The sequence below is a fragment of the Pinus tabuliformis genome, chromosome 6 (genome assembly GCF_031772625.1).
Source record: "Pinus tabuliformis cultivar Carrire ecotype Pingquan chromosome 6, CPIR1, whole genome shotgun sequence".
NCBI lineage: Eukaryota > Viridiplantae > Streptophyta > Pinopsida > Pinales > Pinaceae > Pinus > Pinus tabuliformis.
This window is the reverse complement of record NC_142292.1, coordinates 833339624-833483802: the sequence shown is the minus strand read 5'-3', so window position 1 is coordinate 833483802 and position 144179 is coordinate 833339624. Positions and strand designations below refer to the sequence as shown.

At 37.1% G+C, this 144179-nt stretch overlaps 2 protein-coding genes, 1 long non-coding RNA gene and 4 pseudogenes across 3 annotated transcripts; all 7 read right to left on the bottom strand.

Moving 5' to 3' along the window:
• Positions 1-51944: 51944 nt before the first annotated feature.
• LOC149261432 (uncharacterized) lies at positions 51945-52408 on the bottom strand. Its single transcript, XR_016248450.1, has 3 exons — positions 52370-52408; positions 52121-52223; positions 51945-52025 (listed from the first exon to the last, which is right to left on the bottom strand). It is a non-coding gene; the product is annotated as an uncharacterized LOC149261432 (long non-coding RNA).
• Positions 52409-69996: 17588 nt separating this feature from the next.
• Positions 69997-70908, bottom strand: LOC149261431 (uncharacterized; annotated as a pseudogene).
• Positions 70909-70956: 48 nt separating this feature from the next.
• Positions 70957-71869, bottom strand: LOC149261430 (uncharacterized; annotated as a pseudogene).
• A 48-nt stretch (positions 71870-71917) lies between these two features.
• Positions 71918-72829, bottom strand: LOC149261429 (uncharacterized; annotated as a pseudogene).
• Positions 72830-73290: 461 nt separating this feature from the next.
• Positions 73291-74218, bottom strand: LOC149261428 (uncharacterized). Its single transcript, XM_089369206.1, has 2 exons — positions 73836-74218; positions 73291-73678 (listed from the first exon to the last, which is right to left on the bottom strand). The coding sequence occupies exons 1-2, from the start codon at positions 74201-74203 to the stop codon at positions 73291-73293; spliced, it is 756 nt and encodes a 251-aa protein (XP_089225332.1). The 5' UTR covers positions 74204-74218.
• An 894-nt stretch (positions 74219-75112) lies between these two features.
• On the bottom strand, positions 75113-76023 carry LOC149261427 (uncharacterized; annotated as a pseudogene).
• A 31556-nt stretch (positions 76024-107579) lies between these two features.
• Positions 107580-108635, bottom strand: LOC149261426 (beta-glucosidase 12-like). Its single transcript, XM_089369175.1, has 4 exons — positions 108456-108635; positions 108053-108155; positions 107849-107957; positions 107580-107748 (listed from the first exon to the last, which is right to left on the bottom strand). Exons 1-4 carry the CDS (start codon positions 108633-108635, stop codon positions 107580-107582), a joined length of 561 nt encoding a protein of 186 aa, XP_089225301.1.
• Between the last annotated feature and the right edge of the window lie 35544 nt (positions 108636-144179).

Genomic DNA, 144179 nt, shown 5'->3' with positions numbered 1-144179 from the left:
TTCAATGTATCCCATGTTTCTTTTGATGTCTTGCAGTCTCTGATATGAGGAATAATGTTGTCCTTTACAGACATACGCAGCAGCACCTTTGCTTTTGTCTCCCTTCTCTCCCAATCTGGAATAGAACCTGCAGCAGTGGGTTTGGCTCATCCCCACACACAATGGACCACAAGCTATTTCCTTCTAAAATAGTCATTAACTTAAATTTCCAATTCACATAATTTTCTCCATCAAGTTTGGTGGATTCATTCATATAATTATCAAGCAACAAATTTGCCATGATAAAAAGCTTTCTCCAATCACCAATATTCAAATATTAGAGAGGGCAAACTCACAAAAAACCACAACTTACAACTTCAATATTTCCTTAATAATAACAACCCTCCTTCACACTTTTCCTCTCCCTTTTTTTCTGTCACTAAATCATAAAAAAAACATACATTCATTCAATCATAAAGCCGCTACCAAAACCAACAGCCAAACCACACTTTATAGGTAGCATTATTCACATGCAAGGTGTTTAGACATCATCCACACGATCCAGTGTCAAATACATTCACCTCTTACATTTAGAGACACATCCACAATTTTTGCTCAAATAAAAAAACAAGCAAGTCGAAAATTTGAGCCCAATAACTTAATAGTGACTACATCAACATTCCAATTTTTTTTTCAGAACTTTTTAAATTTCTGCTCAAACAGACTTTAAAGAGCTGACTTTAAAAAAATATCTCCGCCCTACTGTCTTATTTTGGGCTACAACAACTTCATCTTGGAAATCAAAAAGTCTTCACCTCGATTTCCTTGGCAGCGCATGGTTCAAGAATCAGTAGACTGCACAATCACAGTGACTTCATCTGCAGGAAAAATTCTTACCAGAACCTACACGACACACAGTCCTCTATCTTCCTGATCGACCTTCGTTTCAGCAGTCAAGGTGCATCCTCTGCCGCCACCGCCAGTACAGCCAGGACCTCCCAAGCGCACAACGCACAGCTCACCACACTTCTGTTGTGCACACCAGGCTGAAAAGAAGAACAGATCACCAAAACGTTGTTGTTGGTCTCCTTGTACACTCCACCTTATGGCTCACACCCTCAGCTCTGATACCATATTAGAGAGCGCAGCATACAGCACTAAACACGCATGCTCTGATACCATATAAGTGATCAGAGGCGCACAGCACACCAACACACTCAGACACATTGAACACAAGAACACACACGAACTTGCTTTCTTTGATCAGATATATATACATGCTGTAGATGTTTCTGGAGCAGGGTTTATTCGGGGCTTCCAGAGAAGCCTCCCTCATTGTCAATTCTACCGACTTCTAGAACAGCGGCTGATACAACACTTCTAGAACAGCGGCTGATACAGCATTTAATAGTTTGTTGAATATTGCGGATAGCTGGTTGGAATTACTTATGGTTTCCAATAGAAAACACCACCGCGCAGGATTGATCTTGTAAGGATTTTTCAATTCTGGTTGGCGTTGACGTGGTTAGAGGCGCCATTATTCCACTTCAAACATATATCTATATATATAAAACATGGATTGATTGACGTTGACTTGGTCAGAGGCACTCACAGCCAATATTGCACTTCAACTTCTTCAAATATATATATATCAAAAGTGCCATTCCACTGCAAATATATATATATATATATATATATATAATATATATATATATATATATATATATATATATAATATATATATATATATACATATATATATATAATATGCGGGGCCCATTTCACAGCATAGCTTGCACTGCGAGTCGTCGTCGTTACCTCCCACGGTCACGGACATGAGAAGGACGGTTTAAACAACTACTACAACAACAGAAAGACCGTTTGAATGATCCACTGCAACAGAAAACACACGTTTGAATAATTATATATATATATATAATATAATATATATATATATATATCACGACATACATGACACAACAGATGGACCGGACCGTTTGAATAATCTATCAACAAACAGAAATACGTTAAATGAGCGATTGGACAAAACTGCACATGTATAGACCGTTTGAATAATCTATCGAAAAAATGGCACAAAACTGAAATACAAATACAATTGATCGGACACATGTATTTATTAGAATGAGAGACAGCAGTCTACCGTGGAACCATATCTCCATCTATCACACGAACAAACAAACCAGTATGAATATCATAATGAAAATATTAGATATGCCATAAATCACCATCATGCACGCACGCACAAATAAATATTAGTACCAAAATCCAAAATCCAAGTACGAAACTTTTCTGCTTCACCCCGTCTGAGTAACCTTATTAATATGAACACGTTGATACAATAATATTTTGGCAATATACGACTTCGCAGCCCGTCAACATTTTTAACATGGGTGGGTGGTGCATTGTGGAGGAAAGAAAAAACGTTCGTTCTTATCATTCCAATAACATTTTGGAATTTTTAACATATTACATTTATTTGATTGAAATTACCAAGTTTTATAGATTTATTTTAATTCTGAATATTACAAATTTATTTATTTATATAGAAAATTATTTTAGTTGCCATGCTGATTAAAATATTTTTTTTATAATTTATATTTAATTATTTTTGTTATCAAGCTTTTATCCTGGAATATTTCAATCCCATCAAAAATATTGTAGCTTTGTTAACTAATTTTTTTTCAAAATATATGTTACCTAAGGACATTTTACACTTCAAAAGAAATTTTTCACCTTTAATATGGTCTTATCATTAATAAGATCGGTCTCCAAAAAGAAGATCTGAACTGTAGCTTCACCTCGCACGGTAATAATGAGGATGTCGTCCCCTTTCTCAATGTGTCCATGAAAGAATGCTTGTGCTACATTCTCTCATTTCTCCTTCTAGATTTAATCTTTCCTTTCAATATGTCACTGAGTTTTCCTTTATAAATCTACGCATGCTATCCTTTTCAATCGATTCAATTCAGCGCTCTCGCCCTGCCCCTATCATGGCACCACAAAGGAATTTCCTGGGCCTTGCTATGTTTTGTTTTGTGTCAGCCTCTTGTTCAGGGATCCTCTCAATCTCTCCTTCTTCAAGGTGGTTCTTTGAATCCTTGTTGTGTCTATCATATGTGTTTATTGAATCCAATAAGCGTTACTTATGTTGGCCCAGTTCGACCCTAGTAGATCCTTTTCATTCTCTTGTATCCTTTTCCCCTTCGTCTCTCAAGTTCCCTTTCAAGTCTTATTTCAGCCTCTCGAATCGATCATATCTTTCCAAGACTTTGCTTCCGGAAGCAAAAGACTCGACATGGTAAGGCTTTCTTTGTTTTCCTTCCACTCTCTCTTCCTCCTTTCTGTATGTTGGACTCATTTTATCCTTTGGGCTGCTCTTCATTTTTACCTTCACCATGACAAAAGGTAGAGGATTCTAAACAGGATAGGTACACACAACATCTTGAGAGCCTCTATGTAACGACCTGCGTTCTCCCGGTTCGTGCGACGAGCGGTTCATCCCTCGGGCGCGCGTTTTGGTTAGAAGTGCGAGCTCTTTTGAAGTGTGCGATGTGTTATGCGCATATGTGAGAGGGCGAGCTATGTTTATATGGCGTGGAGCATGTGTTAACATGTATGGAGGCCGACCTACATTGGTGAGGGAGCCGACGATGCGTTTGGAGACTTTGCGATGGCGTTTGGGGCGTTGGGTGAGTCGGCTGGGCAGCCAGACTTCGCCCTACGCTTGGATATATATTGTGGAGCGTTTGCTCTCATTTGACATCAACTCAACTCGCTCTACATCTTCGCTAAAGGGAGTAAAGGCGCAGTCTTGTGCGCAGATCTAAGGAGGAGGTGCAGAAATAGTGATGCGCCCATTCTTGGGCTTGGTCGCACGGTGAAGGACTCGGTTACTCGATATTGGGTGAAGGTGCAAGTAGGAGCGCCCGTGGTTGGGTGAGGGCGTGCACAGGTGTGTGGCGTCCAACGGTTTTGTGCGACGACTTGGCACGGGTGTCTTGGCGACTCGAGTGAGCACCCGCCTGGCGTGCAAGTGTGCACGGAGACTTGGTGGTGTGTTGAGATTGTGAACGGAGGTGTGTCTCGGGCAGAGGCGCCCATGTGTGGCGACTTGGAGGCGCGCCCGAGTTGGGAAAACAACACGATCATGCGACGAGGTGAACGAAGGGTTGGAGAGTCGTGCGGCGACCGTGCGGAGGTGCCGACGAGCTGGGCAACTGAGTTTGCCGAAGTTGTGAAAATTGGCTAAGTATAAATTTGGGGTTTCCCAAGGACTTAGTCTGTACTTTGTAAAAGTGGAAAAATTGTATAATATATTGATTCGGGCAGATTCATATTACAGGGAGTTGCCTCTCCCTTTATACTGTTGTGCATTTCTCTTGTATAATGTTGTTTATGTGAATGTTATGGGCTTTCACTTGTATAAAGGAACACACATTAATAATACTTGGTTGCGAAACACAAACTAAGTAGGATAAGTGGAATGTTAGGTGTAGTCCACGAACATAAGTATTGGTGAAAAGAAAGTGTTCGGTGGTGCCGCACCTCGCTATAAGCGGTTGAAAGACTACCGCAGGTGTAGGGGCGTGACAGGTGGTATCAAAGCTGGTCCAAGTTTTGCAGGAAACTTGGTGAACTGAATCAAGGAGCTGATTCTACGAAGACCGAAGACTTGGTAGGGAGCTCAAGTTTTGCAGGTGACAGGTGGAATATCAGGGTGATTCAGGTGAATGGTGAAACAGGTTTAGCAGAGGTGAAGCTTAGTGCTTGGACCAAGCTGAACGACAAGGCATGGCAGGTTTGGAAGAATGCGAAGGGAAGCTCTTGCTTACCTTATACAGGTTGAAGCAGATGAAAGAAGAGAATCCCCAGATTCGAAAGGAACTTGAAGTCTTGGAAAAGAATGTTGAAGACGAACTTCTTCAACTTGGTTGGACAATGGAGCAAGATGAAGTTGCAGATTGTGCTGACAAGGAAGAGGAAGCTGTGATGACCAAGGATGTTGCAGACATGACAACGATGGAGGATGAACTTGAGGTTGATCAAGTTGGACCAGGATCGTGCAGTTTGCAGACATGGATGGATGAGGATACTCACATGGAGGAGCCTCATGATGATGATGAAGTAAGTATTGATACTTGTGTTTCATTTGAGCATTTGGTAGATGGATCGTATGCAGGGAAGGGCAAAGTCAGTTTGCCGATGCTAGGGAGCATCTTACCATGGATGACTATGATGAGACCTTGTATGGAGAAGCAAGGATTTTTTATTGTTGCAGGACTTGTTGGGGTTGTTTGTGACCTTATGGTAGAAGGTGCAAAGGCCCGTGACAAGGGAGGAACATGATGATCGTTGTGGAGGATTGGGTCATGCTTTAGCCACATGGAGAATTGGCTAAGTGCCCGGCATGACTCATGGACAGGTTGGAGGGCACACTCTTGAGGTATGATGATACTTGGGTGGACTTCTCATGGCCGAGACCAAGAGATAGTCTTGGTGGAACCTTCAGTGGGGGAGCTATGATGGAAGGGACTCGTGATGATGATGATGATATGGTTGGGTGACCAAGTTCACTAGACCGAAGATTGCAGACTTGGATGAGGATGATCGATTGTTGTGATGGGTCTACTTGGTTGGACTACATGGGCAACTTAGTCATGGACATCAGGTTGGAAACATGGAGCATGGCAGTGTTATGCAGGTACATTGTGCAGGAGCACTTGTAGAGGTGTCACTTATGGACATCCAATGAGGAGTGCCAAGGCAGGAATGTTATGCAGGTGGATTTGCTGGTGTGACATGGGGATATTTTACTTATGAGCCGATGGAGAGGTTGTGCACTTATGTACAACAAGGCCATGGACTTGGATGGAGTTGTGAGCAGGCTATGGAGCATTCCTACTACATGGAGAGTTGAGGCATCTTGCAGAGACCTTTGGGTCGAGACTTGTATGCTTGCTGAGATGTTGGTCGGAGATGACTCATGGAGCTCATGATGACATGAGGTTATGACTTTTAAGGAATTCATATATGGTGGACTTAGAGGATCTGATGCATTGAGGAGTTGAGGTCAGAGACTTTGATGCAGGATGGGGTGCATACTTTCGAGTACATGTATGGGAATGGCTTGAAAGAGTGACTTGATGTGGAGGATCAATATGAGGCATTTTGAAGTGATGGAGTTACAACGATGATGATGCCTTGGTGACTACACTTGGGCATGGGTTGAGCCAAGACTTAACCACTTTGACACATGGGGTTGATTGATCTATGATCATAGGCAGCACATGGATAGATGAGACAGGTGTATACTTGTTTCTATAGCAGGCTTGAGGGATGGCACATTGCAGATATGATGGAGGTTGCTTCATGGACCTGGATGTGGCACATCGAGAGTCGAAGTTTGATGGGATGGTCTCTTCATATTGAGGAGGCACAGATATGGACGATGATGTTGGGATAGATGTGGCTGATTTCAGGCAGCACACTGGTACCGAACATCATGGACAGCATGTTGCAGATGAGATGAGGGCTACTTCATGGACCTGAGCATGGCTTACACTTATATGGAGATGGATTCTTGATCGAGTTGATGATGTGATGGGATGTTCTGAGAAACAACTGATGGTGGCATGAGGATGTGCATTCTCATGGTTTGAGCGTGACAGTTGGATTAGCTACCCAACTAGTTCAGACATGGGAGCTAGTGATGTGCAGAGATGTGTTAGCATTATGTTGGAGTATCATGGCAGCAGTTCACACAGGGATGACACATGATGAAGCCCACACGGGAGGTTGCAGGAAGCATGTAGCTTGGATGGAAGGGCCAGCCTTCCATGATGGAGAGCAGCATGTGGAGATTGTGACAGGGTGATCGATGGTCATGGATTGAGATGATTTCTGGCGTATAACATACCGACGGGTGTATACCTTGGTATGGTGATCTTGGTGACAGATGGTTGCCGGGACGAGACATGATGGAGACGATGGTTCTACATATGTTGCAGAGATGTTTGCAGTATGTGGAGGAGTTGACATCATGGATGAGATAGTTGTTGATGATCTTGGTGGATGGCTACCAGGATGGTATGTTGTCGAGGACGACAACGATTTCAGGTGGAGGAGGATGTAATGACCTGCGTTCTCCCGGTTCATGCGACGAGCGGTTCATCCCTCGGGCGCGCGTTTTGGTTAGAAGTGCGAGCTCTTTTGAAGTGTGCGATGTGTTATGCGCATATGTGAGAGGGCGAGCTATGTTTATATGGCATGGAGCATGTGTTAACATGTATGGAGGCCGACCTACATTGGTGAGGGAGCCGACGATGCATTTGAAGACTTTGCAATGGTGTTTGGGGCGTTGGGCGAGTCGGCTGGGCAGCCAAACTTCGCGCTATGCTTGGATATATATTGTGGAGCATTTGCTCTCATTTGGCATCAACTCAACTCACTCTACATCTTCGCTAAAGGGAGTAAAGGTGCAATCTTGTGCGCAGATCTAAGGAGGAGGCGCTGAAATAGTGATGCGCCCATTCTTGGGCTTGGTCGCACGGTGAAGGACTCGGTTACTCGATATTGGGTGAAGGTGCGGGTAGGAGCACCCGGTGGTTGGGTGAGGGCGTGCACGGGTGTGTGGCGGCCGACGGTTTTGTGCGACGACTTGGCGCGGGTGTCTTGGCGACTCGGGTGAGCGCCCGCCCAGCGGGCAAGTGTGCATGGAGACTTGGTGGTGTGTTGAGATTGTGAATGGAGGTGTGTCTCGGGCAGAGGTGCCCGTGTGTGGAGATTTGGAGGCGCGCCCGAGTTGGGCAAACAACACGATCGTGCGATGACGTGAACGAAGGAGAGTCGTGTAGAAACCGTGCGGAGGTGCCGACGAGCTGGGCAACCGAGTTTGCTAAAGTTGTGAAAATTGGCTAAGTATAAATTTGGGGTTTCCCAAGGACTTAGCCTGTACTTTGTAAAAGTGGAAAAATTGTATAATATATTGATTCCGAAAGATTCATATTACAGGGAGTTTCCCCTCCTTTATACTGTTGTGCATTTCTCTTATATAATGTTGTTTATGTGAATGTTATGGGCTTTCACTTGTATAAAGGAACACACATTAATAATACTTGGTTGCGAAACACAAACTAAGTAGGATAAGTGGAATGTTAAGCGTAGTCCACGAACATAAGTATTGGTGAAAAGAAAGTGTTCGGTGGTGTCATACCTTGCTATAGTTGAAAGACTACCGCAGGTGTAGGGGCGTGACACTTTAGCTCCAAAGCTTAGAATGCAATGAAGAATTCAAATAGAATCCATCATAGAAATGTTGCTCCAGATATGCAAAACGAAATAATAAATGTACAAAGAGCAACTGGAATAAAACCTAGATTCTTCTCCAATGAAGGTGTTTTGGAGTAGGTGGGAAATTTGATTTTAGAGACAAGGACTACATGCAAATAATGGACATCTACTACCATTTAAGGAAAATAATGGGGAAAGTTCTTGTGGAAATATTGGAGGAGCAAGAGGAAATCGGATATTAAAGTGATAAAGTTGTCCAAGAAATTGGCAAATTTAGAGTTCTTCGACTCTAAGGAAGACATCAATCCACCTCCCACAATTTAGTTGGATTCCCCTATCGAGGAGTTGTTTTCTTCATCATATGTTGATATGATTTTCATGTTTTTGAATTCTAGATAGATAAGAATTCACCTATAGTAGATAATTTAGGCTTAAGGGGATCAAGCAAACATTCTTTTATACGTTTTTATTTTAAACTTAGAAATTTTCAGTGGACTAAATCATCATTTTTTCAATTCGACTAGTCTAGTTTCCCAAGTGTCCTACTAGTGCATATGAAAAACATTAATATGATATCTTCATTATGAAATGATCTAGTACCACTCTAGATCCATCTTAAATCCAGATGAGGGATCAGTGCAAAACTTGGGATCAGTGCAAAACTTGAAGAAAGGTTTGCAACTGCAGAAATTTGATCCCTCTCGAAGTTAAGATGGATCTAGATAGTTTTAATTATTAATTTTATTTTTTTAGTTTAATTTTAATTTTTATATAATTTCACTGAGTCAAAATATTTTAATTAATAAGTTTGTTTTTTATTGTTGTTTAATTCGAGCATAACATAATATAATTGGACATTACAACAACACTTCCATACTAGGATGGAGAGTGTCTCTTGGCCCAAAAACGTAATAAAATTAATTTAAACTTTTCATTTATAAAATATTTTGATTGTGATATGAGAGATGCATTTTGGGCATGTGGTATTGATGGACCGTGGTATTGGCCCATGGTATGGTGTGGTTAATAATATCCATGGTAAAGTGGGGTGAGTATTCATGGTGAAAAGTCTTGTTAATTATAAGTATTATTTTGATTGTGAAATGAGGGATGGGTTTCCGGCATGTGGTATGGATGAGCCATCCTATTGGCCCACAGTACGGTATGGTTAAAATATCCACGGTAAAGCGGTGGTGAATATCCAAGGTTAAAAATCTGGTTATATTGAAAGTATTAAGCTTTTTTGTGCTTGTTTATGAAACTTAAATATGGTTACAAAATTATTATTTTAATTTATATGGCGAAATAGATCTTAATTTATAGCTACTATTTATATCTTATATATTTTCGTTGATAGAGGTGTAGATATATCTCAAAAGTAATTATAATATATATTTTTTTAATTTAATAGAAAAATATTCTAAAATTAAATTCAAATAAAACATTTATGAAATATTTTGAGTATGACTGAGAGATGGTTTTTTAGCATATTGTATTGATGAGCCATGGTATTGGCCCATGTTATTGTAACAAAGCCTATTTAAAAGTTAATAACATCTATGGCAAAGTGGACGTGAATATCCATGGTTAAAGATATTGTTATATTGTAAGTTTATGTGTAATTTTAAATATGGTTACATAATCAATATTATATTTTATAAGGTAAAATAGATGTTAACTTATTGTTGTTACTTCTATATTTTAATGTAATATGTATAGAAAGAAAGAAGAAAGGAGGCTAAAGATAGCCTATGGGACATAATTATTCTTCATCTGCTTGATGTATTTGGCCCTTTTTCTGTGAAAGCTTCAAAAGAAATGCTCCCAACTTCTCGACAAACCCCTCACTAAATAGATTATCCCAATTTCTGTGAAGCTTCAAAATAAATGCTCCCAACTTCTCGACAAACCCCTCACTAAATGTTGAGAATGCAACAAGATGATGGAGCTTAGTGGAAAGGAGTCGCCTTCACTAAGTGGGCCCGCAGGCTATTTTTGGCGCAAAGTCTATTTTTAGACTATGTCTATTTTTATACATATGGATCATGGTCTATGAGTTGCAGGATGCTATTTGTGGATGATTGGTCATGTTGGTAAAAATAGATGGACTTCTATTTTTAGACATATGGGCGGAGTCTATTTTTAGACTGCCAGGCTAAAAATAGAACAGTCGAATATTATTAGCTCATAATAATATTTGGACTATAAGCATTATCTTATCCTCTTGGAGCACTTCATTTTGAGCTACGGATGTGGCACATGCAGCTGTCAAAAGGAAATACGCTTTTCTTATGGGTTAGTTGAGCTATTGCATGGTGGACTTCAGTTAGAACTCAAGCGATTGAGTTTGGTGGAGTTGATTGAGGAGTTGATGGAGTTGTGTTCAGTTTGACTTGGTTGAACTAGTTGTATTTAGTTTAACTGCAAATACACTAGTGATGAGTGATGTGAATTAATTGTTAATTAATTCACTAATTATTAACTCATAAAGAAACTAAAGAATACATCAGTTAACTCAGTGCATGGACAGTTCATTGGAGATAGGTGTTAGAGGTTGAGACTGCTATTCAGTTGTGACTATAGTTGTGCATGAGATTTGCACATGCATTGATGGAGATTGCCAATGAGGATTGCACAGTACAAGCCAATGAAAACGAGCTTGGAAAGTAATCATTCTCACTTTGGATTGCGCAGTAGAGGCAGGCAGACAGCAGAGGAGATTTGAACCTGTGACTTGATTCAGATCGAAGCTAGTTTGTGTGTAACAGGTGGAGATAGTACTGAGTACTTGAGAGGAGTATTGTACTATGTATTGTTACATGTTCTCTATCATTATAATATACAGATAGTGTGGGGTTTTCAGCTGTATGCTTTCCCTGGGTTACATACTGTGTTAATGTGCGCATGCGATTGATGTTTCATTGTTTTTATTTCCGCAAAATTGATGATCAACGTAGAGGAGGTTATGTATTATGCATGCATTCCTCAATAGTGTATAATTAGGATAATCTCTGTGAATAAGTGTCATATTATTCAAAATTTCTACATGGTATCAGAGCAGAGTTGATCATCATATCTATTATTCAGAAAGTTTTTACATTTTATTTCTTCAGGCAGAGTCTGTAATCGGACCAGGTAGCCTCTGGATTCATCCTTCCTTTGGAAGGTGAGATATTCGGTGAATGCCCATACAGCCAATCTCTGTATGAGAAATAATTTGTTCTCATGAATTTTAGATCAAAAGCGGTTGAGTTTTGAGCTGGTGGAATTCGAATTTGTAGCAGTGTTTTCTTGGTGTCAAAGTTGAAATGTCTTTCAACGGATTGCGATTGGAGTATACTCTTGAGGGCAGCTCGAATTATATTGCATGGAAAGACAGGATGGAGGCAGTGTCAGATGACAATGGGCTGAAGGAGTTCATATAGGCTGAGGTCGCAAAGCCTACTAATATTGCTCAAGTTGAGGCTTGGCAAAAGAAGACAGCAAAGTGTCGAAGGATTCTGTTGGAGGGCGTGAAGGATCACATTGTGTCCAGCCTGCATGGAAAGGCTTCTCCATACTTGATGTGGAAAGCGTTGACAAATCTATTCCAAAGCAAGAGCGACCAGAGGAAGTTGGCGCTCAAGGATAAACTCAGAAACATTAAGTGTGAGAAAGGAGACAGTATGCCCAAGTATCTCACGAAGTTCACTCAGTGCAGGGATGAGCTGGGAAGTGTGGGGGTGACTGTCGATGATGAGGACTTGGTGAGCTTGGCTCTCCTTGGTCTTCCGAAGAGTTGGCATTCCTATCAGGACTCTGTCAATGGTCGGGAGAAATTGCCAGGATGGGAGAGACTTTGGTCAGATCTTGTGCAGGAGGAGATCAGGCGGAATACCAGGGACGGATCTTCATCAAAGGCACCTGATGAAGAAAATTGCGCTTTGGCTGCCAAAGCAAAGAAGGGGAAGAACAAGAAAGCTTCTCATTCTGGTTCGAAAGGCAAGAAGCAAGACATGTCCAAGGTGAAGTGCCTTCATTGTCACCAACACAGACATTATGCCACAAATTGTCCACAGAAGAAGAAAAATAAGCAGGCTGCTGGATCTGCAGTGGGAGAGGTCTTAGCCTCGCAGTTTGAGCATGATCTTTCATTGATCACATGCTTGGTATCAAGTGTGATGGGATCGGTATGGTTCTTGGACAATGGTACGTCTTTTCACATGACTGGAGATTGAGATTTGTTTTTTGATCTGGAGGAGAAAGATCTTGGAGTGCACATCGAGATGGGCGATGATGGTAGATACAGTGTGACCGGTATAGGTACCATCTCCTTTGAGAGGGAGTTTGGTAAACCATTTGTATTGAAAGAAGTGATGCATGTTCCAGGATTGAAGAAGAATCTTATCTCTGTGGCGATATTAGAAGACAAGGGATATGATGTTGTTTTCAGCAAGGGAAAGGCTTTCCTGCGCAGTAAGACAACTGGAGAAACCCGGAAGATAGGGGTTCGAGTCAGGAACCTTTATCAGTTGTATGTAGATGGCTGCGCAGCAATGGCATGCAAGGCAGAAGGATTGGTGAGCCGGGATGATGGCAAGCTGTGGCACAGGAGATTGGGCCACCTTCACCATGGAGCCTTGAAGATACTGCATCAGATTACTACTGGGCTTCCTAAAGGCACTCTTGCGCAGTCAGATCAGTGCAAGGGGTGTACTTTGGGAAAATTTGTGAAAGCCACCTTTCACGATAAGGATAGTCGCGCCACGACGATCCTTGAGAGAATTCACACAGACGTGTGTGGACCTTTCTCAGTAGCTTCGGCAGCAAAGCACAGGTACTATGTGATATTTTTTGATGATTTGTCTCGAAAGTGCTAGATCTTCTTCATGCAGAAGAAGAGCGAGACATACTCAAAGTTCTGTGAGTTCAAAGCACTTGTCGAGAAGGAATCGGGGAAGAAGGTGAAGGCTCTTAGGAGCGACAATGGTGGTGAATTCATCTCTGGCGAGTTCAAGGACTTCTGCAGCGCAGAAGTGATTCGAAGAGAACTCATAGCTCCCCATAACCCACAACAGAACGGTGTTGCTAAGAGGAAGAACAGAATGATCGTGGGTGTTGCACAGGCGATGTTGCATGAACAGGGCCTACCCCTTCACTTGTGGGTGGAAGCATGCAATACTGCAGTATATGTGCAGAACCGTTGTCCTCATAGGATACTTGGCATGAGTACACCCGAGGAGGCTTATTCTGGTAAGAGGCCTGATATTTCTCATTTGAGGATTTTTGGTTCTAACGTTTACATGCAAGTGATGAAGGATGCCAGGAAGAAGCTGGAGCTGACCGCAGAGGTTGGGATATTTGTGGGGTACACTGATACGCCCCATAACTATCGTGTGTATTTGCCAGACAGTCGCAAGACTGTTGTGCGGCGGGATATCAAATTTCAGGAGGAGAAAGCCATGAAGTGTTCGCTTGAGAGGGAGCCACACTTACATGCAGATGAGGAGCTATTAGTTCCTAAGGATGAGCTTCAGGATGTGGATCAGCCACAGGACAAAGTTCATGGAGTGGAAGAGACCACTAATGCAGCGCCAACCATCAGAGGGCGAAAGCGCATTATAGAAGATGAGCGACTGGGTCAAGATGCAGAGAAGGTTGTAGGACCACCTACAGCTCAACTTAGACAGAGACAACCACCTGATCGGTACACTCGATACATGGCTCTTGTGAGCAAATGTGTTGTGACTGAGCCATCCTCTTTCGAGGAAGCTGTGGAGGACCCCGCATGGGTAGATGCCATGGTGGAAGAGTATGATTCGATTGTCAGAAACAATGCATGGGAGATTGTCCCAAGACCGGAAGGGAAATCAGTGGTGGGTTCGAGATGGATCTACAAAGTGAAGCAGGCAGCTAATGGGAGTGTGGAGAAGTACAAGGAAAGATTTGTTGCCCGAGGCTTTTCACAGATAGAGGGGATCGATTATGAGGAGACCTTTGCACCTGTCGCAAGGTATTCTTCCATACGGACGATTCTTGCTCTCCCAGTGCAGATGAGGTGGCACATTCATCAGATGGATGTGAAGACTGCATTCCTCAACGGAGTCATTGAGGAGGAGGTGTACATAGAGCAGCCCGAAGGTTTTGAGATCTTCAGCAGCTAGTTGCATGTGTGCAGGCTCAAGAGAGCGCTGTATGGGTTGAAACAAGCACCACATGCTTGGTACACACAGATAGACAGTTATTTCACCGAACTTGGATTCTCCAAGAGTGAGGCGGATCCTAACCTATACCAGATTGTGGTGGAGGGTAAGTTGCTTATCATTGTACTTTATGTAGATGATTTGATTTTGACAGGTGATGAGCTATTGATACTTTCATGCAAGGATGATCTTGCTAAGGAGTTTGAGATGAAGGACTTGGGCCTCCTTCATTATTTCCTGGGATTGGAAATTGGGCAACGCAGTGATGGACTATTTGTTTCTCAGGGTAAGTATGCTCGAGAGATATTGGAGAAGTTCAACATGCATGGCTGCAAGCCTGTTGATACTCCTCTTCCTGGAGGTTGGAGGAAGGAGGATGCTACTTCAACAGAAGTAGTGGATGCCACTGTTTATCGACAGTTGGTGGGGTCGCTTATGTATCTGGTCAATACATGCACGACCTGATATATGTTATGCTGTTAACCAGCTTTCACAAGCTATGGTTAAGCCAACCAAGCTCTTCTGGAAGGCAGGCAAGCATGTATTACGTTATCTCAGAGGCACATCAGGATATGGATTGTGGTACAGATAGGAGGATGAGGTGAAGCTATGTGGCTTCATGGATGCAGATTGGGTAGGGAGCCCAACAGACAGAAAGAGCACATTTGGAGGGATCTTCAGTATCGGGTCGACAGCAGTTTCTTGGTACAGCAGGAAGCAGAGATCCGTGGCACTCAGTTCAGCAGAGGCTGAGTATATGGCAGCAAGTTTGGCTGCATGCGAGGCTATATGGATGAGGAAGATCTTGGTCGGGTTGTTCGGTTCATACTTGGAGCCTACAGTGATTTATTGTGATAACCAGAGTTACATTAAACTCTCGGCTAATCCAATATTTCATGATAGATCTAAGCACATTGACATCAGGTACCATCATATCAGAGATTGTGTGCAGCGAAGAATCATGTTACTTTCATACATTCCAACGGAAGATCAGGATGCTGATATCTTGACGAAGGCGCTCACCAGGAGAAAATTCGAGTACCACCGAGGCAGGATAGGGGTTGCAGATAATCCATATCTTGTTAAGAGGGAGTGTTGAGAATGCAACAAGATGATGGAGCTTAGTGGAAAGGAGTCGCCTTCACTAAGTGGGCCCGCAGGCTATTTTTGGCGCAAAGTCTATTTTTAGACTATGTCTATTTTTAGACATATGGATCATGGTCTATGAGTTGCAGGATGCTATTTGTGGATGATTGGTCATGTTGGTAAAAATAGATGGACTTCTATTTTTAGACATATGGGCGGAGTCTATTTTTAGACTGTCAGGCTAAAAATAGAACAGTCGAATATTATTAGCTCATAATAATATTTGGACTATAAACATTATCTTATCCTCTTGGAGCACTTCAGTTCGAGCTACAGATGTGGCACATGTAGCTGTCAGAAGGAAATACGCTTTTCTTATGGGTCAGTTGAGCTATTGCATGGTGGACTTCAGTTAGAACTCAAGTGATTGAGTTTGGTGGAGTTGATTGAGGAGTTGATGGAGTTGTGTTCAGTTTGACTTGGTTGAACTAGTTGTATTTAGTTTAACTGCAAATACACTAGTGATGAGTGATGTGAATTAATTGTTAATTAATTCACTAATTATTAACTCATAAAGCAACTAAAGAATACATCAGTTAACTCAGTGCATGGACAGTTCAGTGGAGACAGGTGTTAGAGGTTGAGACTGCTATCAGTTGTGACTATAGTTGTGCATGAGATTTGCACATGCATTGATGGAGATTGCCAATGAGGATTGTGCAGTACAAGCCAAGGAAAACGAGCTTGGAAAGTAATCATTCTCACTTTGGATTGCACAGTAGAGGCAGGCAGACAGCAGAGGAGATTTGAACCTATGACTTGATTCAAATCGGAGCTAGTTTGCGTGTAACAGGTGAAGATAGTACTGAGTACTTGAGAGGAGTATTGTACTATGTATTGTTACATGTTCTCTATCATTATAATATATAGATAGTGTGGGGTTTTCAGCTGTATGCTTTCCCCGGGTTACATACTGTGTTAATGTGCACATGCAATTGATGTTTCATTGTTTTTATTTTCGCAAAATTGATGATCAACGTAGAGGAGGTTATGTATTATGCATGCATTCGGCAATAGTGTATAATCAGGATAATCTCTGTGAATAAGTGTCATATTATTCAAAATTTCTACACTAAATAGATTATCCCAAGAGCTAGCTGCCAGCATATTTGCATAATTTTCCCTGTTGTCTTTGAAGGCCTCAAATTCTAAAATGAAATGCTTCTCTGTTTCCACTTTCACAGAAGAACAAAAAATGCATACTCTTTCCTCTGACACTTATTTTGGCCTTTTCCGGCGCCCTTTTTCACAACGGAGTTGATGAGAATTAGTCCTTAACTTAGCAATAAGAATTTTGGGTCTCCAAGAGATATTGACCTCTATGTATGCTTTTGGTTGATGACTATGAGTGGGATTAAACACTTCAATATCGTACTTTTTCTTTCTTTCTAGCTCCTTATCCGAATACGCTTGTGGAACTCTTTCACAACAGAGTTGATGAGAATTAGTCCTTAGCTTAGCAACAAGAATTTTGGCTTTCCAAGAGATGTTGGCCTCTATGTATGCTTTTGGTTGATGACTATGAGTGGGATTAAACACTTCAATATAGTACTTTTTCTTTCTTCCTAGCTCCTTATCCAAAGTACGCTTGTGGAACTTTTCCATAAAAAAAGCTTTTATCTCTTTGTTGTTTATGGGACACGCCTCAAGCAACTACCCCATTTACTAAACCATTTGTTATTTTGGTGCATAAGTATTTTTTTCTCTTGCACAATCTATCATTAAAGACAACTTTAGGCCATCTACCCTCTTCCATTTTTAATATAAAATGTTATTAGTAATTTTATTAATAAAAACAAAATCACAATGTAACAAATTTGAATTTTATTATTTTTATTACTTTTAACTTTCTAATGATACTACAACATCTCCCTTGGGCTCTCCATTAATTTAAACAGATGTAAATGTTTATCAATTTAATTGGACATATTAATATAAATTCAACATATTAAGCAGACATTTAAACATGTTTACCCCATGCTGGTTGTAGAGCCAATTGTCCACTCAATGTTGAGAATGGAAAGAATTACACATCTCCACTGATTGTAAAAAGTGTCTTTGGTAACAATAATATCATAAAATCTCAGTGAAATTTTCAAAATTTTCAAGTGTAACAAGTTAAAGATAGATATTTGTTATAATATTCAAAATAGTGTGTGGTAAAATGCCAAAAATGTCCAACTTGGATATCTTTGCGGGAAAACGCTTAATATTTAATCAATAGATAGGTTTAGGATCCAAATTTAAGTTATGATATTCATATTATGCAAATAGAGGTTTCCTCAATATATAGGTTTAGGATCCAAATTTGTGTTATGATATTCATATTATGCAAATAGAGGCTTTATCATTATATAAAATATATGACATCAAACTTTGACCTTTCTAAAGTTTTTTAATTCAAAATTGTAAAATTTTATAAAGGATCTAACTTTGTTGATGCTAACTTAGTTATTTACTTTTAAAGGTTCATATATGAATTAGCATACCCACACAATTATATGACTAGTTGGTAAGTGATTTCTCACGTTACCACGAGAGAAACAAAATATGTATTCATAAATGCAATTTTGAAATTTGAACACACTAACATTTAATCAATTTCACACCATGTGAGCTAAAAAAAACCAAACATAGATGCTGAAAATGAAGGCATATTTTATCAAATAATAAAATAACCATGTAACACTTGTAAATAACTAAAACCCTACCACTAGTAAGCCACCACCGTCAATTTCACACCATGTGAGCCAAAAAAAACCAAACATACATACTGAAAATGAAGACATATTTTATCAAATAATAAAATAACCATGTAAAACTTGTAAATAACTAATACCCTACCACTAGTAAGCCACCACCACAGGGGAAATTTTGACTTTGTCTACAACATTGAATAAAAATATATATACCCACACTTAAAGTAAAGAAATGAATCTAACATCATAACTTGGTTGAACTGGTGCCAATTCCCTCCTCGCCTTATAAACCCTCATTCTCACTCATATCACAATCAATATATGATTAATTCTAAGTATATACAAGTGTTAGAAAACACTTAACCACCTCATACAAGGGTTGTAATATTCCATAATTGTTTTATAAACATTCTTGGAGGCATATTTTAATTCTTCATTGTAAATTCGAAGGATTTTCATTTATAGTGATTCCACACTTGTGAATAAAAAAATATGTCTCATAGGTGATCATTATTCACCTTTTGTTTTTCCTTCCTTGGTGTCTACTGTTAGCACCTAAATCTACCTCAGGCTGAAGGAAGGCAAAAATTAGGGTAACCACAAACCACGCTCAGTCTGGTAGCTAGCCCTACCAGAGCAGGAGAGGGCTCTCTCCGAGTCACGCTCAGTGAATGGATAAGAAAAAATGGTCTGAGATGACTTACAATGCAATATTTACCTTAGGCTAGTAAGTGAAAAGGGATTTTGAAAACAATTTTATGAATGACCGAGCTTCTGGGATGTTTATGGGACTGGCGCTCAGCAAAGAACAGAGAATTGAATATGAAGGCACAGATTATTCCGTGAGGCAAGGTAGGCGAAAAGTGCAGCAATTTCGGTTTAAGGTAACGCGGAATGGAAAGATTGCTGAAGAAAGTGAAAAGGTCATAGTCGCATGAATCCTTTTCAACAGAAGAATAACAATGTACATTAAATTTTCCCACATGCAGAGCAATATAAATTGAATTCTACCTAATCTCACTTAGAAAATTTCACTGAAATGAAACGTGAATTGAATTATGAAACATAACAAGATACATATGGAACATAAGAACACATTTGCTACACTCACAACCACAAGAATCTCATGAAACAGAGCCGCTGCCTTTCATTAATCCTCTGTCAAAAATACACAGTGCAGAAACAAAGTTTCTTTCCCACAGTCTCCCAGAAGTTACAAGCCAGCCAACCCTTTGCAAATAACTTGCATACAATATATAGAATGTGTGAGGAAGAGATAGAATGCCCAAGGGTTGGGGAGTTACTCGAATCATGGTGAAATGGAGATGCAAAGCCAACCATCAGCTACAGGTGCAGCGTTGTAAACATGACATTTGCATTGGGGTGACCGTTTGCCTTCCTTCGCCACTTGGATAGAAGCCCATCTGGAGAAAAAGTCTTTAAATGCCGCCTTTGGTGCCAAAAAACCAAAGTGTAGATGACCGGGCCCACTTGGAGAAGTCGCGACCCGAAATTTCGCGAAACGGGAGCAAATTGGCAATTTTTTCCTCTGTGCGTCGCGCCAAATTCTCTGTGCGTCGCACCACTTTGGAGCCTATTTTGGGGCACTTGCAGGTGTCCAAAATGTGCCCAAGTGGGCTTGTTGGAAAGCCTGTCCTGTCTACTTTCTAACCCCACTAGAATTTCCAAATTTGGTGCTCATTTGCCCCTCCAAATCTTCATTCTCCCAAGACTGCTTTCTGTGTGTCAAAAAAGTGGCAGAGAGGCCATTTTTGGGTGTTTTTTGACCTTTAGGAGACCCAGATCTTGTCAAAATTTCTTGCCCAGACACCAGTAGTCGTAATTTTCGATGCTAAATCCAAATATGCAAGCCGTTCCTTGATTGGAGCCCTAGAATTTTAGCGTCGCGCCAATGGCGCGGCGCACAGGGAGGAATTTCCTGTTTTGTGTCCAAAAATTTGTCAAGTGACCAAAATTTTCCCATTTTTTGAAATTTGAGCTGGAGGATCTCTATGGGGTGCCATGATGAGTCAAGGATGCTTTAGCCAAGATTCTAAGCATGTCTTGCTCTTTTGCTCATTTTACCCTTCTTGTTGCTTTCCTCAATTTTGCTTTTAAATTCCTTATCTGGGCTTGTGCACTCATGTTTCGCACTTTGTAATGGAAAGTCATGTGTCTCAATATAGCAAGGTTCCGATCAGCTTTTTCCAGCAACCTCTCCAAATGCATGTTGACCCTCTCAAGGTTGGCCTCCCGATCCTCATTGACTGCTTGCTCCAAAGATGTGAGCGCAACCCTTCTTCTTTGAGCAGCTTGGCGATGCTCACGGATGTTCTGCAGCTCCATGATCATCTGTTGGTTCTCAAAATATTTGTTTCTCTGCTCCAGGTAGTTCATGTTCCACTTGCCCTTTCTAAATCAATGGACAAGTCTTCAATCTCTGATTTCTGCTCCCGGATGATCTCTATAAGCTCTGCATTCGTTGGTTCCACATCCGTCTCATCATCCTGGAGGAGAAAAAACTCGGTCTCTCGCTCACCTGATGGCCCTTCCTCCTACACTGGCTCCTTACCCTTGCCCTGCTCCTGTGATGCTGATGTCAGAAGCGAGGCCCCTTCCACCCCGGGTAGAGATAACGCTTGCTTTGCTGCTGCAAACAACGGTCTACTGCCCTTCTGGTATGTGATGTATACTGGCATGGTGGCAGTCTCATGGTGCTCAAACTGATGTGAAGGACCCCCCACCTCATGCTCTGCCTCTGATACCACCGGTGGAGCACTGAAGAAATCACGGGAGATGAAGTCCTCCCAGGCAATACCCTGCAATCCCAACTGATGGTCCACCAAAATCCGGATAAGAGCAAAGTGATAAACGCTGTTGAGCTGCTGTCGAGGGGTCTTGTGCTGCATGAACTTCTTCATCCTCTCTATGTTCCCGCAGATGAAAAATGGGAGGCTCATCATCTGCACCCTGGTGAAGTGCATGAGCAACCGGATGTGATAGGCATAGAGGCGAGAAAACCTTCCCTCACAACTGAAATACTTCATGATCAATTTCATGAGCGGGGCATACTCATCCCTCAAAAATCTCAATGGAAAAACTCTGGTGAGCTGGCTCAAACAGCTGTTCTTGATGTAAGGCTCATAGTGATGCCTCTCCACCTTCTTTTTCAAATATTCAAAATAAACTACAACAATTAACACAATCCACAATACACAAATATATTCAAGATAGATCTTTGTTCCAACATTATTACCTTCAAAATATAACTCAGCCTTATGAAAAGGCATAGCGTTGGATGTTCTGCAATTCTAAAGGAAGTGAGGAAAGAATGGAAGAGAAGAGGGAAGTGAGGGAATGGAATATGGAAGAGAATGAGAAAGGGGAAGAAAAACCTAAAGAAGTGAGAAGGAGGTGGGAGAAGGGGAGGAGAAGGAGAAAGAAGAGAATAAGAAGTAGAAGAGGAGGGGGAAGGAGGAATCTAACAATAGGAGAGGTAGAAAAGGAGGAGTAAACGAAGGGGAAGTAAGATGGAAAGGTAGGAGTAGGAGGAGATATAGCCTTGGGTAATATTCCATTCTCAAGGAAATTGGGAAAGGAGGGAGGAGATGAAATGGAGGGGGGAGAAGAGAATACAAGAGGGAAGTGACGAAGGTAATATGGAAGATAAGGAGAAAGAAGAATATGAAACATAGAAAGAAGGAAGGATAGAAGAGAAGATGGTGAAGGGGGGGAGGAGGAGAAAGGAGGGGAGATCAAAGAAAAATAGGAGGAAAGAGGACTCTCGAAATAGGTTGAGTATAAATTGAGGAGGAAGAGAAGAGGAAGAGAAGGGAAAATAGGAGGACGTGGAAAAACATAACCTTGGGATTTATTCAATTCTCAAGGACGCGGAGAAAGGAGGAAAGAGGGAAAAAATAGTAGAGGGGTCAAGACAAGAGGAAAGTGAGGGGACAAAAAGTAGAAGTGAAGGAGAAAGAGGAAGACGAAATCAAAGGAAGGAAGAAGGGGGAAGAAGGTGGGGAAGAACACGAGGAAGAAAGGTAAAGGAGGGAAGAGGAAGAGGAAGAACGGGATATCAAAAAATAAGTGAAGCAAGGCGGAATCTCAAAATGGGAGTAGAAAAAATAAGATGAGTAGAAAGGGAATGGAGGGATTAGAAGGAGATGAAGCGTAAGGAGAAATCGAGAAAAAGTGAAGGATAATTTGGGGAAAATAGGAAGAGGAAGAAGTGACGAAGTGGAAGAGGGGGGAGAGAAAAAGATGATGGCAGGGAGTAGGAAAGAGGGGACAACCAATAGTAAGAGGGGGATAATAAAAGAACAGGGCAAGAAAGGATGAGTAGAAAAGCAAGAGATAGAAGAGGATAAGGAAGGATGCGTAGAAAGAAAATAATATGAAGGAGGAATAGTAAAAAATCAAAAGGAGTTTAAGGAATAATCATTTGATATTTCCACCATCTCAAAATCATATTTTACCTTATATCCATATTTACAAATAAATTTCATCCTTGAACTTTTGGCACATCTTTCAAGTCATAAACAACAATTCTAATATTTTCATTGCAATCAGGGTAGAATTTGAAGGAATCGTCTAGTCTGTGTTCTCCCTTGCTATAGATATTATTAAGATGTCTCCAAGAAGATAAATAGAACCCAAAAACAAACTTCATATGATAAAGTTATGGTCTTGGATAGTTGATGTGGCAACTACACTCCCTGTGGCCCATTATATCATCACCAACTTAGCTCTTATACTTATATTCTTTTTATTTTTAGAGTTTTTCCTCATGGGGATTTGGGACACTATGATATAATTTAGTTTCATCCTCCTTTTATGGATCTTTTGCAAATAAAATGGTGAATTTACTACATTGAAAAATAGAGAGGTGTGGCCTTATGTTTTGTTGGCATTCTCGGCAAAGGGTTTCCACAGTGATTCTTAGTGTGCTTAGAGTGTGTGCACTATTATTTAATTTCTATTTTCCTAAGAATCTATATGCATTACATAACTTTGGAAATTTTAAAACTTGTAGGAGGACGGTGAAATAGAAAGAGGGGAATAGGGGAAGAAGAAGAAGGAGATAGACAGAGATTGAGGAGGGAGAGGAAGACATAATCATTAAACCTACATTTTTTTTTAAATTTAATAATAGCAATCATTACATAAGATATACATTCTAGGTCCATAGAAAGATTGCCTCTGAAAATTATACTGGGTCTAGATCTTATTTATTGGAAATAACCACAATACATGCAGTATTATAAAGGGGAATCTATTTTCCGTACCTGTAACCATCACCAACATCTTTCTCCCTAATTTTTATAAGGAAATGTAAATTCCCTTATATTTCCATAAAAAGAATCAAATAGGTATTGGAGAGAGAAATCCCACTCCTTAGTCATCTTACTCATTATAAGCAAGAACAAATGGGGTATGGCTTGATACATTTATGTGTGCGTGGATCCTAAAACAAATTTAACATATTCATGAAAATACATACATCCCAACAATTAATCTCGTCAAGTTATTATCAATGTCATCAAGAAATTGGCAAGCTTTGTGCCATCATGTAACACCCCTCTGTTGTATGTAACACTCTGTTGCTATCATGCCGGACCTTAGCTAAGACTGAGTTGTAACAGAAAAGCTAGGTCTGAGGTGTAACAATGAAAATAAATATTTTTTTATTAAATAAATAAATATAATTTAACCACTTGGAAAACAAGACACCAAGAGATGAGATCCCTGCCAAATGAAATCCCATTGGTGAATGGGAATGGATAATCCTTTCACGATAAGACTTCTAGATCCAATTCTAGATAAGCTTAATGAATTGGGAGATAAAGATCCATTAAGTTACTTAGCTGGAAAAAGATGTTAAGTTTAAGAAAAACATAAAAGCCTTGTGGAAGAGAAAGGCAAGCTTTTATGAGGAAAAGCCTCACGGGAGAGAAAGGCGAGAATTTATGGGAAAAGCCTGGGCAAATGGATAAAAAGATCCATAAAAGCGGGACGCCGCTAAAGGAAACCATATCGTGAAAGAGGGTACTAAATACCCATTGAAGAGATCAACAAGAGGCAATTTATCCATGGCAAGAACTCTCGGCTCAGCGGTGAACTAGAGGAAGTCAGTTCTAGGTTGGGTTGCGGAGTTGTTGAAGGATCACGATGAAATGATGCATCATCCACCTTATGTCTAGATGGATTCGTAGATGAAAAAACTGATAAAATATCCCACCTCACATGTTTTTTTTCGCCTGTTGTATGGGGCCATATAGCCGGTGAAGAATTTCTTTTGAAGACTCATTTGTCTTAGGGCCTAGGTGTATATACCCTAACATCGTCATAGAAAACAATAAAAAAATAGTAGAGACCATATTGTTTCGATACCATTGTTCCACATTAGTTTGATAAGGAGATGAAGGACACCATAATATTCCAAAATGTACACAAGATATATTGAAAACTAATTTCAATACTTTTAATCATATATTAGTGAAAACATTATAGGCAAATAATGGCTATAATGGTGATATCTTCCTATACTAATCTACAAAAATCCTTTAAAAATAGGAAAAAACGACAATTTATCCTAATTGAATAATCCCTAAGATGAAAAAATCATAGTGTCAATAAACATTGGCCCGAAGAGTTACGGTGTCAAAGGAAGAAATTCCCTGAGGATCATAAGTGGAATGTCATTTTCACAAGGCTAAAACTTTCTTTACATTGGGATGGTTGTGATCCTTTATTGGTAAGTTGTATCTCGCCTATTACTCAATGAGATGAATTGGTGCGAGAGTGTCCCTCGAGATGAAGTCATGCTTTTCTTGTGATGCTTCCATACAATGCTGCATTTCTAATTACCCCTTAAAACGAACCTTGTTTCACTCATCTGCCCGAGGATAATGGTATTTGATATCATACGTTGGCTTCTTGAAGGTCTTCCACAATTGACCATGAAAATTTCCTATCACCAACATTGTACAAGCATGTTATTTACGAAGATTTGCATTCCACCTTTCGACCACTTGATTGCAATATTTTAATACTACTTGTACAAATTTAGAGGAACCATTAATTCAAATCTAAGAAGCCCCTAATGGCTCCTTCCCTGACGTAGTTACTAGATAAAGCAGACCTTAGTTTTATACTAATATATTGAAATTTATCCCAACTCCATGATCTCTCTAATTGTAAGGCATGAAATCATGAGCACGGCATTTGAACTACAATCCTCCTCCAACCCCTCCTGATCCATAAAATTCCATGGATACTCTAGTAGACAATTCATCCAAACAGATTTGATAAATTTACACTCAAAATCTAAAATCTATAATATGAGGTTTATTTTCCTTAGAATTATAGGCTGATTAAGTTTGAAAATGTAGAAAATGGAGAACATATGAAAGTAAAATTACTCACAACCATAATAGCACAATATATTACCGAGGAAACCTTTTCGAGAGAAAACACAACTGGAAGTGGTGGATGTTTTTTCTCTCTCTTTCTTTGAATTCAAATGGATGAAAGTACAAGGAACTTTGGTCTATCGGCCTGTGTGTTTCTATAGTGCACGAACCATCTCTATTTGTTCTCTCCCTATCAACTCTTGGCTACCCCACTCATCTATGGAACAAAATGCACTCAAATAGAATGGAATCTCCTTTCCTACTAGTTTCCTAGTTATAACACAACTCGATAGCCTCCTAGATGGTAAGTTTGACTCCTTCAACTCTTAACTATAGCTATAATATACACTCTTCTAGATTCTTCTTCATCATGATCACATTCCTAGCCCCGTTTCCATGGATGATGGGGGCTGATGTGTTATCCTATCAAATCATGGTGGTCAAAACATAAAGGTCAACCTCTAGGTGTGATAAATTTTGCATACACTTTGATTCAGGAATTTATTGCACCATCGGAAAGGTATTTGTATGAAAAATAGCTCTAGTGATTGTCGAACTTAAGCGATAATTTTGTATCCTTGAAAACATTGTTCGATGCCTCGAATTCCTTTCGTAAGGTCTTGGACCCCAATTCACAACAAATTGTTTGCAAGCCATTTCATTGTAACAATGTAGTAGATGAACATAACTAAGATTACTTAATTCTAGTTAATTATAATACTTTAGTATTTCATCAAATGAAATTTTGTTAGGAAAATGCTAAATGAACATTCATAGGAAAATCAAATTTTTATGTATTTCTCCATAATTGCAATGGACTGTGAGTTGGCACACTCTAACTATCCCATGTTTTGGATTTTTATAGGAAAAATCTAGCAATGTAATTTTTCTTAAGATTGTGACTTTTTATTGTTTAAAATGCATTTTTTAAACTTATACTACATAGCTAAAAAAGCTCGAGCCACTTAGGTTATGTAGACTATGTAACTAAAACTTGTGATTCAACAAATCCTTGTTGGATTTATATAAAATTTGATTGAAAAATATACTGAATTAAGAGCCAAAACCTACAAGACACAAATTATGCACTATGACTTGAATAACACATTTAATGATAATTTCATATTATAAATTATTTAATTTGTTTTTTTATATTTCTAATTAAGTAGCCCAGAAAAGCAATGTCAGTATCATAAAAAACAAAAAGGAATATGCATGTTTATCTAGTTTTAATTAAAAGCATGATCAAGAAACAAAAATGAATATGCATGTTTAGTTAGTTTTAATTAAAAGCGTGATAAAAAACAAAAAATGAATATGCATGTTTAGTTAGTTTTAATTAAAAGCATGATTAATAACGGTCACTAAATTTGGTGTTGATATGACAAAGCAATGTGGATGATAATTTTCCACACAGTCTTAGTCATAAATAAAATATTTCGATGTCTTCATAACTTAATATAATTTTATACCAACTTTAAGAAAGTAAACACGAGGTAAAAGAGAAGTGCGTTTAAGATGTTTAAACGTTATAATTTTCAAAACATTACAACACGAGAGTTAAATAAACATTTGACCATCTATGTCAATAATTTATGTCAAAATCAAATATTCTAATTAGTTTATAATAAAATATTCAATGTGCGAAGAAAAAAAGTAATTGAAAATAGAAAATTAAATAAAAAATATCAAGTACTTCTTTATAAGAATAATAAAAGGGAGATTGGTAATTCATTTATTTCTCAAAATAAAAGTAATATGTAAGATTTAAAAATATTCCAATAACAAAAGTTTTCAATGTGGGTGTTCAATAAAATATATACAACAAGATTAAGTAATATTAACTTATACTCAAATATATATTAATAACAAAAAAAAATAATTTTAATTTAGAAATCTCAATGAGTACATGTCAAATACGTATATATCAATATTGTTTTAAAAATGAATTGTACATCCATCATATAAAGAATTTGAAAAAAAAGAAAAGAAAGTTTTTATGGTTAAAATGGTTGAAGTAGTCTCACTATTTAACATTTTGGCCCTTTTCCCCCTATATATATGTATGGAAATTTTCTCCAAAAGAATTTTGGACTTACAAGTCATGTTTCAGTTATGTACTCTATATAGCATTCAAAAATACATTTTAAACAATGAAAATTTACACATTGTATATATATATAAATCACCATCATGCATGCACGCACGCACAAATAAATATTAGTACCAAAATCCAAAATCCAAGTACCCAAACGTTTTTACCAGAACCACGCCTTCTTCTTTTTCCCAACGATTATTTGTTTATCCTTCCAAATATACAAGTACGAAACTTTTCTGCTTCACCCATCTGAGTAACCTTATTAATATGAACACGTTGATACAATAATATTTTGGCAATGTACGACTTTGCAGCCCGTCAACATTTTTAACATGGTTGGGTGGTGCATTGTGGAGGAAAGAAAAAACGTTCGTTCTTATAATTCCAATAACATTTTGGAATTTTTAACATATTACATTTATCTGATTGAAATTAACAAGTTTTATAGATTTATTTTAATTCTGAATATTACAAATTTATTTAGTTATTTATATAGAAAATTATTTTAGTTGTCATGCTCATTAAATTATTTTATTTATAATTTATATTTAATTACTTTTGTTATAAGCTTTTATCCTGGAATATTTCAATCCCATCAAAAATATTGTAGCTTTGTTAACTAATTTTTTTTCAAAATATATGTTACCTAAGGACATTTTACACTTCAAAAGAAATTTTTCACCTTTAATATGGTCTTATCATTAATAAGATCGGTCTCCAAAAAGAAGATCTGAACTGTAGCTTCACCTCGCACGGTAATAATGAGGATGTCGTCCCCTTTCTCAATGTGTCCATGAAAGAATGCTTGTGCTACATTCTCTCATTTCTCCTTCTAGATTTAATCTTTCCTTTCAACATGTCACTTAGTTTGTCTTTATAAGTCTGCGCATGCTATCCTTTTCAATCGATTCCATTCAGCACTCTCGCCCTGCCCCTATCATGGCACCACAAAGGAATTTCCCGGGCCTTGCTATGTTTTGTTTTGTGTCAGCCTTTTGTTCAGGGATCCTCTAAATCTCTCCTTCTTCAAGGTGGTTCTTTGAATCCTTGTTGTGTCTATCATATGTGTTTATCGAATCCAATAAGCGTTACTTATGTTGGCCCAATTCGACACAAGTAGATCCTTTTCATTCCCTTTTCCCCTTCATCTCTCAAGTTCCCTTTCAAGTCTCGAATCGATCATATCTTTCCAAGACTTTGCTTCTGGAAGCAAAAGACTCGACATGGTAAGGCTTTCTTTATTTTCCTTCCACTCTCTCTTCCTCCTTCCGTTATGTTGGACTCGTTTTATCCTTTGGGCTGCTCTTCATTTTGACCTTCACCATGACAAAAGTTAGAGGATTCTGAAACAGGAGAGGTACACACAACATCTTGAGAGCCTCTAGCTCCAAAGCTTAGAGTGCAACGAAGAATTCAAATAGAATCCCTCATAGAAATGTTGCTCCAGATATGCAAAACGAAATAGTAAATGTACAGAGAGCAACTGGAATAAAACCTAGATTCTTCTCCAATGGAGGTGTTTTGGAGTAGGTGGGAAATTTGATTTTAGATACAAGGACTACATGCAAATAATGGACATATACTACCATTTAAGGAAAATAATGGGGAAAGTTCTTGTGGAAATATTGGAGGAGCAAGAGGAAATCGGATACTAAAGTGACAAAGTTGTCCAAGAAATTGGCAAATTTAGAGTTCTTCGACTCTAAGGAAGACATCAATCCACCTCCCACAATTTAGTTGGATTCCCGTATTGAGGAGTTGTTTTCTTCATCATATGTTGATATGATTTTCATGTTTTTGAATTCTAGATAGATAAGAATTCACCTATAGTAGATAATTTAGGCTTAAGGGGATCAAGCAAACATTCTTTTATACGTTTTTATTTTAAACTTAGAAATTTTCAGTGGACTAAATCATCATTTTTTCAATTCGACTAGTCTAGTTTCCCAAGTGTCCTACTAGTGCATATGAAAAACATTAATATGATATCTTCATTATGAAATGATCTAGTACCACTCTAGATCCATCTTAAATCCAGATGAGGGATCAGTGCAAAACTTGAAGAAAGGTTTGCAACTGCAGAAATTTTATCCTTGGCTAAGTTAAGATGGATCTAGATAGTTTTAATTATTAATTTTCTTTTTCTTTAGTTTAATTTTAATTTTTATATAATTTCACTGAGTCAAAATATTTTAATTAATAAGTTTGTTTTTTTATTGTTATTTAATTCGAGCATAACATAATATAATTGGACATTACAACAACACTTCCATACTAGGATGGAGAGTGTCTCTTGGCCCAAAAATGTAATAAAATTAATTTAAACTTTTCATTTATAAAATATTTTGATTGTGATATGAGAGATGCATTTTGGCCATGTGGTATTGATGGACCATGGTATGGTGTGGTTAATAATATCCATGGTAAAGTGGGGTGAGTATTCATGGTGAAAAGTCTGGTTAATTGTAAGTATTATTTTGATTGTGAAATGAGGGATGGGTTTCTGGCATGTGGCATGGATGAGCCATCCTATTGGCCCACAGTACGGTATGGTTAAAATATCCACGGTAAAGCGGTGGTGAATATCCAAGGTTAAAAATCTGGTTATATTGAAAGTATTAAGTGTTTATGTGCTTGTTTATGAAACTTAAATATTGTTACAGAATTATTATTTTAATTTATATGGTGAAATAGATATTAATTTATAGCTACTATTTATATCTTATATATTTTCGTTGATAGAGGTGTAGATATATCTCAAAAGTAATTATAATATATATTTTTTTAATTTAATAGAAAAATATTCTAAAATTAAATTCAAATAAAACATTTATAAAATATTTTGAGTATGACTGAGAGATGGTTTTTTAGCATATTGTATTGATGAGCCATGGTATTGGCCCATGTTATTGTAACAAATCCTATTTAAAAGATAATGACATCTATGGTAAAGTGGACGTGAATATCCATGGTTAAAGATATTGTTATATTGTAAGTTTATGTGTAATTTTAAATATGGTTACATAATCAATATTATATTTTATAAGGTAAAATAGATGTTAACTTATTGTTGTTACTCCTATATTTTAATGTAATATGTATAGATAGAAAGAAGAAAGGAGGCTAAAGATAGCCTATGAGACATAATTCTTCATCATCTGCTTGATGTATTCGACCCTTTTTCTGTGAAAGCTTCAAAGTAAATGCCCTCAACTTCTCGACAAACCCCTCACTAAATAGATTATCCCAAGAGCTAGCTGTCAGCATATCTGCATAATTTTCCCTGTTGTCTTTGAAGGCCTCAAATTCTTAAATGAAACGCTTCTCTGTTTCCACTTTTACAGAAGAACAAAAAATGCATACTCTTTCCTCCAACACTTATTTTGGCCTTTTCCAGCGCCCTTTTTCACAACAGAGTTGGTGAGAATTAGTCCTTAACTTAGCAATAAGAATTTTGGGTCTCCAAGAGATATTGACCTCTATGTATGCTTTTGGTTGATGACTATGAGTGGGATTAAACACTTCAGTATCGTACTTTTTCTTTCTTCCTAGCTCCTTATCTAAAGTACGCTTGTGGAACTTTTTCACAACGAGTTGATGAGAATTAGTCCTTAGCTTAGCGATAACAATTTTGGCTTTCCAAGAGATATTGGCCTCTATGTATGCTTTTGGTTGATGACTATGAGTGGGATTAAACACTTCAATATAGTACTTTTTCTTTCTTCCTAGCTCCTTATCCAAAGTACGCTTGTGGAACTTTTCCATAACAAAAGCTTTTATCTCTTTGGTGTTTATGGGACACGCCTCAAGCAACTACCCCATTTACTAAACCATTTGTTATTATGGTGCATAAGTATTTTTTTTTCTCTTGCACAATCTGTCATTAAAGACAACTTTAGGCCATCTACCCTCTTCCATTTTTTATATAAAATGTTATTAGTAATTTTATTAATAAAAACAAAATCACAATGTAACAAATTTGAATTTTATTATTTTTATTACTTTTAACTTTTTAAGGATACTACAACATCTCCCTTGGGCTCTATATTAATTTAAACGGATGTAAATGTTTATCAATTTAATTGGATATATTAATATAAAGTCAACATACTAAGGAGACATGTAAACATGTTTACCCCATGCTGGTTGTAGAGCCAATTGTCCACTCAATGTTGAGAATGGAAAGAACTACACATCTCCACTGATTGTAAAAAGTGTCTTTGGGAACAATAATATCATAAAATCTCAGTGAAAATTTCAAAATTTTCAAGCGTAACAAATTAAAGATAGATATTTGTTATAATAATCAAAATGGTGTGTGGTAAAATGTCAAAAATGTCCAACTTTGAGATATTTGCAGAAAACGCTTAATATTTAATCAATAGATGGGTTTAGGATCCAAATTTATGTTATGATATTCATATTATGCAAATAGAGGCCTTATCATATATATATATAATATGTGACATCAAACTTTGATCTTTCTAAAGTTTTTCAATTCAAAATTGTAAAATTTTATAAAGGATCTAACTTTGTTGATGCTAACTTAGTTATTTACTTTTAAAGGTTCATATATGAATTAGCATACCCACACAATTATATGACTAGTTGGTAAGTGATTTCTCACGTTACCATGAGAGAAAAAAAATATGTATTCATAAATGCAATTTTGAAATTTGAACACATTAACATTCAGTCAATTTCACACCATGTGAGCCAAAAAAAACCAAACATAGATGCTGAAAATGAAGACATATTTTATCCAATAATAAAATAACCATGTAACACTTGTAAATAACTAAAACCCTACCACTAGTAAGCCACCACCGTCAATTTCACACCATGTGAGCCAAAAAAAAAACCAAACATACATACTGAAAATGAAGACATATTTTATCAAATAATAAAATAACCATGTAACACTTGTAAATAACTAATACCCTACCACTAGTAAGCCACCACCACAGGGGAAATTTTGACTTTGTCTACAACATTGAATAAAAATATATATACACACACTTAAAGTAAAGAAATGAATCTAACATCATAACTTGGTTGAAATGGTGCCAATTCCCTCCTCACCTTATAAACCCTCGTTCTCACTCATATCACAACCAATATATGATTAAGTATAAGTATATACAAGTTTTAGAAAACACTTAATCACCTCATACAAGGGTTGTAATATTCCATAATTGTTTATAAACATTCTTGGAGGCATATTTTAATTCTTCATTGTAAATTCGAAGGATTTTCATTTATAGTGATTCCACACTTGTGAATAAAAAAATATATCTCATAGGTGATCATTATTCACCTTTTGTTTTTCCTTCCTTGGTGTCTACAACAAATTCTTTTCCCTTATTATTTTTCCCTACCCTTTCTCTTGTTTTCATTATCACGACCTCTAGATTCAAATCCGCTTGAATTCATATCTATAACCATGGAAGTAAATAATTAGGGACTTGGCAAAGAATAAAGTACATAATTAGGGACCTGGGAATGAAATATTCAAAATAAAATACAACAAGTAACACAATCCACAATACACAAATATATTCAAGATAGATCTTTGTTCCAACATTATTACCTTCAAAATATAACTCAGCCATATGAAAAGGCATATCGTTCGATGTTCTGCAATTCTATAGGAAGTGAGGAAAGAATGGAAGAGAAGAGGGAAGTGAGGGAATGGAATATGGAAGAGAAGGAGAAAGGGGAAGAAAAATCTAAAGAAGAGAGAAGGAGGGGGGAGAAGGGGAGGAGAAGGAGAAAGAAGAGAATAAGAAGTAGAGGAAGAGGAGGAAGGAGGAATCTAAAAACAGGAGAAGTAGAAAAGGAGGAGTAAACGAAGGGGAAGTAAGTGTAGGAATTTACAGGGTAAGTTCCTCAGAAAGAACACCAAAAGGACACCGCTCACAACCAGATCACAGATCAATACACCAGTATTTTTGACGTGGTTAAAACCCTCAAAGAGGGAAACAGTCCACGGCCTGTGCCAACGTGGCTACTACAGGAAATTTATTAATCAAAGAATGAAAATTTACATAAGCTTCTCTCATGCACGGATTACCCGAACAATGACCCTCCATGCGCTTTAAATAGAACTCATGGACCAATCGGGTGTTAAGCCACGGATCAAGTGTCGGTAATACCGAGGAGAGAGTGAACCGTCGGATCACTACATATCGTGACCTTCGGATTGTAAGTTACAAAATGTACAACGGTAAAGAAACACACTTTACCTAACTCTATACCTAACTTTACACTAGACCAAGTTGAACTTAACTATATCCTATGTGTCGGAATATCCTAACATCCCCCCTTAAGAACAACTTGGGATAGGATTGAAGGATTTACAAATATGACACAATAGGAGAAGGAAGGAGGCACTAGAGCCTATCCCCCCTTAGTGACAACTTCCTGAACTCCAAGCATATATCGAAGTTTAGTGAACTTCGCCTCTGTGAGAGCCTTTGTGAAGATGTCTGCAACCTGATCATCTGTTGAACAATATTGCACTTCAAGAACATGGTCATGAATGAGCTTTCTGATGAAGTGCATGTGTAGTTCAATGTGTTTGCTGCGCTGATGCTGGACTGGATCTTTGCATAGCTGAATGGCACTTTGATTATCACACCAAAGTGTGGTTGGATGTTGCTGCTCAAAGCCAAACTCTGATAGGATCTGACGAAGCCACAAGGCTTCCTTACTGGCTTCCACGACACCACGATACTCTGCTTCTGCTGACGAAAGAGAAATGGCAGCCTTTTTCTTACAAGCCCATGTAATAGGTCCTGAACCAAGAGTGAAGACATAACCGGCAGTAGACTTCCGATCATCAGGGTCACCAGCCCAATCAGAATTAGTGACACCAACTAATAGAGGAGCTGCTTTGGCACTGTAATGAATCCCAAACTGTACTGTACCTCGAACATAACAAAGTATTCTTTTGGCTGCTTTCCAATGACTTTCACGGGGGTTTTGCATAAAACGAGCAACAAGGCCAACAACAAAGGAAAGGTCAGGATGAGTATGGGTTAAATACAAGAGTTTTCCTACAAGTTGACGGTATAAGGTAGCATCAACTTCAGGAGAAGTACAAGAGACTGAAAGTTTGACTCCAGACTGAAAGGGAGAAGGGGCTGGCTTACAGTCTTCCATGTGAAAATGACGAAGAATATCACAAGCATACTTGGACTGGGAAAGGGAAATACCCTCCTTGGATTGCAAGACTTGAAGACCGAGAAAATAGTGTAAGTGTCCTAAGTCTTTCATTTCAAATTTCTTTTTAAGGCTGGACTTCACATGATTTATAAGGTTGGGATCACTACCAGTAAGAATAATATCATCAACATAAAGAACAAGGATGATAAGAGAGTTGCCCACTTTATTGGTGTAGACAGTATTGTCAGAATAACACCTAGAAAAGCCAGATTCTAAAAGAAAGCTATCCATTTTGGCATACCAAGCCCGAGGAGCTTGCTTGAGACCATAAAGAGATTTCTTAAGTCGACATACAAGGCTGGAGTCTGTTTGGATGAAGCCAATGGGTTGTTCCATATATATTTCTTCATGCAAGTCCCCATGCAAGAAGGCAGATTTAACATCCATCTGATGGACTTCCCATTTTAAAGAGGCAGCAAGGGAAAGAACAAGGCGGATAGAGTTCATTTTGGCAACAGGGGAGAAGGTTTCAGTGTAGTCAATGCCTTCAACCTGTGAAAAGCCCTTAGCAACAAGACGAGCTTTATGTTTATCAACTTTCCCATCTGGTCCATACTTGGTTCTATAAACCCATTTACATCTAACAAGTTTGCATCCCTTTGGTAGAGGAACAAGATCCCATGTATCATTTGTCAACAATGAATTATATTCTTCATTCATAGCTGCTTCCCAATGTGGATGGCCTGAAGCTTCTGCAAAAGTGTCAGGATCATGATTTACTGGAGCTTGAGCCAGTAAAGAAGAGGCTCTTTCAAACTGAGAACGTGTACGTCGCTGATCTGTAGGATCACCGGCAAGATCACCTGCTGCATCCCGAGTAGCACGGACCCATCTTGGAAGTTGAGGATCCTGAGAAGGTGGGGGAGGATTGTCATCCTCACTTTCATCATCTGAAGAAGAAATGTTTTCAAAAGTAGAAGAGATAGGAAGAGGTGGCACATCCGCCAGACTAGGCTCGTAGGCCGATTTATTTTCATCAAATTTTACATCTCTTCTAATGATAACATTTTTGGACTTAAATGGAATAAGTCTATAACCTTTTACATCTTCAGAATATCCAACAAAAGTACATTTCTCACTCTTAGGTTCTAAAGCTTTATGCTTTTCATCTGGAATATGGGCCCATGCTTCACTTCCAAAAACACGAAAGTGACTTACATCTGGTTTAATGGAACTCCAAGCTTCTTCTAGAGTGAGATTCTTTAGAACCTTAGTAGGAGTGCGATTTATTATATAATTTGCACAATCAATTGCTTCGGCCCAAAAGCTAAGACTGAGTCCTTTAGATTGCAGCATACAATTAGCCATTTCCTTTAAGGTGCGATTTTTCCTTTCAGGTACACCATTTTGTTGTGGAGTGTATGGAACAGTATGTTGCATTTGAATTCCATTTTCGGTGCAAAAGTTGATGAATGTGTTTTTAACATATTCTCCACCATTATCAGTTCTTAGCTTAAGAATTTGATGTCCAGATTGTTTTTCAACAAAGGCTTTGAAGGCCAAAAATGTGTTAAATACTTCGCTCTTGAGTTTTAAGAAGTATACCCAAGTGCGTCTGGAGAAATCATCAATGAAAGTTAAGAAATACTTGCAGCCAGAGAATGAAGCAACAGGAAGTGGACCACATAAATCACTGTGCACAAGCTGTAAAGGGGCTGAGGCGTGCCAAGAGGCACATTTTTCAAAACTGTCCCGATGATGTTTTCCGAGTACACATCCGGAACAAACACCATCTCTGCAAGATACCATAGGAAGACCTGTCACCATATTTTCTTTACATAGATGCTGAAGGGAGCGATAGTTTAAGTGACCAAATCGCTCATGCCAAAGTTTGCTCACTTCATCATTATGAGCAACAAATACTGAGGGAAGATTTGATGACCCAAAGTTGTGAAACTTATACAACCTTGTGGAATCATCAGCAATACCAGTAGCTAGAATCTGTTTAGGATCTCTTAGATCCTTGATTACAACATGAGGTGAAAATTCAACAATTTTACCTTCACCTGAATGAGTTATCTGATATACAGATAAAAGGTTGCAGGATAAGGTTGGAACACATAATACATCATTAAACTGACCATTGTCTAGATGAACAGTTCCAGTCCCTACAACATTAAGAGATCTATCATCACCAACATATATATTTTTGGTGTTACAATCATTTAAAGAAGAAAACATGGCTTGGTTTTTGGCCATGTGATAAGAGGCTCCAGAATCAATGAGCCACTCATGAGAATGAGAAGAAGAAGATACATTTAATGCATAACCAGACTGAGATGATTGACAACGACATGCTGAAAGTGCCATTCCTGAAGTTGAAGTTGAAGTATGCTCCACATGGATGTTATGTTTCTTCATTGCGGCTTCCAAGGCTTCCATCTTCTTAAAGCATTTAGATTCTAAGTGGCCATCTCGATTACAAAAGTTACAATGTCTATCAGTCTTCTTCCATTTGTTTTTATTGGTCTTATCATTTTGCTGAAATGATCTTTCAATTTGAGGCTGAGTTTGCTTAGGACCCTTGTTTGGTTTAGGACCATTCTTTTTAGGATAGGACTTCTTAGGATTCTTTGAATTTGGTTGTTGCTGGGCGGCTAACGCTTTCTTGGAAGAGTTTCCAAGACTAAGAAGACCAAGGTGTAAGAGTTTTTCTTGTTCTCTTATTAAAGAATCACAAAAAGAGTCAAAGGAAGGGGCCTTGTAGTCTTTTCCTTGACAAATGAAAGCTTCCCTTGTAGAATGGAAAGTGGAAACAAATACAGAGTAGGCTGGTCCCAACTTAGTAAGGATGGAATAAATAAGGTTACTATCTTCTTTCTTAACCTTAACACCTTCCAAGAGATATCTAAGGGTCTTGAATTTGGACAAGAAATCTTCAATGCAAGAAAAATTATTAGGATCCAATGTAAGCAACTCATTTTCAAGTTGATGGGCTCTAATTTCATTTTTAATCCCAAAAACTTTAGTGATTTGTTCCAATGCTTCATGAGGAGTATCAAGTTCTGCAATATGGAATCTAAGATCAGGAGAAATAGACATCCCTATCAAACCACGTGCTTGATCTTGTCTATTTTCCCATTTTGCAGCCTTGTCTTCATCTTTTGGTTTCTTCTCTTGGCCTGTGGCTATTCTGTAGAGACCTTTACTTCTAAGTAAATCTTCCATGTAGGATATCCATTGGAAGTAGTTAGTGCTGTCAAGAATGACTTGGCATGGACTTTCCATTTTTAAAAAAACTGAAGCTGAAGATGCTGAAAGTAAGTGTTCCAATGGATAGATCTCGAAAAATTAGGCGGTTTTAAAAAAAACGGCTCTGAAAAAGGCTTCCGGATGAAGAAGTTATGGCTTTTTGAAAAAAAAAATTGTTGAAGTTGCCGGCAAAGTGCACGAATGTGCGGAAATGAAAAAATCCACCCCCACAAAATGGAGATTTGAACCCAAGACCTCTACTCTCTTAAAATAGATTTGAACCAATTGATCTATACAAAAAATTTGAGAGAGAGAGAGAGAGGGGGGGGCCTTGGTTTGCGTGCTTGCCTTGAGAAAGCTCTTTTTCCCTACAAAACACAAAACACAAAACCCAACACGGACATGCAAAGAAAACGAACCTTATGGCTCGAAGTTAGCTTTAGCCAAAAAACTAGATATTTTAAAAAAATGAGCCTTGCGGCTCAAAGTTAGCTTTAGCCGAAAAACTAAATTTTTTTCTCAATGTTTCTGATTTTCCGAGATCACACTAAGGTGCAGGGAAAAGAGCATACGCATGAGAAAAATCCTTCCTTTCTGTTTCTGATTTGCCCAGATCGCACAGTGTCGCAGGGCAAAAAGCATACGCAGAAATGAAAGGTATAGATCCGGTTAAAAAAAAGCTAAATAAACCGAAACCGAAATAAGCAGAGAGAAAATAACAGTAAACTGCAAATAAACACTGTATACCTCCAGATCTTAAAAAAGACGCAGCTAGGGCTACCGGAAACCTTTTCGCGTGAAACGAAAGGGGTTCCTCACTGGAACAGATGCTCCGAACACAACAGAGCAGTCCTCTCGGCCCGAAAGCAGTCAGAAACAATAGATCTAGGAAACAGCAGTCGGATGCAGTTCTACCGGCTTCAGATTTGGATCACCAACGGACGCGGCCCTCAAATAGCTCTGATACCATGTAGGAATTTACAGGGTAAGTTCCTCAGAAAGAACACCAAAAGGACACTGCTCACAACCAGATCACAGATCAATACACCAGTATTTTTGACGTGGTTAAAACCCTCAAAGAGGGAAACAGTCCACGGCCTGTGCCAACGTGGCTACTACAGGCAATTTATTAATCAAAGAATGAAAATTTACATAAGCTTCTCTCATGCACGGATTACCCGAACAATGACCCTCCATGCGCTTTAAATAGAACTCATGGACCAATCGGGTGTCAAGCCACGGATCAAGTGTCGGTAATATCGAGGAGAGAGTGAACCGTCGGATCACTACATATCGTGACCGTCGGATTGTAAGTTACAAAATGTACAACGGTAAAGAAACACACTTTACCTAACTCTATACCTAACTTTACACTAGACCAAGTTGAACTTAACTATATCCTATGTGTCGGAATATCCTAACAGTAAGAGGGAAAGGTAGGAGTAGTAGGAGATATAGCCTTGGGTAATATTCCATTCTCAAGGAAATTGGGAAAGGAGGGAGGAGAAGAAATGGAGGGGGGAGAAGAGAATACAAGAGGGAAGTGACGAAGGTAATATGGAAGATAAGGAGAAAGAAGAAAATGAAACATAGAAAGAAGGAAGGATGGATGAGAAGATGGTGAAGGGGAGGAGGAGGAGAAAGGAGGGGAGATCAAAGAAAAATAGGAGGAAAGAGGACTCTCGAAATAGGTTGAGTATAAATTGAGGAGGAAGAGAAGAGGAAGAGAAGGGAAAATAGGAGGATGTGGAAAAACACGAGGAAGAAAGGTAAAGGAGGGAAGAGGAAGAGGAAGAATGGGATATCAAAAAAGAAGTGAAGCAAGGAGGAATCGCAAAATGGGAGTAGAAAAAAGAAGATGAATAGAAAGGGAATGGAGGGATTAGAAGGAGATGAAGCGTAAGGAGGAATCGAGAAAAAGTGAAGGATAATTTGCGGAAAATAGGAAGAGGAAGAAGTGACGAAGTGGAAGAGGGGGAAGAGAAAAAGATGATGGCAGGGAGTAGGAAAGAGGGGACAACCAATAGGAAGAGGGGGGTAATAAAAGAACAGGGCAAGAAAGGATGAGTAAAAAAGCAAGAGATAGAAGAGGAGAAGGAAGGATGGGTAGAAAGGAAATAATATGAAGGAGGAGTAGTAAAAAAACAAGAGGAGTTTAAGAAATAATCATTTGATATTTCCGCCATCTCAAAATCATATTTTACCTTATATCCATATTTACAAATAAATTTCATCCTTGAACTTTTGGCACATCTTTCAAGTCATAAACAAAAATTCTAATATTTTCATTGCAATCGGGGTAGAATTTGAAGGAATCGTCTAGTCTGTGTTCTCCCTTGCTATAGATATTATTAAAATGTTTCCAAGAAGATAAATAGAACCCAAAAACAAACTTCATATGATAAAGTTATGGTCTTGGATAGTTGATGTGGCAACTGCACTCCCTGTGGCCCACTATATCATCACCAACTTAGCTCTTATACTTATATTCTTTTTATTTTTAGAGTTTTTCCTCATGGGGATTTGGGACACTATGGTATAATTTAGTTTCATCCTCCTTTTATGGATCTTTTGCAAATAAAATGGTGAATTTACTACATTGAAAAATAGAAAGGTGTGGCCTTATGTTTTGTTGGCATTCTCGGCAAATGGTTTCCATAGTGATTCTTAGTGTGCTTAGAGTGTGTGCACTATTATTTAATTTCTATTTTCCTAAGAATCTATATGCATTACATAACTTTGGAAATTGTAAAACTTGTAGGAGGACAGTGAAATAGAAAGAGGGGAATAGGGGAAGAAGAAGAAGGAGATAGACAGAGATTGAGGAGGGAGAGGATGACATAATCATTAAACCTACATTTTTTTTTTTAAATTTAATAATAGCAATCATTACACAAGATATACATTCTAGGTCCATAGAAAGATTGCCTCTGAAAATTATACTGGGTCTAGATCTTATTTATTGGAAATAACCACAATACACGGAGTATTATAAAGGGGAATCTATTTTCCATACCTGTAACCAGCACCAACACCTTTCTCCCTAATTTTTATAAGGAAATGTAAATTCCCTTATATTTCCATAAAAAGAATGAAATAGGTACTGGAGAGAGAAATCCCACTCCTTAGTCATCTTACTCATTATAAGCAAGAACAAATGGGGTATGGCTTGATACATTTATGTGTGCGTGGATCCTAAAACAAATTTAACATATTCATGAAATACATACATCCCAACAATTAATCTCATCAAGTAATTATCAATGTCATCAGGAAATTGGCAAGCTTTGTGCCATCATGTAACACCCCTCCGTTGTATGTAACACTCTATTGCTATCATGCCGGACCTAAGCTAAGACTGAGTTGTAACAAAAAAGCTAGCTCTGAGGTGTAACAATGAAAATAAATACTTTTTTATTAAATAAATAAAGATAATTTAACCACTTGGAAAACAAGACACCAAGAGATGAGATCCTTGCCAAATGAAATCCCATTGGTGAATGGGAATGGATAATCCTTTCATGATAAGACTTATAGATCCAATTCTAGATAAGCTTAATGGATTGGGAGATAAATATCCATTAAGTTACTTAGCTGGAGAAAGATGTTAATTTTAAGAAAAACATAAAGGCCTTGCAGAAGAAAAAGGCAAGCTTTTATGAGGAAAAGCCTCACGGGAGAGAAAGGCGAGATTTTATGGGAAAAGCCTGGGCGAATGGATAAAAAGATCCATAAAAGCAGGACGCCGCTAAAGGAAACCATATCGTGAAAGAGGGTACTAAATACCCATTGAAGAGATCAACAAGAGGCAATTTATCCATGGCAAGAACTCTCAGCTCAGGGATGAACTAGAGGAAGTCAGTTCTAGGTTGGGTTGCGGTGCTTGATTTTCCAAGTGACATTCTTTGAGCTACTCCAGTTTGATTCAATTGCATGGGATGTTATGTATGTTGGCTCCTTACTCTTTATGTTGTCAAATATCTAAGCATATGAGTATAATTTCATGTGTTATCTTTATTTATGAGATGATTGAATATTGATGCATGTGACAACTATTGAATATAAATTTAATCAAAGTTAAATAATAGAGATGGGTGCATAGTAGGTGGTTATTAACATTGGGTCAAGGAGGTATGTACACATCATGTTTCCCATTCAAATCCCCTTGAATAGGGCTAACTATCTACACTAATAATGTTTACAAGGGATGTCATCCATAGATATTGGAAAGCATCACTTGAGTTTTCTTTTAAGATTATCGTTGGAGAATTACATATATACATACATAAGTAAGTTCCCAATTAGAGTCCCCTTGAGTGAGGTTCATTAGACTATGATAACAAGTTCGTTCTTGTGTACTATTGTGGATGGTGGTTGAGCTACCCACCATCCACATATTCCAAGGCAAAGAGGAACTCCTGCAATGATTTCCTTGGAAATGCATATATATTTGTGTGCATGTATATTATATTATATTATATTATACTATACTATAAATTTTGTATCTAAATCAACCAATGCAAAAACGTTTCTCTCCATGTCCTTGGGTCTACAATGCAAATAATAAATCTTTGTAAAAATTTGTGTGTGTTTGTGTGTGCGTGTGTGTGTTTATGCGTGCACACGTCTGTGTGTGTGTGTTTGTAGTCTAGTTGTGCTACGAATTGCACCAATTTCAGTAACTTAGAAAAATCGGAAGCAAAACAATTACTTTTCACCTTAATTATGAAAATAATCACTTTGGATTTTGAAAATTTCGAATCTTAAAATTTCATGATCCACATTTAGTGGGGGTTTTCAAAGGCGATCAATCCATTTATGCATTAAAGGTAGCGATTCAACAATCCAAATCTAAAATTTTAGTAAATATTACCTAAGTGGAATATGGTGAGTGAAAATCCAAATAGTGATTGGCGTGGGAAGGACACTTTATTAGTTTAAATACAATATTTTCCCTATTGAAAATGTGACGCATAAGGAAAATAACCCTTTTCTTCGTCTAACAATATTTTCAAATAGTTTTCATCTACTTTTTCTTCAAAGTTAAGGGTATTAGAACTAACATATACCTTGAAATTTTTCACTCCCCTTAAAGGAATGCTCAAAAAATATTATCCCATCATTTATGGGAGTTGTTGAAGGATCACGATGAAATGATGCATCATCTACCTTATGTCTAGATGGATTCCTAGATGAACAAACTGATAAAATATCCCACCTCAAATGTTTTTTTCACCTGTTGTCTGGGGCCATATAGCCGGTGAAGAATTTCTTTTGAAGACTCATTTTTCTCAGGGCCTAGGTGTATATAACCTAACATCATCATAGAAAATAACAATAAAAAAATAGTAGAGACCATATTGTTTCGATACCATTGTTCCACATTAGTTTGGTAAGGAGATGAAAGACACCATAATATTCCAAAATGTACACAAGATACATTGAAAACTAATTTCAATACTTTTACTCATATATTAGTGAAAATATTATAGGCAAATAATGGCTATAATGGTGATATCTTCCTATGTGAAGAGACATGTCTACTATACTAATCTACAAAAATCCTTTAAAAATAGGCAAAAACGACAATTTATCCTAATTGCGTAATCCCTATGATGAAAAAATCATAGTATCAATAAACATTGGCCCGAACAGTTACGGTGTCAAAGGAAGAAATTCCCTTAGGATCATAAGTGTAATGTCATTTTCACAAGGCTAAAACTTTCTTTACATTGGGATGGTTGTGATCCTTTATTGGTAAGTTGTATCTCGCCTATTACTCAATGAGATGAATTGGTACGACAGTGTCCCATATGACCTTCCCCACTGTCATAGACATGAGGTGAGAGTGTCCCGTAGGACCTCCTCATTGTTGTTGGATTCTTGATTGAGATGTACTCCCTGATGTGGCTCCAGGTTGAGCTGGGCTCCCTAGCGATACGCTCTCTAATGTTTCCTGGGTAGTAGAATTTGGAACCCCGCTGGCATTGATTTCGGGTGGTAGGAGTGGCTCCACGATGGATTGAGGGTCGTAGCCTAAGCTCCCCTCTAACGTTGAATTATTCTTCTTTTAGATTCTATAATGTTAAGCATATGAGCGGGGACAATCAATAGATAAGAAGACATGAGCGGAGCTGAGAAGTGATGATAGCTGATGACGAGTTAATTGAAATAGGACATGATTTGATGACAGGATACTTGCGATGATTATGTGATGCAGTTGGAATTTCTCCCTAGCTGGGAGGGAGTGTTAATTTGGAAGCCTATTGATCAATTCCAACCATGGGATGAGATTCCTCTTTTCGAGAGGACCGATTTTGACTATCGAAGCGCTCAATTTAGACAAGGGAAAGTGTTATTCTGAATTAAAGCCCACATGTGAACAAACATTAGGGGAATTTTGAGGTCTACCAAAGAAAAATGTACAACCAAAATAAATTTTATAAGAGCCAATTGGATTCAAGATGATGATGTCAACCATGGGGGGTGATTCACCATTTTTGGAGTAAAAAAATAAAAAGATTAGAAAATAATAAATAATAAAACTATTTTTTCAACTTATCTCCCTAAGTTTTTACTCAAACTTCCAGCGCGAGTACTCGTTGGATGTAAAATTGGAGTACCCATGTTTCATATTTTAGATGGACCCTGCTACACAAAATATGAAAAATACATGAAAAAACGTGATTGCAATCACGTTTTTCATATATTTATCATTTTATGTGTAGTTGCGTCCACTGAAAGTATGTAAGATGGGTACTCCTTGGATGAAGAGTCAAATTCTGCATCCAACGAATATTGTCACGGAAAATTTGAGTAACCCCATAGGGAGATAAGTTGAAAATACGAGTTCAAAATTATTTCTTTCTTTCTTCCCTCTAAAATTTGATGATGTAATCTAATCTTACTTCATCACTTCCACTATTATTTTATAATTTCCTTAGCAAGACTATTTTAGACCTCAAAATAACCCTAATGAGGACAAGTCGACAAAAAGAGAAATTGGACACCCATGGATGGCTATAAATACGATTCCAGTGACCCTCATTTCAACATCATCATCATGATCATTCTTCTTCATTTGGGGTTGGCTTGAACAGTTATAAGGTTGCGTCATGGAGATTCGTTCGTACAGGCCCGAGATTGCAGGGTTTGAAGCTTGCATGTGTTTTTAGGGTTCTAGTTTCCAGCCGCAGGCATACTTCATGAAATTTCAATTGCAACTACAGGCACGCAGGCTCATTCGTGCGGTTGAAGGCTTTTAGCCGCACGAACATCACTCTCTCTGTGCGGTTGGAAACTAGGTTTTGAGTTTTACAGTTGACCAAAGGTTTCGTCTGTTGGCTGTAGAGTTTGATGGTTAATCACATGCTTCTGATTCAAGGTTTTGATTATTAGCATTGTTTGGTTCATCTCTTGGATGTTTTTTAGTTGATCTTGCTGGATATTTTTGTGGTTAAATATATGGGTCATTTTACTCTCCTTATTGAAACATTCAATGGCAATCTAATAAGAAGAAGAATTTGAAATGGTTTTGCCTTGGTCTCCGACCAATCATGTTGTCTCTATGTGCGAATGCTTTTCTTCTATTATTCCTTTATGTTCCGTTGCAATGACGATGATATTGTTCTTTCTATATAATTTCATATCTTGTGGAATAATGTGGTAAAACTGAATAATGTTATGATGTTGTGGGGTGAATTCAATATGTAAATCAAGAAATGAAATTATCTAAAGAAAATAACAATATAGACCTAATAAAATATAGAAATACTCAGTACCATTTCTGAGGAGATGCAATACCCAAATTCCTGCAACCAGACATCCTCCATCATTACTCGCTTTTTTTTCTTTCATTTGTCCTAGGCATAATCAATTTTCATCCTCCTATTTGATTTATCTCGGTTATCGGGATATTTCTTACTATAATTCTTTTATACGACGAAGTTCGAATTTTCAAAAACATGCAAAGACATTTCAAGTATTTGTTTCTTATTTGATATGCTAATTGTTGTTCCATAAGTGTGAGCACAGTGGAAATCCTCGAGCATGTCCTTCGGGATGAAGTCATGCTTTTCTTGTGATGCTTCCATACAATGTTGTATTTCTAATCACCCCTTAAAACGAACCTTGTTGCACTCATCCGCCCGAGGATAATGGTATTTGATATCATGTGTTGGCTTCTCGAAGGTCTTCCACAATTGACCATGAAAATTTCCTATCACCAACATTGTACAATCATATTATTTACGAAGATTTGCATTCCACCTTTCGACCACTTGATTGTAATCTTTTAATACTAGTTGTACAAATTTAGAGGAACCATTAATTCAAATCTTAGAAGCCCCTAATGGCTCCTTCCCTGAGTTAGTGACTAGATAAAGCAGACCTTAGTTTTATACTAATATATTGAGGTTTATCCCAACTCCATGATCTCTCTAATTGTAAGGCATGAAATCATGAGCATGGCATTTGAACTACAATCCTCCTCCAACCCCTCCTGATCCATAAAATTCCATGGATACTCTAGTACACAATTCGTCCTAACAGTTTTGATAAATTTACACTCAAAATCTAAAATCTATAATATGAGGGTTATTTTCCTTAGAATTATAGGTTGATTAAGTTTGAAAATGTAGAAAATAGAGAACATATGAAAGTAAAATTACTCACAACCATAATAGCACAATATATTACCGAGGAAACCTTTTCGAGAGAAAACACAACTGGAAGTGGTGGATGTGTTTTCTCTCTCTTTCTTTGAATTCAAATGGATGCAAGTACAAGGAACTTTGGTCTATCGGCCTGTGTGTTTCTATAGTGCACGAACCATCTTTATTTGTTCTCTCCCTGTCAACTCTTGGCTACCCCACCCATCTATGGAACAAAATGCACTCAAATAGAATGGAATCTCCTTTCCTCCTAGTGTCCTAGTTATAACACAACTCGATAGCCTCCTAGATGGTAAGTTTGACTCCTTCAACTCTTAACTATAGCTATAATATACACACTTCTAGATTCTTCTTCATCATGATCACATTCTAGCCCGTTTCCATGGATGATGGGGGCTGATGTGTTATCCTATCAAATCATGGTGGTCAAAACATAAAGGTCAACCTCTAGGTGGGATAAATTTTGCATACACTTTGATTGAGGAATGTATTGCACCATTGGAAAGGTATTTGTGTGAAAAATAGCTCTAGTGATTGTCGAACTTAAGCGATAATTTTGTATCCTTGAAAACATTGTTCGATGCCTCAAATTCCTTTCAAAAGGTCTTGGACCCCAATTCACCAAACTAGGACCCACTAGGAAAAATGGTCCTCTGAGTTGATTCCTCCACTTTTTCTGCTCTAAAAGCATCAATGTGGATGACAAATAATATAACGATCTATTCTAGATCTCCTTATCCCTCCCAACATCCTCTTATATATCTACTTAATTTTTTTTAGTTCTTGGTATGAGAATTAATCGAAAACTTACAAATGATTGTTCACAACAAATTGTTTGCAAGCCATTTCATTGTAACAATGTCGTAGAGTGAACATAACTAAGATTACTTAATTCTAGTTAATTATAATACTTTAGTATATCATCAAATGAAATTTTGTTAGGAAAATGCTAAATGAACGTTCATAGGAAAATCAAATATCATTATTTGAGATAGAAGGACAAATCGAATTTTTATGTATTTCTCCATAATTGCAATGGACTGTGAGTTGGCACACTCTAACTATCCCATGTTTTGGATTTTTATAGGCAAAATCTAGCAATGCAATTTTTCTTAAGATTGTGACTTTTTATTGTTTAAAATGCATTTTTTAAACTTATACTACATAGCTAAAAAAGCTCGAGCCACTTAGGTTATGTAGACTACATAACTAAAACTTGTGATTCAACAAATCCTTGTTGGACTTTTATAAAATTTGATTGAAGAAGATACCGAATTAATAGCCAAAACCTACAAGACACAAATTATGCACTATGACTTGAATAACACATTTAATGATAATTTCATATTATAAATTATTTAATTTGTTTTTGGATATTTCTTATTAAGTAGCGGAGACAACCAAAAGCACAAATGTTGGAATTGATATTTCTAATCAACTTAAAGTCATAAACAATGAACCTATTGAAAATTTACTCACTTATAAGAATTCCAAAGCCATAAATTTTCTCCTACCCATCTTTCATTAATTGTTGCCAAAATGTCATTTATAAATTCATGAGAGGCTCCATGTATCAATGGCAAAGAGAAAATCCCAACGTATTTCACAATATATGTTGCATGTGGAAAAAGATGATGAGTGAACAACAAAGAGCATTGTCCAATAATGGACATATTAGATAAAATTCACATCAATATACAACAATGTTTGATTGAGTTGAGAGGCACTTTAGACAAATCAGTATGAGGGGGATTTGTGATTCACTCCATGGGCAACATGGAATTGATACATGTCCAGGTATTAAAATACAATTAAAATATTCATATTCTCTATATAGAAAAGCAATGTCAGTATCATAAAAAAAAAGGAATATTCATGTTTAGCTAGTTTTAATTAAAAGCATGATCAAGAAACAAAAATGAATATGCATGTTTAGTTAGTTTTAATTAAAAGCGTGATCAAAAAACAAAAATGAATATGCATGTTTAGTTAGTTTTAATTAAAAGCATGATTAATAACGGTCACTAAATTTGGTGTTGATATGACAACGCAATGTGGATGATAATTTTCCACACAGTCTTAGTCATAAATAAAATATTTCGATGTCTTCATAACTTAATATAATTTTATACCAACTTTAAGAAAGTAAACACGAGGTAAAAGAGAAGTGCGTTTAAGATGTTTAAACGTTATAATTTTCAAAATATTACAACACGAGAGTTAAATAAACATTTGACCATCTATGTCAATAATTTATGTCAAAATCAAATATTCTAATTAGTTTATAATAAAATATTCAATGTGCGAAGAAAAAAAGTAATTGAAAATAGAAAATTAAATAAAAAATATCAAGTACTTCTTTATAAGAATAATAAAAGGGAGATTGGTAATTCATTTATTTCTCAAAATAAAAGTAATATGTAAGATTTAAAAATATTCCAATAACAAAAGTTTTCAATGTGGGTGTTCAATAAAATATATACAACAAGATTAAGTAATATTAACTTATACTCAAATATATATTAATAACAAAAAAAATCATTTTAATTTAGAAATCTCAATGAGTACATGTCAAATATGTATATATCAATATTGTTTTAAAAATAAATTGTGCATCCGTCATATAAATAATTTGAAAAAAAGAAAAGAAAGCTTTTATGGTTAAAACGGTTGAAGTAGTCTCACTATTTAACATTTTGGCCATTTTTCCCCTATATATATGTATGGAAATTTTCTCATCATATTGAGCAAAGGAATTTTGGACTTACAAGTCAAGTTTCAATTATGTACTCCATATAGCATTCAAAAGTACATTTTAAACAATGAAAATTTACGCATTATATATATATATATATATATATATATAGATAGAGAACCACTGTATATTCATTGGGATCTACGAAGGGATGAGAGGGATGCCATTTTTTTAAAATCAGATTGTGCACTCTTAAAGAAGTTCTCACATGAAGAGATTTGGCCCTTCTTGGTGCATGCTAGATATGTGGTTAAGATGAATCTATAACAATGATATTTAAGAACTTTTACATCTAGTGTGGCATACCATGCACTTTGCTAGATTTGGGAAACAAAGAAACTGTTGAAAACTTAATTGAAAAAGTATTTGATAAAACTTTTTTTCACTTAATTGTATTAAGGAGATGAAATATTTCTCATATGTGTCATCTCTTCTAAACATGTTTATATTGCCATCATTTCACTACAAACCTCTATTGTTGAAATCAATCTCCATTGAATAAATACAAACACACAAACCTGTGCATGTTCAAACATTTGAATTGAAATATTTATATCAATATAGATGTTGGGATATTCTATTGAGGGCCTAAATCTCTCTCATATTCATTTGATAAAGTAGAAAGAAACTATTAACTAGAAAGAATTAAAGTTGATATAGAGCAATCCTACTCAAGTGGCCATTGAAATCGTTTATTTTTCCCAACATGGGATTTTTTCTTTGTCCAATAACAAAAAAAAGAAACATACATTTAGCCTGATACTAGTTGTACAAATTATCTTTTGGCACAACGAATATATGGTTTCTACCTCTTATTTAGCTTTGAGATAAGGAGATATTAATAATCAATTTTCTTGTTTTGAAATTTTAAATCTAGATTTCACATTTTTATTAATTGTATAAATTAAGTTTGTGAAAATTGTAATCCAAAATTATAATAATTTAACTATATTATAAGAAAGTAATATTATGAAATGATAAGTTAAATTATATACAATATAGAATAATGTAATTGTTATATTATTTATTTTTGGTGGAAATTAAGTTTACTAAACTTAAAATTTTGCAGATTGTTTATTTATTTGTTATTTTATAAATATATACATGTCATCTAGAAAACATATTTACATATAATAAACGATGTGATTCCACTTATAAATATTTTAGCTCTTTTGGAATTGAAATTATAGAAGTTGTTTAGAAGTAATATGAGCTATATTTATTCTTATATCATTTATTCAGATAGATAATTTAATGAAAGTAGTGTAATAATTTTATATGAATTAATTTACAACCTTTTATATAGAAAGCGATGAAATGGTTTTAATTAGAACCTTTTACACACCAAAAAAAAACAATAAAATTACCATAAATTGACGTGAAACTTAGAATTGTTGCTTTGATAATGATGGAGACTAGTAATTCCAAAAGTTGAAAAGAGAAATAAGCATAGTATAGATTTGATTTCAAATATTTTCCTTTATTAAAAAAAAAGAAAAAGAAATAGACATAATATAAATTTAATTTCAAACTTTTTCTTTTATAAAAATTAATTCAATTACAATTATAAAAGAAAATTACATCCATGAAAATACATATTAGAAATTTATGAACAAAATTTTTAATAAAAATAATATACACAATTTACATAAACTTAATAACAACAAATTTCCATTGAATCACTCAAAACATTTCCACAAACTGTGGAAATACAATTGACTAAATAATAATAATAATTAACCAAAAAAAACAGTTGCAATTGATTAAATAATAATAATGGTTAAGGAAAACAGTGGCAATATGATTAAATAGTAATGGCGAGCGAAAATAGTATTTACAAAGGACTCCAGCAAAGTGAAAACATCCACAATATGCTGAGATACCTATATCCATTATTGGGGCATTACATTACACAGAAATGAATTGAATTGAATTGAGGTTTGTAAAACGAATGGGCAGAATCGTGTTCGTTCTATGATTTGAGGAGGTTTCTAAACCAATGGGCAGATTCCCTGGCATATCGCTTTAAGTTGTCATTGTAATCAATATAATATAAACCAAATCGATAGTCATATCCACTAGCCCACTCAAAGTTGTCCAGAAGCGACCAAACCACATAACCTCGCACATCCACTCCCTCCCTGCAATTCATTTGATCAAAATTAAAAAGCCCTGGTCAATAACTCGCACTCCACATGGCAAACTCAAATAACAACAAATACGTGTATATGTTGCACGCACCTTATTGCTTCAAGTAGGTATGATAGATGTTGAGAATGGTACTCCACTCGCCTCGAATCACGCAATGCTTCTTCGAGCGGGGTTGTGGCATTGTCGAAATCAGCGTACCCTATTCAAAATTCATGTTGTTGTGCGTAATGATCAGATCCATGTTTTTTAGCGAAGATATTATTGACAACCCAGAACTGAAACATTGTCGCGTACCTGTCTCAGTGATGTATATGGGAGGATTGTTATAGCGGTGCTTCGTATAGTTGATCACATCCCTTAATCCAGCAGGATAAGACCTAAAAGAGCTCACACCTTCCTGCAAACCGCAAACGGGGAGATATATTATTAACTTAAAAGTAGTGAGTGTAACTTGTGCTTCATTAAACCTTATTAACTTAAAGTTGTGTCGTTCATTAAAGCTTATTATACAGAAAAAAAATAAAATCTGTAATGTTCACTTACATCGGATCCGATGTAAACTCCGTTTACTTCATCTGAAGCACCAAACAAGGAAGTTTTAATACCAAAAAATATATATGCAATATTGCACCATAGAAGAATCAAATACCAATTAAAATACCGTGAGTCAGTCGATGTTTTCGAACTTGATTGTCTACTTTGCCAAGAAATTAAGTGTTTAAAGGTCAGTGTCCAAGGGATTTTGTGGAGTGGAATTGTTGATGGTAAAGTCAGTTGAGTAATAATTAAAACCAAGAAAGTTGAATGAGCCTTTTAGATCTTTGGCCTCTGTTAGGATATTCTGACACATAGGATATAGTTAAGTTCAACTTGGTCTAGTATAGAGTTAGGTATAGAGTTAGGTAAAGTGTGTTTCTTTACCGTTGTACATTTTGTAACTTACAATCCGACGGTCACGATACGTAGTGATCCGACGGTTCATTCTCTCCTCGGTATTACCGACACTTGATCCGTGGCTTGACACCCGATTGGTCCATGAGTTCTATTTAAAGCGCATGGAGGGTCATTGTTCGGGTAATCCGTGCATGAGAGAAGCTTATGTAAATTTTCATTCTTTGATTAATAAATTGCCTGTAGTACCCACGTTGGGACAGGCCGTGGATTGTTTCCCTCTTTGAGGGTTTTAACCACGTCAAAAATACTGGTGTATTGATCTGTGATCTGGTTGTGAGCGGTGTCCTTTTGGTATTCTTTCTGAGGAACTTACCCTGTAAATTCCTACATGGTATCAAAGCTATTTGAGGGCCGTGTCCGTTGGTGATCCAAATCTGAAGCCGGTAGAACTGCATGCGGCTGTCGTTTCCTAGATCTGCTGTTTCTGACTGCTTTCGGGCCGAGAGGACTGCTCTTTTGCGTTCGGAGCATCTGTTCCAGTGGGAACCCCTTTCGTTTCACGCGAAAAGGTTTCCGGTAGCCCTAGCTGCGTCATTTTTCAGATCGGGAGGTATACAATGTTTTTTGCAGTTTACTGTTATTTTCTCTCTGCTTACTTCGGTTTCGGTTTATTTAGCCTTTTTTTTTAACCGGATCTATACCTTTCATTTCTGCGTATGCTCTTTGCCCTGCGACTCTGTGCGATCTGGGCAAATCATAAACAGAAAGGAAGGATTTTTCTCATGCGTATGCTCTTTTCCCTGCACCTTAGTGTGATCTCGGAAAATCAGAAACATTGAGAAAAATATTTAGTTTTTCGGCTAAAGCTAACTTTGAGATTTTTTTTAAAATTTCTAGTTTTTTGGCTAAAGCTAACTTCGAGCCGCAAGGTTCGTTTTTATTTGCATATTCGTGTTGGGTTTTCTGTTTTCTGTTTTGTAGGGAAAAAGAGCTTTCTCAAGGCAAGCACGCAAACCAAGGCCCCCCCCCTCTCTCTCTCTCTCTCTCTCTCTCTCTCAAATTTTTTGTATAGATCAATTGGTTCAAAGCTATTTTAAGAGAGTAGAGGTCTTGGGTTCAAGTCTCCATTTTGTGGGGGCGGATTTTTTCATTCCCGCACATTCGCGCACTTTGCCGGCAACGTCAACAATTTTTTTTCAAAAAGCCATAACTTCTTCATCCGGAAGCCTTTTTCAGAGCCGTTGTTTTTAAAACCGCCTATTTTTTCGAGATCTATCCATTGGAACACTTACTTTCAGCATCTTCAGCTTCAGTTTTTTTTTTTAAATGGAAAGTTCATGCCAAGTCATTCTTGACAGCACTAACTACTTCCAATGGGTAGCCTACATGGAAGATTTACTTAGAAGTAAAGGTCTCTTCAGAATAGCCACAGACCAAGAGAAGAAACCAAAAGATGAAGACAAGGCTGCAAAATGGGAAAATAGACAAGATCAAGCACGTGGTTTGATAGGGATGTCTATTTCTCCTGATCTTAGATTCCACATTGCAGAACTTGAGACTCCTCATGAAGCATTAGAAAAACTCGCTAAAGTTTTTGGGATTAAAAATGAAATTAGAGCCCATCAACTTGAAAATGAGTTGCTTACTTTGGATCCTAATAATTTTTCTTGCATTGAAGATTTCTTGTCCAAATTCAAGACCCTTAGATATCTCTTGGAAGGTGTTAAAGTTAAGAAAGAAGATGGTAACCTTATTTATTCCATCCTTACTAAGTTGGGACCAGCCTACTCTGTATTTGTTTCCACTTTCCATTCTACAAGGGAAGCTTTCATTTGTCAAGGAAAAGACTACAAGGCCCCTTCCTTTGACTCCTTTTGTGATTCCTTAATAAGAGAACAAGAAAAACTCTTACACCTTGGTCTTCTTAATCTTGGAAACTCTTCCACGAAAGCATTAGCCGCCCAGCAGCAACCAAATTCAAAGAATCCTAAGAAGTCATATCCTCAAAAGAATGGTCCTAAACCAACTCAGCCTCAAAATGAAAGATCATTTCAGCAAAATGATAAGACCAATAAAAACAAATGGAAGAAGACTGATAGACATTGTAACTTTTGTAATCGAGATGGCCACTTAGAATCTAAATGCTTTAAGAAGATGGAAGCCTTGGAAGCCGCAATGAAGAAACATAACATCCATGTGGAGCCTACTTCAACTTCAACTTCCAGAATGGCACTTTCTGCATGTCGTTGTCAATCATCTCAGTCTGGTTATGCATTAAATGTATCTTCTTCTTCTTCTCATTCTCATGAGTGGCTCATTGATTCTGGAGCCTCTTATCACATGGCCAAAAACCAAGCCATGTTTTCTTCTTCAAATGATTGTAACACCAAAAATATATATGTTGGTGATGATAGATCTCTTAATGTTGTAGGGACTGGAACTGTTCATCTAGACAATGGTCAGTTTAATGATGTATTATGTGTTCCAACCTTATCCTGCAACCTTCTATCTGTCTATCGGATAACTCATTCAGGTGAAGGTAAAATTGTTGAATTTTCACCTCATGATGTTGTAATCAAGGATCTAAAAGATCCTAAACAGATTCTAGCTACTGGTCTTGCTGATGATTCCACAAGGTTGTACAAGTTTCACAACTTTGGGTCATCAAATCTTCCCTCAGTATTTGTTGCTCATAATGATGAAGTGAGAAAACTTTGGCATGAGCGATTTGGTCACTTAAACTATCGCTCCCTTCAGCATCTATGTAAAGAAAATATGGTGACAGGTCTTCCTATGGTATCTTGCAGAGATGGTGTTTGTTCCGGATGTGTACTCGGAAAACATCATCGGGACAGTTTTGACAAACGTGCCTCTTGGCACGCCTCAGCCCCTTTACAGCTTGTGCACAGTGATTTATGTGGTCCTCTTCCTATTGCTTCATTCTCTGGCTGCAAGTACTTCTTAACTTTCATTGATGATTTCTCCAGACGCACTTGGGTATACTTCTTAAAACTCAAGAGCGAAGTATTTAACACATTTTTGGCCTTCAAAGCCTTTGTTGAAAAACAATCTGGACATCAAATTCTTAAGCTAAGAACTGATAATGGTGGAGAATATGTTAAAAACACATTCATCAACTTTTGCACCGAAAATGGAATTCAAATGCAACATACTGTTCCATACACTCCACAACAAAATGGTGTAGCTGAAAGGAAAAATCGCACCTTAAAGGAAATGGCTAATTGTATGCTGCAATCTAAAGGACTCAGTCTTAGTTTTTGGGCCGAAGCAATTAATTGTGAAAATTATATAATCAATCACACTCCTACTAAGGTTCTAGAGAATATCACTCCAGAAGAAGCTTGGAGTTCCATTAAACCAGATGTAAGTCACTTTCGTGTGTTTGGAAGTGAAGCATGGGCCCATATTCCAGATGAAAAGCATAAAGCTTTAGAACCTAAGAGTGAGAAATGTACTTTTGTTGGATATTCTGAAGATGTAAAAGGTTATAGACTTATTCCATTTAAGTCCAAAAATGTTATCATTAGAAGAGATGTAAAATTTGATGAAAATAAGTCGGCCTGCGAGCCTAGTCCGGCGGATGTGCCACCTCTTCCTATCTCTTCTACTTTTGAAAACATTTCTTCTTCAGATGATGAAAGCGAGGATGATAATCCTCCCCCACCTTCTCAGGATCATCAACTTCCAAGATGGGTCCGTGCTACTCGGGATGCAGCAGGTGATCTTGCCGGTGATCCTACAGATCAGCGACGTACACGTTCTCAGTTTGAAAGAGCCTCTTCTTTACTGGCTCAAGCTCCAGTAAATCATGATCCTGACACTTTTGCAGAAGCTTCAGGCCATCCACATTGGGAAGCAGCTATGAATGAAGAATATCATTCATTGATGACAAATGATACATGGGATCTTGTTCCTCTACCAAAGGGACGCAAACTTGTTAGATGTAAATGGGTTTACAGAACCAAGTATGGACCAGATGGGAAAGTTGATAAACATAAAGCTCGTCTTGCTAAGGGCTTTTCACAGGTTGAAGGCATTGACTACACTGAAACCTTCTCCCCTGTTGCCAAAATGAACTCTATCCGCCTTGTTCTTTCCCTTGCTGCCTCTTTAAAATGGGAAGTCCATCAGATGGATGTTAAATCTGCCTTCTTGCATGGGGACTTGCAGGAAGAAATCTATATGGAACAACCCATTGGCTTCATACAAACAGACTCCAGCCTTGTTTGTCGACTTAAGAAATCCCTTTATGGCCTCAAGCAAGCTCCTCGGGCTTGGTATGCCAAAATGGATAGCTTTCTTTTAGAATCTGGCTTTTCTAGGTGTCATTCTGACAATACTGTCTACACCAAGAAAGTGGGCAACTCTCTTATCATCCTTGTTCTTTATGTTGCTGATCTTATTCTTACTGGTAGTGATCCCAACCTTATAAACCATGTGAAGTCCAGCCTTAAAAAGAAATTTGAAATGACAGACTTAGGACACTTACACTATTTTCTCGGCCTTCAAGTCTTGCAATCCAAGGAGGGTATTTTCCTTTCCCAGTCCAAGTATGCTTGTGATATTCTTCGTCATTTTCACATGGAAGACTGTAAGCCAGCCCCTTCTCCATTTTAGTCTGGAGTCAAACTTTCAGTCTCTTGTACTTCTCCTGAAGTTGATGCTACCTTATACCGTCAACTTGTAGGAAAACTCTTGTATTTAACCCATACTCGTCCTGATCTTTCCTTTGTTGTTGGCCTTGTTGCTCGTTTTATGCAAAACCCCCGTGAAAGTCATTGGAAAGCAGCTAAAAGAATACTTCGTTATGTTCGAGGTACAGTACAGTTTGGGATTCATTACAGTGCCAAAGCAGCTCCTCTTTTAGTTGGTTTCACTGATTCTGATTGGGCTGGTGACCCTGATGATCGGAAGTCTACTGCCGGTTATGTCTTCACTCTTGGTTCAGGACCTATTACATGGGCTTGTAAGAAACAGGCTGCCATTTCTCTTTCGTCAGCAGAAGCAGAGTATCGTGGTGCCGTGGAAGCTAGTAAGGAAGCCTTGTGGCTTCGTCAGATCCTATCAGAGTTTGGCTTTGAGCAGCAACATCCAACCACACTTTGGTGTGATAATCAAAGTTCCATTCAGCTATGCAAAGATCCAGTCCAGCATCAGCGCAGCAAACACATTTTACTACACATGCACTTCATCAGAAAGCTCATTCATGACCATGTTCTTGAAGTGCAATATTGTCCAACAGATGATCAGGTTGCAGACATCTTCACAAAGGCTCTCACAGAGGCGAAGTTCACTAAACTTCGATATATGCTTGGAGTTCAGGAAGTTGTCACTAAGGGGGGATAGGCTCTAGTGCCTCCTTCCTTCTCCTATTGTGTCATATTTGTAAATCCTTCAATCCTATCCCAAGTTGTTCTTAAGGGGGGATGTTAGGATATTCCGACACATAGGATATAGTTAAGTTCAACTTGGTCTAGTATAGAGTTAGGTATAGAGTTAGGTAAAGTGTGTTTCTTTACCGTTGTACATTTTGTAACTTACAATCCGACGGTCACGATATGTAGTGATCCGACGGTTCATTCTCTCCTTGGTATTATCGACACTTGATCCGTGGCTTGACACCCGATTGGTCCATGAGTTCTATTTAAAGCGCATGGAGGGTCATTGTTCGGGTAATCCGTGCATGAGAGAAGCTTATGTAAATTTTCATTCTTTGATTAATAAATTGCCTGTAGTACCCACGTTGGGACAGGCCGTGGACTATTTCCCTCTTTGAGGGTTTTAACCACGTCAAAAATACTGGTGTATTGATCTGTGATCTGGTTGTGAGCGGTGTCCTTTTGGTATTCTTTCTGAGGAACTTACCCTGTAAATTCCTACAGCCTCTTCACTGTTGAATATTGGCAAGCGTGCTCCCACCAAGCTTCGCATAAAGTCAGGGTACTTCCCCGACGTCAGTGGATCCAGAAACCTGTAATTCGACAGGAAAAATTACACTTCACATCTCAAGTAGACATGCATGTTGTTGGAATTTTCTGATAAATTCCATAACAGACAGACAAAAATTGCTCTGTTTTTGCACTCTGTTTTTTGCACAGAAAAACAGAAAATCGCTTGCTGGAAACGGTGTTTCAGCAACACATTTTTTTTTCAGTTGTTGTAACTTGTGTTGCAGCAACGCTGTTTGTGGTGTTGCAGCAACGTAAATTTTTGACGTCAAGTATTTTTTGAGTTACGGTGTAACAGCAACAGGAAAAATTAACTTGCGTTTATTAAAAATAAACTAATTGTTACAGATTTGTCTTCCTCATACTGAGGGAATTTCACAACTTCTATTACAAAACAGATTCACCAAGGAACGCTTCTGTTCCACACAAATAAACATCTGTTAAACAAATTTCATTCAAATATTTGCACTGTTGTGCATTTTTCCCTTTCTGCTCTCTGCTGCATTGTTGCATCTACTCCTGCTGTGCACTGTTGTGCGTTTCACTATCTGGCAAGTATAAATCACCATCATGCACGCACGCACAAATAAATATTAGTACCAAAATCCAATTACCCAAACGTTTTTACCAGAACCACGCCTTCTTCTTTTCACCAACGATTATTTGTTTATCCTTCCAAATATACAAGTACGAAACTTTTCTGCTTCACCCATCTGAGTAACCTTATTAATATGAACACGTTGATACAATAATATTTTGGCAATATACGACTTCGCAGCCCGTCAACATTTTTAACATGGGTGGGTGGTGCATTGTGGAGGAAAGAAAAAACGTTCGTTCTTATCATTCCAATAACATTTTGGAATTTTTAACATATTACATTTATTTGATTGAAATTACCAAGTTTTATAGATTTATTTTAATTCTGAATATTACAAATTTATTTATTTATATAGAAAATTATTTTATTGGCCATGTTCATTAAAATATTTTTTTTATAATTTATATTTAATTATTTTTGTTATCAAGCTTTTATCCTGGAATATTTCAATCCCATCAAAAATATTGTAGCTTTGTTAACTAATTTTTTTTCAAAATATATGTTACCTAAGGACATTTTACACTTCAAAAGAAATTTTTCACCTTTAATATGGTCTTATCATTAATAAGATCGGTCTCCAAAAAGAAGATCTGAACTGTAGCTTCACCTCGCACGATAATAATGAGGATGTCGTCCCCTTTCTCAATGTGTCCATGAAAGAATGCTTGTGCTACATTCTCTCATTTCTCCTTCTAGATTTAATCTTTCCTTTCAACATGTCACTTAGTTTTCCTTTATAAATCTGCGCATGCTATCCTTTTCAATTGATTCCATTCAGCACTCTCGCCCTGCCCCTATCATGGCACCACAAAGGAATTTCCTGGGCCTTGCTATGTTTTGTTTTGTGTCAGCCTTTTGTTCAAGGATCCTCTAAATCTCTCCTTCTTCAAGGTGGTTCTTTGAATCCTTGTTGTGTCTATCATATGTGTTTATTGAATCCAATAAGCATTACTTATGTTGGCCCAGTTCGACACTAGTAGATCCTTTTCATTCTCTTGTATCCTTTTCCCCTTCGTCTCTCAAGTTCCCTTTCAACTCTTATTCCAGCCTCTCGAATCGATCATATCTTTCCAAGACTTTTCTTCTGGAAGCAAAAGACTCGGTAAGGCTTTCTTTGTTTTCCTTCCACTCTCTCTTCCTCCTTCCATTATGTTGGACTCGTTTTATCCTTTGGGCTGCTCTTCATTTTGACCTTCACCATGACAAAAGGTAGAGGATTTTGAAACAGGATAGGTACACATAACATCTTGAGAGCCTCTAGCTCCAAAGCTTAGAGTGCAACGAAGAATTCAAATAGAATCCATCATAGAAATGTTGCTCCAGATATGCAAAACGAAATAGTAAATGTACAGAGAGCAACTGGAATAAAACCTAGATTCTTCTCCAATGAAAGTGTTTTGGAGTAGGTGGGAAATTTGATTTTAGATACAAGGACTACATGCAAATAATGGACATCTACTACCATTTAAGGAAAATAATGGGGAAAGTTCTTGTGGAAATATTGGAGGAGCAAGAGGAAATCGGATACTAAAGTGATAAAGTTGTCCATGAAATTGGCAAATTTAGAGTTCTTCGACTCTAAGGAAGACATCAATCCACCTCCCACAATTTAGTTGGATTCCCCTATCGAGGAGTTGTTTTCTTCATCATATGTTGATATGATTTTCATGTTTTTGAATTCTAGATAGATAAGAATTCACCTATAGTAGATAATTTAGGCTTAAGGGGATCAAGCAAATGTTCTTTTATACATTTTTATTTTAAACTTTGAAATTTTCAGTGGTCTAAATCATCATTTTTTCAATTCGACTAGTCTAGTTTCCCAAGTGTCCTACTAGTGCATATGAAAAACATTAATATGATATATTCATTATGAAATGATCTAGTACCACTCTAGATCCATCTTAAATCTGGATGAGGGATCAGTGCAAAACTTGAAGAAAAGTTTGCAACTGCAGAAATTTGATCCCTCTGGAAGTTAAGATGGATCTAGATAGTTTTAATTATTAATTTTATTTTTTTAGTTTAATTTTAATTTTTATATAATTTCACTGAGTCAAAATATTTTAATTAATAAGTGTTTTTATTGTTATTCGATTCGAGCATAACATAATATAATTGGACATTACAACAACACTTCCATACTAGGATGGAGAGTGTCTATTGGCCCAAAAACGTAATAAAATTAATTTAAACTTTTCATTTATAAAATATTTTGATTGTGATATGAGAGATGCATTTTGGGCACGTGGTATTGATGGACCATGGTATTAGCCCATGGTATGGTGTGGTTAATAATATCCATGGTAAAGTGGGGTGAGTATTCATGGTGAAAAGCCTTGTTAATTGTAAGTATTATTTTGATTGTGAAATGAGGGATGGTTTTTTGGCATGTGGTATGGATGAGCCATCCTATTGGCCCATAGTACAGTATGGTTAAAATATCCATGGTAAAGTGGTGGTGAATATCCAAGGTTAAAAATCTGGTTATATTGAAAGTATTAAGCTTTTTTGTGCTTGTTTATGAAACTTAAATATGGTTACAAAATTATTATTTTAATTTATATGGCGAAATAGATCTTAATTTATAGCTACTATTTATATCTTATATATTTTCGTTGATAGAGGTGTAGATATATCTCAAAAGTAATTATAATATATATTTTTTTAATTTAATAGAAAAATATTCTAAAATTAAATTCAAATAAAACATTTATGAAATATTTTGAGTATGACTGAGAGATGGTTTTTTAGCATATTGTATTGATGAGCCATGGTATTGGCCCATGTTATTGTAACAAAGCCTATTTAAAAGTTAATAACATCTATGGCAAAGTGGACGTGAATATCCATGGTTAAAGATACTGTTGTATTGTAAGTTTATGTGTAAATTTGAATATGGTTACATAATCAATATTATATTTTATAAGGTAAAATAGATGTTAACTTATTGTTGTTACTTCTATATTTTAATGTAATATGTATAGAAAGAAAGAAGAAAGGAGGCTAAAAATAGCCTATGGGACATAATTCTTCTTCATCTGCTTGATGTATTCGACCCTTTTTCTGTGAAAGCTTCAAAATAAATTCTCCCAACTTCTTGACAAACCCCTCACTAAATAGATTATCCCAAGAGCTAGCTGCCAGCATATCTGCATAATTTTCCCTGTTGTCTTTGAAGGCCTCAAATTCTAAAATGAAACGCTTCTCTGTTTCCACTTTTACAGAAGAACAAAAAATGCATACTCTTTCCTCCGACACTTATTTTGGCCTTTTCCAGTGCCCTTTTTCACAACGGAGTTGATGAGAATTAGTCCTTAACTTAGCAATAATAATTTTGGGTCTCCAAGAGATATTGACCTCTATGTATGCTTTTGGTTGATGACTATGAGTGGGATTAAACACTTCAATATCCTACTTTTTCTTTCTTCCTAGCTCCTTATCCAAAGTACGCTTGTGGAACTTTTTCACAACGGAGTTGATGAGAATTAGTCCTTAGCCTAGCAATAAGAATTTTGGCTTTCCAAGAGATATTGGCCTTTATGTATGCTTTTGGTTGATGACTATGAGTGGGATTAAACACTTCAATATAGTACTTTTTCTTTCTTCCTAGCTCCTTATCCAAAGTACGCTTGTGGAACTTTTCCATAACAAAAGCTTTTATCTCTTTGTTGTTTATGGGACACACCTCAAGCAACTACCCCATTTACTAAACCATTTGCTACTTTGGTGCATAAGTATTTTTTTTTTCTCTTGCACAATCTGTCATTAAAGACAACTTTAGGCCATCTACCCTCTTCCATTTTTAATATATAATGTTATTAGTAATTTTATTAATAAAAACAAAATCACAATGTAACAAATTTGAATTTTATTATTTTTATTACTTTTAACTTTTTAAGGATACTACAACATCTCCCTTGGGCTCTATATTAATTTAAACAGATGTAAATGTTTATCAATTTAATTGGACATATTAATATAAATTCAACATACTAAGCAGACATGTAAACATGTTTACCCCATGCTGGTTGTAGAGCCAATTGTCCACTCAATGTTGAGAATGGAAAGAACTACACATCTCCACTGATTGTAAAAAGTGTCTTTGGGAACAATAATATCATAAAATCTCAATGAAAATTTCAAAATTTTCAAGTGTAACAAATTAAAGATAGATATTTGTTATAATAATCAAAATGGTGTGTGGTAAAATGTCAAAATGTCAAAATGTCCAACTTTGCGATATTTGCGGGAAAAGGTTTAGGATCCAAATTTATGTTATGATATTCATATTATGCAAATAGAGGCCTTATCATATATATAAACTAGCAATTGTCCCAAAAGGTACAAAGAGAGGCCGATAGGATTATTTAACTGGAATTTTTGAATTTTTCTAGAAGAGTTAATTGGTTTGTGGAAAACCTTGTTTTCTTGGACTGGATCATTATGCAATTACTTTTCTTTAGATGTTTTGTTTATATCTATATTACAAGGAACACATTGAATGTCTTATTTCATTTCTGCGATCCTTACTAATATCCTTTCCGTGCTTTTTCTTGATCAATTTGATGAAATATTCCATTATCCTTTGATCAAAGTCTCACCTGCATATTAGTGTACATCCTGGTAAGTTCAAAGCTCGAAAGCCAACCAAAAAAGTCAATCATAACCAATGTGCACATAATCAAATTCATAATGTAAAATTGTGCACGTATTCAAATTCATAATGTATAACTGCCAGACAGAGTTCAGACAGAGTACCTCCAAGATGGGTATCACTGTTTGTAGCCAAAACCTGAAAATCTCTGTTGTCAATAGTCAGAACACTGACATCAAACGTGCCACCACCAAGATCAAAAACAACAATATTTTCCTCTCCACCCTTCTTGTCCAAGCCATAAGCTATTGCTAAGGAAAAATATTTACAAAGCTAATAGTAAAACTATACTTGCAGAGTGATAGTTCTACGTGATACAGAATGAAAGTTCTACATCATAAAAATTATGGAAGGCAAACCAAACTACAAAAGGCCTGAGACACAGTACTCTGAAAACAAACCAGATCGATACAACCTGAGACCAAGTACTCTCAACACCAACCAGATCAATACAACCTTTTGTATGAGCTGAATATCCATGTATAAGCAATGAAACAATAAAGCAAGAACTGTCCGACAAGGCTGCAATTTTTCTTATAAAAATATCTCCCACTGCAATGAGTTCATAACAAAAATTTAATGGCACTCCCCTGAACTAATAAATTGAGAGGTATGTGGTAAAAACGATACCCCTCATGATTTTTAATTTTTCATTATTAAACATATACAATACAATTAAATCTGGTACAACCTACCCCATACAATGAAACTCTCTTCAACTAAAATTGATATGTTGTCCATCAAATTTCTACAATCTACAGACAAGTGAACCTTTCACAAAATTCTGCAGTGGCATTCACAAGTACACCCTCTAGTTATCCACAGAAATTTCCTAGCTCCTAAGCTCTGGGTAGTTACTATATTTCATGGATAATATTTAGCTTCAGAATAAGTGGCAGGACATACCTGAGTTTAATCTGGCCTCAATCATTTGGGATATCTAATTTCTTTTCTAGTTTATAACAAGGGAAACCTCAAAACCTGCCATACCAGACAAGTAGTAGCCAAAAACAATAGTCGGAGTTGCTAGAATGCATTAGTGTTCCATTTAAAGAATTAAAGGCTCAGTGAAGGCATTCAAGGTCGTTGGTGTATGTGGGTTGGTCGATGTATGTATACAAATTAATCCCAATTCAACAAGTCCATTTTAACAGGTCGGTGTGCTATGAAAAAACACTGAAACCCAATTAAGAAATCCATAGAAGACCAAGCTAAATCACCACAATGAAATGTTAAAACTTCAAGCCTAGAAAAATACCAAAGTACTTTATTCAAATTCATAGCACCAGTATGCCTGATTCTATATATAAACCTAGCCCAGAGGAACAGAGTCATCCATAGTCTCAAGTAGTATAAGAAACTGCAAATTTGCCTAAAGGATGAGCAATTTGGGATGGCTAAAGGCTTTCTAATTGTTTTTATTATAGTAAAATTTGATAATTCATTGTTTTTACTTTCAAAAGCTTGAAGGAATTTGAAGAGCATATATAGAATTGTTTTGTGGGATTTGATCCCAAAATCATTGATTTGTAAATACATACTAAATGAAATGTTAATTGGTTGAAACCCTACATAAATGTTTGATATAAGAAAATAAGCTGGAAATTTCCATTATTCAGAAAAATTGTAGTACCCAGAAAAAACCAGACCCCTCAAATTGAGCATTAAAAATGCTATTGCGTTAAAACCTTCAAACTTGGTGGTAACCCTTCAAATTTGGGTAGAACACTGAGAACGAGTATTTCTATCATTTACGTGAGAGCATTTTTATTTGAGAACGAGTGTTTCATTCTTTGATTTAAAGTGTAATTTGGTTGGAAAACTGAAAATAATGATTCCTGAAAACTAGGAATGAGGGTTTCATGAAAAATCAGAATAGAGTGTTAAGTAGTTAACCTTGAAACTCTTCAACCAACATGTGTTGTAAACTCACACGGTGGCCGAGATGCACTAAATTGACAATGATTTGGCCACATGGGAAGAAGACATAAAAATTCACGATTAACTGTGAAACTCTTCAACCAACATGTGTTGTAAATTGACACGGTGGCCGAGATGCATTAAATTGATAATGATTTGGCCACATGGGAAGAAGACATAAAAATTCACACTAGATAATGAAACATGACACTTAAGAGTTTCTTCAAGTCATCATTAAATTGACAAAGTGGCCGAGATGCACTAAATTGACAATAATGAGTTAGCCACATTGTGGCTCGCTGAGTGTGGCCACGACGAGATGGCAACAACAAACTAACAATGAATTGGCCATATGGAAAAAATGAATAAAATGAATTGGCCATATGGAAAAAATGAATAAAATTTAACAAACTGACAATGAATGGGCCATATGGAAAGAATGAATAAAATTTCACAAGGAATAAAAATGAATACTAGCTAAAACTGCACCATCACAAAAACAATGGCAAAACAATTTTCTAAAAGAAACTTCGCACCTAAGAATTGCAACAACTCGCACTTTTGCAAACAGATAGCTCACAACTATTGCGCATTGCAAACTAATCTCTTCCCAAGTATTCAAAAACAAAATTTTCCGAACAAATTGATACAACCACTAAACATTCCATAATCACTCACTTTAGTCCGACAGATAAACAATCAGGCAGATAAAATCCATGCAAATATTCAAGAACATATTTTTGCTAACACATCTCAATACTATTGTGCATTACAAAATGGTAGATTCACCCTTGCTGATAAAATGCATCCAAATATTTAATAACATAATTATGAGTATCATCGCAAGACTATTGTGTATTACAAAATGGTAGATTCAGCCTTGCTGATAAAATGCATCCAAATATTTAATAACATAATTATAAATACTCATTGCTCACAACCGTAGTGGATTTGCTGAATAATTGCTTCAGCCTAGCAAATAAAATCCATCCAACTATTTGTAAACTTCAAATTCAATTATTAAAAAACATATAAACAAGTTCCACTATGAAGAATTTTGGCAGATGTATAGCCCTCTCTTGCAGACAGGATAAATTATTGTTCAACAACCAGTTTTATACATGAAGACACATATAGCACTTCAACATTGATAAAAGACATCGTCATACAACATCTTGTATTGCAGTCGATTATCAGTGAAAAGTAATAGAAAGTGTAGAATATTACCAGTGTAAAGTAATAGAAAATGCAGAATATAAATCACGAAGAATGTTGTCTACCGAAAAACAAATTAAATTTATATATGAAGACACATATAGCACTTCAACATTGATAAACAGTAATTATACTGTATAATAATGAAGAGCTTAACAAGCATCAACATGCAGTATGGGTTCCAAAACATTGATAAACAATAATTATACCATATAATAATGAAGAGCTTAACAAGCATCAACATGCAGTATGGGTTCAAAAAACATGGCTTCGAATGGCAAAAAGTTCCATATTAATAAGCAGCTACAATTAGCTCAATTAGCTCGAGTCGACCCATTCAATTAAAAGTCATAAATCCACAAAATCCATTGTAGTCAATGTAAACTTCAATTATACGACATTACAGAATCCTGCAATTTACAATGAGTTTCTGCAAAAAGCTTCCTTCATCAAATATATGTACATGCTACAGAATTCTCCCCCAGGAAAATCCGACCTTTACAAGTCATCACCGTGAAAACAGGCCTAGGCCCTTTCCCCACGGATACGCCTTGCAAGTTGAATGTCTTTCGGTACGATGGTCACCCTCTTCACATGTATGGTGCAGAGGTTAGTATCCTTAGCCTCTGCAGCCTCCTGAAGTGCCAAGACAGCATGACTTTGGAATCACCAGAACAGAGTACCAAGCAATTCATTTAAATGGGTCGCCAATTAAGCTAACATTTTAACGAGAAAGGTGACAAGTTACCTTGAAGTCCTGGCCGATTTCCCTCACAAGCCTTTGAAATGGCAGCTTCTGAATTAGCAACTCCGTGCTCTTCTGATACTCGATTAAACAATTTGCAATAAGATACATATACTATAAAAAAAAACATTGTAAACATATCGATAGAATCCGAAGCAAATTTAAACTGCGTGTACATACCAAAGAGCAACTGTTCCGGGACGATATCTATGAGACTTCTTCACACCTCCGGTCGTGGGAGCAGATTTACGAGCAACCTAATGTAAAAAAGGAGCTTCAGAATAAAATGCCACAATAAAAACAGCATGCCTCAATTAACTCCAACAAAGATGCAACAGAAGAAATATAGGAAAGTCGTTACCTTTGTTGCGAGCTGCTTCCTCGGAGCCTTTCGTCCGGTAGATTTCCGTGCTGTCTGCTTTGTACGAGCCACGATTCAAGGAAAAGAGGGATCTACAGCACAGAGAGCAAGAACGAAAGCATAAGACCAAATCCCAAACATCAAACCAGAAAATCCAAAACCACAACAAAAAATTACTATCAATCTCTTTCAAAAAAACCACTTTTAGGCAATGCAATCCCGATCACACCACCTTAAATAAAATGGAGATTTTCTCATACTAAACCCTCGAAAACAAATTTGAAGAACAAGGAAAATAGGAAATCAAAGCAGACATATACTCTGAGAAAAACTAAAATGGAAATAAAACATGGATCCTAACCCAAGAACAACCACAAACCCTACGAAACCAAGAGAATTCACTAATTCACGAACAATCTGACATAGACTTATGAAGTTGGAATTGTTGAATTTTTATAAAAGGCCGGGCCACCTTCTGGGCTGCTATTTATTTCAAAGCAAACCAATCAACATGGTGCTACCAATCAGCATGGTGCTTATCGAAAAATGTTGATGAACTACATTAGATAGTAACCAAATTACTGGAAGTCGGAAAAATGAAATGCTCGACACATTCAACAGTAAGGCTCAATGCACTGTAGCAAAAGAAAGCAATCACGTTTTTATTTTACTCCAGATATGTTATATGAAAACATGAAAATATTCATTATCATTGTCAATGTTTTGTATTATATGATATAACATGCTTGACACATTCACTATTCTGCTTGAATTCAAATATGTAACTGACAGCCGCAGTTAAAAGGCTAAAATGTCCATACCAACTTTCTGTATTGCAGTGAAAAAAAGGGCTTTCAAAACAAGACCTACTTGATTTTTATGTAGGAAACCAAAAAAACTTGACTAACACTGTTAATTCTTGCAGGCATTAAACTTTGCTAAACCACATTAATGCACAGACTTATGCACAAAGGAAATAAATTATAAACAGAATTTAAACAAGCAAAAGACACAACATACCTACCCTGATAAGTGAACAAAAATGCAAAAGCCTATCATCCAAAACCTACAATTAAGCTAAATAAATTACATTAGAGAATAATACCATAAATAAAACTATGAGTTGTTATAAATATAGAACATGAAAACCACAAGTCGACTTGACCAAGTCAAATTTATCTGAACCACCCTAACATCTAGCTATTTTTTTAATCATTTTAAAATGTAATGAAAACCACAAGTCGACTTGACCAAGTCAAATTTATCTGAACCACCCTAACATCTAGCTATTTTTTAATCATTTTAAAATGTAATGCAAAACTTAAAAATATACTGACGGAATGCTGTCTGAAACTTTTTAAAATGTTCTATCTTTTTTAATCGTTTTAGAATGTAATGCAAAACTTAGAAATGTACTGAATGTTTTCTGAAACTTTTTAAAATGTTCATAAAGATATCTCGGTGCATCAAATTTGCATCAGAAGAGATCTAATGTTTTTATAGATATAAAAAAGCTAAGACTATTGTAGCATTAAATGGAAAACAGAAGAACATCACCAACACTCCAAGGCCATGTCATTCAATTTCTTGATATCAAATACGTTAACCTGAGATGTATCTGTGTTATTCATGGGACTAACTAATATTTTAACTTCAATGTATTTCGACCAGCTTTGTTCTCTTATTCAAAAGTACAGAAAAGATTTAACCTCTATTAACATTCGATTTATATGCATTATATTCACTAAAATACCAAACAGTAATACATTTTGATATGCTCAAACTCAGAATTTAGAAAAGTAAAAAACTCATGGAGCGGACAGTTGTGGAACTGTACCAGTTAGCTGAGTCGAAACATGGCACCAAATGTTGTAATCCCTTATGATTCTAGAAGACAATTTTTCTCCATGGCCCCTAAAATTTGATCCAAGATACCATTCCCAACCGGGAGAACAATATAATCTGGCATCAAAGAGAAGGGTAATGGAAGATTCGCATCTAACCCCATTGTAACCCACCCTCTGAAACTGGGAGTCTGCTCACTTTCTAAAACCAAAGATGACTCCCTGTGTACAAGAAGATCTCCTTGCAAATTAAATTGGAAATCGAATCCATTATTCTGACCTGGAAGACCTTTTATATCTAAAATCAATCTATTGGATGCTAATTGGATGGAGTTGTTTGTGTGTAAAACCCCGCAACGCAGATTTTTCACAGAAATAGCTTACAATAATTCCAAATTTGAAAAGAACCCCATGTAGATATTACATTTGGTCGCTTTCAAAAGATGAAAAAAAAAAGAAATTGAAACTGGGTGATGTTTAAGAAGCTTTTAAACATGAATGAAATCACTTGACATCACAGAAGGGGATGGCCGTAACGGTGAAGAATGTGACAGGCCTCAGACGAGCTCGCCAGAGATTGTCACCCAAATAGTTAACCCTCGAAGAATATGGAAATGTAATCTTCACTATCCTCTATGTTTCTTTTATATAATCTTCTCCTTTCCTAGCTCCTTGTCTGAACAGAAAATCCATCCTTCTCTTTGCTTGAAATTGTACCAGTTGAGCTCTGACAATGCTACTACTTTTTTGGGGATTTCTTCTCATCTTCATCTTCTTAATAGTAATATAAGATGGTACGGTCTAGACATTCTGCAGATTAGAATTCATGTTTATCTTATCAGAACTGAGGGCGGTCATGGCAGGCAGAGATGCCATTTATACATTTTGATATGCTCAAACTCAGAATTTAGAAAAGTAAAAAACTCATGGAGCGGACAGTTGTGGAACTGTACCAGTTAGCTGAGTTGAAACATGGCACCAAATGTTGTAATCCCTTATAACTCTGGAATACAATTCTCTCTCCATGGCCCCTAAAATTTGATCCAATATACCATTCCCAACCGGGAGAACAATATAATCTGGCATCAAAGAGAAGGGTAATGGAAGATTCGCATCTAACCCCATTGTAACCCACCCTCTGAAGCTGGGAGTCTGCTCACTTTCTAAAACCGAAGATGACTCCCTGTGTACAAGAAGCTCTCCTTGCAAATTAAATTGGAAATCGAATCCATTATTCTAAACTGGATGACCTTTTATATCTAAAATCAATCTATTCGATGCTAATTGGAGGGAGTTGTTTGTGTGTAAAACCCTGCAACGCAGATTTTTCACAGAAATAGCTTACAATAATTCCAAATTTGAAAAGAACCCCATGTAGATATTACATATGGTCGCTTTCAAAAGATGAAAAAACAAAGAAATTGAAACTGGGTGATGTTTAAGAAGCTTTTAAACATGAATGAACTCACTTGACATCACAGAAGGGGATGGCCGCAACGGTGAAGAATGTGACAGGCCTCAGACGAGCTCGCCAGAGATTGTCATCCAAATAGTTAACCCTCGAAGAATCTAGAAATGTAATCTTCACTATCCTCTCTGTTTCTTTTATATAATCTTCTCCTTTCCTAGCTCCTTGTCTTAACGGAACATCCATCCTTCTCTTTGCTTGAAACTGTACCAGTTGAGCTCTAACAATGCTGCTGCTTTTTTGGGGATTTCTTCTCATCTTCATCTTCTTAACAGTAATATAATATGGTACAGTCCAGACATTCTGCAAATTGGAATTCATGTTTATCTTATCAGAACTGAGGGTGGTCATGGCAGGCAGAGATGCCATTTATACATTTTGATATGCTCAAACTCAGAATTTAGAAAAGTAAAAAACTCACGGAGCAGACAGTTGTGAAGATGTACCAGTTAGCTAAGTCGAAACATGGCACCAAATGTTGTAATCCCTTATAATTCTCGAATACAATTCTCTCTCCATGGCCCCTAAAATTTGATCCAAGATACCATTCCCAACCGAGAGAACAATATAATATGGCATCAAAGAGAAGGGTAATAGAAGATTCGCATCTAACCCCATTGTAACCCACCCTCTGAAGCTAGGAGTCTGCTCACTTTCTAAAACCGAAGATGACTCCCTGTGTACAAGAAGCTCTCCTTGAAAATTAAATTGGAAATCGAATCCATTTTCTGACCTAGAAGACCTTTTATATCTAAAATCAATCTATTGGACGCTAATTGGAGGGAGTTGTTTATGTGTAAAACCCTGCAACGCAGATTTTTCACAGAAATAGCTTACAATAATTCCAAATTTGAAAAGAACCCCATGTAGATATTACATTTGGTCGCTTTCAAAAGATGAAAAAACAAAGAAATTGAAATTGGGTGATGTTTAAGAAGCTTTTAAACATGAATGAACTCACCTGACATCACAAAAGGGGATGGCCGTAACGGTGAAGAATGTGACAGGCCTCAGACGAGCTCGGCAGAGATTGTCACCCAAATAGTTAACCCTCGAAGAATCTGGAAATGTAATCTTCACTATCCTCTCTGTTTCTTTTATATAATCTTCTCCTTTCCTAGCTCCTTATCTTAACGGAAAATCCATCCTTCTCTTTGCTTGAAACTGTACCAGTTGAGCTCTGACTATGCTGCTGCTTTTTTGGGGATTTCTTCTCATCTTCATCTTCTTAACAATAATATAAGATGGTACAGTCCAGACATTCTGCAGATTAGAATTCATGTTTATCTTATTAGAAATGAGGGCGGTCATGGTAGGCGGAGATGCCATTTGATGAAATCTACCAGAGCCCTTGTGTGAACCTTCTATGAACTATTGGCCGCTTGAAAAGTATTTTTATGTCAATCTCAAAATTACAGCTAAATTTTAGCTTTCTTTACATGTATTGTACCGGCATCCATTACAACTCACATGTTCCTGTTATCATTGGATGTGTAACTACAATAGACATTACAAGTAACTTTTCCTGTTTGATAAAGAAGTAGGTCTTCAGAGGAAATTAATGATGAAGATCTGCTAGTAGTTTTTCCAGAATTGGTGACCAGGGTTGATGTAGCGTGAAATCTGAAACCATGCCTGCTTCTAGTCCGGTCCACACAGAGTCCATGATGAAGAGATGCAATGAACCTGGACCTCATTCCGTGCAGATACATGACGTAAAATCTGTGCACAGATGTCAAGCAGGATACATTTTGATATGCTCAAACTTAGAATTTAGAAAAGTAAAAAACTCATAGAGCGAACAGTTGTGGAACTGTACCAGTTAGCTGAGTCGAAACATGGCACCAAATGTTGTAATCCCTTAGAATTCGGGAAGACAATTCTCTCTCCATGGCCCCTAAAATTTGATCCAAGATACCATTCCCAACCAGGAGAACAATATAATCTGGCATCAAAGAGAAGGGTAATGGAAGATTCGCATCTAAACCCATTGTAACCCACCCTCTGAAGCTGGGAGTCTGCTCACTTTCTAAAACCGAAGATGACTCCCTGTGTACAAGAAGCTCTCCTTGCAAATTAAATTGGAAATTGAATCCATTATTCTGACCTGGAAGACCTTTTATATCTAAAATCAATCTATTGGATGCTAATTGGAGGGAGTTGTTTGTGTGTAAAACCCTGCAATGCAGATTTTTCACATAAATAGCTTACAATAATTCCAAATTGGAAAAGAACCCCATGTAAATATTACATTTGGTCGCTTTCAAAAGATGAAAAAACAAAGAAATTGAAACTGGGTGATGTTTAAGAATCTTTTAAACATGAATGAACTCACTTGACATCACAGAAGGGGATTGCTGTAACGGTGAAGAATGTGACAAGCCTCAGATGAGCTCGCCAGAGATTGTCACCCAAATAGTTAACCCTCGAAAAATCTAGAAATGTAATCTTCACTATCCTCTCTGTTTCTTTTATATAATCTTCTCCTTTCCTAGCTCCTTGTCTGAACAGAACATCCATCCTTCTCTTTGCTTGAAACTGTACCAGTTGAGCTCTGACAATGCTGTTGCATTTTTGGGGATTTCTTCTCATCTTCATCTTCTTAACAGTAATATAAGATGGTACAGTCCAGACATTCTGTAGATTGGAATTCATGTTTATCTTATCAGAACTGAGGGTGGTCATGGCAGGCGGAGATGCCATTTGATGAAATCTACCAGAGCCCTTGTGTGAACCTTTTGAGAACTATTGGCCGCTTGAAAAGTATTTTTATGTTGATCTCAAAATTACAGCTAACTTTTAGCGTTCTTTACATGTATTGTACCGGCATCCATTACAACTCACCTGTTCCTGTTATCGTTGGATGTGTAACTACAATAGACACTACAAGTAACGTTTCCTGTTTGAACAAGAAGTAGGTCTTCAGGGGAAATTAATGATGAAGATGTGCTAGTAGTTTTGCCAGAATTGGTGACCAGGGTTGATGCAACATAAAATATGAAACCAGGCCTGCTTCTAGTCCGGTCCACACAGAGTTCAGGATGAAGAGATGCAATGAACTTGGACCTCATTCCGTGCAGATACGTGACGTAAAATTTGTGCACAGATGTCAAGCAGGACTATAGCCAGATGTCCAGATGTCGAGTAGGAAACCATGCCAGATGTCATTAGGAGAATGAAAGTGTTGACGAAGAAGTTGATGCAAAACTCAGAAATGTACTGAATGTTGTCTGAAACTTTTTAAAATGTTCAAAAAGAAATCTCGGTGCATCAAATTTGCATTAGAAGAGATCTAATGTTTTTATAGATATAAAAAAGCTAAGCCTATTGTAGCATTAAATGGAAAATAGAATAACATCACCAACACTCCAAGGCCATGTCATTCAATTTCTTGATATCAAATACGTTAACCTGAGATGTATCTGTGTTATTCATGGGACTAACTAATATTTTAACTTCAATGTATTTTGACCATCTTTGTTCTCTGATTCAAAAGTACAGAAAAGATTTAACCTCTATTAACATTCGATTTATATACATTATATTCACTAAAATACCAAACAGTGATACATTTTGATATGCTCAAACTCAGAATTTAGAAAAGTAAAAAACTCATCGAGCGGACAGTTGTGGAACTGTACCAGTTAGCTGAGTCGAAACATGGCACCAAATGTTGTAATCCCATAATTCTGGAAGACAATTCTCTCTCCATGGCCCCTAAAATTTGATCCAGGATACCATTCCCAACCGGGAGAACAATATAATCTGGCATCAAAGAGAAGGTTAATGGAAGATTCGCATCTAACCCCATTGTAACCCACCCTTTGAAGCTGGGAGTCTGCTCACTTTCTAAAACCGAAGATGACTCCCTGTGTACAAGAAGCTCTCCTTGCAAATTAAATTGGAAATCGAATCCATTATTCTGACCTGGAAGACCTTTTATATCTAAAATCAATCTATTAGATGCTAATTGGAGGGAGTTGTTTGTGTGTAAAACCCTGCAACGCAGATTTTTCACAGAAATAGCTTACAATAATTCCAAATTTGAAAATAACCCCATGTAGATATTACATTTGGTCGCTTTCAAAATATGAAAAAACAAAGAAATTGAAACTGGGTGATGTTTAAGAAGCTTTTAAACATGAATCAACTCACTTGACATCATAGAAGGGGATGGCCGTAACGGTGAAGAATGTGACAGGCCTCAAACGAGCTCGCCAAAGATTGTCACCCAAATAGTTAACCCTCGAAGAATCTAGAAATGTAATCTTCACTATCCTCTCTATTTCTTTTATATAATATTCTCCTTTCCTAGCTCCTTGTCTGAACAGAACATCCGTACTTCTCTTTGCTTGAAACTGTACCAGTTGAGCTCTAACAATGCTGCTGCTTTTTTGGGGATTTCTTCTCATCTTCATCTTCTTAACAGTAATATAAGATGATACAGTCCAGACATTCTGCAGATTAGAATTTATGTTTATCTTATCAGAACTGAGGGCGGTCATGGCAAGCAGACATTCCATTTATACATTTTGATATGCTCAAACTCAGAATTTAGAAAAGTAAAAAACTCATGGAGCGGACAGTTGTGGAACTGTACCAGTTAGTTGAGTTGAAACATGGCACCAAATGTTGTAATCCCTTATAATTCTGGAAGACAATTCTCTCTCCATGGCCCCTAAAATTTGATCCAAGATACCATTCCCAACCGAGAGAATAATATAATCTGGCATCAAAGAGAAGGGTAATGGAAGATTCGCATCTAACCCCATTGTAACCCACCCTCTAAAGCTGGGAGTCTGCTCACTTTCTAAAACCAAAGATGACTCCCTGTGTACAAGAAGCTCTCCTTGCAAATTAAATTGGAAATCGAATCCATTATTCTGACGTGGAAGACCTTTTATATCTAAAATCAATCTATTGGATGCTAATTGGAGGGAGTTGTTTGTGTGTAAAACCCTGAAACACAGATTTTTCACAGAAATAGCTTACAATAATTCCAAATTTGAAAAGAACCCCATGTAGATATTACATTTGGTCGCTTTCAAAATATGAAAAAACAAATAAATTGAAACTGGGTGATGTTTAAGAAGCTTTTAAACATGAATGAACTCACTTAACATCACAGAAGGGGATGGCCATAATGGTGAAGAATGTGACAGGCCTCAAACGAGCTCGCCAAAGATTGTCACCCAAATAGTTAACCCTCGAAGAATCTAGAAATGTAATCTTCACTATCCTCTCTATTTATTTTATATAATCTTCTCCCTTCCTAGCTCCTTGTCTGAACGGAACATCCGTCCTTCTCTTTGCTTGAAACTGTACCAATTGAGCTCTGACAATGCTGCCGCTTTTTTGGGGATTTCTTCTCATCTTCATCTTCTTAACAGTAATATAAGATGATACAGTCCAGACATTCTGCAGATTAGAATTCATGTTTATCTTATCAGAACTGAGGGCGGTCATGGCAGGCGAAAATGCCATTTATACATTTTGATATGCTCAAACTCAGAATTTAGAAAAGTAAAAAACTCATGGAGCGGACAGTTGTGGAACTGTGCCAGTTAGTTGAGTTGAAACATGGCACCAAATGTTGTAATCCCTTATAATTCTGGAAGACAATTCTCTCTCCATGGCCCCTAAAATTTGATCCAAGATACCATTCCCAACCGGGAGAACAATATAATCTGGCATCAAAGAGAAGGGTAATGGAAGATTCGCATCTAACCCCATTGTAACCCACCCTCTGAAGCTGGGAGTCTGCTCACTTTCTAAAACCAATGATGACTCCCTGTGTACAAGAAGCTCTCCTTGCAAATTAAATTGGAAATCGAATCCATTATTCTGACCTGGAAGACCTTTTATATCTAAAATCAATCTATTGGATGCTAATTGGAGGGAGTTGTTTGTGTGTAAAACCCTGCAACGCAGATTTTTCACAGAAATACCTTACAATAATCCCAAATTTGAAAAGAACCCCATGTAGATATTACATTTGGTCGTTTTCAAAAGATGAGAAAACAAAGAAATTGAAACTGGGTGATGTTTAAGAAGCTTTTAAACATGAATGAACTCACTTGACATCACATAAGGGGATGGCCATAACGGTGAAGAATGTGACAGGCCTCAGACGAGCTCGCCAAAGATTGTCACCCAAATAGTTAACCCTCGAGACCGCCATTATTATGGAGAAAGTCGTTGGCATAACAGTTTTCCGTTGAGGTTTCGCGAGACCCGGGCAATAGAACTCGCGCCAGCTGCAAAGTTTCTCGGTTGAGACCATGCCAAGTAATTGAAGGAGACACTGAATGAGGCTTAATACGAAAATTGTTTGCCTGCTGAATGTGGACGACATGTGTCAACCGTAGAGACAAAAGGACGACGAAAGTCTCTTTCAATGGAAGGCCTATCGGCCTAAATATATGACATCAAACTTTGATCTTTCTAAAGTTTTTTAATTCAAAATTGTAAAATTTTATAAAGGATCTAACTTTGTTGATGCTAACTTAGTTATTTACTTTTAAAGGTTCATATATGAATTAGCATACCCACACAATTATATGACTAGTTGGTAAGTGATTTCTCACATTACCATGAGAGAAAAAAAATATGTATTCATAAATGCAATTTTGAAATTTGAACACACTAACATTCAATCAATTTCACACCATGTGAGCCAAAAAAAACCAAACATAGATGCTGAAAATGAAGACATATTTTACCAAATAATAAAATAACCATGTAACACTTGCAAATAACTAAAACCCTACCACTAGTAAGCCACCACCGTCAATTTCACACCATGTGAGCCAAAAAAAACCAAACAGACATACTGAAAATGAAGACATATTTTATCAAATAATAAAATAACCATGTAACACTTGTAAATAACTAATACCCTACCACTAGTAAGCCACCACCACAGGGGAAATTTTTACTTTGTCTACAACATTGAATAAAAATATATATACACACACTTAAAGTAAAGAAATGAATCTAACATCATAACTTGGTTGAACTGGTGCCAATTCCCTCCTCACCTTATAAACCCTAGTTCTCACTCATATCACAATAAATATATGATTAAGTCTAAGTATATACAAGTTTTAGAAAACACTTAATCACCTCATACAGGGGTTGTAATATTCCATAATTGTTTTATAAACATTCTTGGAGGCATATTTTAATTCTTCATTGTAAATTCGAAGGATTTTCATTTATAGTGATTCCACACTTGTGAATAAAAAAATATATCTCATAGGTGATCATTATTCACCTTTTGTGTTTCCTTCCTTGGTGTCTACAACAAATCTTTTTCCCTTATTATTTTTCCCTACCCTTTCTCTTGTTTTCATTATCATGACCTCTAGATTCAAATCCGCTTGAATTCATATCTATAACCATGGAAGTAAATAATTAGGGACTTGGCAAAGAATAAAGTACATAATTAGGGACCTGGGAATGAAATATTCAAAATAAAATACAACAAGTAACACAATCCACAATACACAAATATATTCAAGATAGATCTTTGTTCCAACATTATTACCTTCAAAATATAACTCAGCCATATGAAAAGGCATATCGTTCGATGTTCTGCAATTCTATAGGAAGTGAGGAAAGAATGGAAGAGAAGAGGGAAGTGAGGGAATGGAATATGGAAGAGAAGGAGAAAGGGGAAGAAAAATCTAAAGAAGAGAGAAGGAGGGGGGAGAAGGGGAGGAGAAGGAGAAAGAAGAGAATAAGAAGTAGAAGAAGAGGAGGAAGGAGGAATCTAAAAACAGGAGAAGTAAGAGGGAAAGGTAGGAGTAGGAGGAGATATAGCCTTGGGTAATATTCCATTCTCAAGGAAATTGGGAAAGGAGGGAGGAGATGAAATGGAGGGGGGAGAAGAGAATACAAGAGGGAAGTGATGAAGGTAATATGGAAGATAAGGAGAAAGAAGAATATGAAACATAAAAAGAAGGAAGGATGGATGAGAAGATGGTGAAGGGGGGGGGGAGGAGAAAGGAGGGGAGATCAAAGAAAAATAGGAGGAAAGAGGACTCTCGAAATAGGTTGAGTATAAATTGAGGAGGAAGAGAAGGGAAAATAGGAGGACGTGGAAAAACATAACCTTGGGATTTATTCAATTCTCAAGGAAGCGGAGAAAGGAGGAAAGAGGGAAAAAATAGTCGAGGAGTCAAGACAAGAGGAAAGTGAGGGAACAGAATGTAGAAGTGAAGGAGAAAGAGGAAGACGAAATCGAAGGAAGGAAGAAGGGGGAAGAAGGTGGGGAAGAACACGAGGAAGAAAGGTAAAGGAGGGAAGAGGAAGAGGAAGAATGGGATATCAAAAAAGAAGTGAAGCAAGGAGGAATCGCAAAATGGGAGTAGAAAAAAGAAGATGAATAGAAAGGGAATGGAGGGATTAGAAGGAGATGAAGCGTAAGGAGGAATCGAGAAAAAGTGAAGGATAATTTGGGGAAAAAAGGAAGAGGAGGAAGTGACGAAGTGGAAGAGGGGGAAGAGAAAAAGATGATGGCAGGGAGTAGGAAAGAGGGGACAACCAATAGGAAGAGGGGGGTAATAAAAGAACAGGGCAAGAAAGGATGAGTAAAAAAGCAAGAGATAGAAGAGGAGAAGGAAGGATGGGTAGAAAGGAAATAATATGAAGGAGGAGTAGTAAAAAAACAAGAGGAGTTTAAGAAATAATCATTTGATATTTCCGCCATCTCAAAATCATATTTTACCTTATATCCATATTTACAAATAAATTTCATCCTTGAACTTTTGGCACATCTTTCAAGTCATAAACAAAAATTCTAATATTTTCATTGCAATCGGGGTAGAATTTGAAGGCATCGTCTAGTCTGTGTTCTCCCTTGCTATAGATATTATTAAGATGTTTCCAAGAAGATAAATAGAACCCAAAAAAAAACTTCATATGATAAAGTTATGGTCTTGGATAGTTGATGTGGCAACTACATTCCCTGTGGCCCATTATATCATCACCAACTTAGCTCTTATACTTATATTCTTTTTATTTTTAGAGTTTTTCCTAATGGGGATTTTGGACACTATGATATAATTTAGTTTCATCCTCCTTTTATGGATCTTTTGCAAATAAAATTGTGAATCTACTACATTGAAAAATAGAGAGGTGTGGCCTTATGTTTTGTTGGCATTCTCGGCAAAGGGTTTCCAAAGTGATTCTTAGTGTGCTTAGAGTGTGTGCACTATTATTTAATTTCTATTTTCCTAAGAATCTATATGCATTAGATAACTTTGGAAATTATAAAACTTGTAGCAGGATGGTGAAATAGAAAGAGGGGAATAGGGGAAGAAGAAGAAGGAGATAGACAGAGATTGAGGAGGGACAGGAAGACATAATCATTAAACCTACATATTTTTTTTTTAATTTAATAATAGAAATCATTACATAAGATATACATTCTAGGTCCATAGAAAGATTGCCTCTGAAAATTATACTGGGTCTAGATCTTATTTATTGGAAATAACCACAATACATGTAGTATTATAAAGGGGAATCTATTTTCCATACCTGTAACCACCACCAACATCTTTCTCCCTAATTTTTATAAGGAAATGTAAATTCCCTTATATTTCCATAAAAAGAATCAAATAGGTATTGGAGAGAGAAATCCCACTCCTTAGTCATCTTACTCATTAGAAGCAAGAACAAATGGGGTATGGCTTGATACATTTATGTGTGCGTGGATCCTAAAACAAATTTAACATACTCATGAAAATACATACATCCCAACAATTAATCTCATCAAGTTATTATCAATGTCATCAGGAAATTGGCAAGCTTTGTGCCATCATGTAACACCCCTCCGTTGTATGTAACACTCTGTTGCTATCATGCCAGACCTAAGCTAAGACTGAGTTGTAACAAAAAAGCTAGGTCTGAGGTGTAACAATGAAAATAAATACTTTTTTATTAAATAAATAAAGATAATTTAATCACTTGGAAAACAAGACACCAAGAGATGAGATCCTTTCCAAATGAAATCCCATTGGTGAATGGGAATGGATAACCCTTTCATGATAAGACTTCTAGATCCAATTCTAGATAAGCTTAATGGATTGGGAGATAAATATCCATTAATTTACTTAGCTGGAGAAAGATGTTAAGTTTAAGAAAAACATAAAAGCCTTGCGGAAGAGAAAGGCAAGCTTTTATGAGGAAAAGCCTCGCGGGAGAGAAAGGCGAGATTTTATGGGAAAATACTGGGCAAATGGATAAAAAGATCCATAAAATCGGGACGCCGCTAAAGGAAACCATATCGTGAAAGAGGGTACTAAATACCCATTAAAGAGATCAACAAGAGGCAATTTATCCATGGCAAGAACTCTCGACTCAGGGGTGAACTAGAGGAAGTCAGTTCTAGGTTGGGTTGCGGTGCTTGATTTTCCAAGTGACATTCTTTCAGCTACTCTAGTATAATTCAATTGCATGGGATGTTATGTATGGTGGCTCCTTACTCTTTATGTTGTCGAATCTCTAAGCATATGAGTATAATTTCATGTGTTATCTTTATTTATGAGATGATTGAATACTGATGCATGTGACAACTATTGAATATAAATTTAATCAAAGTTAAATAATAGAGATGGGAGCATATTAGGTGGTTATTAACATTGGGTCAAGGAGGTATGTGACACATCATGTTCCCCATTCAAATCCCCTTGAATAAGGCTCACTATCTACACTAATAATGTTTACAAGGGATGTCATCCATAGATATTGGAAAGCATCACTTGAGTTTTCTTTTAAGATTATCGTTGGAGAATTACATATATACATACATAAGTAAGTTCCCAATTAGAGTCCCCTTGAGTGAGGTTCATTAGACTATGATAACAAGTTTGTTCTTGTGTATGGCTAGCTTAATAACCACTATTGTGGATGGTGGTTGAGCTACCCACCATCCACATATTCCAAGGCAAAGAGGAACTCCTGCAATGATTTCCTTGGAAATGCATATATATTTGTGTGCATGTATATTATATTATATTATACTATACTATAAATTTTGTATCTAAATCAACCAATGCAAAAACGTTTCTCTCCATGTCCTTGGGTCTACAATGCAAATAATAAATCTTTGTAAAAATTTGTGTGTGTTTGTGTGTGCGTGTGTGTGTTTATGCGTGCACACGTCTGTGTGTGTGTGTTTGTAGTCTAGTTGTGCTACGAATTGCACCACTTTCAGTAACTTAGAAAAATCGGAAGCAAAACAATTACTTTTCACCTTAATTATGAAAATAATCACTTTGGATTTTGAAAATTTCGAATCTTAAAATTTCATGATCCACATTTAGTGGGGGTTTTCAAAGGTGATCAATCCATTTATGCATTAAAGGTAGTGATTCAACAATCCAAATCTAAAATTTTGGTAAAGATTACCTAAGTGGAATATGGTGAGTGAAAATCCAAATAGTGATTGGCGTGGGAAGGACACTTTATTAGTTTAAATGTAATATTTTCCCTATTGAAAATGTTACGAATAAGGAAAATAACCCTTTTCTTCATCTAACAATATTTTCAAATAGTTTTCATCTACTTTTTCTTCAAAGTTAAGGGTATTAGAACTAACATATACCTTGAAATTTTTCACTCCCCTTAAAGGAATGCTCAAAAAATATTATCCCATCATTTATGGGAGTTGTTGAAGGATCACAATGAAATCATGCATCATCCCTAGATGGATTCCTAGATGAGCAAAATGATAAAATATCCCACCTCACATGTTTTTTTTCACCTGTTGTTTGGGGCCATATAGCCGATGAAGAATTTCTTTTGAAACTCATTTCTCTCAGGGCCTAGGTGTATATACCCTAACATCATCATAGAAAATAACGATAAAAAATAGTAGAGACTATATTGTTTCGATACCATTGTTCCACATTAGTTTGATAAGGAGATGAAAGACACCATAATATTCCAAAATGTACACAAGATATATTGAAAACTAATTTCAATACTTTTACTCATATATTAGTGAAAATATTATAGGCAAATAATGGCTATAATGGTGATATCTTCCTAATTGAAGAGACATGTCTACTATACTAATCTACAAAAATCCTTTAAAAATAGGCAAAAATGATAATTTATCCTAATTGCATAATCCCTAAGATGAAAAAATCATAGTATCAATAAACATTGGCCCGAAGAGTTTTGGTGTCAAAGGAAGAAATTCCCTGAGGATCATAAGTGGAATGTCATTTTCACAAGGCTAAAACTTTCTTTACATTGGGATGGTTGTGATCCTTTATTGGTAAGTTGTATCTCGCCTATTACTCAATGAGATGAATTGGTGCGAGAGTGTCCCATATGACCTTCCCCACTGTCATAGACATGAGGTGAGAGTGTCCCGTAGGACCTCCTCATTGTTGTTGGATTCTTGATTGAGATGTACTCCCTGATGTGGCTCCAGGTTGAGCTGGGCTCCCTAGCGATACGCTCTCTAATGTTTCCTGGGCAGTAGCATTTGGAACCCCGCTGGCATTGATTTTGGGTGGTAGAAGTGGCTCCCTGATGGATTGAGGGTCATAGCCTAAGCTCCCCTCTAACGTTGAATTATTCTTATTTTAGATTCTATAATGTTAAGCATATGAGCGGGGCAATCAATAGATAAGAACACATGAGCGGAGCTGAGAAGTGATGATAGATGACGACGAGTTAATTGAAATAGAACATAATTTGATGACAGGATACTTGCGATGATTATGTGATGTAGTTGGAATTTCTCCCTAGCTGGTAGGGAGTGTTAATTTGGAAGCCTAGTGATAAATTCCAACCATGGGATGAGTTTTTCGAGAGGACCGATTTTGAATATTGAAGCGCTCAATTTAGACAAGGGAAAGTGTTATTCTGAATTAAAGCCCACGTGTGAACAAACATTAGGGGAATTTTGAGGTCTAAAATGGGCCTCCAAAGAAAAATGTACAACCAAAATAAATTTTATAAGAGCCAATTGGATTCAAGATGATGATGTCAACCATGGGGGGTGATTCACCATTTTTGGAGTAAAAAAATAAAAAGATTAAAAAATAGTAAATAATAAAACTACTTTTTCAACTTAGCTCCCTAAGTTTTTGCTCAAACTTCGAGCGCGAGTACTCGTTGGATGTAAAATTGGAGTACCCATGTTTCATATTTTAGATGGACCCTGCTACACAAAATATGAAAAATACATGAAAAAATGTGATTGCAATCACGTTTTTCATATATTTCTCATTTTATGTGTAGTTGGGTCCATTGAAAGTATGTAAGATGGGTACTCCTTGGATGAAGAGTCAAATTTTGCATCCAACGAATATTGTCACACAAACTTTGAGTAACCCCATAGGGAGATAAGTTGAAAATTATTTTTTTCTTCTTTCCCTCTAAAATTTGATGATGTAATATAATCTTATTTTATCACTTCCACTATTATTTTATAATTTCCTTAGGAAGACTATTTTAGACCTCAAAATAACCCTAATGAGGACAGGTCGACAAAAAGAGAAATTGGACACCCATGGATGGCTATAAATACGATTCCAGTGACCCTCATTTCAACATCATCATCATGATCATTCTTCTTCATTTGGGGTTGGCTTGAACAGTTATAAGGTTGCGTCATGGAGATTCGTTCGTACAGGCCCGAGATTGCAGGGTTTGAAGCTTGCATGTGTTTTTAGGGTTCTAGTTTCTAGCCGCAGGCATACTTCATGAAATTTTAGTTGCAACTATAGGCACGCAGGCTCATTCGTGCGGTTGAAGGCTTTTAGCCGCACGAACATCACTCTCTCTGTGCGGTTGGAAACTAGGTTTTGAGTTTTACAGTTGACCAAAGGTTTCGTCTGTTGGCTGTAGAGTTTGATGGTTAATCACATGCTTCTGATTCAAGGTTTTGATTATTAGCATTGTTTGGTTCATCTCTTGGATGTTGTTTAGTTGATCTTGCTGGATAGTTTTGCGGTTAAAGATATGGGTCATTTTACTCTCTTTATTGAAACATTCAAAGGGAATCTAATAAGAAGAAGAATTTGAAATGGTTTTGCCTTGGTCTCCGACCAATCATGTTTTCTCTATGTGAGAATGCTTTTCTTCTATTATTCCTTTATGTTCCGTTGCAATGACGATGATATTGTTCTTTCTATATAATTTCATATCTTGTGGAATAATGTGGTAAAACTGAATAATGTTATGATGTTGTGGGGTGAATTCAATATGTAAATCAAGAAATGAAATTATCTAAAGAAAATAACAATATAGACCTAATAAAATATAGAAATACTCAGTACCATTTCTGAGGAGATGCAATACCCAAATTCCTGCAACCAGACATCCTCCATCATTACTCGCTTTTTTTTCTTTCATTTGTCTTAGGCATAATAAATTTTCCTCCTCCTCTTTTATTTATCTTGTTGGGTATACGACCAAAGTCCCACATTGACTAGAAGTGGGGAGGATCATGGGTATATAAGGATGGACAAATATCTCCATTGGTATGAGGCCTTTTGGGGGTAAAGCCAAAAGCAAATCCATGAGGGCTTAGGCCCAAAGTGGACAATATCATACCATTGTGGAGATATGTGGTGTCCAGAGTCCTTACAAGTGGTATCAGAGCCAAGTTCCGAAGTTAGCCAAGTGGATGAATCCTCAGAATGTCGAACGAAGGTGGTGGGCCCTGGTAATATCACGATGGGATCCGTGGATGAGCTCAGTTAGACAGGCGGTGTGCTCTGGATTCTTCATGGATGTGTCCTGGTCCCAACACGATGAAGAGGAGTTGACTTGGGATAGAGCAAGCTCTTGAGGCAGGTGGTGCTCCATGTAAGGCGTGTGCTTCCAACGCATTGGAGCGGAGAATCCTGGTTGGTAGAGAGTGGACGGATGGATAATCATTTGAGGGGAGGCTCGATGGTCCTTTGTTCGAGGGGAGGATTGTTGGGTATACGACCAAAGTCCCACATTGACCAGAAGTGGGGAGGATCATGGGTATATAAGGATGGACAAATATCTCCACTGGTATGAGGCCTTTTGGGGGTAAATCCAAAAGCAAATCCATGAGGGCTTAGGCCCAAAGTGGACAATATCATACCATTGTGGAGATATGTGGTGTCCAGATTCCTTACATATCTCGGTTATCGGGATATTTATTACTATAATTTTTTTATACAACGAAGTTCGAATTTTCAAAAACATGAAAAGACATTTCAAGTATTTGTTTCTTCTTTGATATGCTAATTGTTGTTCCATAAGTGTGAGCACAGTGGAAATCCTCCAGCGTGTCCTTCGGGATGAAGCCATGCTTTTCTTGTGATGCTTCCATACAATGCTATATTTCTAATTACCCCTTAAAACAAACCTTGTTGCACTCATCCGCCCGAGGATAATGGTATTTGATATCATACGTTGGCTTCTCAAAGGTCTTCCACAATTGACCATGAAAATTTCCAATCACCAACATTGTACAAGCATATTATTTACGAAGATTTGCATTCCACCTTTCGACCACTTGATTGTAATCTTTTAATACTACTTGTACAAATTTAGAGGAACCATTAATTCAAATCTAAGAAGCCCCTAATGGCTCCTTCCCTAACTTAGTGACTAGATAAAGCAGACCTTAGTTTTATACTAATATATTGAAATTTATCCCAACTCCATGATCTCTCTAACTGTAAGGCATGAAATCATGAGCATGGCATTTGAACTACAATCCTCCTCCAACCCCTCCTGATCCATAAAATTCCATGGATACTCTAGTAGACAATTCGTCCTAACAGATTTGATAAATTTACACTCAAAATCTAAAATCTATAATATGAGGGTTATTTTCCTTAGAATTATAGGTTGATTAAGTTTGAAAATGTAGAAAATAGAGAACATATGAAAGTAAAATTACTCACAACCATAATAGCACCATATATTACCGAGGAAACGTTTTCGAGAGAAAACACAACTAGAAGTGGTGGATGTTTTTTCTCTCTCTTTCTTTGAATTCAAATGGATGCAAGTACAAGAAACTTTGGTCTATTGGCCTGTGTGTTTCTATAGTGCACGAACCATCTCTATTTGTTCTCTCCCTATCAACTCTTGGCTACCCCACTCATCTATGGAACAAAATGCACTCAAATAGAATGGAATCTCCTTTCCTCCTAGTGTCCTAGTTATAACACAACTCGATAGCCTCCTCGATGGTAAGTTTGACTCCTTCAACTCTTAACTATAGCTATCATATACACTCTTCTAGAGTCTTCTTCATCATGATCACATTCCTAGCCTTGCTTCCATGGATGATGGGGGCTGATGTGTTATCCTATCAAATCATGGTGGTCAAAACATAAAGGTCAACCTCTAGGTGGAATAAATTTTGTATGCACTTTTATTGAGGAATGTATTGCACCATTGGAAAGGTATTTGTGTGAAAAATAGCTCTAGTGATTGTCGAACTTAAGCGATAATTTTGTATCCTTGAAAACATTGTTCGATGCCTCAAATTCCTTTCAAAAGGTCTTGGACCCCAATTCACCAAACTAGGACCCACTAGGAAAAATGGTCCTCTGAGTTGATTCCTCCACTTTTTCTGCTCTAAAAGCATCAATGTGGATGACAAATAATATAACGATCTATTCTAGATCTGATTATCCCTCCCAACATCCTCTTATATATCTACTTAATTTTTTTTAGTTCTTGTTATGAGAATTAATCGAAAACTTACAAATGATTGTTCACAACAAATTGTTTGCAAGCCATTTCATTGTAACAATGTCGTAGAGTGAACATAACTAAGATTACTTAATTCTAGTTAATTATAATACTTTAGTATATCATCAAATGAAATTTTGTTAGGAAAATGCTAAATGAACGTTCATAGGAAAATCAAATATCATTATTTGAGATAGAAGGACAAATCGAATTTTTATGTATTTCTCCATAATTGCAATGGACTGTGAGTTGGCACACTCTAACTATCCCATGTTTTGGATTTTTATAGGCAAAATCTAGCAATGCAATTTTTCTTAAGATTGTGACTTTTTATTGTTTAAGATGCATTTTTTTTAACTTATACTACATAGCTAAAAAAGCTCGAGCCACTTAGGTTATGTAGACTACATAACTAAAACTTGTGATTCAATAAATCCTTGTTGGATTTATATAAAATTTGATTGAAGAATATACCGAATTAAGAGCCAAAACCTACAAGACACAAATTATGCACTATGACTTGAATAACACATTTAATGATAATTTCATATTATAAATTATTTAATTTGTTTTTTAATATTTCTAATTAAGTAGCCCAGACAACCAAAAGCACAAATGTTGGAATTGATATTTCTAATCAGCTTAAAGTCATAAACAATGAACCTATTGAAAATTTACTCACTTATAAGAATTCCCAAAGCCATAAATTTTCTCCTACCCATCTTTCATTAATTGCTGCCAAAATGTCATTTATAAATTCATGAGAGGCTCCATGTATCAATGGCAAAGAGAAAATCCCAACGTATTTCACAATATATGTTGCATGTGAAAAAAGATGATGAGTGAACAACAAAGAGCATTGTCCAATAATAGACATATTAGATAAAATTCACATCAATATACAACAATGTTTGATTGAGTTGAGAGGCACTTTATACAAATCAGTATGAGGGGGATTTGTGATTCACTCCATGTGCAACATGGAATTGATACATGTCCAGGTATTAAAATACAACTAAAATATTCTCTATATAGAAAAGCAATGTCGGTATCATAAAAAACAAAAAGGAATATGCATGTTTAGCTAGTTTTAATTAAAAGCATGATCATGAAACAAAAATGAATATGCATGTTTAGTTAGTTTTAATTAAAAGCGTGATCAAAAAACAAAAATGAATATGCATGTTTAGTTAGTTTTAATTAAAAGCATGATTAATAATGATCACTAAATTTGATGTTGATATGACAACCCAATGTGGATGATAAGTTTCCACACAATCTTAGTCATAAATAAAATATTTGGATGTCTTCATAACTTAATATAATTTTATATCAACTTTAAAAAAGTAAACACGAGGTAAAAGAGAAGTACGTTTAAGATTTTTAAACGTTATAATTTTCAAAATATTACAACACGAGAGTTAAATAAACATTTGACCATATATGTCAATAATTTATGTCAAAATCAAATATTCTAATTAGTTTATAATAAAATATTCAAATTAGTTTATAATAAAATATTCTAATTAGTATATATATATAAATATATATGATATATATATATATATATATATATATATATATATATATCACGACATACATGACACAACAGATGGACCGGACCGTTTGAATAATCTATCGACAAACAGAAATACGTTAAATGAGCGATCGGACAAAACGGCACATGTATAGACCGTTTGAATAATCTATCGACAAAATGGCGCAAAACTGAAATACAAATACAAATGCAAAATGAGTGATCGGACACAATGAAAGTAAATACTTTGTTATTAAATAGATAAGGATAATTTAACCACTTGGAAAACAAGACACCAATAGATGAGATCCTTTCCAAGTGAAATCCCATTGGTGAATGGGAATGGATAATCCTTTCATGATAAGACTTCTAGATCCAATTCTAGATAAGCTTAATGGATTGGGGGATAAATATCCATTAAGTTACTTAGCTAGAGAAATATGTTAAGTTTAAGAGAAACATAAAAGCCTTGTGGAAGAGAAAGTCAAGCTTTTATGAGGAAAATCCTCACTGGAGAGAAAGGTGAGATTTTATGGGAAAAACCTGGGCGAATGGATAAAAAGATCCATAAAAGCGGGATGCCGCTAAAGGAAACCATATCGTGAAAGAGGGTACTAAATACCCATTGAAGAGATCAACAAGAGGCAATTTATCCATGGCAAGAACTCTCGGCTCGGGGGTGAACTAGAGGAAGTCAGTTCTAGGTTGGGTGGCGGTGCTCGATTTTCCAAGTGACATTCTTTCAGCTACTCTAGTTTGATTCAATTGCATGGGATGTTCTGTATGTTGGCTCCTTATTGTTTACGTTGTCAAATCTCTAAGCATATGAGTATAATTGCATGTGTTATCTATGTTTATGAGTTGATTGAATACTGATGCATGTGACAACTATTGAATATAAATTTAATCAAAGTTAAATAATGGAGATGGGAGCATAGTAGGTGGTTATTAACATTTGGTCAAGGAGTTATGTGACACATCATGTTCCCCGTTCAAATCCCCTTGAAGAAGGCTCACTATCTACACTAATAGTGTTTACAAAGGATGTCATTCATAGATATTGGAAAGCATCACTTGAGTTTTCTTTTAAGATTATCCTTGGAGAATTACATATATACATACATAAGTAAGTTCCCAATTAGAGTCCCCTTGAGTGAGGTTCATTAGACTATGATAACAAGTTTGTTCTTGAGTATTGCTAGCTTACTAACCACTATTGTGGTTGGTGGTTGAGCTACCCACCATCTATATATTCCAAGGCGACGAGGAACTCCTACAATGATTTCCTTGGAAATGCATATATATTTGTGTGCATGTATATTATATTATACTATATATTTTGTATAAAAATCAACCAATGCAAAAATGTTTCTCTCCTTGTCCTTGGTTCCACAATGCAAATAATAAATCTTTGTAAAACTTTGTTTGTGTGTGTGTGTGTGTTTATGCGCGCACACGTGTGTGTGTGTGTGTGTAGTCTAGTTGTGATATGATTTGGACCACTTTCAGTGACTCAGAAAAATCGGAAGCAAGAAAATTACTTTCCACCTTAATTATGAAAATAATCACTTTGGATTTTGAAAATTTTGAATCTTAAAATTTCATGATCTACATTTAGTGGGGGTTTTCAAAGGTGATCAATCCATTTATGAATTAAAGGTAGCGATTCAACAATCCAAATCTAAAATTTTGGTAAAGATTACCTAAATGGAATATGGTGAGTGCAAATCCAAATAGTGATTGGCATGGGAAGGACACTTTAGTAGTTTAAATATAATATTTTCCCTATTGAAAATGTTACGAATAAGGAAAATAACCCTTTTCTTCGTCTAACAATATTTTCAAATAGTTTTCATCTACTTTTTCTTCAAAGTTAATGGTATTAGAACTAACATATACCTTGAAATTTTTAACTCCCCTTAAAGGAATGCTCAAAAAATATTATCCCATGAAATGATGCATCATCTACCTTATGTCTAGATGGATTCCTAGATGAACAAATTGATAAAATATCCCACCTCACATGTTTCTTTTCACCTGTTGTCTAGGGCCATATAGCTGGTGAAGAATTTCTTCTGAAGACTCAATTGTCTCAAGGCCTAGGTGTATATACCCTAACATCATCATAGAAAATAACGATAAGAAAATAATAGAGAACATATTGTTTCAATACCATTTTTCCACATTAGTTTGATAAGGAGATGAAAGAAACCATAATATTCCAAAATGTACACAAGATATATTGAAAACTAATTTCAATACTTTTACTCATATATTAGTGAAAATATTACAAGCAAATAATGGCTATAATGGTGATATCTTCCTATGTGAAGAGACATGTCTACTATACTAATCTACAAAAATCCTTTAAAAAGAGGCGGAAACGATAATTTATCCTAATTTCATAATCCCTAAGATGAAAAAATTATAGTATCAATAAACCTTGGCCTGAAGAGTTATGGTGTCAAAGGAAGAAAGTCCTTGAGGAACATAAGTGGAATGCCATTTTTACAAGGCTAAAATTTTCTTTACATTGGGATGGTTGTGATCCTTGATTGGTAAGTTGTATCTCGCCTATTACTCATTGGGATGAATTGGCATGAGAGCGTCCCATACGACCTTCCCCACTGTCATATACATGAGGTGAGAGTGTCCCATGGGACCTCCTCATTGTCGCTGTATTCCTGATTGAGATGTGCTCCCTGATGTGGCTTCAGGTTGACCTGGGCTCCTTAGCGATACACTCTCTAATGTTTCATGGGCAGTAGCATTTGGAACCCCAATGGCATTGATTTTGGGTGGTAGAAGTGGCTCCCCGATGGATTGAGGGTGGTAGCCTAAGCTCCCCTATAACGTTGACTTATTCTTCTTTTAGATTCTATAATGTTAAGCATATGAGTAGGGACAATCAATAACTATGCAGAGATGAGCAGAGATGAGAAGTGATGACAACTGATGATGCTTTAATTGAAATAGGACATGATTTGATGACAGCATACTTGCGATCATTATGTGATGCAGTTGGAATTTCTCCCTAGCTGAGAGGGAGTGTTAATTTGGAAGCCTAGTGATAAATTCCAAACATGGGACGAGATTCCTCTTTTCGAGAGGATCGATTTTGACTATTGAAGCGCTCAATTTGGACAAGGGAAAGTGTTTTTTTTGAATTATAGCCCACATGTGAACAAACGTTAGGGGAATTTTGAGGTCTAAAATGGGCCTCCAAAGAAAAATGTACAACCAAAATAAACTTTATAAAACCAATAGGATTCAAGATGATGATGTCAACCGTCGGGGATGATTCACCATTTTTGGAGTAAAAAAGTAAAAAGATTAAAAGATAATAAATAATAATACTAGTTTTTCAACTTATCTCGCTAAGTTTTTACTCAAAATTCGAGCGCAATTAGTCGTTGGATGTAAAATTTAATTTTTCGTCCAAGGAGTACACATGTTTCATACTTTAGATGGACCCTGCTATACAAAATATGAGAAATACATGAAAAAACGTGATTGCAATCACGTTTTTCATGTATTTCTCATTTTCCGTGTAGTTGCATCCATTGAAAGTATGTAAGATGGGTACTCCTTAGATGAAGAATGAAATTCTGCATCCAACAAGTATTGTCACTCAAAACTTGAGTAATCCCATAGGGAGATAAGTTGAAAATACGAGTTGAAAAATATTTTTTTCCTTTTTTCCCTCTAAAATTTGATGATGTAATCTAATCTTATTTTATCATTTCCACTATTATTTTATAATTTCCTTAGGAGGCCCATTTTAGACCTCAAAATACCCCTAATGAGGACAGGTCGGCCAAAAAGAGAAATTGGACATGCATGGATGGCTATAAAACAATTCCAGTGACCCTCATTTCGACATCATCATTATGATCATTCTTCTTTATTTGGGGTTGGCTTGAACAGTTCTAAGGTTGGGTCATGGAGATTCATTCGTACAGGCTCAAGATTGTAGGCTCTAAAGCTCGCACGTGTGTTTAGGGTTCTGGTTTCCAGCCACAGGCATACTTCATGAAATTTCAGTTGCAACTACAGGCATGAGGCTCATTCGTGTAGTTGGAGGCTTTTAGCTGCACGCACATCACTCTCTCTGTGCAGTTGGAAACTAGGCTTTGAGTTTTACAGTTGACCAAAGATTTCGTATGTTGACCGTAGAGTTTGATGGTTAATCAAATGCTTCTGATTCAAGGTTTTGATTATTAGCATTGTTTGGTCCATCTCTTGGATGTTGTTTAGTTGATCTTGTTGGATAGTTTTGTGGTTAAAGATATGGATCATTTTACTCTCTTTGTTGAAACATTCAATGACAATCTAATAAGAAGAAGAATTTGAAAGGGTTTCCCCGTAGTGGGTTTTTCCTTGGTCTCCGACCAATCATGTTGTATCTATGTGCGAATGCCTTTCTTCTATTATTCCTTTATGTTCCGCTGCAATGACGATGATATTGTTATTTCTATATAATTGCATATGTTGTTGAATAATGTCATAAAACTGAATAATGTTATGATGTTGTGGGGTGAATTCAATATGTAAATCAAGAAATGAAATTATCTAAAGAAAATAACAATATAGCGCTAATAAAATATAGAAATACTCAATACCATTTCTGAGGAGATGCAATGCCTAAATGCCTGCAACCAGATCATCCTCCATCATTACTCGCTTTTTTTTCTTTCCTTTGTCTTAGGCATAATAAATTTCCGTCCTCCTCTTTTATTTATCTTCGTTATCGGGATATTTATTACTATAATTTTTTTATACAACGAAGTTCAAATTTTCAAAAACATGAAAGGACATTTCAAGTATTTGTTTCTTCTTTGATATGCTAATTGTTGTTCCATAAGCGTGAGCACATTAGAAATCCTCCAGCATGTCCTTCGGGATGAAGTCATGCTTTTCTTGTGACGCTTCCATACAATGCTATATTTCTAATTACCCCTTAAAATCAAACTTGTTTCACTCATCCACCCGAGGATAATGGTATTTGATATCATACGTTGGCTTCTCAAGGGTCTTCCACGATTGACCATGAAAATTTCCTATCACCAACATTGTACAAGCATATTGCTTACAAAGATTTGCATTCCACCTTTCCACCACTTGATTGTAATATTTTAATACTACTTGGACAAATTTAGAGGAACCATTAATTCAAATCTAAGAAGCCCCTAATGGGTCCTCCCCTGACTTAGTGACTAGATAAAGCAGACCTTAGTTTTATGCTAATATATTGAAATTCACCCCAACTCCGTGATGTCTCTAATTGTAAGGCATGAAATCATAATCATGGCATTTGAACTACAATCCTCCTCCAACCCCTCCAAATCCATAAACTTCCATGGATATTCCAGTGGACAATTCGTCCTAATAGATTTGATAAATTTACACTCAAAATCTAAAATCTATACTATGAGGTTTATTTTCCTTAGAATTATAGGTTAATTAAGTTTGAAAATGTAGAAAATAGAGAACATATGAAAGTAAAATTACTCACAACCATAATAGCACAATATATGACCAAGGAAACCTTTTCGAGAAAAAACACAACTGCAAGTGGAGGATGTTTTTCTCTCTTTATTTGCATTCAAATGGATGCAAGTACAAGGAACTTTGGTCTGTTGGCCTGTGTGTTTCTATAGTGCACAAACCATCTCTATTTGTTCTCTCCCTATCAACTCTTGGCCACCCCACTCATCTATGGAACAAAATGCACTCAAATAGAATAGAATATCCTTTCCTCCTAGTATGCTATTTATAACACAACTCGATAGCCTCCTAGATGGTAAGTTTGACTCCTTCAACTCTTAACTATAGCTATAATATACACCCTTCTAGAGTCTTCTTCATCATGATCACATTCCTAGCCCCGTTTCCATGGATGATGGGGGTTGATGCCATTATCCTCTCAAATCATGGTGGTCAAAACATAAAGGTCAACCTCTAGTTGGAATAAATTTTGCATACACTTTGATTGAGGAAATTATTGCACCACTAGAAAGGTATTTGTGTGAAAAATAACTCCAGTGAGCGTCGAACTTAAGCGATAATTTCGTATCCTTGAAAACATTGTTTGATGCCTCAAATTTCTTTCGGAAGGTCTTGGACCCCAATTCACCAAACTAGGACCCACTAGGAAAAATGGTCCTCTGAGTTGATTCCTCCACTTTTTCTGCTCTAAAAGCATCAATGTGGATGACAAATAATATAACGATCTATTCTATATCTCATTCTCCCTCCCAACATCCTCTTATATATCTACTTAAATATTTTTAGTTCTTGATATGAGAATTAATCGAAAACTTACAAATTATTGTTCGCAGCAAATTGTTTGCAAGCCATTTCATTGTAAAAATGTAGTAGAGTGAACATAACTAAGATTACTTAATTCTAGTTAATTATAATACTTTAGTATATAATTAAATGAAATTTTGTTAGGAAAATGATAAATGAACGTTCACAGGAAAATCAAATATCATTATTTGAGATAAAAGGACAAATCGAATTTTTATGTATTTCTCCATATTTGAAATGGACTATGAGTTGGCACACTCTAACTATCCCATGTTTTGGATTTTTATAGTCAAAATCTAGCAATACCATTTTTCTTAAGATTGTGACTTTTTGTTGTTTAAAATGCACTTTTTAAACTTACACTACATAGCTAAAAAAGCTCGAGCCACTTGGGTTATGTAGACTACATAACTAAAACTTGTGAATCAACAAATCCTTGTTGGATTTATATAAAATTTGATTGAAGAATATACCCAATAAAAAGCCAAAACCTACAAGACACAAATTATGCACTATGACTTGAATAACACATTTAATGATAATTTCATATTATAAATTATTTAATTTGTTTCGGAATATTTCTAATTAAGTAGCCGAGACAGCCAAAAGCACAAATATTGGAATTGACATTTCTAATCAACTTAAAGTAATATACAATGAACCTATTGAAAATTTACTCACTTATAAGAATTCCCAAAGCCATAAATTTTCTCCTACCCATCTTTCATTAATTGCGGCCAAAATGTCATTTATAAATATGGAGGTGGAGCGTCTGGAACATCCGGAACAGAATCAACAGCTTAATTACTTACTTAAACAACTGGAACACCTTCCTTTTCTACTGTCTCTACTACTGTCTTTGCTGCATCTTGAACTGCTCGTTCAACTGGATACGAGTGCTGCTTATGCGGAGTAAACAACTGGATCTGCTGTTAGCTATGGCTCTGTATCTGTCCCTATCTCTGCTTGCTCTGCTGCTACTAGATCTACTGCTGGGTATCGAACAGCTCGTGCTTCTTCATATGGACCCGGATCTACTACTAGTGCTGGATCGCCATAATCAACTGCTAAGGCCGCCATCGTTTTAACGCTCACTCATCATATGCCCCCCACCCAATAAGCATCAAGGAAGCGGGGAACAAGCAACTTTTTCTTCCTAACTAATAATATAATAATTAGTGCTGCTCGACCCTTCATGCGATTGATAGATTCTACTGCAATGGTCCTTCGAATTCGGAAAGTAATAACCGGAATGGCCGACCCAATAGCAGATTCCGCAGCTGCCACCGTTAACACCAATAAAGCAAATAATTGACCCATCATACATGAGAAAGCTTCGAAAAGATTTTGAATTACAAGGAATCTAGAAAAAGCGTCATGAGAGGCTCCAAATAATAAAACTTGTTATTTGAGAATGTAATATGATCCATGTATCAATGGAAAAGAGAAAATTACAATGTATTTCACAATATATGTTGCATGTGAAAAAAGATGATGAGTGAACAACAAAGAGCATTGTTCAATAATGAACATATTAGATAAAATTCACATTAATATACAACAATGTTTGACTGAGTTGAGAGGCACTTTATACAAATCAGTATGAGGGGGATTTGTGATTCAATCCATGCGCAACATGGAATTGATACATGTCCAGGTATTAAAATACAATTAAAATATTCTTTAAATAGAAAAGCAATGTCGGTATCATAAAAAACAAAAATGAATATGCATGTTTAGTTAGTTTTAATTAAAAGCATGATCAAGAAACGAAAATGAATATGCATGTTTAGTTAGTTATAATTAAAAGCATGATCAAAAAACAAAAATGAATATGCATGTTTAGTTAGTTTTAATTAAAAGCATGAGTAATAACGGCCACTAAATTTGTTGTTGATATTACAACTAGATGTGGATGATAATTTTCCACAAAGTCTTAGTCATAAATAAAATATTTCGATGTCTTCATAGCTTAATATAATTTTATATCAACTTTAAAAAAATAATCCCGATTTAAAAAGGAAGTACATTTAATATGTTTAAACGTTATAATTTTAAAAAATATTTCAACACGAGATTTAAATAAACTATTTGACCATCTATATCAATAATTTATGTCAAAATAAAATATTCTAATTAGTTTATAATAAAATATTCAATGTGCAAGGAAAAAAAGTAATTGAAAATTGAAAATTAAATAAAAAATATCAAGTACTTCGTAATAAGAATAATAAAAGGGAGATTGGTAATTCATTTAATTCTCAAAATAAAAGTAATATGTAAGATTTAAAAATATTCCAATAACAAAAGTTTTCAATGTGGGTGTTCAATAAAATATATACGGCAAGATTAAGTAATATTAACTTATACTCAAATATATATTAATAACAAAAAAAATTCATTTTAATTTAGAAATCTCAATGAGTACATGTCAAATATGTATATATCAATATTGTTTTAAAAAGAAATTGTGCATCCATCATATAAAGAATATGAAAAGAAAGAAAGAAAGTTTGTTATGGTTAAAATGGTTGAAGTAGTCCCTCTATTTTACATTTTGGCCCTTTTTCCCCTATATATATGTATGCCAATTTTCCCATCATATTGAACAAAGATATTTTGGACTTACAAGTCAAGTTTATGTACTCTATATAGCATTCAAAAATACAATTTAAACAATGAAAATTTACACATTGTATATATATATGGAGAGAGAGAACCACTACAGATTCATTGGGATCAATGAAGGGATGAGGGGGATGCCATTTTTTTTAAATCAGATTTTGCACTCTTAAAGAATTTTTCACATGAAGAGATTTGGTCCTTCTTAGTGCATGCTAGATATGTGGTTAAGATGAATCTATAAGAGCGATATTTAAGAACTTTTACATCTAGTGTGGCATACCATGCACTTTGCTAGATTTGGGAAACAAAGAAACTGTTGAAAATTTAATTGAAAAAATATTTGATAAAAAAAAATCACTTAATTGTATTAAGGAGATGAAATATTTCTCATATATGTCATCTCTTTTAAACATGTTTATATTGCCATCATTTGACTACAAACCTATATTGTTGAAATCAATCTCCATTGAATAAATACAAACACACAAACCTATGCATGTTCAAACATTTGAAAGAAACTCTTTGTCGAGCTATGTTACAAGTAAGTCTTGCATGCTGAGGGGAGCTTGGAGCATGGAGCGAGGTGACGGGGAGATCTGGGTAGCTGGCGCAGGGCCAGATCTAGGCCGTAGGGCTGCGGCTAGGGCCCAGTCACGAGGGCTGGAGAATAGTTTTTCGCCTGAAGACCTCGTCCAGGTAGCAGACGCGGGCGATCGGCAGGTGTTAGCATCCCCCTGCATAAACAGACACTTGGAGGTTCCGATACGGAAGTTTTTACCACAGTCGGTAACAGAACGGGTTTTTTCGATCCGGTTTTTTACATTGCCCGACTTTCCGACAGCGACGGTACCCCCAGCACGTAACCATGGTTATTGCGGAGGAAGGAATCGACCTAAACCCGTCGATGGAAGACATACTTTCTGTTTGGGGTAAAGACCCAACTCCCCAGAATGTTGAACACTATTTCGGGCCGGTGGAAACCCTAGACCCTAGTCCGGTCAGTTCGAAGTTTGAGAAACAGGCGGTTTCACCTTTCTCTCTGCCGAAGAGTCTAGGAAATTCCGGAAAGGCTCGCCAAGAAGCTAAGGGCGATCTTTCGAATGTACCCATAATCCAGGAGACTACACAGAACCAGATCCTGCTTTCCGGCGGCAGCAAAGGGTTTCTAGGGCTTGATGATCCAGTACTCTCAGGCGGGTTGGAAGACATTGTCATCCTCGGTTCGAAGTTAGGGCACAGTCCGGGTGGCAATGCAAGAGCTTCGGCTCCCGTCACAAGGGCTTCAATCGCGGCAGGCAGACATAATGCGAAAGAGAGAGGAGGGCCGGAACAGTTTACAAAAGCCACACAAGAGTCGAAGGGGGAAGATAGGCGGTCCGTCAAAGGGCCTCAGGTAATTCTTCAAAATTCGTCAAAGGACTATCGTTCGGAGGACGTTGTCCCCCCTCAATCCTCTGGCCCAAGTGCGAGTCATGAGAGACAGGAATCTGAAGGGTTAGGGGACATTCCCAGGGTTCCAAAAATCCCCGAGGGGCAACGGAAGAAACAGAGATTAGTCAAATCCCAAGGTATTGAAGGAAATCTTGTCCTCGGGATGGATGTAAAAATAGAAGAAGCTCTGGTGGTAGCTGAACGCACTCTTGTTGGTAGAGTTAGAGGGAAGTCCTTCTCCTCTGAGTTCATCAAATCTTGGGGGAAGCGGAACTGGAATTCAGACCTTATCAGAGACTTTCTGGTTTTGTCTCTCCCGAAAGGTTGGTTTTCGGTCCGGTTTGAATCCAAAGAAGCGGCCGATTGGGTTTTGCAGAGAAATTGGTCTCTTGGGCACATTCCAGTACTCCTCAAAAATTGGAGCCCTATGTTCGATCCAATGCACGAAAAAATGGATGTCTTTCCGGTTTGGGTTAGGGCACCAGGCCTTCCTTTTTTCTTATGGGAGGAATCAGTGTTCATGGCGCTTGGGAACAGATTGGGGACTTATCTAGAGACGGACATGTCTTTCTTGGAGACAAATAACAGATCTATGGCCCGGATTCTGGTAAATTTAAACCCTTGTGGAGGACTGCCAGAAAAAATCATTCTTCAGTATAAGGAATTCACCTTTGAACAAATCCTAGACTATGAGTTTTTGCCGTTCCGATGCCATCGATGCCATGAATATGGGCATTTGGCAAAGGATTGTCCACTGGGAAGAAGACGACGAAGGTTTCTGCGAACGAGGGGAAGGCTGGATTCATCGCTTACATGGTCTCAGTATCTAAACAATGAAGCCGCTGCAAATCTGGAGAAGGAACCAAGGGATTCGGAAATGCACCAGGGGATCCATGTGCAGGATGTTGATTTTCAGGAACCAACGACGGATCTGCCAAAAGAAGGAGCGATTCATGAGGATGATCAAAAGGCCGAGGCTGAGGAAATCCCAGGCATATCTCCAAGCGATGTCGAGGACCATAAGGATATGCCTTTAAATCCATCTACCTCTTCTATTATTGAAAAAAAAGGTGAATTTTTGGATAATCATATGGAAGAGGACCTGCCCAAAAATTTTCCCGAAAGCTCTGTTAATAATAAAATTTTGGTTGATGGAATGTTGGGAAACTGCATTGAAACTTGCATTGAAAACCTCTCGGATGCCATTCCTTCCCTGGATCTGAATAGTGAGGGGTGTTGCCGAGATCCTTCCCACTTGGACCAGCCCCCCCCTTGTCCTTACAACCTTCGCTCTCTTGCTTCCAAACCTGTTTCCTTCTCTGCTGTTGGGGGCATTGACCCTCATCCACCGCAGTCACAGCCAGGTAAAAAGAGGGGTAGGAAGTCAAAACTCTCAGCTGCCAAAGTACAGGCTATCTATGATGTGGCAGATGGGAAGCAGCTCTCCATCACAGGGGCACTTAGAGCAGTGCAAGCCCCCGGCACTGTTCCAAAATGATCCTTCTCTCTTGGAATTGCAGGGGTTTAGCCAATAAACCCAAAAAATTGGCTTTGCGGGAGTTAGTTCTGGAATCAAAGGCGGATGTAATTCTCCTCCAGGAGACCCTGGGGAAAGGAGAAGAGGTGGTTTCTATGCTCAAAGGCCTTCTCCCAGGTTGGGTTTTCTCAGCACTGGATGCCGATGGTCACTCTGGTGGTATGGCCTTGGGATATAGGGAAGGTCGAGTAAAAATCCTGAATCAATGGGGAAGGAAACAGGCAATGGGGATTGAGTGCCAATCTTTAGAGTTTGAATTCCCCTTTTCTATAATCAACATTTATGGGCCTTGTCAAGGAAGGATCCCCTTCTGGAATGATCTGATGGAGAGCTCCCTTGTAAAGAATAACCCTGTGGTGATGGGTGGCGATCTGAACTTTTCTATAGGCAGAGCGGAGTCCTGGGGTCCTAATGCAAGAGAGGATCCACAATCTGATTTCTTTAGGAACCTTCTAGCCACCAACAATCTTATAGAAGCAAATTTCATCAAGCTGAAGCCTACCTGGAGAAATAAAAGAATTGGAGAAGCTAGGGTGGCAAAACGCTTAGATCGCTTCTTAATCAATGAGGATCTGGCCGCTGATATCCCTTTACTCAGGCAATGGACAGAAGAAAGGGGGTCTTCGGATCACTTCCCGATCTATATGGAGCTCTCTAAGGGTCCATCGAAACCCCCCTCTCCCTTCAAATTCAATGCCTCCTGGCTCCAAGAGGAATCTTACAATAAGCTGTTTAACGAAACCTGGGTTCACCCTGTCAGAGATGCCCAGGAAAATAAAGGTTTCTTATTCATGGAAAACCTCAAAAGACTGAAAAAGGCAACAATATCCTGGGCAAAGGAGTGGCATAAGAAACAGAACGAGGATCTAACCAGGATAAATGAGGAACTCCAGAGGCTTGAAAGTATAGAGGCGGACAGCTACTTTTCCCAAGAATCAAAGGAGAAAATTGTTGGTCTGGAGAAGCTTAAGAACCAAATCCTGCTGGCTAAGGAGGAAGAATGGAGGCTCAAGAGCAGGGCTATCTGGCTCAAAGCAGGGGACGAAAACACCAGGTTCTTCCACAATTATGCCAAAGGTAGGAAGAGTGCCAATACCATATGGAGTCTTAAATCTGAAGATGGAAGGGAAGCTAAGACTTTCGAGGCCCTCTCATCCCTGGGGGTAAACCATTTCCAATCTCTCTTCAAAGATCCTGGTGAGATTACCATAGCAGAAATCATCCAAACAGCTCAATGCTTTCCTAGCTATGTGGAGGAGGAAGAAGCGGACCAATTAATGGAGCCAGTTTCCAAGGAGGAAGTGGAAAATGTAATAAAGTCTATGGCAAAAGAGAAAAGTCCTGGACCGGATGGCTGGTCAATAGAGCTATTCTCTCACTTTTTTGAGCAGATAGGAGCAGAAATCACAGATGTGGTGGAGGAGTCGAGATTAAAGGGGGAAGTCTACAGCTCTCTCAATGCAACCTTCATCGCACTCATTCCTAAAAAGGAAGCCCCTGACTCTTTCGAGGACTTCAGACCTATCTCTTTGTGCAATAGTATCTACAAGATCATTGCAAAAGTGATTGCTCTCAGGATCAAACCAATTTTATCAAGGCACATTTCTCCTGAGCAATTTGGGTTTTTGAACGGAAGACAAATCCATGAGGCTATAGGTGTGGCTCAGGAGGTCCTTCACAGTGTAAAGCTGAAAAATAAGAAGGGAGGGGTAATCAAAATTGACCTCTCGAAAGCATATGATAGGATAAGCTGGTCTTACATTCGCTTGCTCTTAACTCATCTTGGTTTCAAAGTGGACTTCATCAGATGGATCATGGGGTGTATTACAAATGTCAGCTATGCTATCCTCATCAATGGAGCTGCCTCCCCTTTCTTCAAAGGACAGAGAGGGCTGAGGCAAGGATGCCCTCTGTCACCCTTGCTTTTTCTCCTAGTGGCTGAAGGGCTCAGTCAGCTGATTCATAAAAGCAAAAGGGAAGGTAAGGTGAATGGAATTGAGACAGCTGTAAACCTGTGCATTACTCATTTACTTTTTGTAGATGATATTCTGATTTTTACTAATGGCTCTCTTAATGAACTCAAGGAGTTAAAAATGATTTTTGAGCTGTTCCTAAAAGCAACAGGAATGCAGATCAATCCTAGGAAATCTCAAATCATAGAAGAGGGCCTAAATAGAAATGACAGGGATCAGTTCAGTACATATTTTCCTTATGAAATGTGCAGCATGGACTCGCCCTTCAAGTATCTGGGTTTCTGGCTGAAGCCAAATGATTACAGGAAGGAGGACTGGTCTTGGTTAATTGCCAAGATTGAGGCTAGAATCAGTCACTGGAGCTTCAAATGGCTTTCCAGAGCAGGGCGCTTAACCCTTCTCAAATCTGTGCTTCTTGCCATTCCAGTATACTGGGTAGCGCTAACCTGGGTACCAAAAGGAATTCTGGAGAAAATAAGGAGAATTTGTAGCAGATTCCTATGGACTGGGAACAAGGAATCTACGGTTCTCCCTTGGGTTGCATGGGAGAAAGTGGCGAGACCAAAGGAATGGGGTGGCTGGGGAATCAAAAATCTACCAGATTTCAGACTTTCTTTAGCTGCCAAATCAGGTTGGCGCCTCATAAAGATGGAAAATCTATGGACAAGAACAGTGAAAAGGAAATACATTGACCCTCTTCCTTTGGAAGACTGGATCAGAATCCCAATCAAGCCTCAAAAGCATGCTTCTGCTATCTGGAAAGCCACTCTTGAATCTTTTAAGGTGATAGAGCAAGGTCTTGCATGGAAGATTGGGAATGGCGAAAAGGTAAAGATTGGAAAGGATCCTTGGGTGGGCTGCAATGAGAGTTTTGCCCTCTCCCCTGAATTGATCCAGCATTTGGATAGGAAAGGCCTTCGCTTCCTCAGCCAAGTGGAGAAGATTGGCCACTCATCCATCTGGGGGCAAGCATGGATGAATGGAGAAGAGCTGGATTTGGATCAGAGGTGGTGGAATGATTGGCATATCTTTACTCAGGAACTTATCAGAACCAATGTAAGATTGTCCGACAGGCAAGATGAGTTAATTTGGGCGCATGCAGACTCCGGATCATATGACCCCAAATATGGATACTCTTTCCTTATGTCAAGGAAGGGATGGGGAGATCCGGAATGGTGGTCAAAACTGCTCTGGAAACTAAAGTGCCCTCCTAAATCTAAAATTCTTTTCTGGTGCCTGCTAAGGAGAAAACTCCCAACTTGGGACATCCTTCAGACCAGATTCATGATCGGGCCGGGGCGATGCACCTTGTGTAAAGCAGACGAAGAATCCATAAACCACCTCTTCTTAAAATGCCCGGAGGCTCAAAAGATATGGGGCGAGTTTAGGAAACTCCTGAACAAGCAGTTTGTTTGGGAAGGGGACAATATCCTAGAAGTCTGGCAGAAGTGGTGGAATGAGCATCCGGATGGGAACCTTAGAAACCTCCCGCTCATCATTAGCTGGGGGATCTGGATTGCTAGGAACAGAAGTATCTTTCAGGATAAAGAGACTCCGGTAGAAATCACTGCAGCACAGGGAGCTGCCATATTCGCCAGTATTCCAGAACCAAAGGTCTCCACCTCCCATCGAATTGTCCCTGAACCTCAGATTGTAGAAGGAATCCCTTGGGCTTTTTTTGATGGTGCCTCCCAAAACAACAAAGCAGGAGCTGGAATTGTCATCCATGAATCTCCCTCCCACTCCTTAAAAGCTTCTGTGGGTTTAGGATCTGGCTCAAACAATTTTGCCGAATTACTTGCTCTCAAACACCTATTATGCTGGCTCATTCAAAGGCACACCCTCTCTATTCAAATTTTTGGGGACTCTCAAATTGTGATCAGATGGGTAACTGGTCAACGTGCATGCAACAATCAATTATTAATTCAAATTCTGGGAGAGGTTCAAAGACTGAAAACAAGATTTAACAGTTTTTCCATATGTCATATTTACAGGGAAAGAAATGAGTTGGCAGACAAGCTATCTAAAGACGGTCTTCAACAGGTTCTGGGCAGTTGGCAAATAGAAGAAGAAGATCAAGGCCAAATCAGCAGATCAGATCAGCCTCCATATTATCATCCGCCTTGATCTCTGGCAGGGATTTTTTTGTCTTTTTGCTGCTATCACGTTTTCTGTGTATCACAAAACAATGGCTCTGTTAAAACTTTTTATCAGCTACGGGTTGTTTTCCTCAGCCATGAGGAGACCCGGTTGGACAGTTTTTCATAGTCTGGTTATGTGCAAACTTTTGGTCACAAAAGAGCACAAGACAGGTTCTCATCCATTGACAGCCACAGCTCCAAAACAGGGATAGATAACAGGCAGAAAGCTATTTTTGAACCCATTTTTTGACAGGCTCTCAGAGCAAACAGTGATGCTTATGCATATGCAATGTAAACTTTTTATAATCTTAATAAAAAGTTTCGATTTTTTCCTTTGGAAAAAAAAAATGTTCAAACATTTGAATTGAAATATTTAAATCAATACAAATGTTGGGATATTCTATTGAGGGCCTAAATCTCTTTCATATTCATACGATAAAGTAGAAAGAATTAAATTTGATATAAAGCAACCCTACTCAAGTGGCCATTGAAATCCTTTATTTTTCCCATCATGGGATTTTTTTCTTTGTCCAATAACAAAAAAAAATCATACATTTAACCTGATACTAGTTGTACAAATTATCTTTTGGCACAACGAATATATGGTTTCTACCTCTTATTTAGCTTTCAAATAATGAGATATTAATTGGATAATGATCAATTTTCTTGTTTTGAAATTTTAAGTCTAGATTTTACATTCTATTAAATGTGTAAATTAAGTTTGTGAAAATTGTAATCGAAAATTATAATAATTTAACTATATTATAAGAAAGTAATATTATGAAATGATAAGTTAAATTATATACAATATAGAATAATGTAATTGTTATGTTATTTATTTTTGGTGGAATTTAATTTTACTAAGCTTAACCTTTTGCACATTATTTATTTATTTGTTATTTTATAAATATATACACGTCATTTAAAAAATATATTTACATATAATATAAACAATGTGATTCCACTTATAAATATTTTAGATATTTTGGAATTGAGATCATAGAAGTTGTTTAAAAGTAATATGAGCTATATTACTTTTATATCATTTATTCAAATAGATAATTTAATGAAAGTAGTGTAATAATTTTATATGAATTAATTTACAACCTTTTATATAGAAAGCAATGAAATGATTTTAATTTACAACCTTTTATATAAAAAACAATAAAATTACCATCCATTGATGTGAAACTTAGAATTGTTGTTTTGATAATGGTCTACACTAGTAATTCCAAAAGTTGAAAAGAAAAATAAGCATAGTATAGATTTGATTTCAAACATTTTCCTTTATAAGAAAAGAGAAATAGCCATAATATAAATTTAATTTCAAATTTTTTCTTTTATAAAAAGTAATTAAATTATAATTATAAAAAGAATTTACATCATCATACATTGAACTTTTATGAAAATACATATTAGAAATTTAAGAACAAAATTTTTAATAAAAATAATATACAAAATTTACATAAACTTAATAACAACTAATTTCCATTTGAATCACTCAAAGCATTTCCTCATACAGTTGAAACACAATTGATTAAATAATAATAATAGTAATTAACAAAAACAGTGGCCATTGATTAAATAATAATAATAGTTAAGGAAACCAGTGGCAATATGATTGATTAAATAGTAATGGTGAGCGAAAATAGTATTTACAAAGGACTCAGCGAAGCAAAGTGAAAACATCCACAATATGCTGAGATATCTATATCCATTAGAGGGGCATTACCTTACACACAATTGAATTACACATAATTGAATTGAATTGAGGAGGTTTGTAAAACGAATGGGCAGAATCTTGTTCGTTCTATGATTTGAGGAGGTTTCTAAACCAATGGGAAGATTCCCTGGCATATCGCTTTAAGTTGTCGTTGTAATCAATATAATATAAAGTAAATCGATAGTCATATCCACTCGCCCACTCAAATTTGTCCAAAAGCGACCAAACCACATAACCTCGCACATCCGCTCCCTCCCTGCAATTCATTTTATCAAAATTAAAAAGCCCTGGTCAATAACTCGCACTCCACATGGCAAACTCAAATAACAACAAATACGTGTATATGTTGCACGCACCTTATGGCTTCAAGTAGGTATGATAGATGTTGAGAATGGTACTCCACTCGCCTCGAATCATGCAATGCTTCTTCGAGCGGGGTTGTGCCATTGTCAAAATCAGCGTACCCTATTCAAAATTCATGTTGTTGCGCATAATGATCAGATCCATGTTTTCTAGCGAAGATATTATTGACAACCCAGAACTGAAACATTGTCGCGTACCTGTCTCAGTGATGTATATGGGAGGATTTTTATAGCGGTGCTTCGTATAGTTGATCACATCCCTTAATCCAGCAGGATAAGACCTAAAAGAGCTCACACCTTCCTGCAAACCGCAAACGGGGAGATATATTATTAACTTAAAAGTATGTGTAAGTTGTGCTTCATTAAATCTTATTAACTACTTAAAGTTGTGTCGTTCATTAAAGCTTATTAACTCCATTTACTTCATCTGAAGCACCAAAGAAGGAAGTTTTAATACCAAAAAATATATATGCAATATTGCACCATAGAAGAATCAAATACCAATTAAAATACTGTGAGTCACTTGATGTTTTCGAACTTGATTGTCTACTTTTCCAAGAAATTAAGTGTTTAAAGCAGCAGTACATGATATTAAGCTTACATGACATATTTCCCTGGCGTCCAGAACGTAGTCAGTGTCCAAGGGATTTTGTGGAGTGGAATTGTTGATGGTAAAGTCAGTTGAGTAATAATTAAAACCAAGAAATTTGAATGAGCATTTTAGATCTTTGGCCTCTTCACTGCTGAATAGTGGCAAGTGTGCTCCCACCAAGCTTCTCATAGAGTCAAGGTACTTCCCCGACGTCAGTGGATCCAGAAACCTGTAATTCGACCTTCACATCTCGAGTAGACATGCATGTGGCGGAAGGAAAAGCGGCATCGGTTCACCAGGAGTTGGCCATCAACACTAACAAAGAGGCACAGCAAGTTGCAAGCTCGTGACAGGAGCCCCTGCAAAAAAATTGGTATCAGAGCCAGTAACGTCTGGTTCTTAAGGTTGGTACTCTGAAACTAAAAGTACTCTTATTTCAAAATGGAATCATTCAGAATGTCTGTTTCTTTCCGAGAACTTGAGGAGAGAGATTCGCAAGCTGAGGAAAACCCCCTTAGAGAAATGTTTGCCAGTAGTTCAAGTAGAACTCTTAACTCTGCTGAACTTACTTATGAAGAAACTCAGCCCTCTGCTCGGTGGGAATTGCCCGCTATTTCCCCCTCAGAAGTCTATAGCGACTTAGCCCCTTTTCATTTAATTGTTGCTTCTAGAATAAGTATTAAAGAATCTGTCAGTCAAGTTCAAGAAAACTCTGACAGTATCCAGACTATATCTCTGCTTAATCCCAAAGCCTTACAAGTAGAAGCAAAGAAGCTAAAAACAAATTATTTGCATTTAGGGTGCATTCGGGTTGGAATCAATCCTTTAATCCATAAAGGATTACATACTTTTGTGCTTGCTACTGTAAGAGACATGACGCACAATAAGTACATAGATTCCATTATTGGCGGAATTGTGGCCCCTTTGTCTGATGGTCCAGTCTATTTTGACTGCTTCCCAAATTTCTTTGTGTATGTCTATGATGAAACCATTGAGGAAATCCTGCAGTTGCAGATTCAAACAATGGGATTTGATATGAAGAAGAAGAGAAATAATCTTGCCATACAGACTAAAGCCTGTTTTAGGCATACAAATACTCTGTGGCCTGCTATCCGTCATACACCCAGTAGGGACTCCAAGTCCAGTGTTGTCGTCAAAACAGACCCCAAAAACCAAAAGGTTGAACATCTGTTAATCAAATGGGAAGACTTGCAGTTTCCAGAACATTGGGTCGTAAACCATTCTAGGCCTCATGTACCAAGAAATATCACCTCTGCAAATATTACTGAAAATGTTTCCAGTGCAATCATTTCTTTTCCCCGAAGATCAACCATTGACCGCCGTAGAATTGATGCTACTTGTAAATCTTCAAAATACTACAGAGATCCTTCCACTGTGGATACTGCCTGTTCATCCTCGTCCTCCTGTAGACATAACCAGTTATATGAATTAGCTCAACTTGTAAATTTTTCTTCCTTAGAAGTAAAATGTCCAGACTGTGAAGATACCATAAATCTGCTTACATTGGCCGAACGAAATGTTCATCTGCATCATAATCCCCGAACTGGTATTGCTCCACCTTCTACTTCTATAAATTCTTGTCCAAATCCCAAATGCTCTAACATTCCCTTCCCACATGAGCCAGAGCCAGATTCAGACCATGTCCTTATGATACATACAGTTGAAGAAGAAGATCCTAGACTTACTGAGATGATTTGCTTGATGAGGCCATCAAAGCCAAGATATGGGCTGGGAAAACTTGAGCAATCACAGTTAATTCCAGAATGCAGATTTAAAGAAATTCCTTCTGACTGTAAGAAGCCTGCAGTAATGGAGATGCATAAGTTCTTTTCACTCATGGATGGATGCTTGAAGTCAGAAATTAGTGCCAAACGGATGAAAGATAGGTTGAATTGGGATTTGTATACAAATCCCCAGGCAGAAGAATTTGACCAAGCATACAACCCTCAACAAAAGAGACAGTTGGCAACGGATTGGAAACATTATATGGAAGAAAATAACACTTGGATATCTTTCTATTCATGGAAAGATAAGGTTTCCCCTATAAATGTTTTCACTGGAACCACCTCTAGCACTACAACTGATAAGCATGGGTGGACTGCACTTGATGGGTCAAAAGTAGAAACTCCTACTACATTTCCTCCTTATAAAGGAATCATTTTAAGAGAAAATACTAATGCATCCAAAGCCATTCCTCTAGACCAAAAGGATGACAATGCTTTAGGCGTTTATGGAAGAATCCAAAAAGCCAGTGAACAATTATATTGGACCAATACTGCTATCAAAGGCCTGGAGATGACTGTAGCAAAAACAGAAGATGTAAAGAAGCAGATAGTTGTTGTACAGTCTTCATTGAATATTGTAAATAGTTGTTTGAATAATTTGCAGTTTGATTCCAGCATGACTCGCTCTTATATCAGAGAATCAATAAGTAAGATAGAAGAAGTAGGAGAAAATTTAGTTGGACACATAGGTGTGACTAAGACTCTCCTTACTAGCTTAACAGCAAAAATTGAAAGGATACAATTGTCAAAAAATTGAAAAGCCAATTCCAAATTCTTTTCTGGTAAAGAGAAATATTAAGATTGAAAATCCTGTGAGAAATGTCCAGAAATTTCCTCTATTGTTTCCTAAAGAAATTGCCTCATCATCAGGAGCTGATGAATCAAAACATATTAGTATTGCTTCCTTATTTAAGGAAATAGAGGCAGAAGCAGAAACAAAAGAAAGAAGGCAGGAATCACCATAAACACAGATTATTCCAATCTATGAGCCTCTGGAGCATAGATTTACTAGATATTTTGCTCCTGATATTGAAGGGAAAGGGAAAATGCCTGAAGCTCATACTTTCTTCCCTGATTCTCACAGAGAATGGAACATAGATAACATGAGCATTGGCCAAATATGCCAAATGATAGATTTGATGTATACTGAATATAAGCTCATGTGTCTCAGAGGCAAATCTGAAATAGATGCTTGCAGAACCATCATTCAATGTTTCACAGGTACTCTCCTCAGGTGATGGGAGACTGAATCCTCTCCTAAACTCATTGAACAATGGAAGCTGAAGTTCTCAAATATGAGAAAGGAGATGTTATTCACAATCCAGATGGCACTGTCATTAGTAACATGATTCGTGCACTGACATCAATGATTCTAGAGCATTGGTGCGGCAGTGAGACAGAGATAGCCAATAAACATGAGGTTATTATGATGAACCTCAAGTGCCATAAAATGTCGCAATTTGATGATTTCCATAGAGACTGGATGCAGTGGATCTATGAGGTAAAATACTCCAAAAGCTTGTTATGGAAACAGGTATACCTTGCTGCTTTACCCTCTAGATTTGTTGATTATATCAGAATGCAAGAGATTTTTCAGTTACCTTTTGAATCTTACACATGGGGTGAGATATATTCTCATATTACAAAGACATTGGTGAGTCTTTGTACTAGTTCAAAGGTTAACAAGTCTCTGGAAAAATTATCAAGATTACCAGATAAAAAGTCCATCTGCAGCAAGTATGGACTCACAGTAGATGATCCTTTGGTGAAGAAAAGAAAGTCCAGAAAGAGAGCCAAAAGAGAATTTAAAGAGACTTTCTATAGAAATAAAAAGAATTATCCAAAGGACAAGAGAAGGTATCTTGCAAAAGATAAAAAACAGAGATATAAGAATAAGGGTCATTACAAATATGTTCCAAAGACTCATTACTACAACCCCTCTAATATCCATTTGCATTCAACCAAACAAGAAAAATGGAATAAAATCACTTGTTGGTTGTGTGGCCAGAATGGGCATACAACTTCCAGATGTCCCCAAGGAGAAGAATCAAAGCTCAATAAAGGAAAGAAAACAGCTATTTATGCTCAGAAGTCCAAGCAAGTCAAGCAAGAACATTCAGGACCTATTTTTGTCTCATATGCAAATCCAAGACACATGTCACAGAAAGATGCCCAAATCTTTCCATCAGAGATACAACCCAGCAACACCAACTAGAAGAATCTTCTCTCGATTCTTTTAGCACTACATCAGAAGAAGAAATCTAGGTCTATATGGGCCAGTATTCTGAAGCATACTCATCAGAATGCCCATGCTCAGATTCAGATGAGTGTGCTTGTCATGCTATATACAGAAGTGATCTTGAGTATTACACCAGCTCCAGTGAAGAAGAAGAAAAGTTAAGCCGCCAAAAGAAAAAGTTCTTATGGCATCTACTGAAGAAGAAGCAGAACTGAAGATTTTATCCCAAATAAGGGAAATGGAAGAAGGAGATATGAAGAATCGCCTGATTGAAGCATTCAATGACCAGCTCAAGAACAAAGCTTCCAAAGAATCAGGTAAGAAGCCTTTATTTATTGATGCATCTTATGAAAGAAATACTAAATAATTTAAAATGCATCATCAAAAGCCAGGAAAAGTGAAATCACTTACTCTTGGGGAAGTAAGTGGTGAAATCCACCATCTCAAAACAGAAATCTCTGCAATCAAAGCTCAAATTGCAGAAATACAGAAAGGAAAACAATCTGCAGAAGAAAAAGAAGATGAATCCTGGAATCTTACTGCATATCACCAAGAAGTACATATTGCTGAAGGAATGCAAGATCCACATTTTGGATTTAAAGATATGAGGTTGTTACGATCACCTATCAGCAACATCATGTTAAGGTAACAATTTTCATCCAAGGAAAAATCTTTCAAATGATTGCATTATTGGATTCTGGTGCAGATATTAACATCCTTAATATCAAAAATATTCCACCCAAGTACTGGGTTTCAGCTGAAAGGGAGGTGGTAGGCCTTGGGAACAAGAAACTCCAATATGAAATTCCCCAAGCTTCATTGTGTTTTGACACTCATTGTGTGCACATGAAGTTTGCTATTGTAGACATTCCTGTTGACTGTATATTAGGAAATTTCTTTCTAGCTGCAGTAGAGCCTCATGGCTCAGCCAGGCTAAAAGGAGGGAGAGCCAGTTATTTCATTTATGTTCCTACATCAAAAGGTAGGAGAAAGAAAATTGAACTCCCCTATGTTTCAAGTCCAAGGATTTCAACAATGGTCCAAGCCATGCAAAAACTAGAAAAAGCAGAATCTCAACTAGCAGATCTCAAAGATCTGAAAAGCACACTAAGGGTTGAGGAACAGCTAAAATTACCCCAAGTCAAAAGAAAAATCCAAGAGATGAAAGAAAAATTGGAGGAAACATGCTGCTCAGAAGAGCCAAATGCCTTCTGGCATAGGAATCAGCATACTATCAAGCTGCCATATAAAGAGGGATACACTGGAAAACCATGTAAAAGTAGAGCTATCCCGATGAACAAAGAATATAGGGATCTCTGCCAAAAAGAAATCCAGCAATTGCTTGATAGAAGACTGATCAGAGAATCCAATAGCCCCTGGAATTGCTATGGATTCTATGTGAATGAGAGGGTTGAACAAATTAGAGGAATTCCCAGGCTTGTTATAAATTATAAACCTCTAAATTCAGTTCTAGCTGATGACACTTATCCGATTCCACACAAGGGAGACTTGATCAGAAGGATTGCAGGCGCCAAGGTATTTTCATAATTTGATCTCAAAGCAGGATTCTGGCAGGTTGCCATTGATGAAGGTGATAAATTCAAGACTGCTTTTAGTATTCCAGCAGGGCATTATGAATGGAATTTCATGCTATTCGGCCTCAAAAATGCTCCCTCAAAGTTCCAGAAAGTCATGGATGATATCTTCAAGCCATACTTTGATTGGCTAATAGTTTATATTGATGATGTTTTAATTTTTTCCAAGAATATTGATGACCATTTCAAACATGTAAATATTTTCTTGAAATTGGTTCAAAAGAATGGATTGGTGCTGAGCAAGAAGAAGATAGAAGTATTCCAGACTTCTATAAAATTCTTGGGACACACAATTTGCAACGGCCAAATTTCTCTGCAACAGCATGCCATCAAATTTGTAGATAAATTCCCAGATGTGCTTAAAGACAAAACACAATTGCAATGATTTCTCGGTTGCCTAAACTATGTCAGCCATTTCTACCAGGATTGTGCCAGCGACAGGAAGGTGCTCAATAAACGACTTGGAAAGAACCCCCCTGAATGGTCAGATCTTCACACTAGAGAAGTCCAAGAAATCAAATCCAAGGTAAAATCTTTACCTATTTTATATGTAGTCGATGATCAAGCTTTTAAAATAGTTTAATCTGATGCAAGCAATGTTGGATGGGGAGGAATCTTCAAACAAAGAATTGGAAAAGAAGAACAGGTTGTTCAATTTTCTTCAGGAGTCTGGAACCCAGCGGAGCAAAACTATTCTGTCATTGAAAGAGAGGTAAAAGTAGCATGGAATTGTTTTAGCAAATTTGAAGTCTATCTGATAAACAAGCCTTTTCTTCTCAGAATAGATGCCTCAGCTATGCAGAAAGTTTTATCTAAAGATATCAAGAAAGCTGGAGAAGCAAAGTTTGCTAGATGGCAAGCACTCTTTGCAAATTTTTATTTTACAATAGAGCACATCAAGGGAAAGATAACAGCCTTCCTGAATTCCTCAGCTGGGAATATATTGAGCAAAAGGAAGCACATGTTATGATGATTATCACTGAATGGGATAATAACCAGAGACAAGAAGTTTTGAAAGCTGTGCCAGATGAATTAGAGTGGGAAACCTACAAAAGAGACTGGAAGCCGACTTGGTAGCTTCATAATACCAAAGTTTTGGATGCGAATTTGCAGCCTCATACAGATCTGCAGTATTTTGCACCAAAGAGAAAAGCATACCTAAAGGGAAGACAATGGATACATGACATGGTCTATGATAAGGAAAGAAGAGATGTTGAAGTGGCAAGAATAGCACTAAAACAAAATTTTCATGATATTTCTACCATCTGGTATCATGGAGGAAGAGACAGAGGAATATATGAAAGACATGTCTGTATTTATAGAACCAGAGATTTATGGAGAGAACCTGGTCATGGCAAAGTTCACCCAACAGCCCGATGGCCCAGAAATGATCCTCATATCATGTTTCCTGACACTGTTTATGATTTGACAGACTACAGAAAACTCTGGTGGAAATTTTTAAATATTGATGATTAAACAGAGACTCATTATACCAGAATCAAGTTCAGCACAGTTGAGCATTATCAAGGTTACCAGCAATGTGAATGGTTCAGGGATTGGTGGAAAGACTATGGGATAAACAGGACAGCCATGGATCCTGTAGAGCATGAAAAATATTGTAAAAATATGGGTAAAACCTGTATTATGCAATGTAACAAAGAATGCAATCACCCAGTGTATCATACTGTGAAGGAAATGGCCAGAACTGAATGGAAAACTTATCAATCCTCTCTGTACAATAATTCGCTTGAAGAATATATGAGAGAGCACATGGAATGGCTTGTCCTTAACAAAGTACAACATCAAATCATGCTGGTGAAACCTATCATTGTCCGACGAATCTACACCAAAGCATGGGACATTATGCCATATAAGCTAGACCATTTTTCGAATCTCAAGATATTTTGATGTGAACCAGTCACAAGGGCTAAATTGTGACCAGTTTTCCCATGGGCTTCACTGTTCAAAAGCCTCCACAGTGTAATATTCTCCATTAAAGTCTTTTCTCATGGGCTTTAGTACAAAAGCATCCACTGTGTAGAAGAGTCATGATACCTGTCATATTTACTTTTAGTACAAGAGTCCACTTTACAGATTTACAAATAATATCTTAGCGTTACCCGAAAGCAATTATTCGGTCCATCTTTTAGACCCGAATCTTTGTGCGGACATCGCTCTGATAAAAGCTGGAAAGCAATGATTCCTTTAGCTTTAAGTCTTTTCTTTGTACCGACCAACAGGATGCTTGTCCCCCCTTCTCTTCGTATATAAGAAGGGTAAGGCTCATTTGTTTGGCATCGGAGTTTGGAGAGTCTAAGAGTCTTGAGTCTTGTGAGTTTTGAGTCGAGTGTATTTCCTACTCTACATCTACAGACCCAAGGGTCTGATCTGCTTGCACCACGAAAGATTCACTCAAGTCCTTAGGTGGTTTGGAAGCCTGCGCATCAGTGTGCTCGACACTGGTGAGAACCGAAAGTGGCTGAACCATTAGTAAGAGTCTTTCAGTCTATAGATGCTTGCCATAGATTTCTAAGGCAGAGTCTGTCTATCGCCAGGAAGCCTCTGGTATTACTTGTTCTTTATGAATGGTATACAGTCCGGTAAAAGCGATGACAGTCAATCTTTGTAAAGAAATTCTCTCTCTGTAATACTTTGAGTTTCTACAATAAAATGAGTACACTATATTTCTGTAATCCAATTATCTCTGTGATTTAAAAAGTCTACTGTGATAGTAGTTCTGTTGAGCTTTCGTCCGAAGTTCGCAGGAAGTTCACCAAAAGATCGAAGGGACACCAAGGCTGTTGAGAGGCGTGGAAGCCGTTGTGTAAGCCAAAAGAGTGTGAAATATCTTAGGTTCACCACTGGTTCACCAGGAGTTGGCCATCAACACTAACGAAGAGGCACAGCAAGTTGCAAGCTCATGACAGGAGCCCCTGCAAAAAAATTGAAAAGCACACTAAGGGTTGAGGAACAGCTAAAATTACCCCAAGTCAAAAGAAAAATCCAGGAGCTGAAAGAAAAAATGGAGGAAACATGCTGCTCAGAAGAGCCAAATGCCTTCTGGCATAGGAAGCAGCATACTATCAAGCTGCCATATAATGAGGGATACACTGGAAAACCCTGTAAAAGTAGAGCTATCTCGATGAGAAAAGAATATAGGGATCTCTTCCAAAAAGAAATCCAGCAATTACTTGATAGAAGGCTGATCAGAGAATCCAATAGCCCCTGGAATTGCTATGGATTCTATGTGAATAAGAGGGATGAACAAATTAGAGGAATTCCCAGGCTTGTTATAAATTATAAACCTCTAAATTCAGTTCTAGCCGATGACACTTATCCGGTTCCACACAAGGGAGACTTGATCAGAAGGATTGCAGTCGCCAAGTTATTTTCGAAATTTGATCTCAAAGCAGAATTCTGGCAGGTTGCCATTGATGAAGGTGATAAATTCAAGACTGCTTTTAGTATTCCAACAAGGCATTATGAATGGAATGTCATGCCATTCGGCCTCAAAAATGCTGCCTCAAAGTTCCAGAAAGTCATGGATGATATCTTCAAGCCATACTTTGATTGGCTAATAGTTTATATTGATGATTTTTTAATTTTTTCCAAGAATATTGATGACCATTTCAAACATGTAAATATTTTCTTGATATTGGTTCAAAAAAATGGATTGGTGCTGAGCAAGAAGAAGATAGAAGTATTCCAGACTTCTATAAAATTCTTGGGACACACAATTTGCAACGGACAAATTTCTCTGCGACAGCATGCCATCGAATTTTCAGATAAATTCCTAGATGTGCTTAAAGACAAAACACAACTGCAACGATTTCTCGGTTGCCTAAACTATGTCAGCCATTTCTACCAGGATTGTGCCAGCGACAAGAAGGTGCTCAATAAACGACTTGGAAAGAACCCCCCTAAATGGTTAGATCTTCACACCAGAGCAGTCCAAGAAATCAAAGCCAAGGTAAAATCTTTGCCTATTTTATATGTAGCCGATGATCAAGCTTTTAAAATATTTGAATCTGACGCAAGCAATGTTGGATGGGGAGGAATCTTGAGACAAAGAATTGGAAAAGAAGAACAAGTTGTTCAATTTGCTTCGGGAGTCTCGAACCCAGCGGAGCAAAACTATTATGTCATTGAAAGAGAGGTAAAAGCAGCATGGAATTGTATTAGCAAATTTGAAGTCTATCTGATAAACAAGCCTTTTCTTCTCAGAACAGATGCCTCAGCTATGCAGAAAGTTTTATCTAAAGATATCAAGAAAGCTGGAGAAGCAAAGTTTGCTAGATGGCAAGCACTCTTTGCAAATTTTGATTTTACAGTAGAGCACATCAAGGGAAAAGATAACAGCCTTCCTGACTTCCTTAGTTGGGAATATATTGAGAAAAAGGAAGCACATGTTATGATGATTATCACTGAATGGGATAATAACCAAAGGCAAGAAGTTTTGAAAGTTGTGCCAGATGAATTGTAGTGGGAAACCTACAAAAGAGACTGGAAGCCGACTTGGCAGCTTCGTAATACCAATGTTTTGGATGCGAATTTGCAGCCTCATACAGATCTGCAGTATTATGTACCAGAGAGAAAAGTCTACCCAAAGGGAAGACAATGGATACATGACATGGTCTATGATAAGGCAAGAAGAGATGCTGAAGTGGAAAGAATAGCACTAGAACAAAATTTTCATGATATTGCTACCATCTGGTATCATGGGGGAAGAGACACAGGAATATATGAAAGACATGTCTGTATCTATAGAACCAGAGATTTATGGAGAGAACCTGGTCATGGCAAAGTTCACCCAGCAGCCCAATGGCCCATAAATGATCCTCATATCATGTTTCCTGACACTGTTTATGATTTTACAGACTACAGAAAACTCTGGTGGAAATTTTTAAATATTGATGATCAAACAAAGACTCATTATACCAAAATCAAGTTCAGCACAGTTGGGCATTATCAAGGTTACCAGCAATGTGAATGGTTCAGGGATTGGTGGAAAGACTACGGGATAAATAGGACAGCCATGGATCCTGTAGAGAATGAAAAATATTGTTAAAATATGGGTAAAACCTGTATTATGCAATGTAACGAAGAATGCAATCACCCAGTGTATCATACTTTGAAGGAAATGGCCAACACTGAATGGACAACTTATCAATCCTCTCCGTACAATAATTCGCTTGAAGAATGTATGAGAGAGCACATGGAATGGCTCGTCCTTACCAAAGTACAACATCAAATTGTGCTGGGGAAACCTATCATTGTCCGACGAATCTACACCAAAGCATGGGACATTATGCCATATAAGCTAGACCGTTTTCTGAATATCAAGATATTTTGATGTGAACCAGTCACAAGGGCTAAATTGTGACCGGTTTTCCTGTGGGCTTCACTGTTCAAAAGCCTCCACAATGTAATATTTTCCAGTAAAGTCTTTTCTCATGGGCTTTAGTAGCATCCACTGTCTAGAAGAGTCATGATATCTGTGATATTTACTTTTAGTACAAGAATCCACTTTACAAATAATATCTTAGCGTTACCCACAAAGCAATTATTCGGTCCATCTTTTACACCCGAATCTTTGTGCAGACGTCGCTCTGATAAAAGCTGGAAAGCAATGATTCCTTTAGCTTTAAGTCTTTTCTTTGTATCGACCAACAGGATGCTTGTCCCCCCTTCTCTTCCTATATAAGAAGGGTAAGGCTCATTTTTTTGGCATCGGAGTTTGGAGGGTCAAAGAGTCTTGAGTCTTGTGAGTTGTGAGTCGAGTGTATTTTTTGCTCTGCATCTGCGGACCCAAGGGTCTGATCTGCTTGCACCACGAAAGATTCACTCAAGTCCTTAGGTGGTTTGGAAGCCTGCGCATCAATGTGCTCGGCACTGGTGAGAACCTAAAGTGGCTGAACCATTAGTGAGTCTTTCAGTCTGTAGATGTTTGCTATAGGTTTCTGAGGCAGAGTCTGTCTATCACCAGGAAGCCTCTGGTATTACTTGTTCTTTATAAACGGTATACAGTCCGGTAAAAGCGACGACAGTCAATCTTTGTAAAGAAATTCTCTCTCTGTAATACTTTGAGTTTATGCAATAAAATGAGTACACTATATTTCTGCAATCCGAGTATCTCTGTGATTTAAAAAGTCTGTTGTGATAGTAGTTATGTTGAGCTTTCGTCCGAAGTTCGCAGGAAGTTCGCCAAAAGATCGAAGGGACACGAAGGTTGTTGAGAGGCATGGAAGCCGTTGTGTAAGCCAAAAGAGTGTGAAATTTCTGAGTAGGTTCACCACTAGTTCACCAGGATTTGGCCATCAAGACTAACGAAGAGGCACAGCAAGTTGCAAGCTCGTGACAGGAGCCCCTGCAAAAAAAATTGGTATCAGAGCCAGTAACGTCTGGTTCTTGAGGTTGGTACTCTGAAACTAAAAGTACTCTTATTTCATAATGGAATCATTCAGAAAGTCTGTTTCTTTCCGAGAACTTGAAGAGAGAGATTCTCAAGCTGAGGAAAATCCCCTTAGAGAAATGTTTGCCAGTAGTTCAAGTAGAACTCTTAACTCTGCTGAACTTACTTATGAAGAAACTCAGCCCTTTGCTCGGTGGTAATTCCCTGATATTTCCCCCTCAGAAGTTTATAGCGACTTATTACCTTTTCATTTAATTGTTGCTTCTAGAATAAGTATTAAAGAATCTGTCAGTCAAGTTCAAGAAAACTCCGACAGTATCCAGACTATATCTTTGCTTAATCCTAAAGCCTTACAAGCATAAGAAAAGAAGCTAAAAACAAATTATTTGCATTTAGGGTGCATTCAGGTTGGAATCAATCCTTTAATCCATAAAGGATTACATACTTTTGAGCTTGCTATTATAAGAGACATGACACACAATAAGTACACAGATTCCATTATTGGCAGAATTGTGGCCCCTTTGTCTGATGGTCCAGTCTATTTTGACTACTTCCCAAATTTCTTTGTGTATGTCTATGATGAAACCATTGAGGAAATCCTGCAGTTGCAGATTCAAACAATGGGATTTGGTATGAAGAAGAAGAGGAATAATATTGCCATACAGACTAAAGCCTGTTTTAGACATACAAATACTCTGTGGCCTGCTATCCGTCATACACCCAGTAGGGACTCCAAGTCCAATGTTGTCGTCAAAACAGACCCCAAAAACCAAAAGGTTGAACATCTATTAATCAAATGGGAAGAATTGCAGTTTCCAGAACATTGGGTCGTAAACCATTCTAGGCCTCATGTACCAAGAAATATCACGTCTGCAAATATTACTGAAAATGCTTCCAGTGCAATCATTTCTTTTCCCCGAAGATCAACCATTGACCGCCGTAGAATTGATGCTGCTTGTAAATATTCAAAATACTACAGAGATCCTTCCACTGTGGATACTGCCTATTCATCCTCGTCCTCCTGTAGACATAACCAGTTATATGAATTAGCTCAACTTGTAAATTATTCTTCCTTAGAAGTAAAATGTCCAGACTGTGAAGATACCATAAATCTGTTCATCTGCATCATAATCCCCGAACTAGTATTGCTTCACCTTCTACTTCTATAAATTCTTGTCCAAATCCCAAATGCTCTAACATTCCCTTCCCACATGAACAAGAGCCAGATTCAGACCATGTCCTTATGATATATACAGTTGAAGAAGAAGATCCTAGACTTACTGAGATGATTTGCTTGATGAGGCCATCAAAGCCAAGATATGGGCTAGGAAAACTTGAGCAATCACAGTTAATTCCAAAATGCAGATTTAAAGAAATTCCTTCTGACTGTAAGAAGCCTGCAGTAATGGAGATGCATAAGTTCTTTTCACTCATGGATGGATGCTTGAAGTCAGAAATTAGTGCCAAATGGATGAAAGATATGTTGAATTGGGATTTGTATACAAATCCCCAGGCAGAAGAATTTGACCAAGCATACAACCCTGAACAAAAGAGACAGTTGGCAACCGATCGGAAACATTATATGGAAGCAAATAACACTTGGATATCTTTCTATTCATGGAAAGATAAGGTTGCCCCTATAAATGTTTTCACTGGAACCACCTCTAACACTACAACTGATAAGCATTGGTGGACTGCACTTGATGGGTCAAAAGTAGAAACTCCTACTACATTTCCTCCTTATAAAGGAACCATTTTAGGAGAAAATATTAATGCAGCCAAAGCCATTCCTCTGGTCCAAAAGGATGACAATACTTTAGGCATTGATGGAAGAATCCAAAAAGCTAGTGAACAATTAAATTGGACCAATACTGCTATCAAACGCCTGGAGATGACTGTAGCAAAAACAGAAGATGTAAAGAAGTAGATAGATGTTGTACCGTCTTCATTGAATAGTGTAAATAGTTGTTTAAATAATTTGCAGTTTGATTCCAGCATGACTTGCTCTTATACCAGAGAATCAATAAGTAAGATAGAAAAAGTAGGAGAAAATTTAGTTGGACACATAGGTGTGACTAAGACTCTCCTTACTGGCATAACAGCAAAAATTGAAAGGATGCAGTTGTCAAAAATTGAAAAGCCAGTTCCAAATTCTTTTCTGGTAAAGAGAAATATTAAGATTGAAAATCCTTAAGGAATTCAGACTTCTGTGATCCATAACATTGTTAGAAAATCTTCGACAAAATCAAATAATCAATCTTTTGTCGACGCGTTTCGAACATTGGGATTATAGATTATATAGTTCTTTTAATAAACATAGATTCTTTTTTGGCCAATTTGATATATTTAATTAAAATAATAAGGGTTATCTTTGACCTTAGCTTTAAACAATTATTATTAAATTAATACACAATTTAACTATATTCTATTATTAATAAACTTATTCTTTAAGTATGGATTTACCTATTGTAACTAAATATTAAAGATTTAATAAGAATACTAATTTAATAATACTTGAATTACCAATTATATAGATAATTTTATAAAAAAATAACAGTATTATATTATTCATTCTCAAATATAACAAAAGAAATCCCTTAATATATAAACTATTATAAATTATATGTTTTAGTGGTTTTTAAGAATATTAATAATATAATTGTGGTTTGACTAAGGCCTTTGGTCAAAATTAGCCGTTGGCATTATAGCCGTTGGAATCTCTGCATACTATATTTAAACCAGCTTAACCAGATTAGTCTTCAACTTGTCCTGACGATGAACCACACTGGTTGGTTCGAAACGCGTCGACAAAAGATTGATTATGTGATTTTGCCGAAGATTTTCTAACAATTGAAAATCCTGTGAGAAATGTTCAGAAATTTCCTCTATTGTTTCCTAAAGAAATTGCCTCATCATCAGGAGCTGATGAATCAAAACATATTAGTATTGCTTCCTTATTTAAGGAAACAGAGGCAGAAGCAGAAACAAAAGAAAGAAGGCAGGAATCACCAGAAACAAAGATTCTTCCAATCTATGAGCCTCTGGAGCACAGATTTACTAGATATTCTGCTCCTGATATTGAAGGAAAAGGGAAAATGCCTGAAGCTCATACTTTCTTCCCTGATTCTCATAGAGAATGGAACATAGATAACATGAGCATTGGCCAAATACGCCAAATGATAGATTTGATGTATACTGAATATAAGCTCATGTGTCTCAGAGGCAAATCTGAAATAGATGCTTGCAGAACCATCATTCAATGTTTCACAGGTGCTCTCCTCAGGTGGTGGGAGACTGAATCCTCTCCTAAACTCATTGAAACAATGGAAGCTGAAGTTCTTAGAGATGAGAAAGGAGATTTTATTCACAATCGAGATGGCACTGTCATTATTAACATGATTCGTGCACTGACATCAATGATTCTAGAGCATTGGTGCAGCAGTGAGATAGAGATAGCCAATAAACATGAGGTTATTATGATGAACCTCAAGTGCCATAAAATGTCGCAATTTGATGATTTCCATAGAGACTGGATGCAATGGATCTATGAGGTAAAAGACTCCAAAAACTTGTTATGGAAACAGGTATACCTTGCTGCTTTACCCTCTAGATTTGTTGATTATATCAGAATGCAAGAGATTTTTCAGTTACCTTTTGAATCTTACACATGCGGTGAGATATATTCTCATATTACAAAGACATTGGTGAGTCTTTGTACTAGTTCAAAGGTTAACAAGTCTCTGGAAAAATTATCAAGATTACTAGATAAAAAGTCCATCTGCAGCAAGTATGGACTCACAGTAGATGATCCTTTGGTGAAGAAAAGAAAGTCCAGAAAGAGAGCCAAAAGAGAATTTAAAGAGACTTTCTATAGAAATAAAAAGAATTATCCAAAGGACAAGAGAAGGTATCTTGCAAAAGATAAAAATCAGAGATATAAGAAGAAGGGTTATTACAGATATGTTCCAAAGACTCATTACTACAACCCCTCTGATATTCATTTACATTCAACCAAACAAGAAAAATGGAATAAAATCACTTGTTGGTTGTGCGGCCAGAATGGGCATACAACTTCCAGATGTCCCCAAGGAGAAGAATCAAAGCTCAATAAAGGAAAGAAAACAGTTGTTTATGCTCAGAAGTCCAAGCAAGTCAAGCAAGAACATTCAGGACCTATTTTTTGTCTCAGATGCAAATCCAAGACACATGTCACAGAAAGATGCCCAAATCTTTCCATCAAAGATACAGCCCAGCAACACCATCTAGAATAATCTTCTCTCGATTCTTTTAGCACTACATCAGAAGAAGAAATCCAGGTCTATATGGGCCAGTATTCTGAATCAGACTCATCAGAATGCCCATGCTCAGATTCAGATGAGTGTGCTTGTCATGCTATATACAGAAGTGATCTTGAGTATTACACTAGCTCCAGTGAAGAAGAAGAAAAGTTTAAGCCGCCAAAAGAAAAATTTCTTATGGCATCTACTTAAGAAGAAGCAGGACTGAAGATTTTATCCCAAATAAGGGCAATGGAAGAAGGAGATATGAAGAATCGCCTGATTGAAGCATTCACTAACCAGCTCAAGAACAAAGCTTCCAAAGAATCAGGTAAGAAGCCTTTATTTATTGATGCATCTTATGAAAGAAATACTAAATCATTTCAAATGCATCATCAAAAGCTAGGAAAAGTTAGATCACTTACTCTTGCGGAAGTAAGTGGTGAAATCCACCATCTCAAAACAGAAATCTCTGCAATCAAAGCTCAAATTGCAGAAATACAGAAAGGAAAACAATCTGCAGAAGAAAAAGAAGATGATTCTTGGAATCCTACTGCATATCACCAAGAAGTACAGATTGCTGAAGGAATGCAAGATCCACATTTTGGATTTAAAGATATGAGGTTGTTCACGATCACCTATCAGCAACATCATGTTAAGGTAAAAATTTGCATCCAAGGAAAAATCTTTCAAATGATTGCATTATTGGATACTGGTGCAGATATTAACATCCTTAATATCAAAAATATTCCAGCCAAGTACTGGGTTTCAGCTAAAAGGGAGGTGGTAGGCCTTAGGAACAAGAAACTCCAATATGAAATTCCCAAAGCTTCATTGTGTTTTGATACTCATTGTGTGCACATGAAGTTTGCTATTGCAGACATTCCTGTTGACTATATATTAGGAAATGTCTTTCTAGCTGCAGTACAGCCTCATGGCTCAGCCAGGCTAAAAGGAGGAAGAGCCAGTTATTTCATTTCTGTTCCTACATCAAATGGCAGGAGAAAGAAAATTGAACTCCCCTATGTTCTGTATATAGCATGACAAGCACACTAATCTGAATTTGAGCATGGGCATTCTGATGAGTCTGATTCAGAATACTGGCCAATATAGACCTAGATTTCTTCTTCTGATGTAGTGCTAAAAGAATCGAGAGAAGATTCTTCTAGTTGGTGTTGCTGGGTTGTATCTCTGATGGAAAGATTTGGGCATCTTTCTGTGACATGTGTCTTGGATTTGCATCTGAGACAAAAAATAGGTCCTGAATGTTCTTGCTTGACTTGCTTGGACTTCTGAGCATAAACAGTTGTTTTCTTTCCTTTATTGACCTTTGATTCTTCTCCTTGGGGACATCTGGAAGTTGTATGCCCATTCTGGCCGCACAACCAACAAGTGATTTTATTCCATTTTTCTTGTTTGGTTGAATGCAAATGGATATCAGAGGGGTTGTAGTAATGAGTCTTTGGAACAGATCTGTAACAACCCTTCTTCTTATATCTCTGATTTTTATCTTTTGCAAGATACCTTCTCTTGTCCTTTGGATAATTCTTTTTATTTCTATAGAAATTCTCTTTAAATTCTCTTTTGGCTCTCTTTCTGGACTTTCTTTTCTTCACCAAAGGATCATCTACTGTGAGTCCATACTTGCTGTAGATGGACTTTTTATTTGGTAATCTTGATAATTTTTCCAGAGACTTGTTAACCTTTGAACTAGTACAAAGACTCCCCAATGTCTTTGTAATATGAGAATATATCTCACCCCATGTGTAAGATTCAAAAGGTAACTGAAAAATCTCTTGCATTCTGATATAATCAACAAATCTAGAGGGTAAAGCAACAAGGTATACCTGTTTCCATAACAAGATTTTGGAGTCTTTTACCTCATAGATCCATTGCATCCAGTCTCTACAGAAATCATCAAATTGCGACATTTTATGGCACTTGAGGTTCATCATAATAACCTCATGTTTATTGGCTATCTCTGTCTCACTGCCGCACCAATGCTCTAGAATCATTGATGTCAGTGCACCAATCATGTTACTAATGACAGTGCCATCTGGATTGTGAATAACATCTCCTTTCTCATATTTGAGAACTTCAACTTCCATTGTTTCAATGAGTTTAGGAGAGGATTCAGTCTCCCACCACCTGAGGAGAGTACCTGTGAAACATTGAATGATGGTTCTGCAAGCATCTATTTCAGATTTGCCTCTGAGACACATGAGCTTATATTCAGTATACATCAAATCTATCATTTTGCGTATTTGGCCAATGCTCATGTTATCTATGTTCCATTCTCTGTGAGAATCAGGGAAGAAAGTATGAGCTTCAGGCATTTTCCCTTTTCCTTCAATATCAGGAGCAAAATATCTAGTAAATCTGTGCTCCAGAGGCTCATAGATTGGAAGAATATGTGTTTCTGGTGATTCCTACCTTCTTTCTTTTGTTTCTGCTTCTGCCTTTGTTTCCTTAAATAAGGAAGCAATACTAATATGTTATGATTCATCAGCTCCTGATGATGAGGCAATTTCTTTAGGAAACAATAGAGGAAATTTCTGGACATTTCTCACAGGATTTTCAATCTTAATATTTCTCTTTACCAGAAAAGAATTTGGAACTGGCTTTTCAATTTTTGACAATTGTATCCTTTCAATTTTTGTTGTTAAGCCAGTAAGGAGAGTCTTAGTCACACCTATGTGTCCAACTAAATTTTCTCCTACTTCTTCTATCTTATTTATTGGTTCTCTGGTATAAGAGCGAGTCATGCTGGAATCAAACTTCAAAGTATTCAAACAACTATTTACACTATTCAATGAAGGTTGTACATCTATTTGCTTCTTTACATCTTCAGTTTTTGCTACAATCATCTCCAGGCCTTTGATAGCAGTATTGGTCCAATTTAATTGTTCACTGGCTTTTTGGATTCTTCCATCAATGTCTAAAGCATTGTCATCATTTTGGACCAGAGGAATGGCTTTGGATGCATTAGTATTTTCTCCTAAAATGATTCCTTTATAAGGAGGAAATGTAGTAGGAGTTTCTACTTTTGACCCATCAAGTGCAGTCCACCCATGCTTATCAGCTGTAGTGCTAGAGGTGGTTCCAGTGAAAACATTTATAGGGGTAACCTTATCTTTCCATGAATAGAAAGATATCCAAGTGTTATTTGCTTCCATATAATGTTTCCAATCCGTTGCAAACTGTCTCTTTTGTTCAGGGTTGTATGCTTGGTCAAATTCTTCTGCCTGGGGATTTGTATACAAATCCCAATTCAACGTATCTTTCATCCATTTGGCACTAATTTCTGACTTCAAGCATCCATTCATGAGTGAAAAGAACTTATGCATCTCCATTACCGCAGGCTTCTTACAGTCAGAAGGAATTTCTTTAAATCTGCATTCTGGAATTAACTGTGATTTCTCAAGTTTTCCCAGCCCATATCTTGGCTTTGATGGCCTCATTAAGCAAATCATCTCAGTAAGTCTAGGATCTTCTTCTTCAACTGTATGTATCATAAGGACATGGTCTGAATCTGTCTCTGGCTCATGTGGGAAGGGAATGTCAGAGCATTTGGGATTTGGACAAGAATTTATAGAAGTAGAAGGTGGAGCAATACTAGTTCAGGGATTATGATGCAGATGAACATTTCGTTCGACGAATGTAAGCAGATTTATGGTATCTTCACAGTCTGGACATTTTACTTCTAAGGAAGAATAATTTACAAGTTGAGCTAATTCATATAACTGGTTATGTCTACAGGAGGAGGAGGATGAACATGCAGTATCCAAAGTGGAAGGATCTTTGTAGTATTTTGAAGATTTACAAGCAGCATCAATTCTACGGTGGTCAATGGTTGATCTTTGGGGAAAAGAAATTATTGCACTGGAAACATTTTCAGTAATATTTGCAGAGGTGATATTTCTTGGTACATGAGGCCTAGAATGGTTTACGACCCAATGTTCTGGAAACTGCAATTCTTCCCATTTGATTAACAGATGTTCAACCTTTTGGTTTCTGGGGTCTGTTTTGACGACAACACTGGACTTGGAGTCCCTACTGGGTGTATGACGGATAGCAGGCCATAGAGTATTTGTATGTCTAAAACAGGCTTTAGTCTGTATGGAAATATTATTCCTCTTCTTCTTCATATCAAATCCCATTGTTTGAATCTGCAACTGCAAGATTTCCTCAATGGTTTCATCATAGACATATACAGAGAAATTTGGGAAGCAGTCAAAATAGACTGGACCATCAGACAAAGGGGCCACAATTCCGCCAATAATGGAATTTGTGTACTTATTGTGCGTCATGTCTCTTACAGTAGCAAGCACAAAAGTATGTAATCCTTTATGGATTAAAGGATTGATTCCAAACCGAATGCACCCTAAATGCAAATAATTTGTTTTTATCTTCTTTGCTTCTACTTGTAAGGCTTTGGGATTAAGCAAAGATATAGTCTAGATACTGTCGAAGTTTTCTTGAACTTGACTAACAGATTCTTTAATACTTATTCTAGAAGCAGCAATTAAATGAAAATGGGTTAAGTCGCTATAGACTTCTGAGGGGGAAATAGCGGGTAATTCCCACCGAGCAGAGGGCTGAGTTTCTTCATAAGTAAGTTCAGCAGAGTTAAGAGTTCTACTTGAACTACTGGCAAACATTTCTCTAAGGGGGTTTTCCTCAGCTTGAGAATCTCTCTCTTCAAGTTCTTGGAAAGAAACAGACTTTCTGAATGATTCCATTCTGAAATAAGAGTACTTTTAGTTTCAGAGTACCAACCTCAAGAACTAGAAGTTACTGGATCTGATACCAATTTTTTTGCAGGGGCTCCTGTCACGAGCTTGCAACTTGTTGTGCCTCTTTGTTAGTGTTGATGGCCAACTCCTGGTGAACCAGTGGTGAACCTACTCAGATCTTTCACACTTTTTTGGCTTACACAACGGCTTCCACGCCTCTCAACAGCATTGGTGTCCCTTCGATCTTTTCACGAACTTCCTGCGAACTTTGGACGAAAGCTCAACAGAAATACTATCACAACAGAGTTTTTAAATCACAAAGATACTCGGATTGCAGAAATATAGTGTACTCACTTTATTGCAGAAACTCAATGTATTACAGAGAGAGAATTTCTTTACAGAGATTGATTGTCATCGCTTTTACCGGACTGTATACCATTCATAAAGAACAAGTAATACTGGAGACTTCCTGGCGATAGACAGACTCTGCCTCAGAAATATATGGCAAACATATATAGACTAAAAGAATCTTACTAATGGTTCAGCCACTTTAGGTTCTCACCAGTGTCGAGCACACTGATGCGCAGGCTTCCAAACCACCTAAGGACTTGAGTGAATCTTTCGTGGTGCAAGCAGATCAGACCCTTGGGTCCGCAGATGTAGAGCAGGAAATACACTCGACTCAATACTCACAAGACTCAAGACTCTTAGACTCTCCAAACTCCGATGCCAAACAAATGAGCCTTACCCTTCTTATATAGGAAGAGAAGGGGGGACAAGCATCCTGTTGGTCGGTACAGAGAAAAGACTTAAAGCTAAAGGAATCATTGCTTTCCAGCTTTTACCAGAGCAATGTCCGCACAAAGATTCGGGTCTAAAAGTTGGACCGAATAATTGCTTTCGGGTAATGCTAAGATATTATCTATAAAGTGGATTCTTGTACTAAAAGTAAATAAGATAGATATCATGACTCTTCTACACAGTGGATGCTTTTGTACTAAAGCCCACGATAAATGACTTTAATGGATAATATTACACTGTGGAGGCTTTTGAACAGTGAAGCCCACAAGAAAACTGGTCACAATTTAGCCCTTATGACTAGTTCACATCAAAATATCTTGAGATTCGGAAAACGGTCTAGCTTATATGGCATAATGTCCTATGCTTTGGTGTAGATTCGTCGGACAATGATAGGTTTCCCCAGCAAGATTTCATGTTGTACTTTGGTAAGGACGATCCATTCCATGTGCTCTCTCATATATTCTTCAAGCGAATTATTGTATGGAGAGGATTGATAAGTTGTTCATTCAGTGTTAGCCATTTCCTTCACAGTATGATACACTGGGTGATTGCATTCTTTGTTACATTGCATAATACAGGTTTTACCCATATTTTAACAATATTTTTCATGCTCTACGGGATCCATGGCTGTCATGTTTATCCCGTAGTCTTTCCACCAATCCCTGAACCATTCACATTGCTGGTAACCTTGATAATGCCCAACTGTGCTGAACTTGGTTCTGGAATAATGAGTCTCTTTTTGATCATCAATATTTAAAAATTTCCACCGGAGTTTTCTGTAGTCTGTAAAATCATAAACAGTGTCAGGAAACATGATATGAGGATCATTTCTGGGCCATCGGGCTACTGGGTGAACTTTGCCATGACTAGGTTCTCTCCATAAATCTCTAGTTCTATAGATATAGACATGTCTTTCATATATTCATGTCTCTTCCTCCATGATACCAGATGGTAGAAATATCATGAAAATTTTGTTCTAGTGTTATTCTTGCCACTTCAGCATCTCTTCTTGCCTTATCTTAAACCATGTCATGTATCCATTGTCTTCCCTTTGGGTAGACTTTTCTCTCTGGTACATAATACTACAGATCTGTATGAGGCTGCAAATTCGCATCCAAAACTTTGGTATTACAAAGCTGCCAAGTCAGCCTCCAATCTCTTTTGTAGGTTTCCCACTACAATTCATCTGGCAAAGCTTTCAAAACATCTTGTCTCTGGTTATTATCCCATTCAGTGATAATCATCATAACATGTGCTTCCTTTTGCTCAATATATTCCGGGCTGAGGAAGTCAAGAAGGCTGTTATCTTTTCCCTTGATGTGCTCTACTGTAAAATCAAAATTTGCAAAGAGTGCTTGCCATCTAGCAAACTTTGCTTCTCCAGCTTACTTGATATCTTTAGATAAAACTTTCTGCATAGCTGAGGCATCTGTTCTGAGAAGAAAAGGCTTGTTTATCAGATAGACTTCAAATTTGCTAATACAATTCCATGCTGCTTTTACCTCTCTTTCAATGATAGAATAGTTTTGCTCCGCTGGGTTCCAGACTCCCGAAGCAAATTGAACAACATGTTCTTCTTTTCCAATTCTTTGTTTCAAGATTCCTCCCGATCCAACATTGCTTGCATCAGATGCAACTATTTTAAAATCTTGATCATCGGCTACATATAAAATAGTTAAAGATTTTACCTTGGCTTTGATTTTTTGGACTGCTCTGGTGTGAAGATCTGACCATTCAGGGGGGTTCTTTCCAAGTTGTTTATTGAGCACCTTCTAGTCGCTGGCACAATCCTGGTAGAAATGGCTGACATAGTTTAGGCAACCGAGAAATCGTTGCAGTTGTGTTTTGTCTTTAAGCACATTTGGTATTTTATCTGCAAATTCGTTGGCATGCTGTTGCAGAGAAATTTGTCTGTTGCAAATTGTGTGTCCCAAGAATTTTATAGAAGTCTGGAATACTTCTATCTTCTTCTTGCTCAGCACCAATCCATTCTTTTGAACTAATTTCAAGAAAATATTTACATGTTTGAAATGGTCATCAATATTCTTGGAAAAAATTAAAACATCATCAATATAAACTATTAGCCAATCAAAGTATGGCTTGAAGATATCATCCATGACTTTCTGAAACTTTGAGGGAGCATTTTTGAGGCCGAATGGCATGAAATTCCATTCATAATGCCCTGCTGGAATACTAAAAGTAGTCTTGAATTTATCATCTTCATCAATGGCAACCTGCCAGAATCCTACTTTGAGATCAAATTTTGAAAATACCTTGGCGCCTGCAATCCTTCTTATCAAGTCTCCCTTGTGTGGAATCGGATAAGTGTCATCGGCTAGAATTGAATTTAGAGGTTTATAATTTATAACAATCCTGGGAATTCCTCTAATTTGTTCAGCCCTCTTATTCAAATAGAATCCATAGCAATTCCAGGGGCTATTGGATTCTCTTATCAGTCTTCTATCAAGCAATTGTTGGATTTCTTTTTGGCAGAGATTCCTATATTCTTTGCTCATCGGGATAGCTCTACTTTTACAGGGTTTTCCAGTGTATCCCTCTTTATATGGCAACTTGATAGTATGCTGCTTCCTATGCCAGAAGCCATTTGGCTCTTCTGAGCAGCATGTTTCCTACAATTTTTTTTTCAGCTCTTGGATTTTTCTTTTGACTTGGGGTAATTTTAATTGTTCCTCAACCCTTAGTGTGCTTTTCAGATCTTTGAGATCTGCTAATTGAGATTCTGCTTTTTCCAGTTTTTGCATGGCTTGGACCATTGTTGAAATCCTTGGACTTGAAACATAGGGGAGTTCAATATTCTTTCTCCTGCCTTTTGATGTAGGAACAGAAATGAAATAACCGGCTCTCACTCCTTTTATCCTGGCTAAGCCATGAGGCTCTACTGCAACTAGAAAGACATTTCCTAATATACAGTCAACAGGAATATCTGCAATAGCAAACTTCATGTGCACACAATGAGTATCAAAACACAATGAAGCTCAGGGAATTTCATATTGGAGTTTCTTGTTCCTAAGGCCTACCACCTCTCTTTCAGCTGAAACCCAGTACTTGGCTAGAATATTTTTGATATTAACATCTTTTTTTTGCAGGGGCTCATGTCACGAGCTTGCAAATTGTTGTGCCTCTTCGTTAGTGTTGATGGCCAACTCCTGGTGAACCAGTGGTGAACCTACTCAGATCTTTCACACTCTTTTGGCTTACACAACGGCTTCCGCGCCTCTCAACAGCCTTGGTGTCCCTTCGATCTTTGGCGAACTTCGGATGAAAGCTCAACAAAACTACTATCACAGCAGACTTTTTAAATCACAGAGATACTCGGATTGCAGAAATATAGTGTACTCATTTTATTGCAGAAACTCAAAGTATTACAAAGAGAGAATTTCTTTACAGAGATTAATTGTCATCGCTTTTACTGGACTATATATTGTTCATAAAGAACAAGTAATATCGGAGGCTTCCTGGCGATAGATAGACTCTGCCTCAGAAATCTATGGCAAACATCTACAGACTGAAAGACTCTTACTAATGGTTCAACCACTTTAGGTTCTCACCAGTGTCGAGCACACTGATGCGCAGGCTTCCAAACCACCTATCGTGGTGCAAGCAGATCAGACCCTTGGGTCCGTAGATGCAGAGCAGGAAATACACTCGACTCAAAACTCACAAGACTCAAGACTCTTAGACTCTCCAAACTCCGATGCCAAACAAATGAGCCTTACCCTTCTTATATATGAAGAGAAGGGGGGACAAGCATCCTATTGGTCGGTACAAAGAAAAGACTTAAAGCTAAAGGAATCATTGCTTTCCAGCTTTTATCAAAGTGACGTCCACACAAATATTTGGGTCTAAAAGATGGACCGAATAATTGCTTTTGGGTAACACTAAGACAGAAAAATTGCCAGATATCATATGACAGACTTAAAGCTAAAGGAATCATTGCTTTCCAGCTTTTATCAAAGTGACGTCCACACAAATATTTGGGTCTAAAAGTAAATATGACAGATATCATGACTCTTCTACACAGTGGATGCTTTTGTACTAAAGCCCATGAGAAATTACTTTAATGGAGAATATTACACTGTGGAGGCTTTTGAACAGTGAAGCCCACGGGAAAACTGGTCACAATTTAGCCCTTGTGACTGGTTCACATCAAAATATCTTGAGATTCGGAAAACGGTCTAGTTTATATGGCATAATGTCCCATGCTTTGGTGTAGAATCGTCGGACAATGATAGGTTTCCCCAGCACGATTTGATGTTGTACTTTGGTAAGGACGAGCAATTCCATGTGCTCTCTCATATATTCTTCAAGCGAATTATTGTACGAAGAGGATTTATAAGTTGTCCATTCAGTGCTGGCCATTTCCTTCACAGTATGATACACTGGGTGATTGCATCCTTTGTTACATTGCATAATACAGGTTTTATCCATATTTTTACAATATTTTTCATGCTCTATAGGATCCATGGCTATCCTGTTTATCCCGTAGTCTTTCCACCAATCCCTGAACCATTCACATTGCTGGTAACCTTGATAATGCCCAACTGTACTGAACTTGATTCTGGTATAATGAGTCTCTGTTTGATCATCAATATTTAAAAATTTCCACCAGATTTTTCTGTAGTCTGCAAAATCATAAACAGTGTCAGGAAACTTGATATGAGGATCATTTCTGGGCCATCGGGCTGCTAGGTGAACTTTGCCATGACCAGGTTCTCTCCATAAATCTCTGGTTCTATAGATACAGACATGTCTTTCATATATTCCTGTGTCTCTTCCTCCATGATACCAGATGGTAGCAATATCATGAAAATTTTGTTCTAGTGCTATTCTTGCCACTTCAACATCTCTTCTTTCCTTATCATAGACCATGTCATGTATCCATTGTCTTCCCTTTGGGTAGACTTTTCCCTCTGGTAGATAATACTGCAGATCTGTATGAGGCTGCAAATTCGCATCCAAAACCTTGGTATTACGAAGCTGCCAAGTCGGCTTCCAGTCTCTTTTGTAGGTTTCCCACTCCAATTCATCTGGCATAGTGTTCAAAACTTCTTGTCTCTAGTTATTATCCCATTCAGTGATAATCATCATAACATGTGCCTCCTTTTGCTCAATATATTCCCGGCTGAGGAAGTCAGGAAGGCTGTTATCTTTTTCCTTGATGTGCTCTACTGTAAAATCAAAGTTTGCAAAGAGTGCTTGCCATCTAGCAAACTTTGCTTCTCCGTCTTTCTTGATATCTTTAGATAAAACTTTTTGCATAGCTAAGGCATCTGTTCTGAGAAGAAAAGGCTTGTTTATCAGATAGACTTCAAATTTGCTAATACAATTCCATGCTGCTTTTACCTCTCTTTCAATGACAGAATAGTTTTGCTCTGCTGGGTTCCAGACACCCGAAGCAAATTGAACAACCTGTTCTTCTTTTCCAATTCTTTGTTTCAAGATTCCTCCCCATCCAACATTGCTTGCATCAGATTCAACTATTTTAAAATCTTGATCATCGGCTACATATAAAATAGGTAAAGATTTTACCTTGGCTTTGATTTCTTGGACTGCTCTGGTGTGAAGATCTGACATTCAGGGGGGTTCTTTCTAAGTCGTTTATTGAGCACCTTCCTGTCGCTGGCACAATCCTAGTAGAAATGGCTGACATAGTTTAGGCAACCGAGAAATCGTTGCAGTTGTGTTTTGTCTTTAAGCACATCTGGGAATTTATCTGCAAATTCGATGGCATGCTGTTGCAGAGAAATTTTTCCTTTGCAAATTGTGTGTCCCAAGAATTTTATAGAAGTCTGGAATACTTCTATCTTCTTCTTGCTCAACACAAATCCATTCTTTTGAACCAATTTCAAGAAAATATTTACATGTTTGAAATGGTCATCAATATTCTTGGAAAAAGTTAAAACATCATCAATATAAACTATTAGCCAATCAAAGTATGGCTTGAAGATATCATCCATGACTTTCTGGAACTTTGAGGAAGCATTTTTGAGGCCGAATGGCATGACATTCCATTCATAATGCCCTACTGGAATACTAAAAGCAGTCTTGAATTTATCAGCTTCATCAATGGCAACCTGCCAGAATCCTGCTTTGAGATCAAATTTTGAAAATACCTTGGCGCCTGCAATCCTTCTGATCAAGTCTCCCTTGTGTGGAATAGGATAAGTGTCATCGGCTAGAACTGAATTTAGAGATTTATAATTTATAACAAGCCTGGGAATTCCTCTAGTTTGTTCAGCCCTCTTATTCAAATAGAATCCATAGCAATTCCAGGGGCTATTGGATTCTCTGATCAGTCTTCTATCAAGCAATTGCTGGATTTCTTTTTGGCAGATAGCCCTATATTCTTTGCTCATCGGGATAGCTCTACTTTTACAGGGTTTTCCAGTGTATCCCTCTTTATATGGCAGCTTGATAGTATGCTGCTTCCTATGCCAGAAGGCATTTGGCTCTTCTGAGCAGCATGTTTCCTCCAATTTTTCTTTCATCTCTTGGATTTTTCTTTTGACTTGGGGTAATTTTAGCTGTTCCTCAACCCTTAGTGTGCTTTTCAGATCTTTGAGATCTGCTAATTGAGATTCTGCTTTTTCTAGTTTTTGCATGGCTTGGACCATTGTTGAAATCCTTGGACTTGAAACATAGGGGAGTTCAATTTTCTTTCTCCTGCCTTTTGATGTAGGAACAAAAATGAAATAACCGGATCTCCCTCCTTTTAGCCTAGCTGAGCCATAAGGCTCTACTGCAGCTAGAAAGACATTTCCTAATATACAGTCAACAGGAATGTCTACAATAGCAAACTTCATGTGCACACAATGAGTATAAAAACACAATGAAGCTTGGGGAATTTCATATTGGAGTTTCTTGTTCCCAAGGCCTACCACCTCCCTTTCAGATGAAACCCATTACTTGGCTGGAATATTTTTGATATTAAGGATGTTAATATCTGCACCAGAATCCAATAATGCAATCATTTGAAAGATTTTTCGATGGATGCAAATTTTTACCTTAACATGATGTTGCTGATAGGTGATTGTGAACAACCTCATATCTTTAAATCCAAAATGTGGATCTTCCTTTCCTTCAGCAATCTGTACTTCTTGGTGATATGCAGTAGGATTCCAGGAATCATCTTCTTTTTCTTCTGCAGATTGTTTTCCTTTCTGTATTTCTGCAATTTGAGCTTCGATTGCAGAGATTTCTGTTTTGAGATGGTGGATTTCACCACTTACTTCCCCAAGAGCAAGTGATCTCACTTTTCCTGGCTTTTGATGATGCATTTGAAATGATTTAGTATTTCTTTCATAAGATGCATCAATAAATAAAGGCTTCTTACTTGATTCTTTGGAAGCTTTATTCTTGAGCTGGTCAATGAATGCTTCAATCAGGTGATTCTTCATATCTCCTTCTTCTATTGCCCTTATTTGGGATAAAATCTTCAGTTTTGCTTCTGTTGGGGCTCCTGTCACGAGCATGCAACTTACTGTGCCTCTTCATTAGTGTTGATGGCCAACTCCTGGTGAACCTACTCAGATCTTTCACACTCTTTTGGCTTACACAACGGCTTCCACACCTCTCAACAGCCTTGGTGTCCCTTTGATCTTTTGGTGAACTTCCTGCGAACTTCGGACAATGATAGGTTTCCCCAACACGATTTGATGTTGTACTTTGGTAAGGACGAGCCATTCCATGTGCTCTCTCATATATTCTTCAAGCGAATTATTGTACGGAGAGGATTGATAAGTTGTCCATTCAGTGTTGGCCATTTCCTTCACAGTATGATACACTGGGTGATTGCATTCTTTGTTACATTGCATAATACAGGTTTTAACCATATTTTTACAATATTTTTCATGCTCTACAGGATCCATGGCTGTCCTGTTTATCCCGTAGTCTTTCCACCAATCCCTGAACCATTCACATTGCTGGTAACCTTGATAATGCCCAACTGTGCTGAACTTGATTCTGGAATAATGAGTCTCTGTTTGATCATCAATATTTAAAAATTTCCACCAGAGTTTTCTGTAGTCTGTAAAATCATAAACAGTGTCAGGAAACATGATATGAGAATCATTTTTGGGCCATCGGGCTACTGGGTGAACTTTGCCATGACCAGGTTCTCTCCATAAATCTCTGGTTCTATAAATACAAACATGTCTTTCATATATTTCTGTGTCTCTTCCTCCATGATACCAGATGGTAGAAATATCATGAAATTTTTGTTCTAGTGCTATTCTTGCCACTTCAGCCTCTCTTGTTGCCTTATCATAGACCATGTCATGTATCCATTGTCTTCCCTTTGGGTAGACTTTTCTCTCTGGTACATAATACTGCAGATCTGTATGAGGCTGCAAATTTGCATCCAAAACTTTGGTATTACGAAGCTGCCAAGTCGGCTTCCAATCTCTTTTGTAGGTTTGCCACTCCAATTCATCTGGCAAAGCTTTCAAAACTTCTTGTCTCTGGTTATTATCCCATTCAGTGATAATCATCATAACATGTGCTTCCTTTTGCTCAATATATTCCCGGCTGAGGAAGTCAGGAAAGCTGTTATCTTTTCCCTTGATATGCTCTACTGTAAAATCAAAATTTGCAAAGAGTGCTTGCCATCTAGCAAACTTTGCTTCTCCAGTTTACTTGATATCTTTAGATAAAACTTTCTGCATAGCTGAGGCATCTGTTCTGAGAAGAAAATGCTTGTTTATCAGATAGACTTCAAATTTGCTAATACAATTCCATGCTGCTTTTACCTCTCTTTCAATGATAGAATAGTTTTGCTCCGCTGGGTTCCAGACTCCCGAAGCAAATTGAACAACCTGTTCTTCTTTTCCAATTCTTTGTTTCAAGATTCCTCCCGATCCAACATTGCTTGCATCAGATGTAACTATTTTAAAAGATTGATCATCGGCTACATATAAAATAGGTAAAGATTTTACCTTGGCTTTGATTTCTTGGACTGCTCTGGTGTGAAGATCTGACCATTCAGGCGGTTCTTTCCAAGTCGTTTATTGAGCACCTTCTAGTCGCTGGCACAATCCTGGTAGAAATGGCTGACATAGTTTAGGCAACCGAGAAATCGTTGCAGTTGTGTTTTGTCTTTAAGCACATCTGGGAATTTATCTGCAAATTCGGTGGCATGCTGTTGCAGAGAAATTTGTCCGTTGCAAATTGTGTGTCCCAATAATTTTATAGAAGTTTGGAATACTTCTATCTTCTTCTTGCTCAACACCAATCCATTCTTTTGAACTAATTTCAAGAAAATTTTTACATGTTTGAAATGGTCATCAATATTCTTGGAAAAAATTAAAACATCATCAATATAAACTATTAGCCAATCAAAGTATGGCTTGAAGATATCATCCATGACTTTGTGAAACTTTGAGGGAGCATTTTTTAGGCCGAATGGCATGAAATTCCATTCATAATGCCCTGCTGGAATACTAAAAGCATTCTTGAATTTATCAGCTTCATCAATGGCAACCTGCCAGAATCCTGCTTTGAGATCAAATTTTGAAAATACCTTGGCGCCTGCAATCCTTCTTATCAAGTCTCCCTTGTGTGGAATCGGATAAGTGTCATCGGCTAGAACTGAATTTAGAGGTTTATAATTTATAACAAGCTTGGGAATTCCTCTAATTTGTTCAGCCCTCTTATTCAAATAGAATCCATAGCAATTCTAGGGGCTATTGGATTCTTTGATCAGTCTTCTATCAAGCAATTGTTGGATTTCTTTTTGGAAGAGATCCCTATATTCTTTGCTCATCAGGATAGCTCTACTTTTACAAGGTTTTCCAGTGTATCCCTCTTTATATGGCAACTTGATAGTATGCTGCTTCCTATGCCAGAAGGCATTTGGCTCTTCTGAGCAGCATTTTTCCTACAATTTTTCTTTCAGCTCTTGGATTTTTCTTTTGACTTGGGGTAATTTTAATTGTTCCTCAACCCTTAGTGTGCTTTTTAGATCTTTGAGATCTGCTAATTGAGATTCTGCTTTTTCCAGTTTTTGCATGGCTTGGACCATTGTTGAAATCCTTAGACTTGAAACATAGGGGAGTTCAATATTCTTTCTCCTGCCTTTTGATGTAGGAATAGAAATGAAATAACTGGCTCTCCCTCCTTTTAGCTTGGCTGAGCCATCAGGCTCTACTGCAACTAGAAGGACATTTCCTAATATACAATCAACAGGAATGTCTGCAATAGCAAACTTCATGTGCACACAATGAGTATCAAAACACAACGAAGCTCAGGGAATTTCATATTGGAGTTTCTTGTTCCTAAGGCCTACCACCTCCCTTTCAGCTGAAACCCAGTACTTGGCTGGAATATTTTTGATATTAACATCTTTTTTTGCAGGGGCTCCTGTCACGAGCTTGCAAATTGTTGTGCCTCTTCGTTAGTGTTGATGACCAACTCCTGGTGAACCTACTCAGATCTTTCACACTCTTTTGGCTTACACAACGACTTCCACGCCTCTCAACAGCCTTGGTGTCCCTTCGATCTTTTGGTGAACTTCGGACGAAAGCTCAACAGAACTACTATCACAGCAGACTTTTTAAATCATAGAGATACTCGGATTGCAAAAATATAGTATACTCATTTTATTGCAGAAACTCAAAGTATTACAGAGAGAGAATTTCTTTACAGAGATTAACTATCATCGCTTTTACCGGACTATATACTGTTCATAAAGAACAAGTAATACCGGAGGCTTCCTGGCAATAGATAGACTCTGCCTCAGAAATCTATGGCAAACATCTACAGACTGAAAGACTCTTACTAATGGTTCAGCCACTTTAGGTTCTCACCAGTGCCGAGCACACTGATGCGCAGGCTTCCAAACCACCTAAGGACTTGAGTGAATCTTTCGTGGTGCAAGCAGATCAGACCCTTGGGTCCATAGATGCAGAGCAGGAAATACACTCAACTCAAAACTCACAAGACTCAAGACTCTTAGACTCTCCAAACTCCGATGCCAAACAAATGAGCCTTACCCTTCTTATATAGGAAGAGAAGGGGGGACAAGCATCCTGTTGGTCGGTACAAAGAAAAGACTTAAAGCTAAAGGAATCATTGCTTTTCAGCTTTTATCAAAGCGACGTCCGCACAAAGATTCGGGTCTAAAAGATGGACCGAATAATTGCTTTCGGGTAATGCTAAGATATTATCTGTAAAGTAGATTCTTGTACTAAAAGTAAATATGACAGATATCATGACTCTTCTACACAGTGGATGCTTTTGTACTAAAGCCCACGAGAAAAGACTTTAATGGAGAATATTACACTGTGGAGGCTTTTGAACAGTGAAGCCCATGGGAAAATTGGTCACAATTTAGCCCTTGTGACTGGTTCACATCAAAATATCTTGAGATTCGGAAAACGGTCTAGCTTATATGGCATAATGTCCCATGCTTTGGTGTAGATTCGCCGGACAATGATAGGTTTCCCCAGCACGATTTGATGTTGTACTTTGGTAAGGACGAGCCATTCCATGTGCTCTCTCATATATTCTTCAAGCGAATTATTGTACAAAGAGGATTGATAAGTTGTCCATTCCGTGTTGGCCATTTCCTTCATAGTATGATACACTGGGTGATTGCATTCTTTGTTACATTGCATAATACAGGTTTTACCTATATTTTTACAATATTTTTCATGCTCTACAGGATCCATGGCTGTCCTATTTATCCCGTAGTCATTCCACCAATCCCTGAACCATTCACATTGTTGGTAACCTTGATAATGCCCAACTGTGCTGAACTTGATTCTAGTATAATGAGTCTCTATTTGATCATCAATATTTAAAAATTTCCACCAGAGTTTTCTATAGTCTGCAAAATCATAAACAGTGTCAAGAAACTTGATATGAGGATCATTTCTGGGCCATCGGGCTGTTGGGAGAACTTTGCCATGACCAGGTTCTCTCCATAAATCTCTGGTTCTATAGATACAGACATGTCTTTCATATATTCCTGTGTCTCTTCCTCCATGATACCAGATGGTAGAAATATCATGAAAATTTTGTTCTAGTGCTATTCTTGCCACTTCAGCATCTCTTCTTGCCTTATCATAAACCATGTCATGTATCCATTGTCTTCCCTTTGGGTAGACTTTTCCCTCTGGTAGATAATACTGCAAATCTGTATGAGGCTGCAAATTCGCATCCAAAACTTTGGTATTACGAAGCTGCCAATTCGGCTTCCAGTCACTTTTTTAGGTTTCCCACTCCAATTCATCTGGCACATCGTTCAAAACTTCTTGTCTCTGGTTATTATCCCATTTAGTGATAATCATCATAACATGTGCCTCCTTTTGCTCAATATATTCCCGACTGAGGAAGTCAAGAAGGCTGTTATCTTTTCCCTTGATGTGCTCTACTGTAAAATCAAAATTTGCAAAGAGTGCTTGCCATCTAGCAAACTTTGCTTCTCCAGATTTCTTGATATCTTTAGATAAAACTTTCTGCATAGCTGAGGCATCTGTTCTGAGAAGAAAAGGCTTGTTTATCAGATAGACTTCAAATTTGCTAATACAATTCCATGCTGCTTTTACCTCTCTTTCAATGACAGAATAATTTTGCTCCGTTGGGTTCCAAACTCCAGAAGCAAATTGAACAACCTGTTCTTCTTTTCCAATTCTTTGTTTCAAAATTCCTCCCCATCCAACATTTCTTGCATCAGATTCAACTATTTTAAAATCTTGATCATCGGCTACATATAAAATAGGTAAAGATTTTACCTTCGCTTTGATTTCTTGGACTGCTCTGGTGTGAATATCTGACCATTCAGGGGGGTTCTTTCTAAGTCGCTTATTAAGCACCTTCCTGTCGCTGGCACAATCTTGGTAGAAATGGCTGACATAGTTTAGGCAACCGAGAAATCGTTGCAGTTGTGTTTTGTCTTTAAGCACATCTGGGAATTTATCTGCAAATTCGATGGCATGTTGTTGCAGAGAAATTTTTCCGTTGCAAATTGTGTGTCCCAAGAATTTTATAGAAGTCTGGAATACTTCTATCTTCATCTTGCTCAGTACAAATCCATTCTTTTGAACCAATTTCAAGAAAATATTTACATGTTTGAAATGGTCATCAATATTCTTGGAAAAAGTTAAAACATCATCAATATAAACTATTAGCCAATCAAAGTATGGCTTGAAGATATCATCCATGACTTTCTGGAACTTTGAGGGAGAATTTTTTAGGCCGAATGGCATGACATTCCATTCATAATGCCCTACTGGAATACTAAAAGCAGTCTTGAATTTATCAGCTTCATCAATGGCAACCTGCCAAAATCCTGCTTTGAGATCAAATTTTGAAAATACCTTGGCGCTTGCAATCCTTCTGATCAAGTCTCCCTTGTGTGGAATCGGATAAGTGTCATCGGCTAGAACTGAATTTAGAGGTTTATAATTTATAACAAGCCTGGGAATTCCTCTAGTTTGTTCAGCCCTCTTATTCACATAGAATCCATAGCAATTCCAGGGGCTATAGGATTCTCTGATCAGTCTTCTATCAAGAAATTGTTGGATTTCTTTTTGGCAGATATCCCTATATTCTTTGCTCATCGGGATAGCTCTACTTTTACAGGGTTTTCCCGTGTATCCCTCTTTATATGGCAGCTTGATAGTATGTTGCTTCCTATGCCAGAAGGCATTTGGCTCTTCTGAGCAGCATGTTTCCTCCAATTTTTCTTTCAGCTCTTGGATTTTTCTTTTGACTTGGGGTAATTTTAGTTGTTCCTCAACCCTTAGTGTGCTTTTCAGATCTTTGAGATCTGCTAATTGAGATTCTGCTTTTTCCAGTTTTTGCATGGCTTGGACCATTGTTGAAATCCTTGGACTTGAAACATAAGG

What these genes read in the sequence shown, in the direction of transcription:
- LOC149261428 (XM_089369206.1), bottom strand. Translation starts at nt 74,203, where the DNA reads ATGGCATCTCCGCCTGCCATGACCACCCTCAGTTCTGATAAGATAAAC. An exon ending in ATCCCCTTCTGTGATGTCAA is followed by an intron (nt 73,679 to 73,835) that starts GTGAGTTCATTC and finishes TCTGCATTGCAG; the next exon opens with GGTTTTACACACAAACAACT.
- LOC149261426 (XM_089369175.1), bottom strand. Translation starts at nt 108,635, where the DNA reads ATGAGAAGCTTGGTGGGAGCACACTTGCCACTATTCAGCAGTGAAGAG. An exon ending in ACGCCAGGGAAATATGTCAT is followed by an intron (nt 108,156 to 108,455) that starts GTAAGCTTAATA and finishes TGCGGTTTGCAG; the next exon opens with GAAGGTGTGAGCTCTTTTAG. An exon ending in CATATACATCACTGAGACAG is followed by an intron (nt 107,958 to 108,052) that starts GTACGCGACAAT and finishes AATTTTGAATAG; the next exon opens with GGTACGCTGATTTTGACAAT.